The sequence below is a fragment of the Ammospiza caudacuta genome, chromosome 5, assembly GCF_027887145.1.
Source record: "Ammospiza caudacuta isolate bAmmCau1 chromosome 5, bAmmCau1.pri, whole genome shotgun sequence".
Lineage (NCBI taxonomy): Eukaryota > Metazoa > Chordata > Aves > Passeriformes > Passerellidae > Ammospiza > Ammospiza caudacuta.
The window spans coordinates 37,282,017-37,426,195 of record NC_080597.1 but is presented as its reverse complement, the minus strand read 5'-3'; the positions used below and the strand labels follow the sequence as shown (position 1 = coordinate 37,426,195).

The 144,179-nt window shown below is 34.7% G+C and overlaps 2 protein-coding genes across 2 annotated transcripts; one reads left to right on the top strand and one right to left on the bottom strand.

The window, feature by feature from the left end:
- Positions 1 to 24,724: 24,724 nt before the first annotated feature.
- Positions 24,725 to 31,739, bottom strand: TSPAN19 (tetraspanin 19). Its single transcript, XM_058805943.1, is given in 7 exon segments — positions 24,725 to 24,832; positions 26,912 to 27,027; positions 28,790 to 28,859; positions 30,080 to 30,111; positions 30,114 to 30,211; positions 31,507 to 31,568; positions 31,644 to 31,739. Coding segments are annotated over 7 exon segments (582 nt in total).
- A 4,552-nt stretch (positions 31,740 to 36,291) lies between these two features.
- Positions 36,292 to 138,824, top strand: LRRIQ1 (leucine rich repeats and IQ motif containing 1). Its single transcript, XM_058805788.1, has 27 exons — positions 36,292 to 36,325; positions 36,808 to 36,966; positions 38,093 to 38,204; positions 39,133 to 39,203; positions 40,411 to 40,513; positions 41,222 to 41,427; positions 43,307 to 43,381; positions 43,559 to 44,761; positions 45,547 to 45,699; positions 46,889 to 47,039; positions 50,908 to 51,101; positions 52,015 to 52,142; positions 58,239 to 58,312; positions 58,604 to 58,697; positions 61,383 to 61,559; positions 68,409 to 68,885; positions 70,855 to 70,993; positions 73,434 to 73,553; positions 88,799 to 88,888; positions 89,593 to 89,717; positions 90,323 to 90,418; positions 90,752 to 90,837; positions 99,978 to 100,079; positions 120,294 to 120,417; positions 121,957 to 122,017; positions 126,800 to 126,920; positions 138,644 to 138,824. Exons 2-27 carry the CDS (start codon positions 36,832 to 36,834, stop codon positions 138,781 to 138,783), a joined length of 4,557 nt encoding a protein of 1,518 aa, XP_058661771.1. The 5' UTR covers positions 36,292 to 36,325; positions 36,808 to 36,831; the 3' UTR covers positions 138,784 to 138,824.
- Positions 138,825 to 144,179: the final 5,355 nt, after the last annotated feature.

The window sequence follows — 144,179 nt, the reverse complement described above, 5'->3', positions numbered from 1 at the left end:
TGGAGAGTAATTATTTTAATTGGTGATTGAAAATAAGAATTTGTTTGTTTTCCAAATCCAGGCCTATGGCATAATTCAGAGACTCTGCAACTATTTAACAATTTCCCACTTTTGTCTTGAAGTGAAAAAGTCCTTTTTATACATTCTTGCCCCCAGGTAAGTGTACATATCCTGTGTAGTTCAGCTACAGAAAGAATACAGGGGATGTTTTTACACATGAAATGAGATGACTGTAACATTTCAGTGTGACTAGTCCTCTACTCTTCCTGCTGTCACATACCCAATCTTACCTCTAGCCACTGGTCAGAAGTGCAGGCTCAAATCTATACTGACATTTCCATCCAGGCATTTGAAAAGACAGGCTATAAGGAGTTATTTTATGCTGATTATTAGATGTGATTAATTATGGTGAGGTGTTCAGCTCTTTTGATAAGCATTTATTGAAAAACAGTTTCACATTCAGATCATGCTCTCATTACTTGAAATGAGAGCAGAACTCAAAATATACTTAATATTCACTCCCTCTAAAGAAAAAGAATAAATACTTCTCGTTTCTGTATTTTTTACAGGTTTCCAGCATTCTGGAATCTATGTTTAGTCTCCTAATTGAAATTGCATAAACCCAGCTGCCAGCAGCTCCTATCCTAATCTAGGTCAAACCCTTTTGCCCTCCACAAGGAGAACCAGATCTTCTGGGACCCCCATACCAGAAGTCACCTGCTGGGATGTCTTTGAGTGTCACTAGATTTACTAGAAGTTGGTGAACCTGAAGATAGTTTGGATAAAGTGTTTCAAAGGAGCCAGTACTAACAAATGAAATCTGATTTATTTATTTATTTGTTTGTTTGTTTAGAGAAAATCTGTAACCAACTCAAACAGTAAACATAAATATTTACTGATATATCAGATGTTGGATTTTACTTATGCCCTTATGCCTTTTTGTGGAACACAAGAAAGTAAATCTGAAAACCAGATTTTTATCCAAAAATACTCACTGTAATTTTCATGGTGCTGACAGAAGCTCATCTCAAAACTGGGTCTTGTATTTCTGCCAACACACAGCATGCTTGACCTGCAAAGCCCTTGCTATTCCAGAGCTAAGCCTCCGCTGAGAGAACTCTGACAGTCATGCAGACCATGGCAATGTGGATCTGTAACCAGTTAACAGGAAAGTAACATCAACAAATTATTTGTGATTTGTGACATGGAGCAGTTCTCCAGATAAGCTAGCAGAGAGGCACAACTTAGTGTTCCCCAACTTATAACACCAGTGTATAATAACTGGCGTTCAGCTGGCTGCAACTTTGAAGTGAATACTCGAAAAATTTGATTTGATGATGAAACCAAAATGACATACCTTCACAGCATGAATAATACATTTAAAGCAGGACAATAAATTTTGATTAGTTGGTTACCCCTTCCTTTTAGCCGAAAAAGTCAGTTGTATTTGGTGCAGTTCCTAAGCAAGTACATCACGTTAAGGAGGAAAATATTTTACTTTTGACTGGCACCGGTACAGTTCTTGGGAGAGCATGTGCTCATGACATCAGCTGAAGCAATTCAAGGCGAGGCCATGGCAGCCTGTGGTGTGTGGGGCTGGCCAGTGAGAGTGATGGCCCCAGTGTGTGACAGCAGCCAGGGCAGCCAGAGCCGCCTCTGAAAGGCTGCGCTGCACATATCGGTCTGGACAGCTGGAGAGCTTCCCCCGGCCTCGCAGTAGTATTGATTGATAATTCTGGTGGAAAAGAGGACAAGTACAAAATAACCAATCCTACTGGCAGAAGTTCTAATTAATTTTTTCGGTGTCCTTCCAAGAATTATTTATTAAAAAAAAAAAAAATCACCAGGCATACTTATCTAAAATTAGAAACATTAGCTTGGGTTTTGTTTTTTTTTTCTTTTTCTTTTTGACTACTATACGATAATGTAAGAAAAAAGAATGACCAAAACATTTAACAGAGAAATTATAATATATTTATTTTTAATTTTCTTTATCTTATTTATTTAAAGTACATTTACATTTACATTTTTATTTATATTTCTGAATTAAAGAATGAAGTAGAATGTATAAAGATGTAGGATTTATTAGTTTTCCAATGTCCTTTTATCCTCAGGCACTGAAATAATGATTCCGAACAATGCTGAGAAACCGTGCTCATAGGCTGCAAATCAATTATTATTGATATGATATTATTCAGATATAATATAGATATATTATTATTCAGATAATAAATGTGCATTAGCCCACTGTGCATGCCATACATCTGCAGCTTGGCACAATGGCATGCTCCAGTCATATCCCAGAAACTCAAAATGATCAATTCCATTTTCATTCATCTTAAATAGGTAGGTCTCTAGAAGCATTATGTAAGCAGAAAGTTTAAAATCTTGAAGTATAATAATGTTATAGAAGAAAATTCTATGCATTATATTTTTATGAGGCATCATTTGCAATATAAGAAGTCAGGGTGGTCACACAAGCTGGACATTTTTTCCATGTTGCATGTTTCAGTGTTTTGATTTTTTTCCTCTGATAATTGAATTTTTAAATTTGTTTCTAAAAGTTATCAGTCCTTGTTCAAAATATTTTTAGATATTTTAGTAAATTATTTATTATTTATAAATAATTTTAAATTTAATTTCATATCATTTAATTAGTTTTTAAACACAAAAGTAAGATTGCCAAACATCAGCAGAAATTATATTTCTTTTCTGCTCATAACCTTATGCTTGCAGCAAAAATTTACCTGTTAGTTTACAAAACAGAATAATATGTTTTCTTTTTGCTCTATTATTTCTGCCAATGTATATAGTTGACAGATATACTTAACCCTACACCTCTGCAGTTCTTATGACTATATGCCACTAAGTATATATTACAGCAATTAATTATGGACTGTGTTCAAATAGCAAAAGAAGAAAAATCTCTTGGATATCTGATGGATAAAGCACTTAAAGTAAATTTCTCTGAAGCATTTTATTGGAGCAACTTTAGTTTTTGTATTCATCAGAGTCATTTCTAATAGTAACAGCTTCTTTTTTAGACTTATGTATATTTTATTTTAAAATTAGAATATTCCCTGAGGAAATGCATTTTTTGACAGAAATATCTTTTGCAAGAACAGAAATAAATGCAAATCCTAGAAACCTATGGTATCTGACCATTACACTGTACAAGTATTCATCAACTTGACTCAGTCCTCAACAGGATTTTTCCATTAGATGTAGCAGAGGACCTAAGCAGGCAGATCCGAGATGCCTAAGCCAAAAAAATTTCCCTTATACTGCCCACTCAATAGTGTCTAAACCTGAAAGCTGTTAAGATCAGTTGGTTTCTCCCTGGTTGATTTTAGCGTTCTCTAAACTCTTAAAATTTTGTTCCAGTGAATCCCCAGGGCTTCCCCAGCCCCAGGAGATCCTTATCTCACTCCTAAACCTGATGCAGATGTGAAAAAAAGGCATTTGTCTCCCAGGCTTCTGCAGGGTCTGACACAGGCTGACACAGGCTCACAAAAATGTTGTGGCTGCTTTCCTTCCCTTGCAGCTGAGGGGAAGTGCAGTGGCCACAGACATTGCAGCGTTCACCAGGAAAGAGACACTCTGGATCAAGTTCTCTCCTTTGCCTGAGGGATTCAAACTGACAAAACCTACCTCCCAGGAGGGTCATGTAAGAACTAAGCTGTAGGTTGTTTGAGGGAACAGAAGCAAAGCAAGTATGTGAAGATGTGCTCTTGAAATATTCTGGCTGCATTTTACTGCCAAGGGTTAAAAACAGAAGGCAGATGAATTTATGGGTTCTTCATCTGAGCAAAGCAAGTGTGTGTCATGTTTGATTAAGAGTACAGGAAAAAACCTTTGGAGAACAAACCCACAAAATCCTCCAGCACATCAGCTTACAGCACCAAGTCCCTCTTTCGTTTATGAATTTCAGTACTAACACAGGACAGGGACAGTGAAATGGGATCTAACCACGTACATTAATCATTGCTCACTGAATGTATGGCCTTGCTGCCTTATAAGGAAACTTTATGGCTTTAAACCTCTCTTAGTAAGGAGAACTTTGGACCCAAGCAGGCCACATTTTCTAAAAGATATGTAAAATACCACCTCTCCATCTTTCTTCCTTCTCTTTTTTTCCCTACCACTCTCTCCCCTTCTCTTTCTTTTAATGAACAGTAAACCCCACAGCCATATAAAAGACTGAATAGAATTTTCTGCCGCCATTTATATGTACTCACCTGGAACTTCTGAAAACAAATTATTCTTGTGGAGCCACTGTTCTTCAGCAAACCTCTATTTCAAATGTACTGTTCCTCAGTGTGCTGTACAGACTTGTGCTTCACCAGTGTCTTTTCCTTTCTGGATCCTATTCTGAAACAGCTTATTCTCCTCTTCATCTTTATTGGAAGCCTAAGTGTCTCACTCAGAACTTAATTTCCACCAGGATAAAAATGCCTAAAACATAATTAAACATGCATATTTTTAGCTATTAAACACAGTTCTTCATTAAATGCAGAAATTCAAGAAGTGGAAAGAACCTGGCTTAATGCTTCAAAGCATGTAAGTAATTAGAAAAAAAAAAACCCAGAACATTATTTCACATCAAAGCTAAATATTTGTGATATGAAAAGACTTGCATTACTTTATAAATTAGATAGCTTTCTCATGAGGCTCACTTTCTTGGTCCCATCATTACTGGAAATCACCTGTAAGAGAAATTTGGATGCTGCACATCCAGCCAGTTGCACTCAAAAGGATGGTAAGGGTGAAAATGAGATATCAGGTTGAAACTGAATTATTATGGCTTTTCCCCACTCCACACTCACTCACTCAATGCGATCATATTATGCAGTTTAATTCTGTGAATTTTCATATAACTCATCTCAGTGTTCCTCTCTGATTGCTTGCAGAGCAGCAAAGAGGGAACCTATAATGCTTTGGTTTCAATATACCATCACCACTTTCTGGACATTTTCCCTGCTACATGGTATCACATGATTGGGAAATTCATTGAAGGAGGAAAAGAGATTATGGTTATAGTAAGTCCAATAGCTATAAAAGTTCTGCACAGTTTAGCACCAGGAGGCTGCAATAATTTCACTGGTAGAAAATTACAGTGGATAGCAACAGGTGCAGATCTATATATATATATATATATATATATATATATATATATATATATATATATATATATACAGTGATATGAATATATAAGTACCTATTCCATACAAAGAAATGTAACAAAAAGGATTGTGACAAATGTACTTGCTTTACATGACAGATAGTTTCTTCCTGCTTTTCTGTTTCTGTAACTTCATATCCTTACTTCATATCCTTAAATAGTCTCATCACTGAGGTTCATATAGACAAAATTTTGGTCAACACCCAAATTTATAGTTGAATCTTGACTTTTGGCTTGCCTAGTGTAAGTGGCATTGTGTACCTTTGGGTTGTTGTTTCCCTGAAAAATAATGTTCATAATGAATGAACAAAAATAAAAAATATTTGTAGAGTCTACTGCTAGGCAGAATGATGTCATTAAGTCTTTTATCATTTAGCCTAGTTTATTGGAAAGCCTACAGGTAAGGGAATATTATAAAATAATTTACCTGAACATTCTGTGACATGTGTTCTGAAAATATTTCTCATAGCTTAAGAATTTTAAACTGTAGCAGATCTGGTCCAAAGAACCTAACATAACTGTGATTTGTATTTATATAGGCAAAGTACAGGTCAGTAGACTTTGAGAAAATAATCATAATTGTTGATACTTAGGACCAACTTATGCCGATTTTTTGGAGGGGCTTAAGAAGTAGATTTATGGTAAAGTATAAGTTAAAAAAAAAAAAAAACTTAAAAAAAAATTAAAAAATAAAAGGACTTTACACCCAGAGTTCTAATTCCAATTCAGACTTTCTACATCTTCTCTAGATACACAAGATACAGTATCAAAAAAACTTGATTTTGTTCTAAATTCTACAAATTATTCCAAATGTGTGTAATGTAAGAAATTGCCAAAATGGATAAAAACCAATTAATTTCCTTAACCTGTTCTGATAACATTTCCACGTCCTCTAATGCTCTTTAATGCTTTTCAGAGATGCAGCAGAGTTCATAGGCTGAGAAGAGGCAGCCAAAGCAGTTCAAACCCCTGGACTTCAAAAAGGCATTTAATGCTGTTTGCCACAGCCTCCTCCTATACAAGCTGGCAAGATACTGACTGGGCAGGTGGTCAGTGGGATGCACTGCAAGCCGGCTCACAGGCTGGAATCAGAGGGTGCTCATTGATGCTTTTTTTTTGCTCAGCCTGGCTGCCTGTCACACACAGGTCCCACAGGGATCAATACTTGCCCCCACCCCATCCAACATCTCCATAAATTATCTGGACAGTAAGTTTGGAAGCACCCTCACTAAGTTAGCTGATGGCACGTGTAGAGTATTTATTGCTCCAGGAAGTTAAATTTCTTATTGTAAGTGTTCGATAGAGTACTTTTTGTGCTGTTTTTTATGTCCAGCTACTTCTTTAGCTACTTCCATCACTCCCAAGTAGTAAAGTTGCTACCCACATTTAGTCAGCGCTGCTTTTCAGATTTTGATGTTGCATAAAATCTGCTCAGTGGTGGTGGAGAAAGGGAGCAACAAAGAAAGCAGTTGTGTTCTATTTTTTCACCAAAAAACCCGTTTTTGATGGTTTTGTAGTAGCTCTTAATATTTTATCTGAGTCAGAAATTATGGAGCCAATTTTCCTGTGTAATTTTGTATGAGAATCAGATTCTTTGGTGTCTACTTAGGAGTGTATGTAGAGTTTGGAGAAACTTTCCTCTGTGAAAGTTGTGTATTTTCAGAAAAGTTCAATTTCTATGAATATAACTGTTTTGAAGCTTCTGTTTCACTTTCATATTTGGTACTTTCAAATGGCTTCAAAAGAAGGGAACATGCCTCCATAAGAACTCACACATTAGGTATGACTGCCTAGAACTCTTTTTCTTAAGGAAGGGATTTCTGAAATCCCTTTGGAGTAACAGTAGAAGAAACATAGAAATACTTTTTATAAATATTATTTTCATTGTAAAATATATAATCTCTTATGAAGCAGTTACTTTTTTAAAACACAGTTTATCCATAAATGTTGCCAGAAGTCAAACTCAAGTCTTCAGAAAGGTGTTATGTCTGATTAGAAATCAGGACTGCAAAAGATGCTGTTTTATTTATGGATGACCTGAAGAGTTCACCCAGTGAGAATCACTTCTCACCATGCAAGAGCTGCAAATTGTATCTGAAAGTAGTGTTTCTGATTTAAATTGGCACTTCTGAGCCTCCTGTTGACTAACTTCTGTTTTCTTAAGCAGTAGCTTTATTTCAGCTGAAAATATCCTCAGCAGACATGCTTTCAAGTTCTGTACCTCATGGTGCTCTAATATTGCAGGAGGAATCTCAAACACTTATCCCAGACACAGCCACCAAGCTATGGAAGTGCCTTGACTTTTTCCTGCCATTTTTGCAGCTGCTGTGCTGAAAGAGTAGTCAGTGTAGTAACTGAAAATTTCTGCTTTCTTCTCAGTCAGTGTCTCTTGCGATTTTTTGATTACCTGCTCTTTTACTACTGGCTTGTGACCACTGGCCTTTCCAATGCCAGCCCTACTATTTTATCTTATGACACCATTCTGATACATTTCTACAATTTCTGAGAAGTGTTTTAAGATACAGCAGCAACCAAGCTACCATTGAACTATTCATCTTTGGACTAAGGATCATGTCTTCCTGCGGTTTCAAAGCACGAACTCATGAAGTCAAATCAAATATTCTTCTAGGGATGAAAAGGCAATTGATAGTATATGTTGTTGGATATACTCCCACTCCTTGCAGAAAAATATCTACATTCACATATATTTTTTCTGCATTTGTTTATGCAACAAAGTAATATTGTAAATAATTTTTGTATTTTGAGCATAGAGAAATCTCTGCATCTTTCAGAGAGAATAGTTTTATTTAAAATAAGGCATTCTGAAAGTGCTGGTTTAAGAAAGCTTTCATTAGGAAAAGGAAATTTTGCCACTACATTTTTTTTTAGTAATTGATTCAAAATACTTTTGTAATTAGGATAATGAATAATACTTTCTTATGTATTTTTCCTGTAAATATGGGGGGCAATACATAATAAAAAGAATATTCAAATTCTACCACAAGCTGAATTCACTGATTTAAAGTGCAATCTGTTCGGTTGTGCTGCTGGAAGTGATTACTCTGATACATAAGGTAGCAGAGAATAAGGCATACGTCTTCCTCTGCTGTGCTCTGGCTTACAGAAGCAGATGTGTTTGGTGCTCTGCTCCCTGCTGCAGCTGATGGGGACAGTGTAGGGGACAGCCTCAGGAGGGGAGCAGGAAGTGTGCTGGTCCCAGATTCCATGTCCTGTTCTCTGCTGGGTCTGCTCTAAGCACAGGCATGTGCAGCAAACCGCAGCACAGCTGCCAACACCTCAGGAACTCCAGCGTGCAGACAATGATATCTGACCTGTTTCCTGTGCTGCAGCCGTGGGGCAAGAGCTCAGGCTGAGCACAGGGGTGGGCACCAGCGAGCTGGCTTGTAATGAACACAGATAGCTGGTTATGAAAATAGTTTTTTCTTTTGATTTTGCAGAATTTCCTCTAATAGTTACAAGCATATCTTTCCACATCTCCCTTTTTCTGAGACATCAGTGTACATCAATGTGGCAGGGACAAATTGTCCCCTTTTCTAGACATTTTAGTTTGATTGGCACCCTGTTGGTCCATCACCTCCATGTTGGTGGTTCCCATACCTTATTGCAAACTTCATGTATTTTCTACTTTTTAAGTTTTTTTCTCTCCAACACTTTATGATAAGTTGAGAATTTAAACTTTTTTTTTTTTAATCATGTGAGCATCAAGTCAGACAAATGATATTTTCAGGCCTCACTCATGATTTCATATGCTTGGAGACAGCACAATTAACCTCTCTTGCCACCTACCCACTTCCTGATCAGCTGCATCAGCAGAACAAGGGAGACAGAGGTATAATGCTCCTGTTATCTCCCAGACCCAGCGTTATCTGCCTTGCAGGACCAAAGTGAGGTTCAACTTCTTTTCCTGGTGTCAAGTGAGTACAGATTTCCTAAAATGGAGGCTACCTTTAAAATATGAGCAGAGGCAGAGAATACGGTTTAGTCAGAGATTATTCAAATTATTGAGCATTACTGCTTTCTTATTTTTACAGGAATAGCTCCTGCTTCAGAAACTAAACAAGTCTATAACTTTTCCTTAGACTCATTCTACAGATAAAAAACTGCAAAGTTAACATTTGCAACTCCAATTTTGTTACTCAAAACTGTAACCCCTCACAGTAAAATCTTGAAACACTGTGCAGGAAAGTGAAATGGCCAAAGCTGGGAGGCTGAGCGGCTATTTTTTACCTTAATTAACACTATCAGAATGTGCTTTCTTTCTCTTGGGAGACAATGCTTCTGAATCCTTTCCTAAAGGGTGTTACTTCTGTCCTTCTGTCAAAGATGAAACAGAGGTTGTTCCTGCCTTCCAAAATCCTGCTGTAGATGGTGATAATTCAGTGGTTTGAGCATTTAGACTGGCTTGCCTGAGGGCTGTCTTATAGCCTACCAATCTTCCAGCTGCGTCTGGGCCCTGCCCGCCACACATGGAGCTTCCAAGTGTGTGCAAGAGGGCAAACTTCACCTCCACCTTTGGAACAGCAATGCTCTGTAACAAAATGACACAATATTCGGGGCGCACAAGCAGGAGACAAGGGAAGGCTGTTGCACCTACTTATTTGCTTCCACCTACTGCGGTGTTTATTCCAGAAGTATGCACCACGTCTGTGTATTCAAACACATAAAGAACTGCTGCTGCTCTTCTCCTCCTTTCAGTCATAAAGAGAAAATACAAAATTAGCCATTCAAGGTGATCAAACCTCTTCAGCTGAAAATGAAAATGTTTATTCTTTTTATCCTTCTCTTCCCCTATTTGAGTTCTGTTGCACTTGCTTGTATGGCCCTAACTCTTGAGTCTGACATTATTTCTTCCCTTCCTTTTCAGATGCCATTCTGTCATAGTAAGAGGGAAAGCAAAGAAGAGAAAGGAGAAAGTTGCTTCTTTGGTGCAAAAAAACCCCAGAGCCATGACCTCGCTGCTTTTCTCTGTCCCATTTTTGCAGAGCTCCATTTCCTGGTCCTGTCTCCACCACATCCAAATGCAAGGGCCCAAAAGTCCTTTCTGTGCTGGATAACTGTGTAAATGCACCCAAAAATGTCCTTGTATGGTGTCCCACATGATCCATGAGAGTTAACCAATTAACTTCTTAACTGACTGGGTTGAGCCAAGCTAATGTACAAGACGTCCCTGGTGAATTCTGGTCAAGGTTAGAGAAAAGCAACAATCTGAGCTTTGGTCATGGAGATGGATGCACCTTGTAAGTTCTCAGTTCAACAAATGATAGCAAGAAGGATTTTCCAGACCCATGGCTTTGGTTTTCTATACTGCTTATGTTTGCTATTTTTCCTGATATTGACTTTTGCTATAGATTCTATCTGTTTAAAATTTGGATTATCATGTTAACCTGAGGGTACTCAGACACTCCTGTAAGTTTGGTTATTGCTTGATCTATTCAAAAGAACACCACTTTTCCTTTACTTGCAAATATTATCATTGTCAAATATTAAATGATTTCCTGAACCATTGTGTAACAACATCCTATAATGTGTTTGTCAGTGGATATATTTAGCTGGTATGGCCATTGTATTTTAACAAATAAATTACATATCCTATTTCTTTTAAACTGAAAATATTTGAATTTAAATTAAGCCTTATCAAGCTGCTACATGTATAGATATGAAGAGGCTCCTAAAATACCTTTTAAAAACGTGCAGAAACTGCAGTAATAGGAGAATGGCATTCATTCTTTGAAGAATAGGAGTAGCATCAGCTAGTAAAGCTATGAGCCTCCTATTTGACCTTCAAAAATCAATCAAATGTTTGTTTTGGTCTTCTAAATAATTTGGAAATAAATTTGTAGATGTTGATGTAGATGAAAGTTGATGTTAGGTATTTTCATAATTTTGTTTTTAGTTTTACATCTCAGGATTTGTCTCCATGAAATGGCAAAATTTCTGGATTTTTACTTGTTTTGAATCTACTGAAGATATGTAACACTACTGAAATCAAAAGTAGAACTTTTCCCCAACTAAATTAAGTCCGTGATTCCCCACTCAACTATTTATGTCCTTACATTTTATGTTCTTAGTTAAGCATAAATTTTTATCCTCATCTCTTAAACATGAGGAAATTTCTTGTTGACCTCTGATCTGATGGTGAGTAGATTCCAGGACTGTGTGTGTATATTACACACTGTGTGACACAGAGAAAAATGTCCATGCAGACATGATTCAAATGTGTTTTACAAACACATTGGGGGTTTATCAGAACTTCTGGGAGAAATTCAGCTTATTATTCAATATTTAAGAAACTTTGAGGATCTAAACTTTTTCAGTAGATATCCAGAGATAAATGAAACATTCAGTTTTAATGTCTAAGCAGTTTGTTGGAGAAAAATCTTGTTCACTGTTATCAGATTTTTCCATCAGTCATTTATGAATGTCAGAATCCAAAGGCATCACTGCACAAGTAAGTCATCTATTCAGGTTCAACAAAATGTAGCAGACATCAATCTTGTTTTAGTGCATAGGACAGGTATAGTGCAAATACATTGCCAAGTGATATCTAGCAAAGCTTCAATTCTTTAAGGTGCCTTTAATGGCAAAGAATCATCAGCACTGTGGTGAGTCATCCATGTAAATAGAAATCATGCAGGAATCTTAAACCTCTGCATTACAAAGCACAGAAGAAAAATGGTCCTGTTTGGGAAAATTACTTGAAGTTAGAACAAAATCTTATAGATACTTCTCTGTTAAACATGAAGCCTGAGTTGAATGTGGCCTCATTTATTTCAGTGGAGTTGACCTTCTCATCCTGGAGTTTCAATGTGTTTCTTTAGCTGCTGATGCAAGAAAATCATCGGGAGATGCTGTTAGTCAGCTGCCCTTAAGGCTGGTTTATAATTACTGAAGACAATTACAAGATATGTCAAACTATTATACGATGTTATCTGAACAGGTTAAAACTCATTAGAAACCACATAAAATATTTTTTCATTAATGCCATAAAACAGTCCGGTACCTCATTTTTGTGTCATAGGCAAATTTCTCTGCTTTTTGGAACACACCCTCCCCTGTACAGTATTGGCCTGCAATCATGGCCAAGTAGATTAAGTATAAATTCAAAATCATTAGATTTGGGTTATAATTCCTTTCCCTACCATTAAGGTGTAGGTTAAGAAACAAACTTTCATAGGGAAGGTCTGAGTCTTTTGCTTCTTCACTCCGTGTTCAAACCTGCTTGCTCTTGCTGCCTCGTTGCTTGCTGCACTCTGCCAGCTGCAGTTTCTTGCATAATGTACCCATGACCTGGGTCTCTGTGTGTGATCTTACAGACATAATTTACACTCTCAGAAATACAGTTGATAGTCATCAGGGAGTGCAGGGAAATTTATTTTTGTTATGTGTATTTACAATTTGTCTGCAAGTTTGGTCTTAGTGGATGACTATTGAGTGCCTGGCGGGGCTGAACTTCCAGCACAGCTCAATAAACTGTCCTGTTGAGTTAGTTGCTGGCTGATGATTTTTCTCACATTTGGAAACTCTACTTCACACAGATTTCACAGATGTTTTCTTTCATTTTGCACAAAGTAAAAGTTTGTAGGTTAAACACGTTTTTTTATTTTTTCTATGGAACCGCATGCTTAGGTGCATTTAAATTACAAAAGGTAAAATAAAGATTTTAGGTGGAAAAAAATTAAAAATAGGTGTCTCCATTTCCTAAACATAAGAATTTTAAAAATAATTAAAATCCAGTCATGCCATGAATTACAGTAAAGAAGCTGAAGGTACAGAGCTAAGGAATATAATATTAACACAACTTTGATTTGGGAAATATTTGTGCTAACATACCACTTGGCACACTCAAGTAAGCAAGGTAAAAAGTACCTGAGTGAGCTTATAGGACTCCATTAGCTCTACAAGTCTTAGACCTGAGATTGTGGCAATAAGCAGGTTTTAAATAAAAATTTCAATTTTTTTTTCAAATTTTAAGTAAAATTTCATCAGGATTCCAGTTCCTATGTTTCTTAGTTGAGTGCTTGTTTATCTTCACCTTGTATTAGATAAGTAGAAAGCAAAAAAAAAAAAGTGTTTGCAATTTCTTCCTCAAAAATGGCAGAGTTGAGCTGCAGCTTTCTATTTCCTTCATGAAAATGGAGGATAACAAGATAAGGGCAAGAAAGTAATTGTTTGTTTGAGGGACTTTCTGGGGTCATCTCTTTTTCTGGCTGTGGAGAAAAAAAAACCTGATTAAAAATTAAGAAAAAACATCCAGAGAACTTCAAAAATAGTGTCAAAGCTTTTCTGACTTGAACCAAATCTCGCCACTATTTATGGAATAATTTTATGGGATTATGAAAGAACATGATAGAAAGTAGTATATATGAAAGAATTTCCCAGTTTGTCAGTGTTCATACTTCCAGAGGAGTTCTCATGACACAGCTATTGTCTAGAAAATTTCTGTAAACTTAATTAGCTATGAAAATCTTTTAAAATTGCATTTTAGGCAGCTTGCTGACCCAGTTCCCCCATACTTGAGGTGAACTTGTAAAAACATTTAATAATTTCTATGAAACATAAGGTCACAAGTCTGACTTAGATTGTGAAAAGGCAAGAGTTGAGATTTTCAGATCTGTGCCCAGGTTAGTTAAACATCCAGATGATCTCTTTCACCAGAATACTCTCTCAGCAATATCTCAGGGATACTGAAATTAATAATCTCTACTGAAAAAGTTCTTTAAAGGCGCTTTAACAGGACAAAGCAAAAATAAACAGCCAGACTGCTAAAAAACCTAGACCTTCCAAACAGGAACCATAACATTATCTCAGCATTTTCTCCAGTGTACTATATCTGGCAGTAGATATCTCAGAAGAAGTATTTTATTTTCTGAACCTTCATTTAACTACTTGTTTTTCTGTGCCTGATGCTAATGAAAATGTCTACAATAATTTACCCAAATAGAACAGCAGTAAAATACATTTGATAGCAATACCTTGTTAATATAAACAGAAATGCTATTCGAACTTGTGCTTTTTTAGAATTATTATTGATGGTATAAGCTTTGTGCAAATCTGTGGATGAATCTGTCTGGCCTTTGTCTGGATTTAACTGGATTGAAAAAAAGAGCTGAACACCTTTCTCCCTGCAAGAGAGGAGAAGCACTGATTATTGCTGACATTATTATATCTGACAGGAGCAGATACAACTTGCTGGATTTTAGGCAGCTTCATTTCAATTTTATAAATTACTTTATTGTGATCCTTGCATGTGAATTTTGACTTTTACCATTGGATAACCTGACCCAAGTTGCCTTTTGGGCAGCAGTGAAACTTCTATCTATTATAGTAGTGCCCAGTGACTCCCAACAAAGACCACTAAACAAATATACAGAGTTAAAAAGAAAGCCACATATTCAAAAGACATAACATTTCAAGCAAATAAGTCATGTGAAGACAAAGAGGAAGTGTTCTTTTGCCATTTGGTGGCTTTGGAACAAAAAGAGATGAAAAGATTTGCCAACAGTGACCTAGTGTGTCAACGGCAGAAAAAACCTCAAACCTAGAATTTCTGAATTTCTGTCTATTGCCCTAAGTGCAGCACTTCAAAGATGCTTTCAATAGTTTATTTCTGAATCAAGATTCACTGGTGGTCTCAAATAACTTTTTTAGTTTGGTTTAGTTTTTAAAGCTTTTTTGAATGTCTCTTTCAATTTACAATTATCATAATCCTCACAATTGTTCATCCTTTATATACATAACCCATTAAGTATATTACATGACGCATTTTATACGAAACATTATCTCATCTCAATATGAACATGAACAAATAATCATCTCGTGAAGGCAACCAAGGGAATACATATCTTCAGTTTATTAGAGATCTCTTGTCTCTAAAAATAAAAAAGAAAGCTGGAGAAAGAAAGCTTTGTGATTTCAGGTTTGTCCTTGCTCACGCTATTTTCCATCTTGAGGAATGCCACTAAATGTGATGGAGTAAGATGTGTGTGAACTTGGGTGAAGAAGAGAAAAACCTGGCCTTTCTTTCCTGAAAAATTCCTCTTTGTGTATAGGACACAATGAAATGCATGCAATGCAAATGAGCCAAGCATAGCATTATGTGAAAAATATTTTTTTATATATTCGTGACACACTTAATATGTTTTGATGGGAGAGGAAGTTGAAAAGGATGTAAATAAATATGGAGAAATACTCCAGTGTTTATTTTCTTGTTTGCAGAGTCATGCCAACATACTAAATATGTTTGTTCTTAGATTTTTGCATTTGCGATTATTATTTCTGTAAAACATAATAAGTATGTGCAGAAAAAAAATATCACCACTTGGAGGTTTTCAGCTAGTGCACTGAAGAAAGAATCACTGAGAAATCTATGATCTTCAGCAGTGACATGACACAGCACTTTGTAAAGAGAATACCAGTGACTCTGTTACTTGCTTTTAAGTAATTAATTTTAGTTTCTCTAAAATATAATTACTTTCTAATATATTAATGAGACCCTTAGCTATTGTAAACTTCACAGGATATTTAACTTACCAGGGCTATGTTGAGGATTTGAAAATTATTAGTGCACACAGCTATCTTTCAGAAGTAATGAAAAAGAATAGTTTCCTTTCTGGTAAAGGAAAATATCGTGGCTATTTCAGGCTGCTGCCACACAGTCATCGCCAGCGTGATGAGCGTGGGAATCACATCATGCAGAGGTGCAGGGCAGCAGATGGAGGTGTGCTAACAGTGCCATGCCTTAGGAGCAGGAGACCTGCTTACAGAGCCCTGCAGTGATGGCGTGAGGGCGTGTGGGCACAGGTGGGCAGGCAGGGACAGGCAGATACGTCCTTGCCTGAGTGCCCATCTGTCATTCCTTCCCCAGACCTTTAGCATCTGTCACCACTCTCAAACGTACTTACCAGAGGAAGGTCTGAAAGGTTTGACAATCTTAATGCTCTTGCTAGAGTAATGAACATGGATGACTGACTAGCAGTCCCCTCGAGGAAGGGCTGCCATGTAAACACACCCTGCATTAGAAACATAAAGCTTGATCCAGACAAGAAATGGTCACAATGACTAAGCACAAGAAAAGCTACAACTAGGCTTGTTTAGGACTAGCAAAATGCTTTCAAGACTGAGGCTAGGAAAATTTCAACTTCTTGTTGTTTTTACTTCCTGCAGTGAATGTAGGGATATAACCAAATATTTTTATTCCATTCCTCTGAGCTTGTTGATGATTTATAAGTACCTGTGTCTGAACTAGTAAAGGAAGTAAGATGTTGTCACAGAAATATTAAAAGTGTATCTAATCCACCCAAACATATGAACTATCACTCTGCTAGTGACTGATGAATGGAACTATTTATAAATAAGAGCATGATGGACGTGACACGAGAAGAGGTACCAGCCCAGAGATATTGGAGGTGAGGTACTGAAGGTTGTACCAGTCATGCTGATCAAATAATTAAATCTGAAATTTGTCCAGACTCAAGAACCATTAAGAAATTCTTCCTTCACATTCTGCCTTTTTTTTTTTCCCTGAAATTGTAGCTATTAAATGAAGCAATGCAATACTAAGGTGTGCTGGAGACTTTGAAGAACCATAACTAATTTAAGTGTAGCCATTCAAATAGAGGAGTGTTGCCATTGATAGTCAGACTAGAATGATGTTGTCCAGGATCATGCACTCATTCTCAATTCATGGTGTTTACAAATAACATTGTGCCTAAAAATCATGTGTTGTACTAGACTTCAATACTTTATGCCAACATGTGCAATCTCTATTAAAATAGGACAGAGAGCCAGATAGTAAACTTGTGACTTCTGCAATACTGGGAAAGTGTGGAATTACAGGCAGAGATCTATGTGGTACTAGGTAGGCTGTCTAGGGAAGTGGCTGAGTCCCCAACCCTAGAATTATATAAAACACATGTAGATGTTGCACTTGGGAATATGGTTTAGTGGTGGACTTGTCAGTGCTTGGTTAATGATGAGACTCAGTGATCTAAAGGTTTTTTCCAATATAAACAATTCAATTACACTGTGATTCTAAGTCTCAAAAAAGTGTAAACCACTGGCATTTATTTCATAGAGTGAAGAGGTTGGGGGTGCACCTTCCAGACATTTGGCACATCATTATATTCTTTATTCTACACTCAACAAAAAGAGGAGACTTCCCTCACTACACTTGTCTCACTTCCCATGGACATCATAAATGCCTAATATTAGCAACCTGTTCCTCCAAAGCTGTCATGACTTTTACCTGCCCTGGGAAGCCCTTTAAGTTTGCCCTACACTTCATAATCTCTGGTCACACCAGAATGGAATTGCATTTGGGTAAATGTATACTAATTTTGCAGTTACTTCCCAATGATTTAAGATTTTGACTACCAGCGCATAAGAACACTGATTTTTATTCACAAAAATATTTTAGGTGGTCATTTTTGGAGTCACAAATTCCAGTAAGTTTCAGGGGGCAAAAAATCATGTCTTTTCACAATGTTTAAATGCTTTATCTGGTTGATCAGTAAATACTGACATTAAATCTTTAGAAACTCTTTATTTAATTCAACATAAAACAAATTAAATTTTGTTTAAAATATTTCAAGCTGGGAAAAATTGAACTGTAAACATGTACTGTTCCCATCACTACATGACGGGAATCTAGCTGGGGAGATTTTTTTAGAAACATGAAATATACAGATCTGATATTCTAATCACCTTATTGTCATAAGGAATAAATGCCATGAGTTGTGTGATCAAAGAATTATACAAGACTGTCTGCATTTGTATTTAGCATAATTGAGGCTTAAGAATGTTCTTTAAAGAAACAAAGGTCACCTTTTCTTTTGAAACGTCATTAGATCACTGGGATCATATGTCAATGTCGCCACATCTGTTAAAGCAAAAGGGATATTATTTACTGTACTCCTCTTGGAATTCTAGATCTTTTTATAAGAATGGTGAATGGGAGCTTGGCTAGTGATTCTTGAAAGATCTAGCAAGCTTGACTTATTAAAAAAAAGCTGTTCTCATTTTCTCATCTTACTTTTCTCCTTTGTGTTTTGATGCTAAGTATTCCTTTTTTGGGTTGGGGCTTTGTTTTTCTGTTTTTGGTTTTTTTGTTGTTGTTAGTTTTATTTTGGGGGGGGGATTTTTTTGCTTGTTTTGGTTTTGTTTTTTTTCTGTTAGTGCATAATAGTTTTCCTACTATTAGTATTCATATAATAAAAAGTGGTTTCAAATTTTCATTACAAAGAGTCATCCTAGACAAATTATCTCTTTAATCTGTCCTGTTCTTTTGAGTTGGGATGCTCAAATTCTTGGATGTCATACCTGAAATCATCCAACAGGTTCTACACCAAACTAGTATTTGAAATAGGTAAAGCTCTTCACCTCTTCTCCATGACTTTTATGCTGAAGTAGCTCTATCGACAGTGTTTTGGGAGCTTCCCATTCAGAACACACACATGACATTCACAGAACTGACATTGATTACATTAGCTTTGGAAAAGTACCAAACACAAATTACAAATGTCCTGCGGGAACTGCAGATTCTGTTCCCTCAGGAACTGAGCAGTATGAGCAATATAATTGCAAACCAAATAACTACAATTTCTATTTCTTTCAGAATATGAAAACAAAATAACCAGGTGGCAATCACACCAGTGTTTTTCTAGGGCTGCCTAGCCTTGTAGACAGGCATATAGTTAATTTGTGCCTAACTTGTCCAAAAATTTTCTCAGAGCTTCAGTGACCATGCAGTTTTAAAGCGCCTGCTACATTTCTCCATGTCAGCTAGCTTGTACCTGTATCCCTATAAAAATTCAAGTCTTAACAGAGCAGTTTAGGATTTATTCAGAGGCACCTGAACTCTTCTTATGCCCCCAGGAGAATTCTGCAAACATTAGTCACAGTGAACACCACGACTATTTATTTAATGTGATGCTGACACTGATCCCATTACCTTATATTATCTAATGTTATAAAAACTGGAGAACCAATTACAGAGATAGACAACGTGTGAAATTTCAGTCTCATTATCCTCAAAAGGTTTAAATCATTTTAAAATTTCAAGTCATGAGACACTGAGAGTGCACTCAGAGTAAGATTCAGTGCTCTTTTACTGAAGATTAACCATTGTGCACCCAGGCATATAACAAGATGGGGCAGATATTAAGAAAACCAGACTCTAATTTTAGGATAGGATTTAGAGCACACTATGTACAGAGAGGACGAACAAAAATTCGAATCCCTGCAATGTATATATATTTTACACTGAACAAGTATATATAAACTATATATATTTTACATTGACCCAACAAACCAACCAACAAACAAGCAAACAAACTACAGAATCCAAATCCAAAATAGGTAACCAAAACAAACAAAAAATTGAATAAGTGGCTACTTTATTGCAGAATTTTTTTTTTTTTGACCCATCAGAGCCTTGGATCAGTACCTCGCAGAGCTGCATGGATACAAGTGCCAGTGCCCAGCCAGGTCTTGAAGGCAGTGGGACCACCCCGCAGCAGAAGAGTGCTTTTTAGCCAAAGGAAAGTGGCTGTGCAACCACAGTCTCTGTTTTCTCTCTTTACTTTGTATAGAGCATTTATGCAGTTATGATTTCTACCTGCTCACTTGTACTAATAATTCCTTTAAGGACATCTCCTCATTTTAGTGACATAGCTTCTTAATTAGATGAGTTGGATCCACTCATTAGCTTACAGAGCTTTAACACAGCTACTGAGAGTTGTTCGCCATGCCATTCCTTTGAAGCACAGTCTTTCAAAATAATTTTCTCTGTTATACAGTACCATGTGGCCACTAGCTTCAGACTTATTCAATTTGTTTTTAAGTGTGAACTATGTATAAATTGTGTATTTATGGCATCTGCAAATCTTATTTTTGTCTATCTATCACCTGCATTATTCCTAAGCTCCCTGTGTCCTCTAGTGGCTACCTATCACAACTGCATAAATTGGCAAATACTTTTTTCCATTTTCGTATCTCAAAACATTAACAAGAATAATTAGCTTTCCATCCAATAAATTTTATTCCTTTTTTACTAAATTTTACATTAAAAGTGATGTTTTATAGTTATTCCTCATAAGCATCAGCAGTATATGTGGCAGTACTGACAAATTTATATATAATTTTCTTGCACACACACCTTTGTCTATTGTCTAGTTATCTGTGTGCTTGCTGGAGATTTTAGCACCAATTATGAATTTTTAATGGTTATACAGGTCTTATCAGGTATTGTGCAGCATTTATTTACATACAGAATATATGTACACACATACATTCTTCTCTCATTTGGGCATGCCAAGTTTTTCCTTAGGACTCTAGAAGTCACGTCAGTCCATCCTAAGACAATATTTGTGTACAAACCACAGTACTCTTATAAATAATTTGTATTTCAGCCTACTGTGAAAAGCCAATAAGTGAGCACATAATTCACAAACATTCTAGAATAAAGATACTTTAGGGACAAATGCAAATTTCACATGTAACTTTATTTGGGAATTTCTGAATTCTTGACTACATATTATCAAAGTGGAATCCAGTTCATTTACTGTTAACCATTTTAAGTTGTAAAAGCTGTAAGTTAGGGCAAGTAGGCTCCCACTCGAGCCAGCAGAATAATGGTATTTCTAAGAGGATGTCATTCTATAACATTTACCTAGGAAAAAGGATTAATTGCTGCTCTACAGGAGTACCTTGCACTTCCCATGCACTAGAATATTTGTCCAGCTTTACATGGCTGCACTTAGCCAGGTAATCTCATCCTCAATACCCTTTTGAAACGAGGGACATGATTGATTCTTTTAAGTGTAACAAACCAGTGAGACATGAATAGGTATTTATTAGATTTGGATGTAATTTACTGTGCTAGAATAGTGAAGAACCCTCCCATGTGGACTGAATAGAAGTATTTGTACATTTGCAGAAGCTGCTTGACTGAAGTATTGTATACTTCCCAAAATGTAACTCTTGAAGGGAAGGAGGCACTTCTTTGAATTTGATGTTCTCTATGTAGAAAAATCTAGCACTTGAAGTGGAATTATTTTCATTCTAAATAAAAAGAAGATACCAAATTTATAAGGATCAGAAAATTGATTACTGAAAGGGAAGTTTTAGAGAAAAAAAAAATGCTACCACATATGCTTGCAATACTACACCTTCCTCTGTTCCCAAGATGTTTCAGGTCACCTCATTGATCAGAGGATAAAAAATGTTTTATGGTTTCAAGACCACTCCACTCTGAACCACTAAATCCATTTGATTAAATTATTGGTAAGAGACACTGAGTAAAAAAAAAAAGATGTCAGCAACAACACCCCTTAGGAAAGACCTGAGGACTTCAATATTTATAAGACTCAGGGAAATTTTGTGAGATTAAATTACACAACAGATAAGGACAAAACACAGAAAGACTGGAAGGAAAAGCAAAGGCCTAAGGAAGCAACATTTAGTAAATTTTTTTCTTGACCAAATCTGATAAAGGGCTCCTTCTATTTCAAAGTGCAATGTATTACATAGTACTATTTACATCGCTTTGAACAAGTTGATCCAGGCATTCAAGAAACTAATATTGAGCTAATCAGGAAGATTTGTTAACTAGCTAGTGAATAACATAGTACTTCAAACTTTAACACCAAAAAATTGTGTAGCATACTACCATAACCATAGGCATGAGCAAAACTCAAACATATTAAAGTACAAATGTTAGTATGATCACGACTACAACAAGTAAAGACTAATCCCAATTGTAGTGGAACTAATTTCAGAGACTGTCATAAGAATGGATCAGAGAATTATTGCACCACTGCAATGCTCAGGAGAGTTCATGATTCATTTGCCCAAATATTAGTCTTCCTGGCTTTTTTAGATAGCCAGTGAGTGCAATCAAAAAATCTGGGAAAGGAAAAAGGGTGAGATAAAAACAGCAAAGAAAGTGTTCAAACTCACTCATGAGTGAGCCAAACTGACAGCCAACTGGGCTCCTATGAATAACAATGCAGAGGATATAAAGGAGAATTATCACAATGTCTAAAGACACAAGCTGAATTTTCTGCATCAGTACAGACCTCCTATATGATGTCCAGAAAGTGACTTGGGTCCACATTTCCAGAAGTATCTTGAAAGCTATTTCAGGGGACACGTAATTCAGTGTTATTAAAGGTTTAACTACCCCATGAATCCAAATATGGTTGAATTAAATGACCTTAAAGGTCTTTCCCAAACTAAATGATTCTATGATTCTTGGTCTCAGCTCTTGAATGGGGATAATAGATCTTTGCCATCTGACAAGAATGTGTCAGTGATAGTATATTGAGGATCGTGAGACAGTCATGATCTGTGCTAGTGAGGATTAGGTGAGTATGAAAAAGAAATTTTTCATTATTGAACTGCCTCACTTCATAGTCCAAATATTTTTACTACATATATCTATAGGAAGCTAGACATATGGAGGAGGTAAAATAGGCCATGCTTTTAATTGTCTTAGTAAAAATGCACTGATTTCATATTCAACATCACAATTTTGGATATTATTAAAAATCCTTCTTCCTGCCTTCTCCCTACCTTCAGGGTATCTGTAGAGTGAACAATCAATTCTTTTTGCCTTTATTCATGTGATTTTGTTCTGATATTGAAAGCGATGCTTTTTGTCAAAGAAAATTTTCTCATAGATGTGGGAGAGGAGATTTCTTTGTTTTGTCTTGTTTGATTTAGTACACTCATGAGTAGGTTCTGTACAAACAGAGGACAAAAAAGGTCTTGGTGCAGAGATTTGACACACTTCTTTAACCACTTCCTGGCCTTGAAATGCTGTTTGCTTTCAGAAGCCTGGTCATTTGCTTCATTTTACAGGCTTTGGACAACATAATCTCTGATAGTGTTTGAATATATGGCAGATTGTTGGTAAACAGTGCTTTATCTTTCTTCTAATTAAAATTGATGGAAATATTATAAAAATTTGTAGAGCACATCAAAACCAAATGGCACTGGATTGATTTTTAATCCCAGTAAAAATACCAGCATTTTGTGGGTCTTTTTGCTTAGAAGCAGTCTTACCTGTGTGGTTAGGAGGCTGATAGTAATTTTGATTAAGGTAAGAGCATTGTTTCCAAACTATGTGTTTAAACGTTCTTCACATCCCTAGGCAAACACATAAAAAGGATGTAAAGAAAAATCACGTCAGTTTTGGAACTTATATTGCATCTTAATAAGAACATACTTTTAAAATATATGGAATAGTGCCTTTCTGTATGGTATGATGGGTTCTTGTATTTACTTGCCAGAAAGCAAATACATCAGTAATGTTTACTGGGGAATATTAGCTAGAGTATTATTTAAATTATCTGAACTAAGCTGATTGTTCACAGGAAAATTTGACATTTTTGCACAGAAATGTTCCAGAACTGACTTAATCAAAACAGATTCTGCTTTTGTATGTGTTTAACTGAGAGATTAATTTACAAGTAAATGTTGAAAATAATATTTACAAATTTTCATTGATCGTTATGAATTGTGCATCCTGAAATGTATATGAGTATGTTTCAGGTTAAAATGTATATTTATTATATTGTTTTTTAAAACAATTGTCAAATTATAATATAGATTAAAATAGGTACAAATACAATAAAACATATATATAAATGTTTTCTATACTTAGAAGTGATTTTTTAATAATGCCAAGGCTTTGTAGAAACAGGGAGGAATTCAGAACTGCTGATCAAAACTAGACAAGAGCAGATGTCATTGGACAATTTCCCATTATTTTCTGTTTTGCTTCGTCAAGAAACAACAACTGCCCTCTGCATTTTTGTTGTCATTGGCTGGTCCTCATAACCCTGTGTGGTTTTCAGAAGAGGTCACAGAAAATATGTGTCACATTGCTCCAGCCCAGGTGGTGATATCAGGTGGTCCTATGCAAACCGGCCCCTTGATATTAAGATGCATGAATGCTCACATGGGCTGGTCTCACAAAACACATCGTATTTCAGTGTCTTGCTCATTCCACTTATCCTGTAAAGTATTGGAACTACTCTGGAAACAAATAATACAAACCTGTAGAGACATTGCCCACAATTACAAGTGGAAAATGCACTGTATGCTCTTTATGTACTGCACTATGTACTCTTTACATACTGCCACTTTCCATTGTCATCATTGATTTGCACAGCATGGGTTTATGCCAAGATGCTTCATAAACCACTTCTAAATGTCCCTGTGACATTGATCAGGCACAACTCCTGTTCTACTTAGAACATCCTTAATTTAGAACTGCCTACATGACTGACAGCTAACAAGTAAAAACCAGGGCTTCCAAGTGACCAGAGACAAAACAATGAATATTGTTAAAACTTTGGCATTTGTAAGCCACATCTTGAAGGAAAATATGTTTTGTACTTCTTTTTCTAAAATCTATTTAGTAACAAAAGTTACGTTCTTCCAGACATTTTTTTTTATTTCTTACCATTTTTTTATTTCTTATTCACTGTATGTTGAATCCCTTGGGACCTCACAAAATCATTTCTTTAGATTGTAATTTGTGCATGGACATGGGAACTGAGTATTATTTTTCTTTGTTTCGTTCCTTTTCCACTGTGTGGCATTGCATCTTCCACAGCATTTTATCTACAACAGAAATCAAATGAAAACACAGAAACTCGGATCTAGAACCTTCAATATGGACCAAATTCTGAGAATATTTATTTATACCTTTGTTCCTTTTAATTGGCCAAAATTCTCCCCTCTGAGATCTTTAGCAATATCCTTTTTCCAATTCATTTTAGTAGCAATTGATCTGTCTTCAACAGGTAGCTCAAACTTGGAGGACAAAGCAAACACTATGCAGTGCTCAAATAATTATCAGCTAGCTCTTCCCAATAACCTACTTTAATACCAGTAAAACAAAAGCAAACTAAACTATGAAAAAGATGGGAGAATGGAATTCTTTTCATATAGAAAATTCCACGAAATTCTCATTCTGAATCATGATGGATCTTCAGAAACACTTGAATTATTTTATGGGATGAAAATCTTCCATATTTTAGCTTGGAGATGCTAAAAAACAACATGTAATTTTCATGTTTTAAAGGGTCAGTTCAAGATCTATTGCTTTTAAATTTTGAAAATTAGATAACTTGGCAAAAGTTGTCCTTTCTCTGTATAGATATTCCATTTCAACTGCTCATGGTTTTAGTTTAAATAGTCACCATCTTTAAGCAGTTCACTAAATATCACCAAGAATATATAAAATGCTATTAATGGACTTTGTGTTTTTGTCTTTCTCCTGGCAGATGCCAATGATTCCAGTAGCTGGGTAGGTGGTGAGTCTGTGCTCCTACAACACTCCAATAAAGCTGCAGTCAAGAACACCAGCACATAGTCTAGCTGCACCATTGGCATAATGGGGTCACCACTAATCACTTGAGAAATCATGAACGCAATGAATGAATTTTCAAAGAACAGATTTTAAAAATACATTGCAAATGCATTTGTAATCTTAAGACTAGACCTATATGCTTTTTGATTTATCTGGAATCATCTATTATCTTCAGCACTCATTAAAAGTAATGTAACTCTGCCCTGGAAGAAGTCATATTAAGGGACTCACAGTTGATCCACAGAAGCATATTAAAACCATATTAAGCTGCTAAACTGTAGTGTTTGTAATTAAAAGCTCATAATACAGATTAAATTTCAAAGGTGGATAACAGATCATTGGTCAAAAGCATTCCTAACTACTTCCAATATAATTGACAGCATCCAAATGTTTTAAAAGACCTTTCTAAAGAAATAAGCAAATTACCTGCTGCCAGGCCACAGGAAATATTTTGAGTAATACCTGTTACGGGGCTTGCAAGGGTTTCAGGGTGAAGAGAGAGGCGAGAATCTTGACCTCATATTCAGAAGGCTGGATTTATTATTTTATGATATATATTACATTATGACTATGCTAATAGGAATAGAGAAAAAAAGTCTCAGAAGCTTGCTATGCTAAGAATAGGAAAGAAATGAATAAGCAAAGGAGCTCTCTCTGATTTTGTCCCAGAGAGAGCTCAGTCTTTGATTGGCCCTTAATTGTACACATCCAACATGGGCCAATCACAGGTGCACCTGTTGCATTCCACAGCAGCAGCAGATAACCAGTGTTTACATTCTTTTTCTGGGGCCTCAGCTTCCCAGAAGGAAAAATCCTAGAGAAAGGATTTTTCACAAAAGATGTATGTGACAAAGTAAGTATGTCTATTGAAAGTGGTAATTTGCAAGCTCATTTTAGGCCTCAAGCACTGTTTCTGAGAGTCTCAGTGCAAAACCTATTCAAATTTTCTCACAGGAGGAGCTTTATTTTGACCTCATAACATCTCTGCTTGGTTCACGTCAGCCTTGAGACCTAAGCAGATCAAGTGTTTTATGGACTCTAGCACTGTAAAAATACCAGGACTCCCATTAACTTTTTCAGGTGCAGGAATTTTTTCAGCTTTCAGTGACCAGAACCCTCTGTTCCGACATAAAATGAGAAGTTCTTCAAGAGCTTAATGACCCATATAACAGAAAGGAATCTGCCAACCCACATCAGATAATAGCAGCAGATCTTGAAAAATTAATCCTTTACCAAATGAGATTTTTTTAATAAGTTCTGATTGATATACACATTTCTGGTGAATGCAGTATTTTTAGAGGTCATAGTCTGTGGGGGTTTTCCCTCACATCGTGCTGCAAGGCATTCAGAATGTTCCACACAGATTCCTGCTCAGTCAGACTCTTATTCCTGTATTCAGAAATAAAATCATTAATTCTGTTGTTCCATCGATTGTGAACATGTTAATAAATATTTATAGCACTTAGTATATGCATATTGATAAGAGTGTGGTTGGAGAGTACAATCCTTGATCTTTTATTGATATTCAGGCTTCTTCAAAGATTACTTGCAAGCAGCAGACTCTAATCAATTTGCCAAACATGACCCAAGACACCTCATAGCCATTGCACTAATAAGAAAATTGTAATGCCAAAGAGAAGGATAAATTAAGCAACCAAATCACATACACAGCACAGGCAGGCACAAGATGATTTGCCCAGCTGGAGCCAGGAGAGCCAGGAAACACTTTAGTTCCACCTGATCTGTCCTGAAATACTAAATCCTACTTCTCATACTTACTTTTAATAAGCACAGTACAATATTATAATACGAAGAAACCAAAAATTCTGGACCTACTGTGACACAAACTTTTGTGAGTACCACAGAATCTGGCCAGGACATGTTTTGCCATAGGCTGGGGGAATGAACAGCTCATATTTACCCTAGATTATGCATTTTTGCTGAGACTGATAAAATACACCTTCAACAGCAAGCTCATCATAAAGAGTCTGACTAGAGAGACTGTAGCAGGGAATGTATGCAGAGGAGAAATCCTAGGCCACTAAAAGGTTTCATTACAAAGAAATGAAAGAATTAAACTCTCCAACTCATTTTCCTTGCTATAGCCATCCTAAAAAGAAAATTCAAAAGCTTTCACAGTGAATGATGATGTAAACATCACTATACTTCAGCAGCACTTAATGAAGGTTGAGATCAAGTGTAATTACAGTTGATATAAAATAAATTTAACTTCAATTTTTCAATCAATTTTTCTAGCACAAATAGCTGACTCCAGAATGCATTATTCCTGACAGTTTAAATCTTTCAAAATATAAAACCATTATATAAAACAGGTATGATTCGATCATTAGAAATCAACATTTGATAAAGAAATTTGATTATACAGAAGGACTAAAAATAGTTTATTTGTGCTGTACTCTGCCTGAATAGCAGCAGGCTTTGGAGAACCATATGAACCTTTTGCAAACACTGTCACTGGAACCGTAACTTTTGAAATTACGGAATAGAAAAGTGGCCAGGCTGGTGTTGATTCAGTACAGATTACCTTCCACATAACACTGTGAGAACTACTCAAGCTATTGCAGTTGCTATATGTAGAAAAATAAATGACTGGTGGAGTTTCAGAGTGGATAGTTACTAGAGACAACAGCTATGTAGGTATTTATTGTGGTTTGCTGTTGTTCAAATTGAAGAGACATGTTCCTTAGATTAGGTCTCTGCTAAAATACAAGTCCAAACAATAAAGTTAATCATTCATTGGTATATTTTGTCTGCCATGATACCAGTAAGTCCTACTATCAATTGCACAGGGGACAACTGCTGTCACCTTCCAACAGACACAGCGCAGCATCTAACGCTTCCTCCCACGCCTGCAGATACCCAGGACAGAAGGACTTCCTGGGTAATCCCTCAACAAGAAATAAAGCTGTCCCTTCCACTGCTGATGCCACATTCCTGAACTGGAAGGGTGTGGTTTTTTTGGAGGGGAGAAATTGGAAATATATTTTCATGCACTGCCATTTACTATATTGAACCATGCTGAATTCCTCAAACTAGGTCATGTTCTAGTATTCCTGGTGAACATGTAAAATAGTCAGCTTCAATCAAATGGCAATGCAGTTTACAGTGAGAACTATTAGACATGTTTTAATTAATTGCACAATCTTTAAGTTATCATCAGTTCCACATAATTTATTTACATATTTCTTTTTTCATCATTATTAGCACCAATATTGCCATCTGCATTACAAATACCAGAATTTGAAAACTCATATACTGAAAAAATGCACAAATCCGAGCTATGTATAAACATTATTTGGAATGAGTGAGTAATAGAGTAAAAAATTCCAGAACCTCATGTACAGTCCTTCATTACTATTATTTACAGTGATTTCAACAAAAATAAGAATTTATTTTCCTGGAAACCTGTGCAAAGTGACATCATAGTCTAAGAAGCAGATTTCAAGCAGAGGACAACTCACTGTGATGGGCTTAAAGACACAGCCATAACTGTCTTGGAAGTGAAGAACGAAAATTGTTTTTAAGTGGCTGTGCTTCGCTGAAGAAGATTTTTATTTCTTTAGTTCCTGTATAAAAGACAATGGGACCTAAGTCCCATGCCTATTTAAGAACTCCTTTGATCTATAAGATGCAAATTAAAAAGATAGCGGATTTTGCTTATTTCCAGTGAAAACCAATTTTCACCCACAGTATTTAGATGCTGTGATAGTAGATGGCTCCATGGAAGTTGGAAATGGCACACGTATTTTTCTTTCATCACCTAACAAATTGTGAGGCACACACTACATGCCTAGGCAGTAGCAGGGAGAAAGAAGGAAGAAGGGAAGAAGTTTTCTGGTTCACCTGGGCTTCACTCTTTGTTGTGCAAATTCATATTTGTAGTGCTTAACAAATCAATCAGTAGCACAGTTCTCTGCTTCAGCCTTCACACAGTCTAAAACAGATCTCTCAAAAAAGGTGACAATAAACAAAAGATGGAAGAAAAATGGTGTCAAAATGATAAAATGCAATTTTTCAGAAATAAAAGAGTTATACCCTTAAAAAGTAGGAATTTTATATAAACACAGAGTCTTCAGTTTAGTCTTGATAGGTAACAGATTTTTAATTATACTTTGATATTTCAATATTGTAGCCATACTGTACCTACCTTTGCTTTCAAGTTTCAATATTCTGGACCAGGCTTTTCTTTATGTCTTCAACATATACTAAGTATTTAAAAACATCTATGCTAATAAATACAGTGGTTAAAATCTTTTCTGCATAAAACTGCAAGTATTTGGTCATTGAAAACTTTCATGCAGTGATATGGAAAGATCTTCAGAGGTGAGAATTCATTTGAGCCAGGACTTTAGATAAATATGTCTTGCTATCAACAAATTTGTATGTGGAAATCACACCAAGACAGGATCACATTTTTCATGCACACAAAATTCTCTTTCATTTTACAAGAAAGTTGGAGGCTGATTTCCACGTACTGTAACCAGCAGTCATTTGATTTCCACAACACTCCAAGGACTCCCATGGCTGATGTAAATATGAAAATAGATCCAATGCCAAGTTTTATACAAGAAAGATATGTCACTGGCTAGTTCTTGACTGAAGAAACTGCAACACAGTTCATTTGTACTGTTACTTATTTTCCTTTTATTTTTATGAGACTTCCACTTACACAACTTATTCCAGAAAAATATCTTTGCAATGCCATTATGGAAAGGATGAAAATAACAGAATTATAAAAGGGTCTTCTTCTTCTTCTTCTTCTTCTTCTTCTTCTTCTTCTTCTTCTCCTTCTTCCCTTTATTCACAGAAAGAAAAATAAAGATTTTCATACATTTAGGCAACAGTAATTACATATGAGATGTAAACAGAACATTCTCAACTGAACAATCTGAACCACTGACAAGGAAATCAGTGAACAATTACAGTTCAAATTTACAGATTTTTTTGTCTGTTTGCTAAGAATTATGAACACGTGCAGATCCTACAGGGAGACAGAAATATATTTGTCAATAAATTAAAGATTCAGTGCTGTCCTCCCTCTTTGTGAGTGGCCACTTTCTCCTCTGCATTCCAACCATTTGTGCATAGATATGGAAGGTAGCAGTGCTTTCATTACTTCCAGCCCACCTGTTTTCTCCCAGAATTACTGCCTTGGATGGTTCCTATGCCATTAGTTTGGAACTGACACTTAACACAGCCAAGGCACTCTGCTCTTTAAGAGCACATCTATTGTTATGTGACCCAAAATGTACTTTTCTTAGAAAAAAAAAAAAATTATAGATAATATGGGAAAAAGGAAGATCCATATGGAAAGGCCATACTGTTATTCATCCAACATAAATCCTCATGTAAAGGATCTATCATCTCATAAAATGCAGGTCAAATGCAGTCTGGTAAATGATATAAAGAAAATATGAATAGAGCTGATTTATTTCTCAGTGATTCATCTACAAGGTGAATATAAGTACATCAAGAGAATTGATGTACTTAGACAAAGAAGCAAATCAATTGCATAAATTATAACAATATTCAAATTGTAGATATAGTAATATGTTTTCTCCTGTTTTGATAATCACGCCACGTAATGATGGAAAACATACTCCAGAGGGAAAAAAAAAATCCTTACAACCATGCAGCTCAATCCAATACTGCCACCTTGTGAAAAAATATCCATTATGACTTCTGTCGATTACACAGAGCCATACAACCATAAAAGGGTTTGGGTTGGAAGGGACATTAGGGACCCTCTACTTCCAACACCCCTGCCATGGGCAGGATCACCTGCCACTAGACCAGGTTGTTTAAAGCTGCTTCCATCCTGCATTTGAACACTTCCAGGGATGGGGCATTTTCATTCTGCAATAATTTAAAACAAAAGAATAATTCTATTTATACTGAGAAAAAAACACCAAAGAAATTGTTTCTCTCAAATAAAAGCCGCAAGCTAAATGCCAAAAGCAGAGCCTGATGGGAAGGGGGGCAGAGGATGGGAAGGATTGTTTTTTTAATTAAGAACTTCGAAAAAAAATTTAAAGCTACTAAATAAGAGAAAGAAAACAGATTTCTTGCCAAGAAAATTCCACTGAAGATATTTAAATAGCACTTCTGTATTTGGTTTTTATCTCTTATTTTCATTTTTTTGTTTTCAATTTCAAATCACAGCTGAAAGTCTAATAATATATTCAGTTCATTATGAAAAAAATATAAGTACTCTTATAAATCACAATGGAACTTCGTTCCTCCAGATAATATTTTATAAATTTTAAGAGTATTTTCAGATACATTGAACAAAAAATTAACGGCAGCAGTAGGAGCATCAAAATGTTGTGTAGTCTCCTTTGCCTCTGTTACACTGTACACACACATTTTTGTTCTGTTTTTCTTTTTGTTTTGGTCTTTTTTTTTTTAATTGCTAAAGACATTTGGAAGTAGTATGTATTTTGGAAGTTTTATATGGAAGATTTATGTAGCCTGGCATACACTTGTTCTTCTATTCTCAGTGCACTTACTAAATAGTAAGAATACCAGCTGAAACAAAGAGATGACAAATGTGAAGCTTCTGCAGTCAAAATTTGTCTTTCATTAACAACTTATTTTACATAGAAAACACATTACATGTGTATAAAATTTCATTTTTAGAAGAAAATATTCAGCAAACACAAGCTTAGCCTGCCCTGTCAAGATCCTCAATGCCTGGATTATAAAACTTCTTCTGCTGGATTTCAGCACAAAGAGAGCTGCAGTACGTTTCTCAAACAGCTCTGCAGTGGAGAGGAGTCAACAATGGGGTCAACGATGCACCTTGTAAAACAATAGACTAAATGAGGCAACAGGCTTTTCAATTTCCCTGGAGAAGTTTCACTACCTTTAAGAGTCATTGAACTTTTTCTTGGTTTTCAGAAACAGTGGCATGATGCATTTTTTTTTTAGGAGAAAACTCCTGAAGAGTTATATATTCAACATGAAAACTGGAATCTGCAATAGCTCTCTTGTGTTGCCCATGTGGTTTCAAAGATTTATTCTGAGAAATTTTAATAATACTTCAGTTCATCTTAAAACACTTACCTAAAAATTGAAAATATTATCCTTATAAATTAACTTACATTTTATATTGCATTGTTTCTACACAAGAAAATCTTTACCAGGATTGAATATTTCCATCCTACCTTACAGAGAATGGTCAATCAATGATATATTTCTTCCTGGAGTCCAGCATAACCACATCCTTAGAGAAGTTTTCTTATGTTGGTTAGCCCTGACTTTGTGGATACATGTAACAGGTTTTAAAAATTTTCAGCTCATTTTGATGCACTTCCTGTCATTCCATGCCATACAATTGTTTCCCCTTCATTTCCAAATTCATGAAATGAAGAATTTTAGCTACAGCACAGCTCTGTTCACTCTACAGTTTTGGAATCAGTGCCAACACTGGTGATGGGGATCTCAGCAGCCACAAGCAGCTGCACTCAGGGTTGGTGTGAGGGTTCAGAGAGCTGCAGGTTGACCGAACAATCCACACCTTTCAATCTGTGTAACCCACGGCAGTCAGGAGATCTGCACAGCCACAAATGTCACTGGGATCAGGGTTAGGGTTGGTGTTGAGTGAGTCAAAGAGCCTCCAGCTCCAGGAGCACAAGGGCTGGAAATGGCATGCCAAGGCAGCCCCAGCATGGCCCCAACATTGCTGCTCCTGCTTCTCCCTAAAATCAAGCAACCATGGGTGTTGGAATCCACAAAATTAATGAGTTTTGAGAAAGTTGTGAAAAAGGCAGGCCCCAAAAGACAGTAAGGACAGTGAAATGCCAAGGCAGCAGAAAAAGTTTTCTAAGCTGTAGCGCAGATGGGAGAAATAGAACAATAAGCCTCTGTGATTTGCCTTTCTAAGTTGCAAAAAGTATATTTTTAGTATACATTTAGAAAGTTAAATATGAATGGGGGTCTGTGCTTTGTCTTATAAACGAGGCATAGTATTAGAGAAAAAACTGCTATTGTTTTAACCACAGCTACGTGTACTTCAGGTGATTGCATAGAACTACTGTCAATATGCTTTTGCTCTGTGTGGTTGGATGAAACTTGGACCGAGACTGTCTTGTGTTATGCTGTAATATTAAGCTTCCTTAGCATTCTGTTTGATCAGTGAGCTGTTAGCATCTTTCCTCTCCATTGTCATAACAATGTAATGGGACTGATGCCAGAAAAAGAAAAGCTCTAGACGCTGATTTCAGGTGTCCCGTCCTGTTTGTGGCTGTATATAAACTGCCGTCGGAGCAACGGGGACTGGGACTTTGGGGTTAGTCTGAGGGCTAGGGCATGTTCAGGGTGAGGATTAGGGCTGAGTGAGTAAGAGATCCTATGGCTCCAGGAACAATATGGCTGTAACAGGAATGGCAAGGTGGTCCCAGCAGGGCCTCAGTATTGCTGCTCGTGCTTCTTTCCAAGCTTGACCACCCATATGGATGGGGTTTTATTGTTAGGGGTAGTGCTGGGGTTAAGTTTAGGGTTATATTTACGATTAGGGCAAGGGTAAGAGTTAGTGTTACATTTTGCCTTAGGGTTGAGTAAGTAGTGATTTGACAATTCTTCATTTCATTTGATGAAATTAAATCTTTCTATGATTTCTATGAAACGCCTCTTTTATTTGCAAATTTTTTTGCTAAGACAGGATATAGGTTTTATTCAGTATGTGCACAGCATAACTCCACTACAAAAGAAGAATTAAGTGTGCATTCAATCAGTGAATAAAGAGATGATCACGTTGAAAAGTTCACCAGTGATATGATTATATAAAAGGATGGATTTCAAATGGATACATTTCCATTTTTTAATATTTATTATCATGCTTATCCATACCACTGGTGATAAAAAGGTAATCAGTTGCTCTTGAAGCAAATATTTTTGAAGCAAATATTTAACACTCCTAAAATGTTCAGAGAGGTACTCAGCTTATTCTAAGAAAGCAGATGGGAAAACCCCTACCATTTTTGGCAGATCCTTCCCATTGCCCCCAAAATGTACATTTTCTATGTAAAACTTAAATTTATCTTTTAGCTTTTAAGTTTTGTTATACCTGTTTTTGCATCTTGCTATTTCTCATCAGACTCAGGGTTAGATATGCTCCCTATAAACACACAAAAATATTATTATCTGTACCCTGCCTGATCTGTGTAACTTTTCCTATACTGAAATTCTATTTAGTCTCTAATTCTCCAACTGGACATTTTTTCTCCAGCTTTTAATAACCAGCGAGGGACTTTTACACAGGCAGGCAGTGGTAGGACAAAGGGGACAGGTTTTAAGCTAGAAGAGGGCAGATTTAGATTAGATGCTACAAAGAAAATCTTTACACCACAGAGGGTGGTGAGGCTTGAAAAGAGGTTGCCCAGAGAAGCTATGGGTGACCCATCCCTGCCTTCAAGGCCAGGCTGGATGGGGTGTCGCAGACATCTTCTTGTGAAAATCCTTTTCTTGGGATTTTTTTCTTCTTGAGAAGCTGAGAGGCCTCAGGAACAAAATGTAAACAATGGCTATCTGCTGCTGTGGAATGCAACAGGTGCATCTGTGACTGGTATCATGTGCCTGTTTCTAATTAATGGCCAATCACAGTGGAGCTAGCTCGGACAGAGTCTGAGGCAGCTGCCTTTGTTATCACTCTTTTCTATTCTATTCTTAGCTTAGCTACCTTCTGAAATGAAACTTTTCCTTCTATTCTTTTTAGTACAGTTTTAATTAACATATATCATAAAATAATAAATCAAGCCTTCTGAACATGAAGTCAACATTCTCGTCTCTTGCCTCACCTGAAAACCCCTGTGAACACCGTCACAGACGGGGCAATGAGCAACCTGATCTAATGGAAGTTGTCCCTGCCCATGGCAGATCATTTGGAAGAAATGATGTTGAAGCTTCCATCTAACCCAAACCATTCTATGACTATGAATTAGTATTTACGTTGCTCTCACTTTTTTTTTTTTTTTTAACTCCTACTATTTGCTCCCTACCTGTAGCACTGGCAGGGCCATGCTGAGCCACTGATCTCCCTGCACTTGTGAGGACGTGCCAGGCTGGCCATGCCACAGTCCCGTGCCCCATGGTGGCCCTGGTGCCAGCCGGCCCTTCTGAGCCATGCCCCAGCCCCAACATGGGAAGACAGAAGGGATGCCTGGTGTGTTTTTATAAACCACCTTTACTGTGGCTTTAGCATGCTTTTATTTATATTTTTTCCTGCTTAATTGCCTCTTGCAATTTATTGTGAACACTGAATTCCAGTCTATGACTTCAAAAAAAACCCAAACACGAACTGAAAACAAAAGGAATATAAAAATACCATAAAAAAACCAACAACAAAAACAACGAATCTCAAAAACAAACAAACAACCCCCAAAATCCAATATTAAAGAAAAAAACAACCAAAAACCAGAACCACGAACAAGGTGCTGCGGGGTTCTCCGCCCTACGCTGGGGGGCGCTGCCTAACGCCCCCAGAACGCGAAACGGCAGCTCCTGGCGAAGTCTGGCTCCTCTCGCTGCCCGTCCGAGCCGCTGTTTCCCGTTGCCGTGGTGACGCTCCCGCGGTAGCAGCGCGGCGCGGGGCTCTCGTCCTGCCCGTGGAGCTCCTCACCGTCCGCTGCTGGCGGATGCGGAATTTCTCGGCGGAGGGGCGGCCGGTCTCCAGAGGCGGCCAGAAAGGCGGAGGCTCCGTGAGGAGCGTGACCGAACGACAGGTGAGTGGGTACATGAAGTAGACGGGGGGGACCGGAGGACTGCGGGCGCTCTGAGCGCTGAACTACAACTCCCAGCATGCAAAGGGGCGGAGCCGCTGGCCTCTGAGGAAGCGGCTGGGGGCGGTGCTGCCCTCCGGGCGCGGTGCCTTTCGGGAGATGTAGTTTTCTCTCAGCCGCTGTCTGGTGTTCGGTTTCCCGGCAGGAATGCGCTTCGTGTGCCCGGTGTCCCGCTGCAGGAGCCGAGCTCGCTGCCCTTCCCCTCACTGCAGGGGGCAACGAGTTACGAAAGGAGGGAGGAGGGCCGGTTCCCCCTGCTTGCATCCATCCACAAGTTTTTACCTCTATGGGTTACATAATTTCTCACCATTTCTCTCCCATCGTCTCTCATAATTTCTGTGTATCATTAAATCTTAGCCTTATTTTGAGGACTCTGTTTATTTTGGTTCATACTGTATTGAAAGGTATTACTTTTTTTTGTGTAGCTCTCAAAACAGATAAGAAGTAGAATGTGGGAAGATATTGTAGGAATTGAAAGAGAAGTGGAAATTGAATTAGGCAGAATCAGTGTTTCCTCGTTTGGAACAGATGATCCCGAGGCTGACACGGAGGGATCAGAGGAAGCCTCGAGTGACAGTGAGCCAGTAAGTATTCAGCGAGGGTTCAGTGAGCTAAAACTGCTCCCTTGGATGAGGGAGCATCTCCCCAACACACCCAGCCTGAGGCTGCGATCTGAGCAGTAGTCTCGGTAGTATTGCTTCATGAAAAATGTAGCAGGACAATAAGAGAGGTGGATATCAGCATGCTGCTTAAGAAGATCACACCTGGAGATTTTGTTTTCTAATCCTCTGAAGCTGGAAGATTTGATGAGGTAGATTAAATCTGGATGAATAAACCCATGATTCTTCACTGCAATCTGTATTTTAATCTTACAAGAGACTGGTTTAGGAGATTCCTCCTAAGATTTCCAGATACTAATTGCATATAAATAGGTTCTTCAAGTCCGCTTTCTTGGATGACTTCTTTTTCTAAGCAAGTGGCTTTCCTCTGAATTAAAATAAGTTATTTGGGTTCTTTTCTGCCATTTTAATCTTGCAGATTCGTAGCATAGGGATTGGTTTGTAGGATATTAGGGTGATAATATTGATCATAAATCATGTTTCACATGATGTAGACAAAGGCATCAGTGATAAGAGTGTAATCACTCACATACTGAACATCAGCAATGTCTACCACAATTTGCACATCTGAGTGAAGGCAGACCATTTTCCCAAAATATTGACATTAAAGGCAGTCTTTCAAATAGAGTTTCTATGTAATAAAGAATACTGAAGCATTGGTTCTACATGCATACTTTAAACATAAGTAAATTTAAAGTTTATTTATCCTGAAAAGAAAAAGATCCTGTACCTCAGAGGTATTTTCTAATTTTTATCTCATCCTCCTTCTTTAATTTCTTGGTCCAACACAGTTTTAAACACAATAATTTATTGAAATGTGCTTCTGGAGAGAGTGCAAGATACAATACTAAAATTTAATTTAATTAGAATGTAATTAAAATTGGAATTATGAATTGTTCAGTGGGTGGTAAGAAAATGAGAAGAGTATAGGAATTTGGAAACATTTTGGTGGAAATTGCTGCTAAATCTCCATCAATTCTTTATAGGTGAAGCCAAAACAAGTCTTTATTGTCTTATTTCAAGTATTTACCTCTTTTCACGCCTGTGAGACAAAAATGTAGAACACATGTCAAAGGTTGTGTTTTTCTAGGTTTCAGGTGACCTACCAGAATCAGTTCTTGCCTATTTGAACTTTATCAAGAGCAGCAATCAAGATGCTGAGAAGTTTATACTGCAGGACTTAGGGGATGAGCAAAGCAGAAGTAAGCATTAATCACAGTTAAAATGTTTGTACACCTCATATTGCCAGTGGACATTAGACTAACAAGCATCCATAAAATAATGCAAACTTTTAAGTACAACAAGCAGTGAAACCTATTCCATCAGCTTCTGAATGCATGATGAAAATCTCTAGGAATAAAGCCATGCAATGCTATCTTCTTCAATTAACATCTGAGCAGAAATGAAACTTTTTTAAAAACTCATCTAATGTTAAAGAAGGCAAGTTTCAAGGTTAATCTCTGAGACAGAGCCCAGGCCAAACTCTTCATAAAGTCTAAAATGAAGCCAGTAGGAGCTGAAATGCAGGGTTCAGATACAATTGACTCCCACAGGACATGTTTAAAGTCTACCTTGAGATGCCCAAGCTTGCATTGGATGAAATGGCCATTAATTGGCAAAAAATATATTGCTGTCAGCTGTGTGACTGAAATCAAGCTCTTAGTTTATATGTCACTGTCTGTTCCATTAGTGCAATAGGCTTGGTGACCAGAAGTTCAACATTGACTACAAATTTTGAAATCTGAGGAACATCCCTATTTATTCTTTTTTTATAATGCAATCTTACTCTTTTTAATTGTTCTTTGTCAGCTTTTGACCTATCTGATACAAGTGCTGCTGTATTTTTCTGCACAGAAAATGTTCTGCTGTGTTTCATGATGTGGAATTTTCTTTCATATTTGCTATCACTGTATTCTTACAGTATCATTGTGTCTGTTTCTGTTACACACATTTCCTGCTTTTAATGCAGAAAAATGATTCCCATACACATTTAAGTAAAACTGGGGGAGAAGGAAAGGAAAAAAACCCACTTTATTTTAGTTTAAACATATTGAGTACATAAACAGTGTAGTCCAAAACTGAGCATTCATAAGGGATTTTCTCTCTGTGGACTAATTTTTTTTTTTTTAGATTACATTTATGAAGTCGTTTCTTGCCATCCTTCTGAATTGAAAGAAGATACAAAACAATTTAATGAAAAGGTATTTTTAATTTATACGTTACTTACAGGGAATAAAATTCTTTTAAATAATCTAGATAACTTAAACTTGCCTTAGTGGCCTGCTAAGGAGGTCTATAAATGTGTCAGGTTTTTTTTCTGTAAGACTATCCATAAGGTATTAAGATGAGTTTCTATATAAAATTCTTTAGAATTAGGACATCAACTGTAATGCACCATGTCTATAAGTTTTCAAATTTGAAGTAACTTATCTGAGATATTGAGCACAAAAATAAAAAAAATTAAACAAAACTGAATAATCCTTTATTGATAGTTATTTGGAGAATATTATCTTAATATTATGATAGCACTTTTAAGCTTCTCTAATCTTAGTTTTTTATGATGATCAGGAAGATGTACTACTATTAACCCTACTCCTAATATATTCCATTATTTTGTAGAAAATATAAACATAGCAATCTCTGTGCCTTTCAAAGACAATTCAAGAGTTATGAACATGAGTGCTGCTATATTTTCATAGGATTTGACTGAATAACTCGCTGAAGTTTTCTTAGAAAAATATAAAACTGTATTTAATTTATTCACTTTTAATTTGCTGCCTGGCTTTTATTAGTGAGCACTCTTGCAAACATGATTTTTTGTTCTCTGAAGACTATTGTTTAAAACAGCACAATTACTTCATGTGACTTCGGCTGCATTACAAATATTAATATAGGCCCAAAGCATGTGATGAACAGATGATAAATGAGCAGGAATAGATTACTTGCCAGTAAAGAACAATGAAATAAATATAGCAATCCTTCTGCCCATAGTATTATTTTGAAATAGTCTTCTTAAAAATTTGCTCTGTAACTAGTTCTTCCCCAATGTGCATAACAGTATTCATGCATATTTCTTGGTTTCCCAGAAAGTAAAATAAATCTCAAATGCAAGACATTCATTTTTCCAAATCAAAATATTAAATATATTTTAGAGACACATAGAAATAATATGTAATTTGATAAATACTACAATATTTGTTACTCTAGAAAACAATATTTTGACTGATGTGTTAGCATTATTCAATGTGTAAGGATTCCAGTCAGTAGGAAGTTTTACCTTGTTGTACAACAAGGTAAAACTTACTACTGACTGGAATCCTTACACATCCTTGTTCTGGAAGATTTTTATAATGTTCTGCTTTTAAATTTTTTTTCTTGTTTTTTAATAAAAATTTTAAACTACATTAGATACCACTTGAAGTTGAAAATAAAGACTTGCAGCTTGCTACAACACCTGATTATAGTCAGTCCATCAGTGATGAAGCAGTCACTGATGACCACTTACTTACAGGTAAGCAAGCACATTATTAATTTGGTTGGGTTGATCTTTAACATATCACTATTTCCTACTTTTCTGTTGTCATAAGAGTCATAGCATGTTTTAAAAGGCTTTCACATTGCAGTATACAGCAGGGCTTGATACTTGATGGATTTGACATAAACAAACACTTTTGCCTTTATCTCATTTCAAGATCACAAAATCATCATAGAAATTAGTGTCAAAAAATACCACTCAAAAATGAAAGCTGCTCAGAGGCACTAAGCAGGTTCTGCTTTGGCCACAGATTTCTGTTGTTGTTTTGGTTTTTGGATTTTGGTGGGGTCTTTTTGGTTTTTTTTTGTGGTCACATTGGCTGAGAATGTTCCTTTGCCATGGCCTTTGGATGAGTTGTGCTGGAGCATATCAGTGCTAAAGCACTAAAAGCCACAGGAGACATCCTCTGCAATCCTGAACTGTATGTTTTTAGAATAAGCATAGTAGTTGCAGAGTCAGTAAGTGTGGAACTTACTGAATAATAATAAGACATCTCTGATGGAAAGGACTTGTGCTGCAGTTCTGATTTCCTATATATATTATATAATACATATAGGAAATCAGATATATATTGCTGGCTGTACAATCATAGGATCTTTTTCTTGTCAAATACCTTAAGACTGTTTAATGTTCCCCAGTGCGTATTAGGAAATTAAATAAAATGTTTTCTTGGTTGATTAATAGCTGATCTTGAAATGAGAATAAGTCTTGCCCATTGTGAAATAGAAGAACAGTGTAGACGAGCACTTGAGCTTGAAGATGAGAAGATGAAAAAGTGGAAAGCTGAGAGAGAATCACGGGAAAAACAGAATGAAGAGGAACATGCAAGAAGGGTGAAGCATCTGGAGCAATTTGAGGCTGAAAGAATAAAGTTAGATCTTCTTCATAAGGTAATGAATGATATTAAGCCAATCTGTTCCAGTCTAGACTATCTGAATTCTAGCTCTAATGTGAAAAAGGGGCTACTATCTCAAACTGCATCACTGTCCTAAACCATATCTACATGTGCTGCGAGTCATAAAATGCATTTAAGTGCAGTCCATTGGCTTTTATGTGCTTACTGTTTTAATCAATAGTGAATGAATTTACTATGCTACATTTTAAATTATTCCTTAAGCTTTGCCCTTACAAAGTTTTTATATTATGAAATCAGCCAAAGTACTGGAAATGAGAGTTGTGCTGAAATTAATCACAAATGAAAAATGGTCGCTGTGCCCTAATAGAAAATACTTAACTAGTTTGGACCTCCCACCCCAATTTCACATTTCGATGTTAAAGTCTTAATGGAAGTAATCAGAACCAAAATTATTCAGTTCAGCAATGCTGGTGTTGTTCTTCACTAGGTAAAAGTTACAATACTTGCTGTCCCTATCTTTATCTGGGAAACTTACTCAGGCTTCATCTACTGATGAATGCCACACCAAATGATGACTCAGCACGTTGGCTGGTTGCACTCTCAGAATATCTAGTCATGTTTTCCTGTAGTGGGTGGAGCATCATAAAGGATAAAAGAGTGTAAGAACATGAAGAAATTTAACTCTCAGATATTATACTTGTGAGGCCACAGAATTTTATTATTTAGCCTAAATAAGTGTGTTTTGAAAGATGCATTAACACTACATATTCAGTTAACTAATTTGTGGCTTTCTGAAGAGGTGGGTGCCTTGGCAGTAGCAAGGTAATTCAAGTTACCAGTAGTAAGGAAGGGCTTAGTAAATGCAAAGACTTTTGGTCTCTGAAGGCCAGTTCAATGTCTGCTATAGCTCTCTTTTCAAAAGGTCTGTAAAACTGATAGGCCTTCTTGACTCTTTGCTGTCACAAAACATTTTTGGATGTAGGATGGCTTTCTCTAGGGAAAGATGAACACGGCCATGTTTAAGCACTTTGATGCTGCTGTTGCAGGAACACTTCTTTTGGAGGTGAGAAATAGAATCCAACTTTCCTACTGCAGAAGGATCTAGATGCCCGGTCTCTCTTGCTGGTCTGAACAGCAGGCGTCTGAATGCCCATGAAAAACAGTGCTTAGACATGTGGGAGACTTTAGGCTCCAAGTTGAAAGTGGTTGCTGTTACTACTTCCTTCATATCCTCCATATTTGATTTGGTTGAAAAATCTTGGTTCCACCAGGAGTTATGTGGATCTGGATCAGCCTGGTTTTTAGTTATTTCCCTAAGTGACTTTCTGGCTGCTAACTTACAGTCTGATTGAGACTTTTTCCTGATTGAGGTTATGTTGGGCAGGGGGGGAAATGCTATTTACTTGCAAATAGTGAGAAAGAAGGCTTCAACTTTCATTTTCCATTTAGAAGCAATTTCAGTCAGAAAAATTTTTTAGCTTTACTGAACAAAATTCCCATTTGAAGGATTTTAATATTATCAGTACATACCAGTGCAATTAAAGGGAGATTATTTATGCTATTGTTCAGATATGTTTCTGTTTTTTGCCTGTACTTTGAATGATTTGGTAACTAGTATTCATCTTAAATAGTAGTACAGATCTTGGAGAGGAAAGTGGCAGGTGTTTGGGTCAGTACCTAGATGCTGACTTTCTGAAGGTATGCATCTCTCAGTGCTTGACAAAATCTGCATTACTGATGCAAGTGTCCTGTTGTTTCTTTTGATCCACACATGGCTCAGTTTCTCATTTAAATTCAGGCATTCACAAAATTGGATTGTTGGAAAGTCAAGAAGATGGGTGAGATTGGAGAGAGAGTGTTTTGTGTTGTTCTGAGTTTTGTACAGTATTCATTTAAGTTAATTTGTTTTACAGAAACGCCAGGCTGCAATAGAAAATGAGTTACAAAAAGGGGAGGAAGCTTGGAGAGACAAAATGAGGCGACATGAGGTAAGGTTGTACAGTGAGCTTTTGTCAAATGACTGTGAGGTTACTGTTAAATATTTGAGAATAAGTGTTATCATGGAGTGCCTAATATGCTAGATTCTGTTTGTGAATGATAAATACGTGCCAATACCTGTCCCATTTTAAAAGTCGTTGAAATCTATCCTAATTATTTTGGCCTAGGAATTGATCATGAAACTACAGTTGCAAATGGAGGAGGAAAGAAAGGCCTTGGAAGAACAGAAAGCAAAAGAAAGACAACAAGTGGCTGAACAACAGAATATAGCAGCTGTGAAAATCCAAGCTAGATTTAGAGCATTTTTAGTCCGTAAAAAATATGCTCCCATTTTAAAACAATGGAAATATGAAATGAGAAAGAAGCAGAAAATACTAGAGGAAATAGAGCAAGAAATGAAAGAAGGAGAGGAAAAACTGAACAGGGAAATGCAAGAAAACAGGTTAAAGAGAGAAGAGGAAAGAAAGAGGCAAGAAGAACTTGAAAGAAAACAATATTTGAAACAGGTGAGGAGGCGTGAGGAATATGAGAAAAAGAAAGAAAGCCTGAGATTGGAAAGAGAAAAACAAGTGCAAATAAGAAACGAAGAACAAAGAAAATTAGAACAAAAAAGAGCAGAAGTTGTGATGTGTGAAAATGTAGAAAATAACATAGAAGACATAAAAAAGGATAATGTGACAGAAAATATGAAAGTAATTAGAGAAGAGAAGGAGAAACTAAATAAACAAGTAGAGGAACAAAAAGAAAAGCATGCTGAAATGATGGATGAAACAATTAATTGGATGATTCCAGCAGAAAGAAATTTGACACCAAGCGTGCTAGGCTCTGAGAAGGAACACCCTTCTCAAGTGAATAATGAGAACTTATACATTAATTCAGTAACACAAGTAGAAGAAAATTACTCACAAACAAGTTATCTTGATAAAGTTTCAAATGGCCATATTTCAAAGGATGAATCTCTTAACTTTGGTGCTAATGTCATGGCAGAAAGTAAGGCAAACTGCATATGCAGCAGCCCTCCAAATGTCCAGCCAAATGCTAATAACAGAGAAAATACAGATAGATTTTCTCATGAAACTATGAAGAAAACTTTATTTCTGATGGAAAATGCTATTGAAGAAGTCGGAGACACCTGGGACAGTAGTCAAGATGTGGCAGATTCTTCTAATAAAGTAACTTTTCCTGATGATATTGAAAAGAAGAGACTAAACTGGATGAACAGGTGCAAATCTTGGTCTAAAATATATGAAGAAAACCAAAGAAAGCAAGTAACTATAAGAAAACGACTAAGGAAAAGTTCATTCAGCAAGATGCCTCCACTAAGTACAGACAAGATAATTCATAGTGGCCCTTGGAGTACTTTGCAACAGGTAACTGGTAATATGACAGTTTGAGAATGAAATGGAAAACATACTTCCACTTTTTTTCTTATCTTCTCTTTTGATATGTTGGCAGAATGCTTTATTGTTGAGCAGGAAATAGATATTGTGACAGGTCCTTTGCCCAGGTGCAGAATAAGTGCAACGGCAATGACTTTTAAATTCCAGTGAGTGCTCTGGAACAGACTGATGTGGCATTAGTATTCAAGTGATTGATAATATTACCCTTTTAAAAGGCAAGATCTCTTACATTCTGCTAAATTAACAAGGTTTTGCCTTTGTATAAAGGCCCACATTTCAGTTCCTGTTCCCTTCAGAGTTTTAAGAGCAATAGTCTCTTCTAGAAACAAGATATTACTCATCAGCTTATAGATAGTGTTTTGCCATAAAGGACATCTCCTGGTTGCCAGGACTTACTTTTCTTACCACTTATTAACTTATTGTATGCTTGCTCTGTGCTCTCATCTTGATTTCCATTCTGAGATGGCGTTTACACACTTCTAGTCTGAATAATTTTTGTCTGTTCTACACTCATGATTTATGATACTGTGACTATTGTTTTCATGCTTGCCTCTCCCATTGGACAGATCAAACCTATCATTGCTATTCTTTTCTATATGAAAAGATTAACATTAGTTGCTTGCATTTTATAAAGCATTAGTGGTTTGTAGTTTTGTTTTCTTTTTCATCCCAAAGAAAATTACCATAATATGATGTTGTGCAACGAATATTCAATATACAAAACATTATTTTTATTTATCAATAAATGCATGTAGGTCACAACGCTTACACTCGAAGATTTGCCAGCTTGTAGCCTCTCAACCTTATCTGAGTGTTCAAACCTTCAAGTTTTGACTCTGAGGCGCTGTGGACTGGTTGCTCTGGAAGGACTAAGTAGCTGCAAAGACCTGAAGTATATCAATGTGGAGGTACCAAGCATATTTGATTCTTTGTTATAACATGGGGAGAACTGCCAGTTTTGCTCCTTAGTTGATTGTTCAGTAGTCCAACTGAATATGTAGCTTTTAGCCTTAAGAGCATAGGAATAGTAACAAAATACTCCCAAATGTTAACAAAGTTATACAAGCAGATTTACAGTGCAAATAACAACAAAAAACTACATGCTGCAAATGATTCAACCTATACTAAGAAAATAGCAGGCTGTGCTTAGCGTTGGTATAGATCTTTGTTTCCTCAGTCTCTGATTGATGAGTGGGCAGATGCTGCTCACCATAGCAGGTGCTCAGCTGGAGCAAGAATAGGTAGAAGGAAGAGTCCTTTGCAACATGAATACATGTCACATGTATTTTTACATGTAAAAGTACACCTTGAATATTAATTAAAATTAGTAAAGTATATGCTCAAGGAATAATACATATAGTGAGTTATACCAGAGGCCTAATGTAAGGTGTTCAGTACTGTGCTGTGTTTTACATGCCTTGTTTAATGACTAAAGAGAACTTTTTCTCTGTAATGCATCTTTGTTCCAGAACTTGGCAGTTTACATGAAACAGCTTTGTTCATATTTTTAATTTCATGTGTTTTAACAATGCCATTTTCCAGATGAAAAGACCAAGCACAGCAAAAAGTGAAAGAAAAATCTGAGGAAGTCTTATTAAAATGGCCTGGGGAAGGGGATGTTTAAAAAGCAAGATCCCTTGGAGGAATAATATTAGCTTAGAACAGTGTTAATGTTTGTGACCAAAGTACCTCTAAATGCAGACTTTTGCTATTAGTAAATAGGATTCCAGCAAAATTACATTTGTCTTCATTAGCATCTAGTAAATATGATGTTTCTGTGCAGTTTTTAGTTCAGTCTCCGAGGGTTTCGGGAGGTAGGAAATTGTGTATGGAAAAGACTGCTCTGTTCTTAACTTCTTTTTTATGCTCTTTTTGTTTCAACTTTGGGCATTTTCAGAGCCAGAATGAAGTTCAAGATACATTCTTGTTCTGTTTCAGCAGGACTCATCTTTCTTTTTCCCCCAATGGAAAAATAAAGATGCCCTTACTCCTAGCTAAGAGTTTAGGATAAAAATAAGCAATAAAGGCAATATACTATGTTTTACTCAGTTCTCCACTTCAGAGGCTGTTTAATATTCTCATTTTCTTTTATTGCAGGACAACAACATCCAGATAATTGACTGTGCAAATCTGGAAAATCTCTGTATTCTCATTCTGAATAAGAACCGTCTTTCATCAGTTTGTGGCTTAGATGGATGCAAAAATCTCCAAAATCTTGAACTTTCCTACAATAGAATCACTCGAATTGGTAAGAAAATTATTCCAATTTGTATAACAATATTTATGCAGTTTATATTCAGAATTTTACACCCCTTGAATTTAGAGCCAGTCAGCTGCTAAGCCCAAAGAGACAGACTTGGCAAAAAACCTTCATCTTAAAGCATGGCTTAGCTACTGCCCTGTATTCCCTCTATATATATATAGGTCTATATATATATATGACAGTATAACTATTGTCAGCCAAAGAGAATTAAAATCTTTCTGAAAGGGCCACTCACATTGTCTGCACTGAGTCAGCTGGAATATGAGAGTAGGCTGTGTTCAGCTTATCTATAGACATAATGAAAGCAAAGCCTAGCTGTGCAACTGCAGGGAGCTCCAGTGTGTTCCTGACTGACACAGTAAGTAGTTATATAGAAATTGTCTTGCCTGTCTTGAGTCTGCTGGACAATAGAAAAATAATTAAAACAATTGTTAAGCTCATAGACTAAGCAAATTCACATAAGATTTGTAAATAAGTAGTTCCACTGTTAAATAGCACTATGGACATGGATAATACAGTTCCATGATGAACAGCAAGGGTGTAGCAAACAGAAAATGGGAAAGCTTAAAAAAATCTGTAGATGTAGAAACTTTGATGAAGATATAAATATTTTTGTTAATATATGTAAATGTTAGTACTCATGAAGAAAATTTTTAATACCTGAGAATAAAAGTCCTGGGAAATCAATGTTTACTGTAAAAATGTATCAGTAGTCTAATGAAGAAAAATAAAATAAAACGGTTAAAAGTTTCATCTGTATTGTTGTGGCAAATAGTGCTTGATAAGATTCTTATTCAGATTGATCTTATTTGATAAAAATGTCTGCAAAATTACTGTAAGAATGGCATTATTTTAGTGGATGACATTTAAGAATGTGGCATCTGTGTGGAGTGTGGCAACATCATACAGGCCAAGTGGACTAAAATTCTCCAGTACTTTCTCTTTTGGCAGAGTACTGCTACAATTACTGAGTCTCTAATGAATTGAAGTGGGTAAATAAATGTTCACAAAAGTCATCTTCAAATGTGAGTTTTTTTCCTCTCCAGAATTGCTTTGAGGATTTTATGTTAAAACAGATGCATAATACAGGATGTATTTCATATTGAGTAGTTACACAGAAAGCGTAGAAATGGATTTGTGAGTACAGATAGTTAGCATATCACTCCCATCTCTAAATCTTGCAGGATGTCCCTTAGCAATTCTGGAAGCTCCAGTACTGTGTAGTAAAGCTTATTTACGTTCGTAATATTTACGTTTTAATTACTTATTGCAAGAACTTTCTGGCATATTATGATTTCTCTTTTTATTCTTTTCTCCTGTCATTGAAATATAGCATCAATAGGGGAAAAATTAGAGTTGCCAAAAACCCCTTAAAATAGCAGTAAGAGAAATAGTCTCAATTAGGCTTTTTCCCATAGGAATACATGATCACAAATTAAGTAATTGTGACAGTAACACACCAAAGCTGAGTGTGTATGCTTGTATTTTGAGGATGAATGCTTTATTTAAAAATTTTCATGCACAAAAAGTAGCATTCTGACTCCAGATTTCAGATAGGCTTCTGTAGGGTGTCTGTACTGCCATAGAGTGCTGGGTAAAACCCTGGCAGCTCGAGGAATAGCAATGCATAACTATGGATGGTCATAAATGCTGCTTTCAATATACACAGAGAGGAATTTCTTTTTCATCAGACACTTTTTAAATTTATGTTTTATTGTTTGAGGATTTTATTTTTTTTTAATTTTTATGTTCACTCTCAGCTTTCCCTCTGTTGTTAGTTGTCTTTGTCACACATAGAAGTGACTTCAGAACTGCATCAATAGCTGAGTCCCTAGCTAGCAGACTTCAGCTGCACTTTGCAAAATGCTGAGAACTTCCATAAAGGTTCTCCTTGAATCTTGCTGAAACCATGTATTTGTCAACAGAATGCTTTTCCTATGGCTGCTATAACTTTTGTTTGTTGCATTGTATGTAAAACATACAATGTCTTCTGGAAATATGCAGAAGACTTTCATGCTTATATTTAATTTTGCATGTGGTCAGAAGAACCAGTAAAATTCCATTTGTTTGTATTACATTATTCTCTCTTGTGTATTTTCGGTGATAATTCCAGAATATTCTGAATGACATTCAGGTGAGGAAGAGTAAAAAAAGGTGATTTGTGCAGCATGCTGAGAAGGAAACTTCCAGATTCTGTTTTACCTTCTTGCCTTTTCTTATTGTGTGTGCAGTCTCTCTTCTTGGTCCCACTCCAGGCTCATAGAGTGCTTTTAAAGTTTCCAGTGCTGCTAAACTGAATTTAAACGAATTTAAGCTTAAGGTAACTTAAGCTGCTCTTACGAGGAAGTCTTGGGAGCAAACGCACGAAAACGCGAAAGTGTTTCTGAGACCACTAGATGGTGCTGATTCCTTTTTTATTTTCATCCAAGCACGAAAGAAAAACACAGATCAGGATCTTGCAGACCGGGTATTATGTCATGGACATGTTTGAAACTTTTCAGAATAATTAAAGATTTGTATATTTATTTGCTAAAGCACACTTTTGAAGTCATACTAAAGGACATGTGTGTTATATTTAAGATGATACCACTTTAATGTCAGATAATTGCATTCTTTTCACTAAATGTTTTCCATTTTAAAAATAAAATTATTGGAACACCTATATTGGGAATTTTTAAAAATTTACTGGTTTTTTGGTATTTAATGCTTTGCTTCAGTTTTCTCCTTATCATTAGTTTTCATTTTTAATTCCTCTTCTGTAATCTCAATACTCTATGGTGCAAACTGATACCTGGTTTCTAATTTTTTGTGAAATAAAATATATAATCATAGTTTGTTGGTTTTTGTTTTTTTTTTTTTCCCAGAGGACACTCACAAAGAGATTCACTACTGTGAATCCAGCTAATTCAGATTCCTTTGGGGAACTTGTGAAATTTTGGGTGAGATAAAGATGCGACACAGTGTTCCCTCAAATAGTCCTAAATTAACTAAATTATCAAAGAATACATGAAACAGATGTAAAATCAGAAATTCCGTATTTTAGATATGGTTTGTGAAGGGTATCGCTTCAAAGGCATTTTTAATACAGAGATACAGAAAAGCTGCTTGGACCTGCAGCAAGTTAGATGGATCAGTGCCATTGCATGTGTAAGCCTGTGGGAAGACAATGTAATTTTTGCTGTTGTAAGGATAATTTTAGTTACATTCTGTGAGAGAAACAGATGCTCATCAGAATTCCTTTGCATTTCTTTGTGTGTAGAGATAGCATGCTCTTTAATGTAGATGGCAGAAGTAAATTTCTTGAGTGGAATGGCTACAGTAGCATAGCTTTATTCTTAAAGGCACTAAATTTTATTTATAAATTTTGTTGTTAAATTTGATATTGGTCTAGGTCTTAGTACAGTTTTTTCTAACCTTGCTAATAAACTTTAAAAAAACTTTAAAAATGAAATAATAAAAGCTAACTTTTAAACATAGGGTTTTCATTCTAATGGATTATTTTAAGAGGGCTGTTAGCATTTCACAGGGTTCAGAGCAGCTGTGAAGTGGTTAAAGCATAGTAAGTACAGTTTATTACTAAGAGAATAGTCTCTTCCAATGGAAGTACCTAAGAGATTATGAACTGTTATTATTGCTTGATTAAGAGGATCAGAGACTTGTGAACCATATTAAGAGGATCAGAGAACTTGTGCTGTATATGTGATTGGGTCAAAATACAGTAATTCGTTTTAAACCCTATAAAGAAGTAATATTAATTATTATGTCAGAGAATGTACAGAAAATTCACAGTTTTCTTAATACTTGAACGACAAAAGATTTTTATTTCATCATGTCTTAAATCTTGAATTTTCAGGTGGTCTGGAGTCACTGAAAAATCTTCAACAATTAATTGTGGACCATAATCAGTTGATCAGCACAAAAGGTCTTTGTGAGGCACCTACTCTCATTCACTTAGACTGCTCTTACAATTACCTTGCACAAGTTGAAGGCATTGAGAATTGTGGCCTACTTCAAGTTCTGAAGTTGCAAGGCAATAATCTCCAGGAGGTAAAAGCTTTGAATTTAGTGGCTGTTGTGCATATGTCTTTGCTAACAGTCATATTCTTCAGCATTTCTGAGTGGGTGCTCTTTGATTGGTGTGGGATATTTCATGCTCCTAGGTAAGATTTTTTTTCTCCTTATCAGAGGGTGATTTTTCAAAGATACAAATGACTAGCAGTTAATTGTTTTCTTACTCCCAAATCCTTGAAACATTGGACTCTCAGTGATTATGGTTCCTCCATCATTTATAGCATTTGTTTTTTTTCTAGTTATGGTTCTGATTGTGTTTATAATGTAAGAAAATATTATTATTTCTTATAGGTCTTGTTATAATAGGAAGATAATTATATCAGGCCGGTAATAATGATATAATTGTCATTACATATAAGTAATTGCTCCTTACTCTTACTTGTATATAATGATAATATTATTATCACCCTGATGATAATCATACTTATTTAATGTATGTTGATTCTCCAAAACTTGAAATTTGTGCTGCAGTATTTAAAATAGCAAAGTTGTTTGCTAAACATATGCTTCATCATATTTACTCACAGTTATTCTCCTATGAATTCAAGAGATGAAAAGCATTGTCAATAAGCAGCAAATAACTAAATAAATAAATAAAATTAATAAAATAGTAAGGTTGTGACTCTTGGGCTCTTGAATTTCTTTTTCTTCTTTAATTATTTATATTAACTGTTCAGGTGTGATAGAAGACATTAAAAAGTATTTGCCACCTGATATATAGAGATTATGTGTGGCAACTGGTACATACATAATAAGGAAATGACTCATATATCCAAAATGTCAGTTTTTCTTGTATTTAGTAATGATTTATGAAAAGCATCTGGTAAGCATTCCATTGTTGTTTCTCTAATTTATACTAGTCTTAAATAACCATCTCATTTCTATTTAGGTTCCAAGACTGGAAAATCATGTTCTCTTAAGAGAACTATATTTGGATGACAATAGCATTTCTTCTATGAGAATGCTTTCTTTGTATTGGTTGCCTCTATTGCAGATTCTTTTGCTGTCTCAAAATAGGTAGGTGAGAAACATTCTTCCACTTACAGGACTGATCCAGAGGAATTTACTAACATCACACTTGTCTGAAAAGTATAATTCTCAGTATGGGTGAAATTTCACCATCTTTTTGGGATATTCTTTAAAAATAAAAATATGTGGTTGGCATGTAATTACATTGGCTACCTCTATCTAAAAAAATTTGAAACAGCATTAACTATGTAATTTTTTTTCTCTTGGATATTATGTGAAAATAATTCTTGAGCATTGTGGCATTATTAAAACCATGGTGGGTTTCTTTCTTTCTTTAGCAATTGTTGCTAGAGTATGTCTGTCAAACTTCATATTTCACAGCTAGATTATTCAAAACAGACTTTGAAGGCTAAGTTAAGGGCAAGTACTAGAGTTAAAAAGGCCAAATAAAAATGTTTTTTATTTTACATACATATGTTAATACCCTCCAAAACAAGTATATTTGCTTTAATTTTTCACTCTTATGGTTCTGCTTAAAAGGTATAAAATAAAGAAGAATCAAGACAAGCAGCATAAAACTGGTTCATGCCCTCAAGTACTCTGTAATTAGTTTTTGTTTGTTTTCTAAGATAATCTATTCATCTTTAGAAGTTGAATAACCAGATATCCTGGATTTAAAATCTTATTTTCCCCACCCCCACTTTTTCTCTATTTAAATTCTGCTAAAAAAGATACACAAGATTTATTACAGTTTGCAATATGTTAATAGGAAAATTAATTTTTAAATAATATCCATTTTTTTCTATACTGTGATAATTTTGTTCTGGATAAGGCTGATCTCAGCTTAACAAACAGAATGCTACATACCATTTATAGAAATACACTCTCAACTCTTTACTTCACTCTCCTGTTAGTGAATAGATGTTTTTAAAGGGTGATTCATCTGCCATTTTTAGCTGTTTGCTTTGAGACTAATCATAGCCTAAAAGTGCCTGTTCATCTTCATTGACTGTTAAAAAAATCAAAATGACCACTTCATGTGTAGGTGTCTACATCTGAACAGAAATGTTGCATCCTATGTAACATTTAGTTCAGCACAGCCAATTGTGTCTGGGAGCCTGTGGGAAAAAGGATGTATAGGACTGAGTCTTGTTATTATAAGCAATGTCCTTCATGGAAATTGAATATTATTTAAGTATATACAACCTATATTTTTATATAACTTTTCAGATTGTTTTCATAACATCTCTAGTGAAGTACTATTCATTGAGACTCTTGGATGTAAATAAAATATCTACAGAATCTAATCTTCAAGCTCCTTATCAGGCTTCTCGGGTTTGGGACTTTTGTTCCCTTATTAATTCTTCTAGAGTTTGGAGAAAGTGCTTCCTGCCTGTGATTAAGCAAGAGCATTATATGATAAGCATTAGGTTTTGAGTCACGCTGCTTGACTTAATTCTTGTTTTTTGCTATCTTTTTTCCTTGTCCTGTTTAGCTTCTTTGTGGATAATGTGGCTCTATATTGTAGTTTCCTCTTCTTCCTCCAGTGTAGCTATCCTGTGTGTAATAAAGTGTTTGCAAAACTCCTTGAAGTTCTCACGTGCTTGCTAGGGTCTTGCAAGCACAGTTTCAGGGATAGCTCAAATGCAGCCTCTGGCTTTAGGTTGTGCTGGACTGACCATGTAGATTACCTTAAGTCATTTGCCTATCCCATCATCTTAGAGGTTTTTAAATCCATTGTAGTGTGCTTGCTCTGGTTTTCCCGTAGCCAAGCAGAGATGCAGTGTTTGATCTGCTGAGTTCCTTTTGCTCAGCTGTGAGACAGGACATATTTTTGCATCAACAGACTGGATGTGCTGAAAATAAGTATACATCTTGGCCTCAAACAATTCCCCTTCTTTCCCTGATCTATCTATAGCTTATGTAAAATCTTTGTGACAAACAGGACAAGATAGCCTTAAATCCATATTAAAAGCCTCAAAATTCCTGGCATTTCAGTAGCCTGCTCTGTTACACTCACTTTATGTACACTTATAAGCAGCTCCATATGTGTGTGCTATAGCATAAGTAACTTGATGTTCTATAGAAACAGCGAATGTAATGGAGTAAGCTGTTGAAAGAAAAGCTGTTTCTTTACTTTTATCCTACAGCCAGTGCAATTTTGTGAATTTTTTCCAAGTGTGCACTGAGTGCCACTTCCTCTTTACTGATTGCAGGAAGCCAATATAATGATAATGCTATGAATCTGTATTCTTTCTGAAAGTGAAATACTGTGAACAGAAAATTCTTACACTAATTTACAGGACATTTTTATTCCCGAGATGCTTTGTCTGCATCATAAACCAGGAATTGTCAAAGGTAAAACTCCAAAAATTATTTGGTTTAAATTGTTTTAAACTTACAGTCCAACAAGAAACTAAAACAGGTAATGGCTAACTCCGTCAAATAGAAAAAAGACAGCTATTTCACCACTGCTGCTTTTATTGAGTGTTTTATTGTGGCTTTTATATACAAACCATATTCTTGATCAATGCACAATTGACCAAAGACAATGATGAATATCCTCTTGACTTGGTTTCTGCAGAGCTGGGACCATGAAGATCCATGCTCTATTTTATAGCAGCTAAGGACACAACTGTCAATTTAGTTTAAGTTTTCTTCTGTTGTGGATAAAGACTTCGGTACAGGAGAAAACAGCCTTTTCCTTGTGTAAAATTAATAAATTTTTAATATGTGTTCAGAGTGCATGTGGCATTTATATTTACATGGAATCCCATTTAATTATGCAACCCACTAGTTAATGTCTTTTTCATTTAAAAGCTTTACAGTGCGACGCTAAACATGCTGTTCTGGTACCATTTTTGTTCAGCTTATAGACAAAAATAGAAAAAAATCCCTCTTAACATTTCTAGTTTAATGTAGTATTAATAAGACAAAATTCTTTTTTTTTTTTGCTATCACTTGCTTTTCACTAAGATAACCTAAGGGAGATAGATAAAAATTTAATATTTACAAAAATGCAGTCATCTGCAAAAGTTCCTTTTTATTTTGGGAAAATGTTTTGGCCCAAATCAAATTTGTTGTGAGCATGTTGCGCCCATGTTTTTGCAGCTAGATGCATATTATTCCTAAAAAGCTTATATTAGAAATGCTAGAACGTTAGTTCTTTCTTAGGATGCATTGTTCTCTCAATTTTAAATATATATGGTATCTGTGTTTTTAACTGAATTTCTCAGATATAAGTTCTTTGCAAGTTCCTTGTTTTGAAAATTTGTCCACTTTTCCAGAATTATCATAACTAATCTAAATGTCATTGGATGTTGAAATAAGTCATTCATGAAAAAAGCTATACCGGTATATAGTTGTTTTCTCCATCCTATCCTTACCACACTAGATTTTTTAAAATAATTTTCAGTAATTCTTTGCTGGTGAAAAGTTTAAGTATGTGGCATCATGGATAATGTATTGAAGTACTGTCTGCTAGAGTATTCAAGAAGCTAAGTGGCTACCTGACAGATTTCCTATATTCTGTATATTTGCTGCTTATAAATATGGTGATTATTGCAAACTGAACTGCCTTTATTTTAAGGAATGAAAAACCAATCTGGTCTTTACCTAAAGATCTAGATTATGATAAATTTATTTTAGTTATTTTGCCTTGCTTCCTGCTAACCGCTTATTAACATCAATGTTAATTTTTCTGGGGAAAAGCAGTTGCACAGCAGGATTTAGACCATCTTGAGTAGTAACTGCTATTCATGTTCAGAAATACAATCTTTATTTTCTGTGATGCATTCTTGCAACTATTCTTAAACCTTGTTTTCTGATATAGCCACATAAACTACATAAACTCTATCTCTGACTGTTCTGCTAGTGCCTTAAATGGGAACAGAAAAAGGAAGCTATAGCTTGCTTTTTTGTGAATATCTTTTACTTTTGTGTCTTCTTTGTAATTTATATCTCTCTTATGCCCAGGGCTAATGTGACAAGGTCAAGTAGTATTAAGTTTTCAGTAATGTCCTTTGTCTTTCTGGTTTGAATTTTCTTAGGAAAAAAATTAACAAAGAATGTCGGTAAAGGGAAAGCTATAGAATGACGGAGAAATGTTTTAACTCTCATAATGCCAACGGCAGGCAAGGACAGTCCAGTAGACAATTTCTAATTCACCACAGCGTATGCTGAAAAAGATCCAGAGAACTCATTATAAATAAAAACCCTGCATTATCTTTTGTCCCTTATGCGTTTGTTTTCTGAATATATTAATCTATGACTATTCATGAATTTTCGGTTTTTGCAGCCATACTATTAGCCAGTAACATCTATGATTATATTTGCTACGAATATTAAATATACTTAAGTATACTTATACATATATAAATGTACTTATGTAATATGATGAGAAACTAAAGTGCTGAAAATTGTATTACTGTATATACAGATCTACTTATAAGGCTTCATACTTTATAGAGTCAATACTTGTAATTCTTGTTTGATTCCATGGAAAGCTCCCATACCATGAAGGAAATAGACCTAAGTAGGGTTAGAACCAGGACAACTTTACAATGTAGTTTGAGAAATAAATGGAAGTACAGTGAGTTGTCTTTGCATCTGTTGCATCTGTTTCTCTGAATTTACTCTTAAAATGTTATGCTGTCGTATAAAAATACTTCTCAACTGAATGTGGAAACTAGTTTTTTTTTTCCGTTTTAAATTTGGTTGTATTTTCAATGAGATTAAATAATCTATAAACAACATTTAGTTAATAATTAGTGCACTAGAGTAAAATTCAGCTCTGCCTTTCAGTTGTAAAGCCTGTGCTGGAAACACAGTGTAGTTATACCTTTCAGCAACAAAGACACATTTTTGTCCCTCAGTAATTTTGAGTACATTTCATTTTTTGTAGGGTCATATTTTAAAAAAAACATTCTGATTTATACCTTTTAAAGGCACTACACTCTCAGAAAATACTACTTTCAGTTAAAATTGGCAGTCAAAATCTGACCACATACAGTGCCATTTCTGTTACCATTCTCCTGTTATGCTAGGGCCTTGCCACTACAGGGATGAAACATGTCACCTAAACATGTATTTCTTTAAAAAATGTATAGCTGGTGTACCATGTGCTTAAGCATTCTAGTTGTAGTTGATAACTGGTATTCTTTGCATCTTGATTTTTACCTTTTCCTGCCTCTTTCGTATTCAATGTAAACTAAGATAAACTTTTATCTGAAAGTTAATATTTGGCAATAGCCTGGCAGCTGAACAAACCATACAACATTTATTCTTGCATCAGTGGAAGTTTGTAAGCAAAGAAATAGCACTGAGCCTTAATCCTTTAGTGGTAGCTATAGCACACATCTTACAGTCCCAATCCCTTCGTATAGATGAATGTCAGATCAATTTCTTTACTCTTCAATACTGCAAACAAGAATTTTGTCTTGTCTGTAGAACTGCAGTCTGCAACCTGCAGTACTGCTTGGCTGCATTATTGCTCAAGAGAAGCTCTGATAATACAAGAAGAGCAATTCCATAACCAATTCCATAACTGTCTCAGTAATCAGCACCTATTTGACACAATCTGACAAGTAGTAAGACGGAGGAAGCACTAAAAATATATTACAGGATAGTGCAGCCTTGACCTGTTGAAAAAGACATCCATAGCAACAGTTATGCTAGTTTTAGGATCTAAGAAGAAATGTGCTGACTGGAGGAGAGAAACAACCTGATAAGGAGTTTGAGCAATGAGCAATGAGGAAAGAAGCCAAGCTTTTTTTTTTTTTCTCCAGAATCAGGACCTTCTATTAGTACCATTCTAGTTACAGTGCCTAAAGATAAGCCAGCTGACTTGTGTAAATTTTATAAGACTTCAGATATTCAGCACTAAATGCAGGGAACAGAATGAAATATTTATCAGATGAAAAAACCATTTATGAGAAAGTATTAAAAACTGAGGTGCTGAGAAAACTAAGAAATATTTTCGGGTTAAAATTTCAGTAGTTAGTCCCAGCACCCTGGATAGATAAATGGGCATTTTCTTACATAAATAAGTAATTTATCATACCTGCAAAAGATTCTGGTGCCTTTCTGTTTATGAACTGCTGTTTAAATTAAATTTTTAAAATATCTTTTCTGTTTTGTTCTTAGATTAACTGACCTTGTGCCTTTAAATTCATTTGTATTTTTGGAAAAGCTAGATATCAAAAATAACTGCTTGTCGGGTGAGTTGTCTTAAAAAAAAAGAAACCAAATCAAATAAAAACTTAGTTGAATTATAAACTGATTTTAATGTGACTGTCCTATGTATTTATAAGACACATTTATGTGTAAAATATACAAATATTTTCCAAACATGAATGTTATAGATAATAATTAAAACTATACTGTATAGATAGCAGTCTTGCTTTTAGGACTGCATGATGTTGGTACATTTTACATTCATGTAAGAATTTATGGGAAATAAGATGATTCTTCATTCAGACATATTTTGGTTTCTTTCTGCTATACTACAGATCTTAGAGATGTCCATACATGGTTTAGTGGCTGCAATAAACTAAAGGAGTTGTCATTGAGTGGGAATCCTCTTCTCCAAGAAAAGAACTGGAGGTAAGAAAAATACTTTAATTTGCTAAATCAAAAAATCAAAATCAGACAACAGATAGTTGTATGTACCTTAGTTAAATAGTAGAAGCACTCCCACATATTGTGTGAAGAGTCTCAATGCTGTGACAGGTTCACATTGCACATAGCTAGTGAAGGAGTAGTGTCTGTTAGAAGAAAAAGTCAGGATGAGTGTTTGATTTTTCATTAGTAGTTGAAAATTCACCTTTTTTATGCTTCTCCAAATTCCTTATCTCTACATCAAAAAATGTATAGCCCTTATAATTATGAAAGAGATGTAAAAGTAATGCTGTCATTTGCTCTTCAGTATTGCCTGGAATCATGATCCAAAAAGTTAAAGAGCTAGTCCTAGAGACTCTGATATGTCTCTGTATAAAAATGAGTAAGGTGGAAAGGAAACCTGACATACAAAATGATATGCATTTGCCATGATTCCTGAAATGAGTAGTTATGTAGCTTCGTAAGCCATAGGAGTAAAATTGCAAATTAATAGGTTTTTTGTATATTTTTTTTTGCGTATTAGACATAGTACTTGAGGTGTGTCCTCACTAGTGCCAAGTACAGGGGCATGATCACTGCCCTGGTCCTGCTGGCCACACTAAAACCTAAAAAACCAAAACCACCCTTACATTCACATATTCCATTTGAAGATTTTTGTACAAATTTAGGATTACTAATTAAAAGAAAAAACTCAACTATTTCAAACTTTTAGTTAGAAGTGTTTGAGTGCTTTAAAAGATAGCTGTGCAAGTACATCTTGGTTGGTTTGTTTAATTTTTTAATGAACAGACTTATTTGCACCCTATGGTTCCTGCCAGTAATTTCATTCATAAAATTCTGTGACTGTGACAATGTTTTAAATTTCCATTTCTATTGTTTGAATTCCCACTCTTTCAAAACTAAGTGTTATTTCACTTGTAACCTAGAGGGAAAAGCTCTCTGAATTTCAATTTAGCTATGAGAACTGACACTTTTGGTTGCTTAAACCAAAGACCTTTTATGATTAGACAAGAGATTAATTTGTCTAAAGGATTTAAAGTAGGGGATACTATGAAATATGGATTTGCTGAATACAGCATTGACTGTAACTTCAGACAATATGTTCCAGTGAACTTTACATAACCCCTTGATACCAACAAAGGAATTAGTTGTAAAATTTCCCAATCGCTTTCAAACTTTCATGTCCAGCCAGTGATAACACCAACAAAAGTGAAGTAGTAAGAAATCTCTTTCTGAAAATTAAACGCTGAGATCAGTCTGAGCACTCCCAGGGGAATATGTTTCAATGCTGTAATGATTAATAGAGCCTCTTAAGTGACAGAATATTCACCAGGAAGTTTTCACTAAATGAAATATTGACTCAGCCCTTCACCAGGAGAAACCCAGATGGAAAAATGAGTGTTGAGATCCCGCAGCTCTAAGAGACAAAGCTTCCTTCACTGATGAACTTTGATATGTCACTGTTTTGGTGTATTGCTATTCAACATCAGCTTTGGTAATTTCTCTCTATATTCAGCAACTGTTGATCTAATTCCATAATTTTATTTCAGACGTACTTGAGATGGTCTAAGCCTTCATTAATGGGCAGTAGAGAAGGAAAGTTTTCTATTAGCAAAAACTGATATTCTGTTATTTGGAATATTATAACTTTCTCTGTTTTTAAACTTAGATTTTCTGTGATTTTAAACTTAGTGTATGTTGTCTCAGCTCAGTAGTAATCCTTTACCTTCACAGGGAATAGTCAGGGAGTTCCAAAGTTTTGAAAACAATACTATCTTTTTCAGTAATAGGGGGATTTACAGCCTACAATTAGTATTCTTTCAAGAGTTCGTGTTACTTAAAACTGAGTTAAGGAAAATATTGAGTGTTGATATAATTTTACAGTCTTCAAACTTTCAACAGCTTTGGTTTGGTACAAGAAATATGTGGAACAAGATTGCAGTACCAGTTTACATCTCTTGGTAACATAAACAAAACCTCACTGATGATACATTTTTAATATTTAAGTTTCTCATATGTATTTTTTGTTACATCAGTGGCCACAGCTGTCATTTTTATAGCAAGGAAATTTCATCTTTGCTCTCATTCCTTTCCCTGACCCAAATACACTTGTTTTTTTTTCCTGTCAGTACCAAATAGCATGTCAGTATATGTATATGTGAATGATAAAGGGAGTAGAATTAGTAAGGTTTAGTATTTTGTGCAGTTTTAAAATTTAAGCTCTGTGATGTGTCAACAAAATCAGACTCTATCTTTATTCTATGATTTAATTTGCTGTGTTGCCAACCAATCAAATGAATTACAGGTCCCTATACACAAATGTGTCAGATTTTCCCATTAAGGTTTGTGTAGGTAAAATTTTAGCTCTAGTGATTTGAGATTGGTGCCATTGACCTTCTTGGTGTCAGTATTAGTATTTCAGCAGTGTTCATTATACCAATGAAGTATTAAGAAGTCTTACTATATTCTGTGTTTTATTCTTTATATTATTCTTTAATTTAAGTATAAATTCTTAGTTAATATGTTAACATATGAAATAAGGACAAATACATGCAAGCATTTAGAGGACTGTCTTCATGTTCTGTATTTGTTATATGATTTTTATCAACAAAATGGGTGTTTTAGCATAAGGATTTTTTCAAAAATCTAATTAATATTTTTTTTCCTAAGGTCTTCCATGTTGGAGGTCCTTCCTAGTTTACAGTTGCTTGATGGTGAAATCTTAACCCATCATACTTCACCCACAACTGAAAAAGTCAAAGCATCAGAATTGGGAGCTTTTCTGGGACTTTGTCAAGCTCAAATTGAAGAAAATACTCAACTGAAAAAAAAAGCTGCTGTATTGGAGTACGTATTTATGTGAATATAAATTACATTCAGAAACATTTCTTTATGTATTGTTGCTGAAGTTCTTGTTGGTGTATGAATTTTACTTAGGGTTTTTTGCCAGTAAATGTATTGGGATAAGAAAGAGATTAGAATCATTGACTTTAGAGCAAAATTTGTTTTAGACTTTAGAGCAAAATTTGTTTTAGACAGATATTAAATTATGATATATATTGAGTTTTGTTTCTCTAAATTTGAGAAAACAGGTGGATCAAAGCCTGCAGTGAGTAGTAGTTGAATGAATTCATACATGCAACATAGTACAGTGCTATGCAGGAATTGTAGCTTAAATCCTGAAAGCTGAATAATCATATTACATGATTTCCAAATTTAACTTAATCAAGTCTAATTTGGCTGTTGGTACAATATGCTGTATTTTTATTTCTGTATTTTTTTTCCATGTTTATGTTATTCACATTATTTATTTGAAATTATTGAGAAATAATTTTTATTTTAATAATTTTTTATTTAATAAATAATGTTTTAATTTTTTGTAATATCTGAATATCTCAAACTTCTCATTTCTGCACTTGGTAATATTGCATGGTTTGTTTCTTTCATAGTTCCTTTTCATTTGCTAGAAGGTTCACAAAATCCTTATAGTCCTTTGAATATCCAACTTATGTTTTAATTTTTGGAAAAGTAGTTTTCTTGATTCTGCCAGGTACTGAACATTAGCCCAGAGCAGGTGAAGCACATGCTGTTTTACATTGTTTTGTTTTAAACCTTGCCTTGCATACTTTGGTGGCTTAGGAAAAGTATGCACTTTTTTTTCAGAATCTGGCTATTTTGTGTTTGCATGTAAGCCTGTATATTCATGGTATGTTGTTATTAGCTAGCAGTTTATTACATTGTGGTATTAGTGCAGCTTTAACTAAGCTGCAATAAAATCTTCATAGCTCAGAATCAGATTAACTTGAAAAGAGGTTTGTATCAAGAAGTAAATTGAAATTAGTTGGGAGAAATTATATAGTGCATTTTTCTATGACAGATGTAATGTGTAAGTGGTTCCTAAGAATCATATGTTTCTCCATTAAACCATTGAGATATGTCTCCTCCACTTGTGTGATTTTTGGCTTTGGGCTTGTAGGTGGGAAGCTGATATTTCCTAATCTATTTACCATCCTGAAATGGTGTTCTCTCCTTCCTTTTTTATAAAAGAAAATAAAGCTCTCCTTTTCTGAGAGAGACTGAGAAAATTCTTCCATGTCTGATATTTAGACATTTAATCCTTATCCTTTTGCAGAAAAAAAAAGTTTATAATTAGGATATGACTTGTGAGCAAACTGTAGTAAAATCTAAGGACCTAAGTTTCATATACATTTCTGCAGAATGGTACAAAATGAGAGGGAAAAATGATATTCCTAAAATTTAATTTTTTTTATTCTACATGTATGAACATAAGAAAAATAAGAAACATGTTGGGTTGTCAGGCTAAGACCATCCATTAATTATGAATAGTATGTGGCTCACACTCCTTTGTGGAAGCTGACTTGTACTTCTAACATCTTCTGTCAAAGGCTGGGAGCAGGAGATGGAGTGTGCACTTACTGTACTTGCAGACCACAACTCTTCAAAGGCAATTGTTGAGGGCAGGGCTAGCAGTCAGACACAGGCAAGGTGGGAGGACAGGTCACCAGGAACCTTCTAAATTCAACAGGGACAAATGCATAGTGCTTTACCTAGGAAGGAGGCAAAGGAGGGAGGCCTTCTGCCAACTCCCAGGCTGCTTGCTGAGTGGAAGAAAGAAGGCATTGACTCTGTCCAAGCACTGTTCAGCAAAACATCAGTGTTTTATCAATACAGTTTTGGTCACAAATCTAAACAACAGCATTATATGGGCAACTGTAACAGGAATTAATTCATTCCAGCCAGAAACAATACAATTTGGCATAAGGAAAAGCCTTTTCAGGGTGGGATAGTGATGAATTGCAATAGGCTACCCAGAATGGTTGTGCAGTCTTGTTCTTGGAGATTTCCAAGACCTGACTGGATGAAAACCTGAGCAGCCTCGTCTGCTTTGTGAGCTAACTCAGCTTTGAAGTAGAAGACTGAACCAGAGACCTGAACTGGAGGTTCCTTCAATTGAGAATTTTTCTATTATTCTATGTAAATTTTCAAAGAGAAGTGTTTGAAAGAAGCTGCAGATGTTTGAGAAGAACAGTAGTGGAAAGAGGTGATTATGTAAACATCTCTTCTTTCCTGAATGTACGGTTTGGGTGGAGGGAGGGCGGGGAATGCAGAGGAGGCAGGGTTGTGGGTTTTTTAAGCTTTTGAGAATACATTTGTGATTTTGTAAATCCCTAAATGTGACATGATTGAAGCATCTTGCATCAGATTTGGTCTTAAAATTAATTTCTTGTGTGTTAAAGCCATCTATTTTTTATTTTGACTGAAGTAAAATTTATGGATGACTTGAAAACCATTGCAAACTGCAGCTCATAAAAGGAACTCTAAACAACTTGTTTGTATATAAGCCGTAGCAGCATAGCTATTATATGTACATATTGCAATACTTTGACTGAATTAATGTGACATTGCTAAACAGCAGGCCAACAACAGAGCAAACTTCTGTCTGTTTCACATCTTGCTAAGTTATGAGCCTGTGTAGGTGCGACCTCAAGTATGTAAGCTGCCAGAAGTAATCATGGCTTGCTTCCCTAATCTGTTTCATACACCAATGCTGCCCAGTTTAATTCTCTGTGCTGTTTCTTCCCAAAACCTCTCTGTTGCTGCCATGTTTAAGAATAAAACTGACTTTAAAATTTAATTTCTCTATTACACAATATTTTTTCCGTCACATAACCTTTAGACAACTTGTAATAAGTAATCATGTACAAAAATATGATCACTCTGCTGCAGCAATTTGTTTTTGGCCATCAGATGTGCAGTTGTCTGACTAGTGGAACTTGAACTTTAAAAATACTGTATGTATTTTACAGTGAAAATTACAGAAATTGCATAAATGGTGTTGTCAACAGTGACCTGTTTCATGTTCGTAGGGGACTTTGTTAAACTGCAGTTGAAAATCAGTAATGATGCTTGTAGAAGTTTCCCTGAAGACATTAGATTTTACCCCACACTATTGCAAACAAAAGCTCACATAAATTGAGATGTACTATTTGAATATTCCATGTATTATAATTCTGAAAGTCACAGTAGGGGAAAACATGATATTAAGCAAGGTTTTAACTAGCACACACTAGCATAAGAAGGGGTAGAATATTAATTATGAATTAACTACAAGGGCCAGGAGAAAACTGCCATTCCTGCTCAGAACTGGCTTCTTTTTCCCAAGCCCGTCATTTTTGCCTCTGAGAGATTTGTTCTGCTGACTTTTCCAGATTTACTGTCTCACTCTGAGCAATTATACTATTTGAATAAGCAGGCAGACAGTGCAGGTGTGATTGCAGTAGAAAATTCTATACATATGTGTTAGCTCTACAAGCAAGCCTCTGCCACCACTTTAAATTTCATAAATAGCAACGTTTTGGCTGATTTAATCTTCACTGGAAGGCCTTTAGCATAAATAATTTGTCCTTTTCTGTACCTGTTAAGTCAGCCTGTGCATGGATCCTTATGCATCCTAGGGGCAACCAGTGAGGCTTATTCTTTCCCTTCTGTCCTCCTCCATTGCCAAACACAGCCTGGGAATTGAGCAGGTTTTGGTGTAAGTTAGCCAGGATAGTCTTTATGAACTGGTATGAGAATTGAAGTTGTAACAGTCCTTAATAAATGCCTGACTTAAACTTCCAAATAAATTAAAATCTGATTCTAATGCTATTATCTTTCCTCAAAGTCATGCAAAATGCTAGCACAAATAGAGAGGTATCTGGTAAAAAAAATAGCTACAAGTAGTTTTTTGCCCTTCATGGGTTTTTTTTGTGAAAATAATGTCTTGGACTTTAGTATCAGGGCCGCTAGTTTAGCACATTTGTACAGAACTGCAAGATTCAACCCTTGCTCTTCTGGCTTATTGCCCCTTTCTCTCACTGCAATAGCAGTGGTTATGCTTTGTGGTTATGCTAAAAGTTGCATATGGCATAAATCACTTTCACTTGTTATGATCAAAATAAAGCCTGGCAGCAACTGAACATGAAGGAATGTGCTGGTCAAAACTGAAAGCCATAAAAATTTTGCTGTTGCAAGGCTATCATATTTATCTGTATTTCATTGCATACTAAGCAGCCAGACACTATGGATCCTGATGCTTCCATAGGATAATTCCATTTCTTGTTTTATCTGGATGACAAATTATGCTTAAAACCTTGGTCAGATCTTAACCAAGAAGCAATTCCAGGTTAAGTGTGACCAATAGCAGTGAAAAAGGTCTGAAAGGGAAACAATGAACTTACATTAATTGAAAAGGAAATATTGTGGTATCTGAAGTCTTAATGTTGTCATATTTTTTACTTTGTCTTCCTCTCTTTCCTTTTTTTTTCCATTAAGATGTAAACCAGTCCTGCATATTTTCCATTACAGCAGCTTCCTTTCAGTGGTTTGAATAAGCAATCTTCAGGAACACTTCTCTAGTCACAAGAGTGCAGTGCAGTTGAGACACTGAGAGAGTTGCAATGTGTTGATAGGATGTTGATATATCCCTGTTGACTGAGGGAACCACCAAGCTGGCTGCCACCAAGGTGGTGCTCAGGCCCCATCGTGACCTTTGGTGTCTGTGCATTGGAGCTTTATCTTGGCAGGAGAACCTCAAACACACCAAAACACTTCACTGCACATCAGCCTCTGAGACACCACTTCAGCTTCCTTTGTAGTTTCTTCAAACTTGAACCAATATGACTGAAAAAGCTAAACTGAAAAGCTACTGGTACAGAGGGTGGCCTAGAAATCCTGCAAAACCGAAGTATAGTTGTGGATTGCCAGGGAAGGTGTGGGAGAGGGTACATGCCCACAGAGACAAGATGGTATTTTGCACCCACTGCTTGGAAAAAATGCCCAAAAAGCAGCCTCTGTAAAAAAAACCTAACACATGATCCCTGGTGACCACAAAATCATTCCCTGCCTGAATTTTCACTTCCTCCATCCCTCTATTTCTGCTTGACATATTCATAGCCACTGGAAGGATGAAACAGCTGCTTGAGACCCTACCCCTATACTTGTCAAAGGAGAGGATTCACTGTTAGAGTGGTTTGTTTTTCTTTCTTTCTGGTTTTTTTTTTGACAATGAACAAGGATACTCAGGATGCGGTTTTTGGAGGAATTTTTTTTGCTCAATATATAAAACATTCTAGGGTTTCCTGCAATATTTTAATTTTTATAAACAAATAAACCAACAAAATAAAGCCAATGAAAGGAAAAAGAAAAACAGGTGGGAATGGATTTTTCCATTTTTCCTTTTTTTCCTTTTTTTTTCTTTGGTCTTCTCACCATATTAGGTAGAAATTTGGTAATGAACTTATACCAGACTTTTTTTTTTTAAATACTTTAACTACTGTAATATATTTAACTAAAGAATTTAATTAATGCTTTGACTATTTTCTTTTAAAGTAATCTTTATTCTTACTAGGTAGCATGTTAGATCCTTAAACAAATTTATGGATTGGTTTAAATATTTTTAAGACTTGTATGTGTGGAATTAACAGGAGTAGGAATAATATTTTGTAGTGGACAATCAAGTGTACACAGTGAGTTGTGTGCCTAAGCTGTGTGGGTCAATTTACCCTTTCAGATTTTGTCCAATAGCACTGAAGTTGCACTAGCAGTGGAAGAGTTGGAATCCTTTTTACTCTTATAGGGTCTGATTGATTATGTTCTTAAAGACTTCACTTATGTTCTTAGTTGAACTTCACTGAGGATATAATTAGAATAGCAAAAAGTCCCCAGAACTTTATAAAAATTTCACCTTTCCATAATGATGAACAGGAAGGAAATTTCTTTTATTTCAGGGCTTAATTTTTCCAGACTAACAAGAAAATTGATCTTATTTCTATTTTTCTCTTGGATTGCTATCCTAGAATTGACTTTGTACTCTTCTGAAATTAACACCAGATTACAGATCTCTGCATCTATCTACACTATTAAAGAAAAATGTTTTCATGATCCTGAAACTACCTGTTACCTAATAAAATGAACAAACACCATCCAAAGTACAGACAGCCATCTGAATCTGTAACAAGTAGTTCATATTTGCTCTTACTTATCCTCATCATTTAGACAGTGTAGCACAAAGAACTAATGAGAGCCAGACTTCTTAGATTACTGTTGCTTTAGTCTAGCACGTTGCCTTATATTGATAAAAAGATCTGTACTTTAAAGTTTGTCTTCTTGAATTTTCTTTAGACATTGTAGTTTCTTGGTTTGAATCTAAGTTTGGAGTTTGTTTCTTTAGTTCTTATCTAAATTTTAAAATTACTCTTATTTTTGTATGAGTTTTTATAGTTGCCAGATAGGAGTGGATTGTTAAGGCAAAATTGCCTCAAACCTTTCAAAAATTTGGGCTACACGTGCTCAAACAGTACCCCACTAACCACACAGAAAGTTAATAGTGAAATGCATGGTGCAATGGCTATTTTAAAAAGACTGAACACTTTCTCTTTTAGGAAACTCTAAGTAAAATAAGAAATATGTGTGATTATAGTTTAAATATGTCCAAAATAAGATAAAATCTGTTAAGATTTGTAATTACTGGAACTGCATTTCCAAGTGCAGTAATTGCTATTTGCTGTAAGAGTATGGAAACATGTAAGAATACTTGAAAATACAAGCTATTTTAGAAATAGTAGAAGGGGGTTTTTTTAAAGCATTCTAACAGACATGTAAAATTTTTTTTTTTTTTTTTTTTTTTTTTTTCAGAATTACTTCTTCTGTTGATTCTGTGCTGGAACAATGCTGGTATTTCAATCAGTTAATGAAGCTTAGTATTAAACATCGATATGTACATGAGTATGGTGAACTAAACATTAATGACAAAGATAGACCAGAAGCACTTGAAAATCATTTAAAGCAAACATCCACTGGCTGCCTAGAGGAGAACAACCTCTTTATCATGGGTGTGACAGAAAATAAGCAGGTCTTGTTGGATCCTTCCAAAAGATTGAATACTACTGGTGATATTCAGGCCACATTCATTAACTCCTCCATACCTGCGCATCAGAAGGAAAATAGAGGAGATCAGAGAGTGAAGCAGAAGAGCACTGAATCTTGTATTAATTATAGTGGGGAGAGCAAAGGCAACAATAACATGTCAGACCAACTCACATTGCAACAGTCAGTGATAGCAGCAAGTGATATGGGAAGAAATCTCCAGCACTTTGGGAATGGTACAGAGAGGTAAGACAGATGTCAGGTTGCTTTCAAATTGATTATGTAGATAGACAATAGAAGTGAGGATTTTTTGTTTAAAACAGAGACACAGAACTTGTAAGGTAATATTTTTAAGCTTATTAGGCAATAAAGAGTTATAGTCACGTGTTGCACACTAGATTTCCATATTAACAATTAAGAATCCTTTGTGGCGTTCTCCCAGTTGGTATGTTAGGATATAGATATTTATGTACCTTAAATAACGTTAAGAAACCAGTTCAATGACACATACAGAGTTAGGAATGCAAATGACAAATGTTTTGCAGAAACTTTGGAGGAGATTAAGTAGAAACTAGTGTAAGGTTTTTTGCCAAAATTATTCATTAGACATTCCAGATTAATTTGTGTAAACTTTACAGTCAGTACCATTTAGAAGGCAAGAAGAAAAATTGCTTAAATCTACCATCCTAATCCCTTGATTTTGGCCAGTCTTCTGCTGTTGTGATGACTGAAGAGCTAATGGCCTGCCCTGATTTTGGTACTTCTCCAACATGCCTTAACCTGCTTATTAAAAGTAGAGGCAGGGGTGAGAGGCCAGTTGAACTTGTTATGTGTCCCTAGATTTTCTCCTGCATGAAACAGGCTGGTTTTTTACCTCTTTGGAATGTGTTTGCTGCTGATTTGTGTTGTTCTGGATGTACAGACAAGGGAAACAGAAGCTGGTTTTTTGCAAGAAATCTTCAAGAATTGAGTTAAAATTTCATAAGAATTCAGTTTCAAAAGCAGGTATCTTGAGAACAGTATGAAAAGCAAGCGTGGCAGGTGTGCTTCTTTGAGCTGTTTAGGCTTATGGTAAATAGGAAACTGCTTAGTAAGTACTTAAGACACTAATAATTTGTCATAAAATTTATGATTAAGGAAGACTATGCAATTCATTATCACCTCTCAGCAAGCTGAAAGCAAGAATACATTAGTCTATTACATGATATGAATACTTCAAAAATTTTTTTAAATAGTTCATTTAGTTTTTCTGTTAACATTTTGAATAAATTCCATAAGTGGCTTTTGGAGAGTTCTCTTCAAAACAGAATGCAAACCATTTTTTGTATTTGTCTTGACCTCTGAAGCATGATGATTTTTTTTTTCCTAACTAGTAGTCCTCTATTTAAATAGATGCACTACACAGGGAAAGGAATTATGTAAAGATTGGAAATTTAGATGTCTTTTCTTTAATACACTATCCAATTGAAATGCGTATTTTGTGGAGAAAAGAATTCCAAGATAGTAAAGATAGTAAAGTCATAATGCAGAGCTGACATTATACTTTTTCTCCAATGGTATGAATTAGAGGAACATACATTTAGAAATTGGAATCACTGAACAGATCTAAATAGTCTGTACTTAGTTCTTGTTAAAAAATGAGCAAATTAGAAAATTTACACATATAACCAGTGGTCACAAGTCTTAATGGGTAAAAGCAGGCAAAAGATGAAATTGTACTTTCTCTGTTTTTCCTGTCTGCTCCATTGAAAATACCTGCGTCATTCAGTTTTCAGTATTTATTCCTCTTTCATTCTTGGTGTTTGTTTTTTGAGTTTTTTTGCTTGGTTTGGGGTTTTTTTTTTTTGGGATTTTCTTTTTTTTTGGTATGTTCAGTGGAAATAAAGAGACCTCTCCAATATTTTATTCAGTCATTGTCACACCACTTTTGCTCCTAATTCTTCCTTTGACGACTCTTCCTCTATTGTGATTGCTCATGGAATAGAGCCCAGTGGAGATTAGTCCTTAGATAATTGGATTCAGAAGTTATGTGATGTGAATATCCTCCAGCAAGCATATATATCACATCTTGATTGTAATTTCTTGTTTAGTAGCACAACTTTTCATTTGTCTCAAAGCACAATGCTATGTTTTATGGTTGAAGTTTGGCAGATATGATAATCCAGTTGTATTGGTGAGGCTATATGAGTCATAAATGTATTTATTTCTCCATGAGCCTACGTATGGAAGCATCCTCGATCCAGTCCTTTTGGCAGCAATACCATGCTCAGAGGAAAAATGACTGCAATAAAACAGAGAATCATCAGTTTGTAGAAGCTTTGAGACAGAAACATGAAGCTGCCACAGTAATTCAGGTTGGTTTATGGTATTTTCTTATTTTTTAAGTTTAATAATAACAAAAAAAAAATCTTTCTAGTTTTGTGTCATTTTCAGCTTCTGTCTGTTCTTGCTTGTTATCTTATTAAGTTTCATAATTAAATATTTTTGCTTTATTTAAGCAGCATAACCTTGGCGTTTCTAAAACAGATACTTCTTGACAAAAAGCTTTATAGAAACATATTTTCCCTTTATAGAAAAATATTTTCCATTTTTTCACCAAATATTTCCCTGAATTATTTTTACTTGATATAATTCTTAATATTATGCTTAAGAGATACAGTGCCCATGTTCTTACTGGGGCTTGTGTATGCTATGAAACTGATGGATGCTGTGTGACCCGTGTTGTGTCTGTTATCTATGTGACTAAATAATCTTCCTGTCTCTTCTATCCTACCTATCCATTTCTTTCCTTCTCTTCCCAACTCCAAAACCCAGGATTGCTTTATCCATATTGTCCTTGGGAGCAGACCATGGCCTAGGCTGTTCTGTGGTAGATACTGAGCTAATAACAGTTAAACAAAGTGGGTAACTATGGGCAAGGGTTGAAGTCCACACCTTGACTCTGTTTAGTTTGGTAACCAGAATTTGCTTGCCAAGTTGACAAGGTTCATGGGGTTATTTCCTACATTTTGAAACAAGTCAACTCAGTCAATTTCATATTTCAAGTTAACTTGGAAACATTCCATACAGTAGGTCTTATATACAAATTTCAAAAGTGACAAAGGGATTTAGAAGCAAAAATTTGTTATTGGAGTATAATGTGTAGCCAGCATATTAACAATTGATTCCCGAAACTTACTTAATCAATTTTTGAACTTATATTCCAATACTTATGTATTTGACCTCTACTATATTTAAAGTGGTGCATTTAACAAATCTATATAGTGATTAGTATGTGCTTCCTTTCATTTGTTTCAAGCATGGTAATTCCCAAAGAGAGTATGAAAATAAAAGTGATCTGTTATTTATCTTCTGTGCATATTACAGATTCTTAGATCTCTCATACATACATCCTTACATTCACCCTTTGTAAATAAAATTTTCATCTGTTTAGTCTCTTTTCACATTTCTCTGTAGTTCTCTTTATCCTTTTTGTTCCTCTCTGAACCTTTGCCACGATATGTTACAATCTTTTTTAAAGAAGCAACAAGAACTGAATTCCATAGGGAGATATAGAATGAATTTTTACAGTAAGAAATTTTTTATTTTGTTTCTTAAAAACTACTACATGTAATTTTTCTTTGATTATAACTGAACACTGACTTGGTGCTTTCATAGATCTCTGTTAGCAGCTACCTCACAATTTAGCTTTCTGCATATATCATTAGGATTGCTTTTCTCCTTTGAATCTGTGAAAGATAATTGCCTTTGTTGAATTAAATATATTTGTCATTTGATCACTCAGTAATATCAGGAAATTTTATCTAGATGCTTATAAAGGTCTGTAGAAAAGTAACAACAATGAAATGATAAGACAGCAGTCCTAAAACTTTTAATAATTTTATAAATATCAGGAAATATGTGTGTAAAATAGTAAAATTTTCAATAATTTATGGGGTTAGACAGACTTTTTCTAAAAATTAATAATCTAAATTTTAAACCAGATTATGAGATTTACCCTTCCTATTTTAGTGCCTTCGTTGCAGAATCATTGAAAGTGTACAACACCACTTCTTTTATGACAGCGAGAATATTTTGCATGGTGTTTTAAACACTTGGGGCATCTTGAATTCTAATGATGTCAAATACTGATTTCGGGGGAAGTGGCCATCTTGTATGCAGCTTTCTTAATTCCATGTATCTCATTGTGATTTCTGAAGTGTTTTTGCTGGACGTGATGCTATGCTTGTCATGTGTTCCTAATACCCTTCCTAGTTTTCTAGCACTTTATTTCCTAATGTGCTCCTTTTTCTTAGAGATGATTATGCTTAGTGGTAATATTTTTTTTAAGTAAAGATCTTGGACAGTTAAGAGAGAGTAAGTGACCTAGGTCAATTATATGAGATGTCTCCAAGAATTGCTACTTGTAAACCATAGGACATTTAGTACATCTGTATTTTTATTCTCAGTAATTTGATTGTTGGCACTCAGGTTTTTCTTGTGTAGGCTTTCCTTTCAGTTTTTAATAGTCCCTGAAGGAATTGTCATATAATTAATTAGTTGACCCAGGTTTGTAGTTAAGGGATTCCTTTCTGCTTACTTGTGGAGAGCCTCTTGAGTACTCTAAGCTTTAGACATATGCTGGCATTTAATTTGTCTTGTAGTTTTAAATGTCACATAAAGTTCAAAAAACAGATCATTGAGCTATTAAACAAAGGCCCAAGATGTTTTATCTTCCTAATGGGATAGCATAGAGAATCTGGATTTGGGTTTGATCTATGGCTATGTATAACATGCTCTAAATTTTTTGTTTAGGCATTTTGGAAGGGATGTCTTTTGCGAAAGAAACTGGCCAGTGCTCTTGCAGATGTTAAAAGTGATGAATTGGAAGATGAATATGAAGAAATTAATGTGGATGCTTTCACGTTTTCTGAAGTAAGCACAGTAGTTAGCATAAAGTCTTCACTATTCTTCTTAAGTAATCATGTAGGTGTTGGAAATAAAAAATATGGAAAGCACTACCAAGGCTAGAATTAACACATTGCATGTCCAGAAATAAAGAAGCATTTCTTATTTATAGCTGATTTAAATTTATTTGTCTTGGATTAACTGCTTCCTGCTCTTTGAGGTGCTCTGGTACTTTACTATTAATGTCACACCCACTGTAGAATGCCTTATATTTTTACAGCTGAAGGGCAATCAAATGAGAAAAGGAAACAGTTCCTTTTGTTGCAAAATGTTTATCTTTTTAGTATTTCATAACAAATTATAATTTCAGTTATATTTTAATGTGTATTTTGTTCATTTTCATGATAGAATGAGATCAATTTAGAAAATAACTGCAACACTGAATGTCAGCTATAATCCAGTAAAAAGAACAAATCCCCAAGGCAAAAGATGAAGCAGGCTTATTATCTTGTGTGTAGTGTGCTAACAAGATCAGAGGTTTAAATACAGTAATAAATTAATGTATGGTTAAGTCAGAAAAAAAACCCCAAAAAACCAAACCACACATTAGCAGCTCTGTTGTGCCAAATAACCAGAAATTATTACTAGTTATTTTTACAAGTTATGTAGAGCTAGAAATGCACTTTCAGTTTCAGAAGGATTGAAATTGGATGAGAAGCTTCCATTCTAAAAAATAAAAGTGGGCTCCAGAGGAATTTGAGGAATAACATAACATTCAAAACTGAATTTAGCTATACTTAGGTAAAAAGTAAAAAATATCTATGGGATCAATATTGCTGTTCAGTAAACAAGAAAAAGAATCTTTAAAGAAATATTTTCTTTATAGCCTCAAAAGACAATCTATATGGGAAGTTCTAGAGACACAGTATGCAGATTATTTAGTAAGGCAGCTGTTGATGAGTCAACTGTGTACTTGTCTGTAGAGCTGCTTTCTCTAATTGCTCACATTCATTGGCTACCTTTTTTTTTACTGGTTTCAGGTAAAGCAAAGAAAGCTAACAGCAATGTGGCCTTTTGAGACCTAAGAGGATATAACTAAGATTTTTTTCATGAACCCTTGTCTCTGAATGTGCTTATTCAGGTGGTGTGTCTTTGCAAGAGCCATTTATCAATATTCCACTGTAATGTTGCAGAGGAGATTGATGCAATAGCCCTGCTACTGGCAGGACTAGGTCCCATTTATAATTAGATGTTTGTACGGATCATGGAGTCATGAAATCAAGTATGCTGTTGGTTGGTGCAGTGCAGTTTACAGTTGATCAATCTTTGGTCATCTGATACCAGGAGGCTTCTTTTGCCAACTCCTCCCCATAGAAAATAGCTGGGCTTTGTATGAAATCATTGCCAATGAGTTCATGACTTAGGGTAATTTTATTTTTTTCTTCTACTTTTTAGCAACTATTTTAAGGTACGTTTTCAGAATTACTGCTTTATTTAAGAGTATGCAGAAGGTTTGAGGCAGAAGTTCCAAGAATCATTTGGTAGACGGGAAACGTGTGTGTGTAAACATAGAGATCTGGCTTAAATTTTAGGATTTTTTTATTTTAATTTGAAATACATATACAAAACAGTTTCATTAGTTGATGTTCTCTGATCCCTGGCTTCTTTCTAAAATAATAAAAAGCAGAACGTTGAAGGTTTTATTTCTTCACACAGGAAGGAAGTATCTGTTCGTATATTATGGAAGGAAAATATCCTGGTTTGAATTACTCAGCCAGTAGGCCAGAGTTTTACACGCAGTAATTCAGTTGAGCCATTCCTGTTTCTCTCTGTCTGGCCCAAATAACCCTGTCATGTTTGGTTTTGGGTTTTTTTAATTGCTTAACTGAAAACTACACTGACAATTCCATCGTTCTGTCAACAAGACAATTGCATTTGGGCAGGTGTTCCTGAGGCCAGGGAGAAAAGGAGGGGATGGAGAAGGCAGGAGAAAGAAGCCCAGCTGATTTCAGAAAGATTTGTACTGTATCACCCTCTGCTGTTGCCACACTTTTTGTCCCCCCAAATGATTATTGAGTTTATCAGTAATTAAAGAAAACATGGATTTAGGGAAAAATTCTCAGGAAGTGTTTACATTGAGGTGATGACAGGTGAACCGTGAGCTAACATTTGAATTTGCACAGCAGGCTCAAAGGCTGAACTGTGGACTGATGTCAAATAAGTTACTCAAGCCCTTAGCTTCTTGTGATGAAAATGATGACATCTGTTTTCTACAGAGCAGTGTATATGATAAATTTACAGTGTATGTTTATGTGAAGTATATTTTTTTTCAGTGAATGAATATTTCAATGTTCAACATTGATGACTGTAACTAGAATTACACCCTGCAATATTTATCCTATTTTTTCTTTCTCTTTTTTATTTTTTTTCCCAAATGTATATATTGTCTGTGCTGAAAAGTTGATTTTGAGAAATGTGTGGCATAACTATACTAGGCATATAGTATAGGCATCTGCTCTGTCTAGCCTAGACTAGTTACTCAGTACTAGGTTGTCTGTTTCCATGTGTCTGTAGCTGTTTCATTGTCTGCAGTTGGGTAATACCAAATCATGTGGACTTCCTACTTCTGGAGAAACAAGCAGCAGAAACTTGGAACAGTCTATACTTCCTATTCCTTCCTTTCTGGTCTCAATGTTTTGTAGCAAAGTGCTGAAACAGAGCCAAGTAATGACACATGGTATCAGTGGCTATCTGTTGTGTCTCAAACAAGTGTGTGGGGAGGAGTACAGAATGCTGGGCTAAGAGATCCCATATGCTGGGGTTTGAAGGAAGAGAAAAATATTTGGATACCATTTTGTACTGCAGATTTCAGTGTTGTATAGGGTGAGTGAAATGAGAGAGAAGAGCAGAAAAAGCTTTCCTTATTGGAAACTGTTACAAATGTCTTGTATAAAAGCTTTTTGAATAGTTACTATTTTGTGTTGTCGTGGTTTTGCTTTTTCTTATACTGTTATGTAGGTTTCAGTCATTATGATTTTATTCAGTGTTATTTAACATTCTACAAAATCACTACTGTGCAAGCACCTTTCTAAACCATTTGTAAATATCACAGTGTAATAGGTCATTAGGCATCAGTCTTCACAAAAAAATTGTGTAATATCTTCATTATAAGCTCAGTGTACCCAGTGTTCCATGGAAGGTGAGATTGTGAAACAGCATGGGGGAAACCCTAGTCTTTCACAAAGATCTTCTCTTCATTTATGCCCATTGAATAATAGTAGATTTTTACTACAAGTTAAACACCACATCACATGAAAAATGCATTGCATGTGATTGGGCTAGAGGAATGGGCTTTATCTTTCTAACAATATAATACTAGTCATTTCACCTGAACCATTGCTGATACCTTCTTGTATTCACATCAGCTCCCAGCCATTGCCAAAGCCATTCAGAGGCAATTGATGGCAGTAGTGTTTTGTGCCTGTTTGAGTGTGCGATGTCAAACAGGCTGTCCCAGATGACATGAATGATCTGGCCAGCAGATGTTTTACAAAGTATGAGCCTGGTATTTATGATATCTTCACGTCTTTCATGTGGACTTTGGAGAATTCCAGCCTACATGCTCCAGAAGGCTGATCTTAAGGCAACCTTTCATCAGCAGTCCATCCTTGTAGCAAACAATCTACAAGGCAGAGCTCACTTTAGCTCTGGTGGATGAAATCTGACAGCACATTTGCTTGACACAGCTCTTACTTCTGTACTATCTAAATATGGTTGCTTTCTTGATGTAAATATGATATGAGCCAAATGCAAAATGTCTAAACATGCCAAGGTGTCATAAAGCTGAATAAATTAAATATGATGAGTTTTTAGACAATTCTTTACCCTGAGCAGTGACCACTGAATAAATTACCGTTTTCTACACTGAATAAATGTATGGACGTATCTTATTCTCATCAAGAGAAATATCAATATTGATGATTACATGGCACACCAAGTAAGTACTCTATTTTAAAATCTTCATTTTTAATTTAATTTAAATCATTTTAGTAATATTTTGTCAAAAAGAAAGTCACTTTATAAGTTGCAACCAAAAAGAAATCCATTACTGCTTAATAATAACACTCCTGCCCTGAGACAGTGTTATTCTTTTTCTGAGGTTGATTATGTAGATTTTTTTTAAAATCCCAGCCTTTTTGACAGGTTTTGAAATTATTGTTCAGGAGTTTCCTTCTTGGTTTTTTTTTTTTTTTTTTTGCATATCCATCCTCAGGCACATAGCCATTCTTAATTTTTTGCTTACCTTCCACAGCAGGTAGGTAGCAATTTTATTTTTCTTTCTTCTCAATTTTTCCTTTCTGAGGGGTGAGAAGAATAAGAACTAGCTCATGTGTGCTAACTCTTAATAAGTAAACAGTAATTAGAAAAAAAAATTTCCTCATGTCTCCCATCTTTAATTTTCTTATCACATGTCCAAACTAGACCCATATGATGTGTTTTGTTTGCTTTTCTGATAATCCTTCATAATGTGGTTTGTCTCAGCCTGGGAGCTTACGATTGTGAGCTTGTGACAGTGATAGCTGTTTTCTGGCTAGTGCCAGGAAATAAGTGTAGCCCATGGATTAGAAGGTCCCCATAACACTTCTGGTATCTTGACACTCTTATGTATGTCTAGCTCCTGTAATTGCTTATGAATGTCAGATCAGCATCCAGCTTTTCTGTATTGTATGCTGCAAAGAATATGATCTTTTTTTCATCAAATTTCACCTAAATTACAGCTTTACAGGAAAGCAGAAAGGTGTCTGTTGAAAACTTCATTAAATCTATACTCTTCTTTTAAAAAGGAGGAAAAAACTCTCTGCTAAGCAATATATTGGGGGATCAACCTTTTTTCATGAGTGTTTATCAATAATCTCTTGCTATGCCCCTCTTGCCTCGGTGGCTGTGTTAGTGGGTTGCATGCCACTCATAGTCTGTGGCATCTGCAGATGCATACAACTTCCACCTTTTTCAACAGTGCTGCTTATCGCATTTTCTAGTTGCCTCAGACAGTCTGGGAATAGGGGTAGGTTGTTGCAGTCAGTACCTGAAAAAATAAACACAACCCCAGCTACTAAAGGCTGTTGCTAACACTCCCAGCTTCACAGCTCATACAGGATGTGCTCTGGTTGCTTTCTCACCTTCCACCATGAGATCTCAGTTCTTCCTACCACCTGAAATGCTGTTAAGTTTTAAATCTATCTTCATCACTTGTCTCTGTTCATTTCAGTTCTTGGTTAAATAGCCAGATTCAAACAAATACTTCCCAAAAGATAGCCTACTAGTGATGCATGGCACTACAGATTTGGAACCTACAGGTAGCAAATGGTGTTTAGTATTTTTCTAAATCACATTTAGCTTCTCTGACATACTAAAGGATAGCAATATCATTAATTCCTAATCTTATATCTCTAAAGGCAAAGTCAAGCATCAAAGTTGAATAAGCAAGACAAGCAATGGAAAAATGTAAGTGGAAAAAAAAAAGCTTTAGTTCTTTGAAATTTCTATTCACTACTGTAGTCTCAAAGGAAATTTGTTCTAAGCCAAAAGCATCATTATAAGTGGAATCAATAACACAGTCATAAGTTTTTCTCAATGAGTACATCTCCATCTGGAGTCTCTTGAAAGCTGCGCTAAGGATCTCTAATCATTGAATACGTCTTCCCTAAATTCTTTAATTTTTGTGTAGTATTGAAACTGATGTTTTGGTAGCTATAGGTTGTGTTTAAAATATCTAGTTAAATGTCTAATATTTAGCATGTCCACATACATTGATTTCCATTGAAAAAGATTTTTTAGTAGTCCCTATTTACAAATTTCAAGAGCTAACCTATTTGATCTGTCTGTGTTCTGTGAGAGGAAGGTATTGATTCGGTGAATATTGTTATTGAGTAAAATTGCAGCTCTTATATGGGGGACCAAAGAGGAATGTGAGGTGTCAGCCTCTGATCCTCTGCACTTGAATCTCTGCATGTCTCATTGCCTGGAGCTTGAAATCTTTTGGGTTTAGATGAAAACAGATGTTATCTGATTGCAGTACAGCTTAACTCCCCTGAACATATGCAAGTTCAAGGGAACAGATAGGATGCATCCAAGGGGGTTGAACAAACTGCCTGGTATCATTTGGAGGTTACTCTCTATCATCTTTGAAAGGTCACAGCAACTGGGATGGTTACTGGTGACTGGAAAAGGGCAGATGTTGCACCCATCTTCAGAAAATTGAAGAGGAAGATCCAGGGAACTAGAAGCCACCAACATTATCTCACTTTCTGGGAATGCTTGGAGTAAAGAGATTCAGAAGCCATTTCTAAAGCCATGAAAGAAGGTGATTGTGAGAATCTAGCATGGGTTTACCAAGGACTCGTCATCTTCATTGTTTTCTGTCACAAGGTGAATGGGTATTATGAATTATTATGAATAAGAAGTGTGCGGTGCATATTGCACGCCTTTATTTCAGCAAGGCTGTTAACTATCTCCCAGAGTCTTATTCCCCAAATTTATTGAGATATGGGCTGGAAAAGTAGACAGTAAGGTCATTGGCAAATTGACTGGACTACCAGGCTCAAATAGTTGCATTTTGTGGTGCGAAATTACACAGTCATAATTACTGGTGGACAGTAATTAATGGAGCCCATCATGGATGGTAGGGGGACCACCAAAACAGTAAAAAATTGAATCAGCAACCTGTCTGATGGAACAGAATGCAATCTCAGGAGTGCAGATGACACTGCATTGAGGACAGTGGTTGGCATGGTGGAGGATCAGGGTGTTCTTAAGAGCAGCCTGCCCAGGCTAGGTAGACAGGCTGAGCAGAGCCTCATAATGTTCAACAAGAGCAAGTGCAAGGTCCAATATATGGGCAATACTGCTGGCTAGGGTCTGACTTTCTAGGAAGCAGTCTCACAGAAAAGGATGTGTAGTCGTAATAGAGTTTCCATGTAATGCTTTAGTTTCTAACAGTGTGTACAAAGAATGGTAAAAAACCCCAAACACCTCATATGCTATAATACAGTCTTAATTTAACTAAAAGCTATTTAAGTTTATGTCTAGTTTGTCGTGGAATAGTGAGCTAAGGAATTCTAAATGCTAAATACTGTCCTACTACTCGCTGTAGTATTTTTTTGGCATGAAAAAAACTTAAAAACTTTTTTTTAATATAGAAATAGGAGCAGCTTTGATCATTTAATGAACCAGGAAAACATCCCAAAGAATAAGCTTCTTTCCAAAGAGTATCATTACATGTCCCAAAAGATTTAAGGCATTGAGAATACAGGCATGAATGAACAAATTTCAACTTGCAGATTCATTTATGGATAATTTACTTCAAATAGAAGAGACAGTGCTAGAGACATATAAGGAAGACAATGTAAGTGAAGCTAAGAGATGATTTAGATGTACTTCTTGAGAAGTAAGGATTTGGTAGTGTAATTAGAGGTTGGTTAACATAAATTGCAAAAAATCTCTTTTTATAACTCAGCCCTTCTTTCCTCTTTAGTTTCCAAAACCTTTTTTTTTGTTCTTGTTTCTGAAATAGGGACTTTTGAGCAAAAAGGAAAAGTTGTCTTGAAATTGCATCTAATCTTTCATGTGACCTGAACTTTGAAACATGTTAAAGGTTAAATGACTATAAACTTTTGACTAGTCTATTTTTTATTACCCTGTGCTTCTGCATGACTTCCCTTCTTTAGACAAAACTGCAAGCTGAAGCACAGTTTTCTTTTCTATTGTGTTTTAGTATTCATTATCTAAGCTGGATAAAACATTTTGGGTTATGTTCCTTCAAAATTCTTTGAATGCACAGTATTTAAGGGGTAGGGTTGAGGGGTTCCTTGGATGGTATTTTTTTTTTTAAGTCTTTAGCTCATTGCCCCTTGAAAGTTTTGTTTCTTTGTTTTTCATGGAAGTAGAAAAACTTCACAAAGAGTTTATAGAGACATAGCAGCAAAAATATGTGTAATGTGCCAGAGTCAGAGAGGAGAAGTCCATTTTAATGGGATAAACAATGTCTGGGTCTTAGACCCATTTTGGGGAGTGGATTGAAGGTTCCAGGACCTTGATATTTATTGAGATGGGTGGAAGTTTATATCTCAAAAGATTTTTAAAGCATACATTTCTGGTGCTTACTTGAATCATGTCTAACCTCTGAAGCTGAGGTTACCATTTACCCATCTGTATTTTTTATTCCTGTATTCGAAGAAAGGACACAGAGCTTCCTTTGAATGCTGTCAGGAGTAAGATAAAAAATGTATTTTTAGAAAAGTTTAAAGTCACCTAGGTCATGAATGACTGGTGTGAAATACAGTAAGATTCCTGGTTTTTGAAAGTTAATTATGTATGTAGACATTTAGCCTTTTATTTGAATGAAAACTTTCATGGTCCTTGAAATTTTCATTGTTCATTTACTTTTCCACAATAAATTCTTCTCATTTTATTTGTATTTGTGTTAACACATTGGTACATGTATTAAATGTAAGTATATATATTTATATATAAATATATGCATTAGAATTTTAGAGAACAGCTAGTTTTCCAAGCTTATTAAAAAATTACATTTGGGGAAGACATTCTAGGATAAAATTTTCTTTAATGTTTTTGTTAACAGTATGTGATTTTTCCAGTAATTATCAATTTATCCTTAGAAATGGACAACTCCTCATTTTCCTACAAGAATGTACTCTAATAATTAACCAGTTTTTATAAGTCTATAAAATCTCTTGAGGTCAATTAATCGTTGCAATGTTTCTCTGGAATTCATGTGATACTCACTACTTTTTTTGGCTTGAAACTTTGTTTGGTTTTAGCAGTCATAAGAATGCAGCTGTACCCGGATTTCTTTTCTAATGTATATAGATTGTCCAATATAAAAACAGGGTTAAAAAGAACCATTGCCAAAGGTTAAAATAACCTTTATTAGGGCGCTAACCTATTTATCTTCAGCACATAAAATATGTAAAAAATACTGGGAGGCAAACTCAGAGAAAAGGAATGTTTTTCCTACTGTTTGAAGTTCAGATATATATTTACTGTAAAATGTGTATCCTCTAAGCTACCTAATTAAAAAGATTCTATAATTTTTATAATGTTGTTAAGTGCATTTACATGTAGATTTAAAATGGTAGAGTTCAGGCTGAATTTTTGTAGTACTGCAAGTAGAATAATATTGCAGCTAATAGAAGATTCAGTTGAGAAAGTTCATATCTGACATTTTCTTAGCTTTGGAAGTTATTTATAAAGTCTTGATCTGAGCTGATGTTCAACTTCCTAACATTGAGCTTAGCTTTACACATGAACTTGAGTTTCACAGAAAAACTAGTCCATAGAGTAATCTGATTCCTCAAAGGAATGGATGAAAGAAAAGGCTAAATACACAAATGTATTCAGATCTTTAATTTCAAAGGAAGTTTTCAATCACAGTCTATCAACAATATACAAAAGAGCATAGAAAAGTGATCTGGTTCTTCTGTTTCAGCTATAAGAGCTAAAAGTTCATAATTTCTTAAGAAATTTGTTAAAACTTATTTAGGATTTAAGAGAAGAATTTACCAGCAAATACTCTGGCCTTGGCAGAAAAAGGTTTAGTTTAAAAAGAAATGAAATATGTTTTCCTGGACTAGCATGATATTTAAATGAAGTATCCTACAAAGTGAAATATGTTTGCCAGGAACCAAGAGAGAAAGTTACAGCTTTCTACCAGATGAAAGACAGTTCAGTGGCTGGCTGTGAGTATCTAGAGCGTTAACCTTCAGCACAAGATCCCTCGGCCTCACCACTCCCCCTCCCACTCTGAGCAAGTATTTAACCTAGAGGATGTTTAACATCAGGAAAAGTTGTTCTTCATGTGAAATGTATTGCCCCAAAATAATTTTTGTAAGTTTATTTAAAAGAGTCATAGAAGGATGTTGAAAGTTTTGCCTTTCATTTGTCTTTGCTTTTACCTTTTTTATTGTCTTTCAGTGAACCAGACTTTAACTGCACTATTCAAACATACTCACTAAAAACCAGAAGTTAGGGACATCACCAACCTGAAGAACTTTATTCAAGTTTGGATTCTATAGAGAAGACTTAATGGAAAGATTCATGCTGATTCATTTATTGGTTTACTCTAATTACATTGTATTCTTATTGAAAACAAATTTGAATGTGAAGAGGGCAGCTACTTTGTAACATCTGGTTGAAAAAGGGTCATTCCTCCCAAGGATGGTGCTGATGGCCTACCTCACACAGGGGAGCAGAAGTACAGAAAAACATATTGAATAAAACCAGGCAGATGAACTGGAAAGAAGAGGGAATCTTTTCTCAAAGCACAGGATTCTGCACACTATTTCTATGAAATTCTAATGTGGAAATACTGTTTCTGGTAGAGGATTCTTTTTCTTTTTCCCTTGCCATTCTTCCTGTTAGGTTATAATGATCAGGAGCCAGTCATTACTCTTAGTTCATGGGATGTTTTGGATGCTAGCTTGCTTCTGCTTGTCTACATTTTTGTGTAATTTACTTGTTTTTATCTTAAAATACCATATAATTAAATGCACCACATGAATATAATTGTTTTTTTCTGAATAAGCCATCACAGTCCTGAAAACAGTGAATGAGTCAATGAGGAGATAAAAGAAGAAAGGAAAGAGGTATAAAGAGTTAGTTTTCCCTGATTTTCAAAGATAGTTTCACTGTTTTCTTACATGGTGATTCTGAGATCTGCCACGCTTGGAAACCTGGGGTAGCTTCAGCTCCCATGGTGTCCAACATGATGTCCTTTTGAAGTTAATCTACACCACTTCAGCAGTTGCATCCTATGAGTCATATACATGATTGGCATTCTTTCTAGGTTGATATAGAGATGACATGGCAAACATGCTGACCAGATAGTTACATTTGTCATTAGAAAATAGGTAACTGCTTTAGGTGAGGAATATTTGCCTAGATTTTAGCAGAAAGTCCTTAAACCACCAGTTTTCAAGGTCTAAAACAATGTACTAAAGGAAGGATTGTCCTCATCATGTCCAGCTTTTTTCATTCTTTCCTCAAGCAGCTGTTGCTGAACTCTTCTGGAAGCAGAGTAGTGATGTAGGTGAATATTTGCTCTGACTAGAACAGAGTTGTTAGATGTCAGATGCTGGCCTTTCTTTTCAGCCTGTATTGTTAATGCCTTTTTGCATCCTCTGCTTCAAACCATAGTGCAGTTTCAGGAATTGGTTTGGTTTCTATTATGCTCTTGTGATCCTCCTTGATCTCAGAAAGATGAAAGGCAATGTGTGATGGCATTATTCACAGTTTGGACAGTTACTTGTGGAAGTGCTTCAAAGCCTGAGTGTAAGTTTGACGCTGTCCTGAGAACTGTTTTGTGTTCATGGTGTGAATGTGACTCAGAACAGTCCTAATTGCGTGTACAGTCATGATATATTATAAAAGATTACTTAGCTCCAGAATGTAATCCAGAGCATATAAAAAATGCCTTGGATTAGATTTTGTAAATAACGTTTGCACTAAAACTTGACTTTTGGGCAGCTCACTCAGACCCAATTAAAGTTAGCAGAACCATTCTCACTCACTTTGTTCGTTGTAGGATTGAATTCTGTTTCTGAGACTACAGAAGTTCAATGCTTGATTTAAATAGTCATTGCATTTTGCAAAGGAAACAATTGAGTAAATACTGGAAAAATGAAGGAGGAACAAAATTAAGAGGATATATAGAATATGCCATGAAAAAAAATCCCTAAACCTCCAGAGTTTGGTAATAAACTGCACAATCAAAGGAGGAAACCTGTAATATTAGTGTGTCAAAGGATAAAAAATGCATTTTGAATCAGGATAAAAAGTTATTGATCCTGATGGATAAGTGGAAATAGCTAACAATATTAAAGTTTCATTATTAAATTAAAATTCAGAGAGAAAATCCTAATGCCAAATAGATTCACACCTCCTTCCTGAAGAGTAGTATCATGCACAATTGGATTGTGTTAAAAAAGTGCAAAAAATAATAGAAAGCTCTATGTACGTTTTGTGTGTTTATGAAACTTGAAACCTAAAGTAATTAATACAGACCTTTTTGAAACAATTCTGGAAATAAAGTATAGAGGATGCAAAAGCATAAAAGGATATATTCAGATGAACTAATATGTGTTAAATAAACTGTGTATGATTTACACATATGAGTAAAGCCACATTGTATACTGCATATTCAGGAAATGACTTAATTTGGCTTTACAAATAAATACAAGTATAGCACACCTATAGCTGTTTGTATAGGCCATACAGTCAAACCTGACATTTTATTTGCTTTTTAATTCATCTCAGCTTTTTAATTCATCTCAGCTTGTTGTTTTTTAATCTTAGTGAACAATATCTGTACAAACAGATCTAGTTTTAAGCCTTAGGTGTTGGTAAATCTGTCATAAACTTTTCATTAGGACTGTATAGGGAAGGTGTGGGCAACTGTTTCTTGGGCTTGGTGCTGTGAAAATGTCCACACAAAACATAGTGGGAGTGTTTGAAAATCCATTGTGTTTATTTTTGTGGACAGAGCAAACATCAGTGTGGTATATTTTTATGATATGCTGTACATTTATAGGACTAAAAGATGTAAATGGTAAATAAGCTGTCTTTTTTTTTATTGTTGTGCATATTTATACCTTTGATTCATTTTCATTCACTTTTATCTTTTTACTGATATTTCTTTTCAACACTTAGGACACTGAATTACATTTTATAGGCTACAAAAGAAATAAAACCACTAGTAGTACTAAATTAATAAATGGCAAACACTGGGCTAGGAAAATATTAGTGAGACAAGTTTCAATATAAATACTAAGAGTTTAATTGGGTTATGGTACAACTATAAAACAAAATTATTCTATCGATGTACTGTTAAGTGATTCTTGTTCCAAAAAAATTGGCTACATCTTTGGAGTGTTATTTCTCTTTGGGATTTTTTGTTTTGGTTTCGTTGTTTGTTTGTTTGGGGGTTTGTTAGGTTTTGATGGTTTTTTGTTTGTTTTTTGTTTTTGTTTTTTTTTTTATTTTTTCAAAATATTTCATCAGAGAAGTAAAAATTCAGCTAGCCAGCATGGAGGCTTGGCCTGAAATTTAATATTAGAGCTTGCATAATATTCACTGCTACTGGAAGACCTTTAAGTACTCAGGTCAATGGACACATCACTGTGCACACAGATTAGGTTGATGGACATTTAAATTGTGCAAGAAATAGAAATCTACCTCTCTCCAAACTCTATTGATTCTTTTGCAAATGAAGGAGGAAGAAAAATTTCCAAAGTTTGCTATTTTCATATACCTGTATATACCAGCACTGTTGACTGGATTGTAAGCCCAGTCTTAAAAAATAAGTGAAAAATTCTCATCTGAAGAATTAAAAATTTGATTTGCATAGTGCAATTGAGAAGTAAATTTAAAGAGAACTAGGAGCAATAATATCTATTTTCAGTGGAAGTTTTCAATCAGATGTTCTACCTTTTTCATAGCTTTTCTTTTTGACCATTTTGCTGGAATTGTTGTAGCTTTGTCTCTACTGAGATATGAACTTGTCAGTCTTCTATGTTCAAATAGTACCAATGTCACATATTTAATTTATCACCTCTGGGATTTGATTTACTACAGTCTACTTTCTGGTATTTTTATTTTTTTTATGACAATTGTGTGAATCAACCACTCAGTGGTTATCAGCATAAGAGTAATCACATCACTGAGGAGAGATAAATTAGTGGGTTGTAGATAACTGTTAAATTTAAAGAATGTGATAAGTTTTATTTGTTACATGCCTCTGCAGTTTATTTGTATAGAATTCTTAAGATACACAACTTCCCAAGAGAGGAGGTATATTAAAATGGATAATGTTATGTATTTATCATGAATTGAAATGTTAAGGAGTGGAAGAGTGGTTATCTGTTAATAATGAGGGCATAGAATTTTTCCAGATTTATTAAATAAAGGAATGAAACCCAAAACATACTGTAATCAAGTAACAGGGAATTCCAGATGCAGGGAATCAATCAGATGCAGGAATTCATCCCTTTTAACACATGAAAATAAAATCAAACATTATTTTTCAAATCTTGTTCAGTATGGAAGCAAAAAGAGTGGTCTCAGAGCCACTAAATCATCTGACCAGTACCTGAACTAACCCTTCAAAATACCTGGAATATGATTCTTTGGCCTCCCAGAATTTCAAAGGCCTTGGAAGATCTTGTTCACCAATCTAAAGCTGTACAAAGTTTCCACAAACTACACAAAGTAAGGTATCCAAACTTAGGATCATTTCTCAGGGTCAGAAATCAGTAAAATCTGAAATGTTTTATGAATGGGAGAAAGATAGTCCAGTTTTATAAGTAGATATTTCCAAAAGAATGAACCCCAGGTTCTTTGCTGTTGAAGCAAGAAGAACCTGAATGACTGAGTCAAGCCAAATTCTTCAGTGGTATTGGCTTACTGTGTGGGAGTGATGTGATTCTCTTACTTATCAAAATATATTGAAAAGACATCATAAAAAACTTCAAGGACCTATAAGAAAACCAAGTCATATACAGGCTGGGTTTGAAACAAAGTCTAGAGTTTATTTTTATGAAAAAAAAACTGAATTCTACCTTAAAGTGCTAAGAACACCAGTTAGCAACTAATTCTGTCACCCTTCTTTATTCCAGCAATTATTTCAGTTTCCCATTTAATCCATTACATCAGAAATAAAACTACATAATTGAAGCATGTAGCATTATATAGCATTTACTTTTTAACCCCAAATTTCAATGAAAATTACTCACCACTTCAGTTCAACAAAAACAAGTTTGACAGAATCAGGCACCTATATCCAGGACATAAAATAGTCAGCAACAGCACAAAAAGCTCTTCATACTCCTTATGCCTTTAAGAATCTTAGGTCTGTATTTTTTCAAAGTTTGGCAGTCTTTTATAATAACTTGGGTTTACTAAAAAAGTTGGCAAAAAATTACAGTAATTTGAGAAAGAGGGGTTGCATCTTATGCAAAACCAAAACCCAAAAAGGACCTTCACAACCTACAAATATTGTTGATTTGTTTAAAATAAAACAGTACAGCACAGCATCTCTGAAGGTGCTTTTAGTCTCATTGCTCTGCAGGTGGCAGTTCTGATGTACAACTTGAAAAGATGTACAAAGTATGTAAGACAATTTAAAAGAGACTTTGCAAGAGTTATCAAAACTAAACTGATTTTGTCAGTGCACTATTTGACTTTGCTCATTCATGCAGGCTGCATTAGAGAAGGAATGGCTAACTCTAGATTCCACCCGTTTCCCTTCAAAAACACTCCTGCTCTCAAACCAGCTGCACTGGCCAAAGGTAACATGTCACAGAAACAACTTTGTCTTCAGTCTTCATTCATTCTTTAAGGAAATGCTATTCTGAGGTGATTAATATGACAATTTAGTGACTTAAAAACACAATTACTTTTAGAAGTCTCAGACTTCCTCCTCATCTCCAGATGCAATTTTTCCTTTAGGTTTTCTTTCATTTGCTTATTTTTTCTTTATTTTGGATTTATTTCAACATTTTACTTCACAGTAGCACAAAAAAGATGATGTGCTTCATCTGCACATTTGGCAATGGATTAAAAATTGCTAGTTGACAAACTACTTTAAAAATACTAAGATCTGCATTATATGACAACAGCTGAATGCTTTCAGAACAGCTAAAGGTCATCGAACTGTAATGTCTGCTAGATAAACTCTGAAATTTTGGCTTTTTGTTTTTGCAGAGCTTTGTATTCTTATAACAAGCATAGTATTGCTAATGTTTTGTTTCCTACAATTAAGAGAAAAGAGTCTTAAAAATATACAATTTATTCTATTTAGGGATATATGTAACTAAAGTCCCCTTTTTGTCCTATTCAGTTAGTTGAAAGTAACGTCTGTAATGGGCATATCAACATTAAGAATCTTTTTAGTTATAGTGATAAACTCTGCAAGCCCTGGTGCAGGTTTTCCTGCACATTTTAAACTCAAACTTATGGGGACAATCAGCTGCATTCCTTTTCTTTCTCTTAGAAGTTTTCTAGGCCTTCAGATTCCAGTGAACATTCAAATGGTTTGCCATTAGCACCACAAGAAATTTGGCAGTGTGCTAACAGACCACAGTCATACTCAGCAGAAAAATACCATTTTCATAGCAGGTAAGTTAAATTATATTGTTTTAAACTGTATTTAGTTCATTTGGATTTGACAAAAATAAAAAGGAGAATAAGAAGCTATTTTCTGATGCTTTTGCTCCTTTTGGTGAATGTGATATTACTGGAGTTAAAATGTATTTACTTTCTAAAACCAAATGTATTAAATTCGGTTGTTATTTTTCATTGACTACTATAATTAGGAATATAAGAATATATATGTGTAGTTTTATTTATTTAGGTTTGACTATAAATCATAAAACTTCTATTTTTTCATATATGTTATGAAAAAGATGTTGAAATAGAGATCTTTAAGACTAGATAAAGATTAAAAGGGATTTCTTAAACAGCTGCATTCTGTGAAAGGACTGAAATATGCTTCAAGTAATTGAAATGTAAACATTTCAAATTGATGGCAGACTTTTATTACTCTCAAAGATAAAACCTTCATGGAGTATTAAAAAGGAATTTTTGGTATCATTTCCAAGCTTCAAAAGTGCCTTTAAAAGGCACAAACAAGTTGCAGAATAAAAAAGGCTGCAAAATAGTGTAATCCCAGACCCTTTCATATTTACTTACCTTTCAGTACAGCTCTCATACTTTGTTTCCAGGGCAGGGAAGGAAACAATGTCACAGCTTCCTAACTGTAAAGAAAAAAAGGAGTTTTTATTTGTGTCAGAAAAAGAAGAGAAAATATCAGAAGAATGGTATGTTAAGCTCTTTTATTTACACAGTGGCTTCCAAGAATAGGTATTGTATAGTTGGCTGTTGTCGCTTACTTTCTTTAAGTTCCACTTTTGAAGAATCTCCGTTTTCTACCGAAATAAAAATTATTGTAATTATTTTTGTGTCTAGGAACCTATCTTAATAAGTTGCAATAATGTAATGTTAAGATAGGAATTGCAGCTATCTCTGTAAGTCAGTACTGTGGATCAGTACTACACAGCAGTATTCTTTTTGAAAAGTGTATTATACAATAATATGCAGCTGGTGTAACATAATACATGTGAAATATTTAGTAAGCTATTTTCTTCCCTTAGGGGTTTTAAGGATATTTCTACTGCACAGTTAATGCTGAAGAGGGCCCATAAAATGCAACCTAAAAAATACAGTAATAAAAGTTTAGGTAAGTCAACAGTTAAAATAATGGTTATATTGATGTAATTTTTCCATTCTTAAAATAGTATATCTCTTTTAAAAACTTTGCTTGTACAACATTAAACATTAATTTGAATGAAGACGGAGTGTGATTCAGTAAAAACAACTCAGTTCAAATCAGCATATTTAGATTTGAAAAACTATTCTACTGGATTTTGAAGTTGAATATTTGACAGCTATGGTAAGCAGAAGTTTTATTTCTTCCTGTTCATGTATCTCGTCTTCTAGATGTGGAATTTGTATTTCTGCATTTTGTGTTTCGTATATTTTCTTCTTCAGAAAATCTTAGGTTAAAAATTTTGACTTATGCAAGAACTATTTATGGAAATAACAGTTTGATATATTTGAAAGTATATCATTAAATATTTTAAATTATATATTTAGTGTGGAAATAGATAAAGCTTATTCAGCTTCTCATCCAAGTGTGTTCTGGTTCTTGTCAGGTACTTCTAATGTCAATGAACCTTTCTTAGAGGTTGTTACTATGAGATGCTAATAGAAATGTTGCTGGAATATATTAATAAACATATTAGTCAAATATTGGTAGTACATGAAATATTTAAGACCCTAGGTGACAATAGGACCTAACACTAAATGGTCTTTAGAAAATGCACCCTTATTTACTTATATTTTGTATCACAAGCAACACTCTTCTACATAACTTTGCAAAACTCTTCTGTATTAAGTGTTGAAAATATTGAAAGATGTTTTGCTCTTTGAAGGGAAAAAAAAACAGCCTACAGATATATCTAAACAATATTTTTTCTGTAATTTTTTTCTGCTTTAAATCTCATAACTATGACTAAGACTAAATAGGATAAAAATTATCTATAATTTAAAAAAATAATAAAAGGGATAGGTGAAAAAAGACATATAATCTGCAAATCATGCTTTGTGGAAATGAGAGTATATGGATAAGAAGTTAAAGTTAATATTTTGAAATCTTCATAGCTTTCCATGGTGCCCTACCATCTTACCTTATTAAAAAAATGTAATAAGTGTTTGGTGTGCAGCTGAGGTTTTTTATATATATTCCATTTTTGGGCCTCTCTATAATTTTTCAATGAGTAAAACTTATTAGGTTATATCTTCTTTTCTCCATATGCTGTCTGTCTTATGTTAGTAATTAATCCAGTCAGTGATGTTGGATTGAGCATATCAAATTTGCTGTCCTATTTTTGTTGTAGTTCCAATGGATTTCATGGGTATGTTTATGTTCACTTTGTTCAGATTATTCAACATGATGTATGGGTGTTGAGCTTTTTAATGTAGTGCTTGGAATATTCTCAAAGTACATTGCTAGTTTTAAAAAAAAATGAAAAACCTTTTGCCCAATGTTTTTGTAGTTTCAAATTTTCTCCTCTTGACACATAGAATTTTTTTGTCTTGCTGACTGTTACATCAAGCGCAAAAATAACCTGTGTATATAATTTGCCTGTATGATTTTCTCTGTCAGTCATTAAAATCACAGTGTTTTTTTCAGATGAACAGAAAGCATAGTTTCCAGTATCAACAAATGTGGCTGAAAATATTTCACTCCATTCCTTTTCAGTAAAAAGGTTATCAAGCTGACTGTTCTTTCTCATACAGCACACTGACAGTTGACTGGTTCCTTCCTTGGTCTGTAAGGAAATTATTAATGGAAATTGATAATGGAAATTATCAATCAAAACAAGTATTTTAATTTTTAATTGATCTTAAAGCTATGATCTTATACTAAAAAAAAAATTAATTATCCTGATAAAATATTTTCCATGTGAAAAGAATCTCTACATATATAATTATGTTTTCCATCAGGTATATTCTCTGAAAGAGGTGAGAGTAAATCAGGGTCTTTTTGAGGGTCTGGTGGAAGAGAGGGACTTTTCAGCCTTTAAATTAGAGTGGATACACCCTATCCTGAGGCTACCAACTCCAGATCAGGAAACTGTAACCAGACCCATTAGGCTGCCAGTATCTTTCCTAGTTCTCTGTCTGGTACAGCTCATGCTAGGTTACTTTTAGCAATTTCGGTGTAACTGGGGAGAGACAGTTCACACTGGGAAGCAATTGCTTTGAGTTTAGCCCCACTGAAGCAGGAATTACAAAAGATATTTGACTACTTCCAATATTCAAAAGCAGATTGAAATTCATCTGAATAAGTAGATGTCAACATTGTCTTTTAATGTTCCCATAGGAGGTACCATCCTATTGCCTTCATCTCCACTGAAATGAAGTTCATTTATCTTGCACTTAGTGATATGCATATGGAGAGTTGTAGGATTTCATTTTAGCAATACTATTTCTGTTCTTTCTTTTGAATTTCCAGGTCTTCAGTGTTATACTTACAACTGTTTCCTTTTTAGCTTTCTAATTGAAAGTAGCTGAAGTATGCTAACTTCAAGAAAATAATTTTTTTGTGATAAACATTCATACCTACTAGAAAGTAGGCAACCAGCAGCCACTTAGAAATGAGAATTATAAGGTATAAAGAAGCAATTTTTGATGCTATACCTACTTACACATCTGACTTAGAAGTAAAACTTCAAGCTTTGGGAAGATGCAAAGCAACAACAACTCTAAAGATTCTAGATACAAATAAATTAAAAGCTCTTCACATTAAACCTGCAGCTTTTATGTTGAGATTGCACTATAATCCCAAACATCTTTTCTGTGCTATTGATCATTGAGTGTAAAGATCTCATTACTTGCAGTAATGATAAGGTAATGATGCATCCTCTTGGAACAAACTAGCTGTCAGAGTATGTTGTCTGGTTCCATATGCTGTCAAAGTCCTTTGTCTTAGACCTGAGATTCACAAATGCAAAGTGTTAAACCAGCTTCCATTATCAGAGAGTTATACAGTTGCTTTTTAATATTTTCATGACATATGCTGGGTTGGAACTTGGACTGGACAGCCTTGAACATCATTGATCCTTAATCTATTCAGGTGTGGAAATTATTCCTTTTTATTTTCCTTATAAAACAGTTATCTTCTACTAGTGCAACAGTGATGGTATCCATTTGATAATTATAGAAGTCCACATCTGAGTTAGTCATCTGCATTGTTTTATGGAAAGAAATTTCCTCTTAAAATATGATTCAAAAACAGGCTATTTGAGTCTCACTGTAAAAGCACTTATAGTTCTCCACTGCCTAGGCTCAAAGGCTAGACTGAATTGCTGAAGTACAAAGTTAAACTCTAGATATGTAGAAGTAACCAAGGAGTATCTTACCTCGTACGTCTGGCCACATATCTTCTCAGTAAAGAAAAAAGTATGGCAAATAGTAGCAAGTGCACTGAATTTGTATTGTATTGCAAGGGAGAGAGAGCTTAAAGTAGCATAGCCTTATGATAGGGAGTGATTCAGGCAAGGTTTATATTGCAGCAGACCAGTCCCACCAGCTGATGGCCTTAAGGCCTGTATGCCCTAACTCACTGATGTTATGTATTCTAGTTTATGTTGTTGAAGAAAGTTGTAGCCTGCATTTTACTGATATGAAATGTATGCTGTGTCTGCTTCAACTGTTTTTACTATACATTAAGATAATACAAAAAGTGTGGGCAAGAAACCAGAAAATTTGAAGCCAAGTAAAACTGGAATAATGTCAGAAATATTCCTGTTAACCTGGGTGCATAATATTGTATAGAAATTCTAATTCAAAATCTAAATACTGCAGATATTATTGCACCTCACAGTGCTTAAGTGGCTGTGGCTCATAACAATCTTAGCTTCCTAAAGATGCCTTGGCACAATAGTACCACATTTCTTGCTTAACTTGGAATTTCCCTCATTCTGTGGATTTTATATTAGCCTCTCCGTTAACTTCTTTTTCTTCTGAGATGGCTGAAAGCTTGCCTCTCCTGCACTGGTGTATTACTTCTTGCTTAACCTTTTCCTCTCCAGAAAAAGTTCTCTTATCAGTGGCTCAGGCCCAGACAGCATGAATTTAGAAAAAGCAGGTCCTGCTTTGGCCAGCCTAATCTCATTTTATGACCAGGTGACTCACCTGCTGGATGAGGAAAATGTTGTGGATGTTTTTCACCTGGACTTCAGTAAAGCCTTTAAAACTTCCTCCCAGAGCGTTCTCCTGGAGAAGCTGGCTTGGACAGGTGCACTCTTTGCTGGGTTAAAAACTGTCTGGATGGCCAGGCCCACAGAGCAGTAGTGAATGGTGCACCATCCAGTTGGCAGCTGGTCGCTAGTGGGACTCCCCAGAGCTCAGTATTGGGGCTGGACCTCTTCAATCTTAATCAATGATCATGGGTGGGGGTGCAGAATCGAAGATAGCCTCAGTAAATTTGCTTAGATGACACTAAATTTATCTGCTGGGGGGCAGAAAGGCTCTGCAGAGGGATCTGGACATGCTGGATTGATGGTCCAAGGCCAGTTGGATGAGGTTCTACAAGGGTGCTGAAGTGCTGGGTCCTGCACTTGGATCACAACAACTCCAGGCAGCGCTGCAGGTTTAGGAAACAGTGACTGGAGAGAGGCCCAGAGGAAAAGGACCTGGGGATACTCATTGACAGCAGCTGAACGTGAGCCAGCTGTGCCCACATGGCTGAGAATAGTGTGGCCAGCAGGAGCAGGGCAGGGATTGTGTCCCTGTACTTGGCACTGGTGAGGCCACACCTTGAGTCCTGTGTCTGGTTCTGGGCCCTTCACTGCAAGAAGGACGTTGAGGTGCTGGAGAATGCCCAGAGAAGGGCAACAAGGCTGGGGAAGGGTCTGGAGCACAAGTCCTGTGAGGAGTGGCTGAGGGAGCTGGGGTTGTTTAGCCTGGAGAAAAGGAACCTTAGGGGAGGCTTAATTGCTCTGCACAAGGCCTGAAAGGAGGCTGTGGCCAGGTGGGGGATGGACTCTTCTCCCAGGCAGCCAGCATCAGAACAGGAGGAAATGGCCTCAAGCAGTGCTGAGGGAGGTTCAGGCTGGAGATCAGGAAGAATTTTTTTCACTGAAAGTGTAGTTAAGCATTGGAATAGGCTGCCCAGGGAGATGGTAGAGTCACCATCCCTGAAAGTGTTCAGGAAATGACTGGATATGGTGCTTAGTGCTGTGCTTTACTTGGCATGGTGATGTTTGGTCAAATGTACTTATGATCTTGGAGATCTTTTCCAACCTTAATGGTTCTAGGATTCTGTGGTAATACTTGTTGCCACATAGGCAGGAAAAAAAATTTTTACAGGGTAAAAAGCAGCTGAAGTGGACTTTGATCACTAGAACCAGAACACAATGATAAAGATATTTCATAGATGTCAGCATATATTTTTCATTTGAGTTTAGAATTTTAAACAGCAATTCAATACTAGTTAAAAAATGAAATAAAAACCAGTAAAAAAACTCAACCCACTTTCCTCAAATACACAACCCCAAAACAGATAATTCGTCTTAACAGTCAGAATGAAATTTGTGGCATATTATTGTTCCTTATTACACGTTACATGAAAGACTATTGATCTACATTTTCTTAGTAACTGAAAAAAAGCTACTTTTGTTGTGATTGTCAGTTCTGCATAGAAGTATCTTCTGAGAACTCCAGCCATGGATGAGTTTGAGTTCTAATTGCCAGGCCATTATGGAACAAAATCTGGTCTTTCTTCCAAATGAATTTTAAGTATAGATAAGCATCTGTTGCTGTGTAAAACTTTGTCTTATCATCTCTTTAAAGTTGTCACATTATGTTTTCCTAATTGCAGGTATTGCACAACAAAAATTAATGGGAAATATTTTAATTTTTCAGTTTCATGTATTAACAAGAAGCTTAGGAATGTAGTGCCAGATCAGGCAGTAACTACTCCTTCCATATTATCTCCATAACATATCTTGTATTTTTCCAGCTTAACTTTGCTATTTGGAGGCAGCCAAAGAATGTACATTAAATTGTCTCGTTGGTTTCTAGATTGAGAGCACAGATCATCATCTGATAAGCCGCATTTAAATGAGAATGCCTGAATCCAGGAAGATATTTCTATGATTTTGAACTATTGGACTCTTTCACAGCTCTCTGTGTGAAATCTAAAACATTTGATTGCTCATCATCAAAGCATACATGCAGTTCATTTCCCAGTTCACTCAGAGACTGAAAAGCACTAGTATTATGAAGTAATCTATGTAATATTGCTTACATTTGGGACTAGATAAAGAAAAAGACTCATTTTTAATAACAGAAGAGCTGTAGGCAATGGCTGAGGTGATCCAGGTATGTACAAATTCAAGTAGATGGCACTGTGTTAAATCCATATAGATTCTTTAAGTTATTTTGCAAAGATTCAAAGATAAATCTTCTGATGGAAATCTCTTAGAAGAACAATTTCCATTATTTGCCCTTCTTCCCAGTTCACAGAAGACTTTGCTGTTGATATCTTTGTGCACAAATAAAAGTTTGAGAAATTGAACTTGGGAGTAATTGCTCTGAGTGACTTCACCAAAAATCTTTACTATAGTTTAACTTTGGACTTAGTGTTTTCATAGAATTGGGTGGGAGGTTGGTAAGGAAAGATTATATTTTTAAAACATTTTGGAGCAATGTCAATAAGCCCACATAGGAAAAAATATAATATTTCGGGAATTATTTTAAATTAATCAAAATTAGTTTGGAAATTTTCAATTGCATTTTGTCTTAAGTTTTATATGATTTTGTCAATTTTTCTTTGGTCTTTTATTGAAGAAAGACACTGGTTTTTGTAATTAGCATAAAGCTGGAAGAAGTTAGAAATCTTTTTTGTCAACTCTGTAGGCTAGATGTTGGAAAACTTACAATTATGAAAAATTGTATTTGTACATTTTTATCTGTGTGCAGGATGTGGATGGCCATGTATCTTAGAGCTATACATCAGACAATAATAATTCATGCTTAAAATATTTTTTATAACTTCTATTATCTAAAATTTCAAGGAAAAGTTTAGTGTAATACAGTTTCAAGGTATTTTAGTCACAAGTCTTACTGTGATTCACTATCCCAAAAATTTGCTACCCTGATGAACACCAGTCTGATACAAATTTTTTTTAGCTGGAAGGCTACTTTATCCATTTATACAGAGTGAAAGGATCCACAAACCTGGCAATACAGTTTGTAAATGAACTTATCCTATTATCAGAATCATTCTAATAATCACCTTTGAAACTAATGGAACTAATCATTATTTATTTTGCTTCTTGGATAGTTTCATTGAATTTAGCTAGTGAAAATGAGTTAAAATTTCTCTAAATATGATATCCTGTGAGTTAATCTGAAAGCTGTAATCATCCTACAATCATATGACAGAGGCTCTTGGCCAATTTGAGATAACAAATTGTAAGGCAACGCTGATTCTGCTTTGTGAAGAAGGCATGACCTAATTTACTCCCTCCCCACATGCCACCGTGCCTTCATCAGTCAGGTTTGCTGCTTTGTGAGAGGTTAGCACCATTAAGAACATTTTGTCAACCACATGCTGCTGCAGTGTGGGCTGACCAAAACCACTGTAACATCTTGACGTGTTTTGCCAATGCATTATCTCTTAGAGCACCACACCTCATTAGAGATCTTCTCCAGGCTTGTAATTGATCTTCCCATTCTCTGGGAAAAAGCTGGGCTCTTATGATCCCTTTATGTACCATTAGTTTGTAATTGAAGTGTCTGCTACAGCTGTAGATGGCTAGTCAAAACCACATTTACAAATTGTTGTTAAAATTCATAAGAAGTTGCTCACCATCTTAACAGGATATTCTGGTCATTCAGAAATAAGAAAACTGACAAACAAGAAAGATATTTACTTTGCTGCAGTACTGTCATGGTCTTACAAACTCTTTCACTAAACACTAATGAGATAAGTAAGGGACTCAAAATGAAGACCGAGACATAACTAGTAATTTCAATGTATTATGTCTGAATGCTCTTTGAGTCTTTCCATAACCTGTTTTTCTGCTCTGTCTGCTCTGGCAGTGTCTCACATATTCATTTTTGCTACATGCAAATTCTTTGAGAAAATTTACATTGCCATTTCTACTTGCTTGATAAGCTCCATTGCTTTTTTCTCCTCGTTACTACTTTCTAACCTTTTTGAACTGTTTTTAGTCATCTTTGTAGATAAGCTTCTTCTGCCTCATTGTTTCTCATATTCCTGAGAGTGGATCTATCTGTTTGGGCTACTGTGTTGTTTTTAAACATATTTCTTTTATCTTTTCTTTGGCATTCTGTTAATCATATTACCTTGCTCCACGGCATACCTACAGAGCTCTTTATACTTTGCTCATCATTGTGTGTCTGCTTTTGTTTCTACATTCTTTTCAATCCCTATTTTTTTTTTTAGTATTATCACTGGTTTATTCTGCATTGTGCCCACAATTTTCGCATTCCTTCTGATACACTGTTTCCCTTAAACTCTGACTTTCCTCTTGTGCCTAGCAAAAAATTCTTCCTTCACATTGTAAATAACATGTGAAAATTCTTCTCCCAACCTGTGTGGTTTTGCATCAGTGTAGCTTTTGTTAATGAAACTCTATTTTTTTGCCAGTCTAGGAATATGTTTATACAGATTTATATACAATTATCTGCTCATCTTTACCTCTTTGCAAACTTTTAAAAGTAACAGTTAAGAAATGATCAAAATTTCATACTTCAGCATGTAGACTTCTGGGTGTTTTTTAATTTCAATTTTTTAATTTCAATTAGGATGGAAGATGGAGGAAGACTAGGTTGTTATCTAAAAGCCTAGCCTCAAAAAATAAGCTGGCCCCTGTTAACATTTTTTAGGTGTAAATGTCTTAATTTAGATTGCTGAATAATTCTGACCCAAAGCTTTTAGAAATACTGCTTGATATGTACCCTGTTAATATTTCTCCTTTAATTTCAATCTTAAAATCCAGATTTTTAAAAAATACTTTCTGCAAATACATGCTTCAATTTATTTTTAACTTGTAGATGAATGAGCTGAAAGATCAGTGTTAAAATTGCAAAACAATGACTTTGATTCTCAGTTGCATGTGTATTTATATGGCTTTATTTTAGAAAGTGTAATCCTTTGTGAATATAAAACCTACTTTTAAAAGTATTTTCATTTATTAAGTGGCTAAAAGGTGAAAAACTGCTTGAAGGAATGAATGAGCCTGGTCTGACCTTTGATTTTAACTTGTTCTTGTCATCTAGACCCAGCTGTGCGACTGGCGTTGTTCAAAAACAATGAAAATAAACATCTCTCTGTGAAACCACCAGGGAAGACACAGCCTATAAGTGCTGGAGACTTTGAAGGTATGAACAAGTATTTCATTTTATGCATATAAGCATATACGTTTTGCAACGTCTTTTAAACTGGCTTACTCAAAATATAAAACATTATGTGCAAATAGAGAAAGGCAGAAGTTTAAGGAACTTGTCTGTTCCTCAGATCACAGCAGTGAAACATTTCAATTTAAATTCATTGCAGAGAGCAAGAGGTGCTCCTAGAGCTTAATTTATAGGGAGATGGAGCTTAACTTATTTATTTATTGTTTTATTATTAAATCTTCATCATGAAAATGTCAAAGCATGTCAGAGAGATATGAAATACAAAGTACTAGAATAAAACTTCATAAATGAAATATCACTTCAAATTCTTCATTAAATTGCTACATTTTCCGAAGCTAGACATTAAAAAATCCTTAGCATGTTTTTTGGAAAGTACTTTCATAAATATTCCCCAGAAATTCACCATTTGACAGAAGACAAGGAAAGAACATTCATCATGTAAATATTAAATTCTTTTTCATAAATATTTAAATACTGATGTAGCTTTTTTACTGTTGAAATTCATGTTAAAACACTCCTTGGTTTCTGTACAATTAAAGTAAGTCCAAGTCTATTTAAAATGCCCTTGTTGTAAAAAGGCAATCATCTCCAGAGACATTTTTATATTGTTTTTTGCAATAAATGGTGTACTCAGAAAGTTCTCACCTCTATCTTTTTGTCTTTTCCAAAGACATAGCCATATGCTATCTGATCTATTCCTAGTTTCACAAAGTAAAACTACAAATTATACTGTATTAACATTTGCTGTATGAGGATAAAAATTAGAACATGTCTGAGAGAGGTGTGAAATAAATCTGAGTCTACATGAATTGCAATTCGGTCAATTAACTCAGCTGTATGAAAGCCTAGATTTGCCTCATGAGTCCACGCTCAAATTTGTTCAGAAACAATTATTGGTAAATTCTGAAGAGGAAATATTTTCGCACTATTATTTGCCTTGAATCCAAACATGACTCTACCTTGACTATAGAAAGTCTGTGTGTACTGCACCTGACTGAGCATTTCCCAGTATCTCATATATGTTTCTGTGGCATATGCTTGTACACATCAGAATGTGGCGTATGCTGAAGAAACAGGACAGGCAGGCTGCCTGTGAAAAAGTGAATGTCCAATAGAAACAACTGTAGGAATGCTCAAAACCATATCAGAGTTAAGCCTTAATACAAGTTTAGTACCCTAAAGTCAGTGTAGGTTTAGGCTAGCTTTCCTGCCACCAGTTTATTTATTCCTGCCTGAAAACATTTCCCTTTGTTTTGAAAAGCCGATGTACGCATTCTAAATATTACTGAAGTTACTTTTGAATTGATGGAGAGAAGATACCAAGGCAGATTGGATATCAAAAGGCAAGCGTAGTGGTAGTGCTCTTAATTATCTCTAGCAGGCTAATAGACAGAAACTTTTTTCACTACTCATTGCTGCTCACATGTAGTCTGCTGAGCTTTCAAGACAAGGAATACTTTTCTGCTTGACCAGTGTAGAAATTTGTCCTTCTACCAGAGGCATTGCTACTTCAGGCATTATGTCCAGAAAATTCTAGGTTGAAAGAGCATTTATTTATATGTATGTGAGGTATCATCAGACAGAACTAGGAGTTTCTAAATTTAGAATTAGTAGCACTTTGCACCTCCATAGTAACTTCATAGTGTTATCAGACATGTCTTCTCTTGTTTCCCATTTCCCCTCTTACCTTTTAAGTGTTTCTTCCTCTTTTGCCAGCAGTAGATCTCTTTGGGTCTGTTCAGTCATTGGAGTTCTTTCTGTAACAAGAAGGTGGAATGTTTTCACTCTGTATCCATAAATCTTGTGGTCATTGTATTTTAATTCAGTAGAACCCAGACCTGTCCTTTATGTGGTGGAAGTAAACTTCCTCCATTCAAGGCCTTTTACTTTCACAGACTTGTAGTGGGTAGAAAATTTGAACTCCAAACCATCTTCTTTATAAACAATTAAATAAAAAAAGCACATTCTATATATTCCTTCTTTATTTCTTTAAATTGGGAAATAGAAGGGAGAAGTCAACATCAACAGAAAAACAGCAAATACACACGTGTTATCTGTTAAATAACAGAATCACTACTTTTGAAAGGGGATGCCCTAGGAAGTAAAACAATTAGAACAGTTTTAGATTTTAAAACTGGAACACATCATGGTAATGAATATTTAAGAAGAAATCTAGTTAAAATGAATGATGAATGTTTTTTGTCTTCATTGTGGTTTTGTGTGTAAGACTACAAAGAAAACAAAAACTAATAGAAGCATAAGAGATATAAAAATAGTGAAAAGAAATGAGGTTAATATCTGATGATTTTTTTTCCCTGAGATTTTGTTCTGTCATAATTTTCCTTCTTATTTTCCTGCTACAAAAGTTTTGATAAGCTGATATGCACTATGCAGTTAACAAATTTTGAAAACTTGTGCATAACTTTAATCCCGTAGGGTAATGCACACATCTCTAAGTTGACATACATGTTGTTGGAAAACATATTTTCAAAACTGGATTTATTTATTCATAAATATTCAAAATTTATTTATAAATTTTTATTAAATTTTGGATGAGTCATCCTGCTTTTCTCACTTATGTTAGACAAATACCCACCAGGGACCATTATTTCACATCTGAATCACAGCAGCACACAGAATTTAGTCAGAAATAAACCCCTTTGTAATGCAAACACCATGCCAATGGCATGAGGAGATACTATTCTCACAGAGAAGAGCTTGCCATTTAAAAATACAAGCAGTGTGTGAAGGAAGAAACCATGGGAATGCAATTCAGTGCATTACTGTATGTGTCAATAAATCTGTCAATATATCTGTGTCTGTATGTGTCAATGTATTTACATACAGTACATGTGTCTGTACTCACACAAATATATAAGCATATGCCAGGAGTATAAGTAGATAAAATAATTCAATAAATGTAATACTTATAACTTTTTATTTGTATATTTTCAAAGGAAACGAAATTATGAACAATTACTGTCTGGTGTAATTACTAGCATCCACATGCATTTTGTAATCCTTATACTTTCTGTCAGATGCAGTTTCAGTTTCTTTAAAATTAATTTAATGCATGTGGTCATTGTACTGTAGATACATTAAAACTATTAGTTTAATAAAAATATATTTGAATCTTTTCTGTGACATTAACTTGAGTAGGCTGTAAAGTCAACCATAGAATATGCAAGTATAAATATGTATTTACTGTTTCTCATAACAAATTATACCCTGATCAAAAACCTGAAGAAAGATGAAAGCCTGACTTGAAGTACTCCTGATGATTTGCTGGACATTTCCTGGGACTGTGTATATTACCCTGCTCTCTTTGGTGAGATAAGGTTATGCTTCCATCATGGTTGTTGAGTTTCATTTAGTGTCAGGTAGCTGACAAACAAAATATGCCTTCTTTAATGAATATTCTGGTTCAATGAATGTTCTTGAGATATTTTTGTGGTTTGTAGATGGTGACATTTCAAAGGTCTCAAAATTTTGGAAACTTTATAAGGAACATAGATAATTGTCATAATTTCATATTTTGCATCAAAGCATATTTTTTAGAAAGCTTTACGACTACTTGTCCACTTCTTGTCTGGAGGCTATTTCAGTTGTTAATTTAATGTAAAATAGTCTTGACTGTTTTGGGTAAAGTACATCAAGAACTGAAGGAAAAATCTATCCTTGACTCCTCTTGGGAAGTTCCAATTAGTCCTGGCTGACCATGTAACAGAGCATCTCTGCCATCTGTGGGTCTGTAATTACAGGATCTGTAATTTCATTTGCATAGAGGAAGGATATTTTTCTAGCCAACAGTGTGAATACTTAGTCCCAGTACAGCAGCTGAGAACTCAAGAATGAGCCCTAAGGCCAAGCACACGTTTTTGCTACAAGCTTTGCAAACCATGTGTGTCTTTTTGGGTCTTCTTTAATCCAGTTTCCTCAATGGTTTTGGTGGGTTATCCAAATAATTTTTGTTCAGTGGATTGGGAAGCTGAATTTCAATCTGTAAAGCAAGCTGGAAGAATGCAGGAGATCAGATGAAAATCCATTCAAACTATCCAAGTATTATTTGGATATGATTTACTTTATTTCACAGGTTGTGCTCATTTAATTTTAGATTGTGCTGTATTTAATTTTGTAGGTTAGGTGAATTATTGGCATATATACTATATTTATTTTTAGTCATGTCCATATCCATCAGTAACACATCTATACCATACACTTCAAAGTGAAAACAGTGCAATGTGACTTCACCCAAAAACGTGAACAATGATTTATGCCTGGGGGTTTAACTATATAAAAAATGCACTGGGCTGTGTTGACAAGATATGTTTGCTGTAGTTTGGGAACCTGTAGTTCTACTTGGCAGTACTGTATTTCCTGTCATTTTATGCTCATGGTGACCAAGGAAAATGCAGTGGACATAGTGTTAAGACTGATTTCACCAATACAAATTTGATAATGAATAGATTATGCTTCTTGGGTGACTTTTAATTATGCCAATATTTATTTATTTCTGTAGAAATCGTCAGTTGAAATAACATTTATTTTTCAAGAATAAGAAGTAAAGTGAGCTTGTGATTATGTCATAAGATTTGAAGATAAATATCATGGAAACCACATAGTCATCTGTTTTCCAGTTTTATAATAGTTCCTAATTATGAAAGTCCTTATAGTCTCAAGCAGAAATTATTGCAAAATATTCTTATAAATTATTATTACTAGTGATAATTGAAAGTGCAAATGTGAGACTTTGGAAAGTTGGAATTTAAAGTTGGCTAATTGTGAGAGATCATTAAAACATTGTTGCACTTGATCAACATAGTTTCTTAGATTTCCTATATTATAAGATATGAATACATTTTTAAAAAACTATGTATGACATTTAATAGAATTGGTATTTAATCAAATCACTGATGCTTGACAAATCACATCTACATGACAGTTAAGAGAAGATACTGAGTCTGGAATGCTAGTATTCATCTTTATATGGGCTTTAAATGTTCTGGGTTTTGTTATTTAAGAGCATGTAAAAAGACATTGAACTGTAAGTGAAAATTTGTGTTAGCTGTTTTCCTCTTTTAGAAATCAGCTCTTTTTAATTGAGAAATATTAATGGCATCACTTCCCAGGAATCACAGTGTTTGTAAACGTCTGTTTCTAAAGAAAGTTGTCTTTTATTGATCTGTTGTCTCAAAAGGATAAATAACCACATTTGAAATCTGGGCTTGCTGCTATTCTGAGTTGAATTGCCATGTTTACAGTAAACTGTAACTGTTACATATCTCCCAGGCTCTAAATTTGTATGCCACATTAGGGAAGCAGTTTCTAATCCAGACAGCACTGACAAAAATGACAAAATAATGCATTTTCAGAGAATGTAAGATCTGTCCTGAAATGTAATGAAAATGTGTTACAGAAACTTGCAGTGCAGAAGGGATTGTATCTTTTGAATTCATAATTCTATGGCTTTTTTTCCTATTATTTAGTTTGAGCTCACACAACAGAACTCTTGCATTGAAATATTTTCTCATTTTAAGGAATTAATGGCTCTCCACCAGCCCTTCAACATGTAAAATGAGTAGGTTACTTGTGTCCAGTACATCCAAAAAGAGCCAGGATAAAATAAACATAAGGAGTTGGATATCTTGGAAAAAATCTGTCATGGGTTTGGGTTAATCATCTCCAGAAGAAATTCAACTTGATGCCTGAAATGTAAGACTTCTTGGAGAAAGCAGTAAGGCCTGAGGCAGTGTTGATCTGAAGGAGTGCTCTCCATGGGTCAGAGCTGCTCTGCTGGCAGAGTGCAAACCCAGTTCACAACAGCGGTACGCTCAAAACTTGTAAAGGACTGCAGGGGCCTTACAGTGCACGCACTCAAGCTTCAGTTACATACTTCTACTGGTCCAGTTTCTTATTATAAAATAAAACTGAAAAATAAAATCTGTGCCTAATTTTCTAGCCTCCTGTCTGTCAATGATAGTGTAGGATTTTTTCAGTACTCATGGAATGAAGCAATCCTGAAATTATGTTTAAAAATAAATATGTAAAACATAATTTATGTGGGTTTATGCAGTGTACTTCAGTGTCTGAGTATTTATAAATGATCTAGACATATGAAAGTTTTATTAATATTCTTGCTTTTCACTTTCAATTACCAAAAAAAAAAAAAAAACCAACCCAAAAAAAACCCACCAAAACCACTCACACTTTATTTGCCTGAAGTTCCTGGATAGGAGGTACTTGCCATAGATACATACCAGCTAATATTATAAATTCTTATTGTGGTTCTAGTCTTCAGAGTTCCTGTATTCGTATATTCAATGTTTCTGACCACATATTTGACCTGCTTGTGTACTTTCTCTTTGTTCCTGACTCTGCCTTTTTGCAGACTGTTGTAATTTGTGGTAGCATGAGGATTTTGTTAGAGTATCAGATATGGACGTGGTCTCTAACCTAGAGAGCATGTTTGTTTGTTCCAATAAACTTCCAAAACTAGGATTTTGTACAATGTATAGGTGGTTACCTGTGCTTTCATAACATATTGATTTATTAGTTTTAATAAACCTAAAAGAAACTGCACCTAAAATAAAGGAAAAAAGTCTTATTCTTCTTTTGCTAATAGCTACCCAGTGATGACTACAGTAGGAGAGAGATTTCACCTAAAATGTCATCAGAGGTGGAGAACTACTTCTTCTTCTTGAATAAGATTATATAATAGTTCAGATAGTTTTATTTGCATCTCCTTAAATTTTGCCTTTCTTTTTTCTCTTCTTCTTGATATTTTATGTCCAAAATTTTTGTAGTGTGACATCTGCATCTCAGCCAGTGTAAATTTAAACAGGTTGATTCCACACGCAGATCCACAGCTTTTAGTACTGCATAAGGCAATCGTTTTAGATGAATAGATCCCTGAGTACCAAAGCATTTCAAATCCTTTTTCATTTGACCATTCAGTGACCTGATAACTATTTCCTGTCCCTAAGTAAGGTCATGACCCAGGTCTTAGAGTGCAAAAGACAGATAATTTTAGCAACAAGTTAAATCCAAATGGATTTGGTTGGAGGGGGTAAGGGAGAATAGGTTTGGTTAATTTCCTTTAAAATAAAGTGTTACAAAAATTGTATTTAGCATGTCCTGTTAAAAGTAATTATTGAATTTGTTGCTGTCATGTTTGGATGCCTGGGGACTGCAGTCAGTATTGGGGTGGTTTGTTTATTTGCTTTGCTTTCACTGGACAGAACCCAATAAATTTTTTTACACTTCAAAAAACAATTGCTAATTGTTTTTTGAGGTCATTAAAAGTGCATATTCAGATATATTCAAAGAGCTTTCCAAAATGTTTGTTTCAAACACTAAAATCATATTACTATGCAAATGGTTTTCAAACATAGGCCATGGACTCTGTCTGTAAAAGTGTCACGAACGTTACATTGCACAAATGTTCCTCTTGCAAAAGAATTTCCATTTGGTATGATGAGATGAATAAGGAAAATAATGTAGCCTTAGAAATATTTTATAGGTACAAATCTTACTTCAATTGGGATCTATGGCATATTTTAAATCACAGTTAAAAGAATGTTTCCTATAGCTGTAGATTTTAATAATTGCATTATTCTAAGCACTTTCAGAGGTGATATAAAGGAATGCCTTCACACCAGAGCTTTTAATTAATTTGAAAATATAATTTATTAAAATTTTCTTTAAAGAAATTTCTTATTCTGTAATGCGAACTATGGTGTTGTGTAGAATTAGTATTATTAATGATGTCAGAAATCTACAGCATTCCAAAGAGGCCATTTTCACAAGTTTAATATTAAACGCACATTGAATTATCTTTCTGTTTCTATAACTAATAATGTTGTTGCTCAGATACATTTTTCAAGCAAAATATCAAAACAATACTCTAAAATTGAAATAGAGGAATTTAAAATTTTATACTGCTCAATACTAACTCTTAGAGCAAAGTTCTATAGCTTTTATAGATTTCATCTATTACAGAATTGAATGTGCTGTGGACCTACCTAATTTACAAGGAATTCCAAGTAACTCAAGTATTTTAATGAAAATGTACAATCATGCAGTGATAACTATGTAACTTTTATGTTGTGTTATTTCTGTAATGTAAATTTTCCTACTTCATAACTTTGCAGTTCAATTCGTATCAAAATATGTTAGCAATTTCTGGAAATTCATAGGTTTGTGCTAGTTTGATGTATTCACTGCAGATATTTTATCTGGCTTGTGAGTATAAAAAAGGTAGAAGTACTGAATTTTGCAGTTATATTTTTTTTTCATAGTGGTAAGAAAGACTGCATTTCAAGACAGTATTTTTGAATACAATTTTGTTTACATGACATTCTAGAATTTTTCTCTCTTTTCAGGTTTATTGTCAGGTTCCCAATCCAACATGGTTGGATTGTAACTTCATAAATTAGCACATTTATAGAATGTTGTAGATAATGAGTCCAGACAACGAGATAAAGAAATCCAAGTACCCAGACAAAAGAACTTCATTTTCATAGTCATCATTAAACAAGCTCATTATGAATAACTGTATTTTTCAATGGTTTCTAATTGCACATTGAGCATCAAGCTTACTAAGACCCTGACTGTGGAAAGCTATTTCTCTAAAACACATGCATTCTTTTATTTTCTGGTAAGCAGCAAGCTCAGCAGTGTTCGCTTTATGAAGAGACCAGTGATATCTCTTATGAAAGATAGAATGCAACTTTTAAAAAGGAAGAATTTAAACTCTACTGCGTATTTTTAAGTTAAATTTACTGAGTATTTGCTTTAGTACCTGATGTGTATTTTGTAATTGAGAAATTAGCAGTGAATGTAAAAAGAAAGGAAGCTATGTGCCAGTAAGCCAGAAAGTTCTGATTTAACCTACCAATGACCTGGCTTTGTTTGTTCAGATGACAGTTCTAAAAGTGTGCAGAGAATATTCCCTTTTAATACAGTTATTTGCCGCAAGCCGTGACCTCAGTGCCTGTCGGGGAGCAGGTCTGAATTGGCCCTTTCTCTGATATCGTGACATTGCTTCTGTTGCCTCGATTGTGACCTCTGATTGCATGATACCCCTGAGAGTTCAATTTAATAAGCGTGACTCCTGACTCTTAGCCAGGTCTGCCTTCTTAGGTTTTGTCAGACTCTACTTGTAGTCTGGTCTACATATGCTAAAACACTGCATAGGCTGCCATCATACTGTGTGAGTTGTGTGCACTGAATTCAAAATTCTCTTTCAAACGCCTCTCATTTATTGCAAATGCAAATGTTTATAAAATCTTTCTTGGAATAAATTTTAGAGGTTGTTTCTTTCACATGTACGACTGCTTGGGATTTTTGGGTTTTATATCTTTGTACAGATAGTTACTAACTCTTTTACTAAATTACTAAGCATGTGTGTTATCCATGCATCATACTAATTTCTTTCTTCAAAATTTTATTTCCCCTATGAGAGTGTTCTATATTTTTATGACTTCCCATAAAATATGTTTGTTCAATATAGAAATATTAGGGGCAAATCTCTTTTTCTCATTATGTAATTAGTACAGTCTCACAACAAGGCAGTACTAATGAGCGCTCAGAGCACTGTAAGGTGCAGTGACCCAGGACCAGTCAGGTGAAAGCTGAAGAATCTGTTTGGAATCCAGGAGAAGGTGAGTAGAATTAAAACATTTTAAATACCATTGAAAATAAGTTATCTTGGGTTTAGTGACAATTTTGCTATATCATTGCATTCTTTTCTCCTGTTTTCCTCCTATTCTAGCCAGAATGCTGAAGAAGAGTCTGTTCTGAGACCTGGATGCCTTGAGGGTGATGATGCTATTCAGATATTTCTCCAATTTTAGTGCCCCTTGCTGCATTCACTGAACCAGAATATGGAGAAGTTTAAAGATTGAAAGAAAGTTTCAAGAACTGTGGTACAAGTTACAGACAAGTTTCTGTATTTACTTACATGCATTTTCTGTATTCTCATTGCAGATGTGTACCCATTTTCCTAGCCTCTGTATCAGTACCCATAACTTAGGGCTTCTAAAAAAAATATCATTTCAGAAGAGCAGAAAAATCTTGCTGAACAAAATAATGCTTTGAGCTTACTTTTGTAGTTACATTAAAATTTTTCTGTAAATATTACCATTTAATACTTCTTTATTTCTTCAAGTACTTTAAAGAATTTTGTTAACCTTTTCAATGAGATTAATTTTTATTAAAATTGTTTATTTTGTATGAAAACTATATCAGGATCTTTCTTATAAACCAAGTTCTATATAAGGCAGAAAATGGGTATTTTCTTCTTCCACTCAAATTTGACAATGAAATTCTATTCCTTCTTCATGACAGTGACTGTTTACAGTGAAGTAAAATCAAGTAATATCTCGGTTTGGCCAGGTTTTTGGGTTTGTTTTTTTTTGTTGTTGTTGGGGGTTTTTTTTATTTGTACACAAATTCTCATGTAAGATTATGTAATTCCTATAACTCAATTTAGTCTCTAAGGTTTTAAAAGTCATAATATAATCATCTCTTTCCTTCTTCTGGAGTAAATAGTGTAAGATCAGCTACTGAATTTCCTTAATCTTAAGTGAGGGTTTGCCTACCTAATTGAAATTTATGGGATTTCACTCCCTCTCTGGATCAGAGCTTAATGCTCTGTAAATTCCTGTGCTATTGGCAGAGATTAGATCATCAGCTGCAAACAAACAAAGTTACAAGCAAACAACTATTTTAACCTGTTGGTAGACAACCGGTAAAACAAATTACACTTTAAAATTAATTAGTTATGGCTGTCTCAAAAGCTATTGCAAATATAAACAGAATGCAGATGAGGCAACTTCACCTATTTGGAATCATCATCATATTTAGGTTGTTCCCTCCTTTTCAAACAAGTTTTATATATATGTATGTAGATACATATTAGGAGAGTTTAGATAAAAAGTAGCAAGTGGGTAGCAAGTTTAGATGAAACGTTTAGTAAAAAGAAACTAATTTAAACACACCTACAATAAGCATAAACCGTTTAAACTCTAGATTAGGGACAGTTAAATTATGTTCACAAATAGAACTGGGGGGTTTGTGTTCATCTTCCCACTAAAAAGTAATTTGAATAAAGTTCTAAACAACATTCTGTGAAAGAACAGGAGGAGTCAGATCTAATTTATTCCTTTTTCAACTGATTTGCTCGTTCAGTAGGTAAATCATTCAAACCTTCTCTGCATGGATAGAGAAAACCTGTGCCATTGTAACTATAACTGATCCAAAATCAATATAAGTCAGTTCCATACCTGGGGATATGTGTTGATTTCTCTATAATTATACACAGTGTTTCGATTCTTGTTTGTTTTCATGTGTTTTCCAGCTGAAAATTGCAGTTTAACTAATGAAGAAATCTATACAAATATTAAGCTCTATGAGACATATGTATTGACAATTAACCTAGGGCAACTCATAGGCAAACCGTGGTTTTCTTTTGCTTTTTTTTCCTGACCTTCTTTACAAATTGAAGGGTTTTGTTTTTTGGGGTTTTTTTTCATGGATCTACAAGACACTGGAATTTCATATTGTTTATTGTCTTCTGTGAAGTATCAACCAATTAAATATAACTCAATAAGAAGAATTACTTTTATGTTTGTGTTTATTTATAGACACTCATAAGTCTAATGTTTATGGTTGTTTTTAAGCTGGATATAAATATATAAGAATTACACATAATTAGGGATTAACTAATTTTAGATGTAGAGTCTTAAGAAAAAGAAAAGACTCTGAGTCTGAGACTTTTTTCCCACTTAATTCCATGAACATTAAATCAAGTCTTGTTTATACAATGTTTGGCATAATGATAGGTCTGATCTTCAATATTACCTCTTGTTTTTGCTATGAAGTAAACTAAACAGCAGCCTTGCACTCAGTGTAGACTTTGTGTGTGTATTTGACAATGGAGAGTAGTTCTGCTGTTACACATTACTGTGCTGACAGAGCTGTGAATTGTTGTCACAATATGTTCATCAAATACCAATAGGTATTTCAAGTCTGCATCAGAAATTGAGCCAGAAATAGTTCTGCTCAAGCAAAACAAAACTCTTTTAAATAGAAAAATATGTCATATTTTAATCCATCAGATATATATTAAGTATAGGGTATAGATAGAAAGGATAATCAATCCAGAGGCTTTCATAACTAAACAACATATTAACATTAGTACAAAAATTTCATTATTTCACTTTCAGTGTTGCTCTGCAATAAGTACCAATTGTGCATGATCATGCATGGTACTTCAGCACATCATATGTGTTGATGAGCATGAGTTCTTAAAACAAGTTCTTCTATTATTCAGATAACTTTCTAGGGAAAATATGTATTCTCAATAGTTAATATAATAAAGACTTTTTTCAAATGAAAATTCTGAAGCTGTGACATGAAATTACATGTTTTAATTATTCATAGAATGTATGAGACAATTATTAATATCATGTAAGTCAGCTTTACTGACTAAATTCATGCTGTTCCAGAGTAATGACAGTTCTTTTGTTCCTTTTAATACTTAGCATATGTATATTCTTGTTGCATAGTAGCCTCCAGTTTTTATTTTGAACAAAAGTTTTGTTGGATTTGAATTTTTCAATTCCTTTCTTTTACTTTTAATATCTTCACTACAAACAAAACCTACCCTAATGGTTGTCACACTCAATAAAGTTGATTGTATTGTGTAGGTTTTGTCCTCTCTGTAGTGAACAACATAGTAGTTAGACCTCCTGCACTCTTACAAAATGTTCCTTTGTACTTGTTATTTTGAGAATTCCTTTGGAAGATCTTATGTCTTAAATAATTTTACTTGGTTTATTGAATTTAGAGAAAGATAATTCTCTGGTTTGGACTACATACAAAGTGATATCTCTTCTTGCTTGGAAATACGGTTTCATCACTGAGCAACAAAACACTTTTGTTGAAGTTCTTGATTGCTTCTGTCATTTAATTTTAAGAAGTGGGAATGGATAGAAATAGGATCTATCAAAATATTCTGTGAAAAAGGGGATTTTATGTTATGCATCTCTTATTTTTCTCCTCAACAGTAAAAATTCCTCTATTCAGTAGAGAACACCCATCATTCGGGGGTTTATTAGTTCCCAGAGTTTATGAAAAAAAATAGAGATAGGGTGCGTATTAGGCAGATTTGAAACTTCAGACAAGAAACTATGTGAGAGTGTAGGCACCAAGGATAAACAAAATAGGCTCAATCTACCTCCATCTTAGTTATACCTTACATTTACTCGTGGGTAACTAAGCATTGAAATGCTGAACATGCTATTTCAAAATAGTTTTTACTCCTCTTGATTTCTTCACTTCCTCAAGAGCCTTGACTATCCAAAGAACTCTTGGCTGTGCTCCAGACTCACTTCTCAGCAGAGCTGTTGATGAGATTTGCCTGTGCGGAGTGGCTGAAGCGGGGACTGTATAGGCTACACAACGCTGTGCTCATAGAAGACTACACAAAAGAATAATCTGCAAGTGTGGAATAGCACTGCCAAGTCTTTCATGTTCTTTTTGAATTTGGAAATGCCTGAGTGGATCCTGAAGCATGCTGATTGCCGGTAGCAGTTTACATCAGGAACTCTTCTCTTTCTCTGCATGTGGATGGCATATCACCTCTGTAGCTTCTTAATTTTTGGTTTTGGCAGGGATGTTTTTGGGGTTTTTTTAATAACCAGCTTAGATTTTCAAACGTAAAGCAATTCCATATTCAAACAGTCATAAATTAGCAAAAAATTTGAAATGAAGAGTGGCTTGTAAGGCAACTTCCTGTACATACCAGGTGAAATAGTTTTCTAGGTTTATTCCTCGATGCAGAAAAGTGTCATAGGTCTTAGGAAATATCACAATGTGAAATTGCTGTTTGTTACAAAGAAAATTACAAAAGATAATTAAGAAATTGTATTTAATGTAAATAGAGTACAGAAAGTGATAACAACCCATAAAAATTGCAAGAGTTGATCAGATTGGAAGGAACAATGTTTAATGATGTCTTGATGTCAGTGCTAGGAAAATGAGTCTTATGAAGCAATTCAAATGGAAACATGGAATAAAAACCATGTTACATGAATATGTGAGCATTTTAGTATAGAGTGGTTGTTTGAATTGTATTTTTTAAGTAATCAGGAGATCCTGGAAGAAGTTCTTTGATATTACTGGAATATGAATAGAGAGAGAGAAATAACTTCAAAATTATGTGTTTTAAAGATATGCCATTGAGGATGAAATAAGACTTAGATTTGCCTCAATGTGGGAAAAAGAAAATGTTGAGTTTAAACTGTAAGCTAGAGACAGATAAATAGTAGTGGTGTATTCTATAGGGGCAGGAAGATGTAGCAAAACAGAAAATAATGGAAAGGTACAAGTATGAAATCCTGTTTTCCTTGCATTCAGAAGCTGAAATTTGTACTTTTTCAGTGATGTAGGAATCTCAGCTAAAAGATTCTGCTTTTGCCTAATCTAATAATAAGACATCAAAGAGAGAATACAGAAAGCACAGTCTGAAATATGATAACTGCTAAAATAGCATTAACTTGTTGGGGAAGACATTAGAGAAGAAAAGGAGGTTTGTAGATCAAATAGTAACATAGTAAGCCTTACTTTTAGTTTGAAAAAAATGCAAAATACCTGGTAAAAAGGGAAAAAGGGCTTAAGTTTTAGGAAAAAAAATCTCTTTTTAATTTTTTTTCCTGTTGGTAGTTGCTTTTATAATCTTTGAAAGACATTCTCTCGTATATTGATCAGCACTCCCATTTTCAAAACTCTCCTTATTGATTGATAATTGATAAAGTATTTGATAAAGCATTTTTAGGCATTAAAAATTATGTAGGTAATAACCTGAGGTAGTATTCTTGTGATACAGTTCTATTTCATATTTTATTCAGCTATGAACTCACTCAGACACTTCTACAAATATTTTCATTTCATTCATTCTGGTCCTAGAGATGGAAGTTGATATGGTCAGAAGTCACTCAGATGAAAAAATATCTTCTAAAAGTCCCTAGTATATCAAAAGAAAATGTTTTTAAGGTAGAAATGTATATACCCCATTATCTGAAAATTCCAGCCCTGAGCTGTAGATAAACATCTGGGGATGCTATAGGTTTCAGTAAGAACTCTGTACCAATTTCTGCCACACGATGTTGCCGACTGTCTGGGAGTCACATATGTATTTCTACCATAAATGTACTCACAGAATGCCTGTGAGCATGCTACAGACCACTCTAAATACCACTCTTTTTCCAAAGCAATTTGGGGCCTGTTGTGATTGCTGTGTCATGGATGGCAGCATTCAGGGACTCCTGACAAAGTGCACTTCTGAGAAATGTTTCAAGTTCTCTGTGGAAAAAAAAAATTCCAATCATTTCTCATGCATTCTAGTATACGAGTGTTTTGGGGGTGAAGGGCAGTGGGGCTTGTAATTTTTTAATGATTGTTGTTTTCCTGTCTATTTCCAAATACTTCACTTTTTTACCTTAATAGCAGGAACAACTCATGTCATTCTTACTTTCTGTTCTGTGTGTATTATACAGACTGTCTCAGAAATAAGGCTTTTTTTGTTGTTGTAACATGAAAAACTGAGATTAAAAGGTTGGATTTTAGATTTGGGATTTCAAGGTAATTTATAAATGTGTAATACACACATTATATAACTGTATAGAAGACAGTAGAAATTACAAATCCTCAAAGGGTAGATAATTTTAATACTCAATAATTTTATTTTTTTCTAGATTTTGTGCATTCATACACATACTAATAGACATATTCCCTCAAATTATATATTTCTGACCAGTAATTTATGCCACAATACTGACAGAGAAGAAAAATGCAATATATTAATAGCATAGACAATAATTTTATACACAAGTTGAACTACTTAATTCCTTTATTAAGAACACCGATTCCACAATACATATTGAGAAAATTAACTCTGGTCACAGATTTTTTTATGGGAGGAAAACTTAGAATGCTGAAGAATTTCCAAGCCCTTCTTTCACATTGTAGGTCTTAGGTTTCTTAGTCTTTTATTTGTATTGTATTCCCTATAGAGCAAGGTTTGAAGTGATTTAAATCACCTTCTAAACACAAGATTTGAAAGATTCAATGCAATGCAAGCTTCTCCATATATTTATCAAGAAGCATGATGTATTAAAGTTCAACCTTTTATCTTCCCATCATCAACAAATAGATTTGGAAAAAAAAAATCCTGTGTTGAATCAGGTTCTTTAGCATCCCTTTCATTATGAATCGATGAAGAGTGGAATAGCTGTAATTTGTAATTTATAACAACAAGGATTGGTGTTTTCCAGGCACAGAACTTGAGTTCTCCCTGAATGCCGACACTGTGTAACCATCCTCCTTCATTTTGTGTGCTGACTTGTTAACAACACTTGTCCTACCACAGGGGAACTTGGGTCTCAAGTACCCCTTATCCTGATGAGATTTGGATCTCCAGATTCTATATGCCAAGCTGTTTCCTTGGCTGTGTTTCAGTCCTCTTAACAGTGACAGCTACAGCTGAGGACACAAGATCCATATATCTTGGAGGAAAGAAAGAAAACTGACTCCATGTAAAATTTAGGGCACTTCACCTGAAGTAGTTCACAGATTCTTTGCCCTTCTCCTTTAGTTCACTGAATGGATTACCTGGAGATAGTATAATTTAAAGCACATAATAGCATCCATTTTTTAAACTGCATGTGAGTTGTCTTGTCTCACAGCACACCCAGCGAACAGATTTGACTGATGAAGTATTACATTTTTCTTGATATCAAAGTTCAGGTTCTTACAGGTTTGCATGTGGATTTGGTGACCCAGAAAAGGCTTTGTTACTTTCCTGTAATATGCAGTTCCAAAGATATTTCAGATGGCAGGGCTTTTCTAAGTTCTCCCTATTTAGATGCTCAGATTTTGTAGGAAATTGCCAGTAGGTGGCCCTGACTGCTGCATTGTATCTGGCCTAAATGTACAGTATCTGTGTGGATGATTATTTGGCAACACCTAAAAATCATTACTGTATTAATGCCAAGTGTAAGACAATTCCAATCTTAAATTATTAACATGTGTGTCATGTTAAAAAAAAAGGTCAAAAAGATTGAAGTCTTAGAGCGATAATCTAATGAGGGTATGATACTTTAAATACTTCTGAAATTAATTTGGGTTTTGATGCCTTCTTTGATGTATTTCTATTTTCTTTGATAGTCTTAGAGTTGTCTGCATTTAACAATTAAAGATTATGGGTCTGATCCATTTCAAAGATGCAGAAAGCTTACAGCTCTTTGGAACTTTTATGAGTGTTAATACTTCTACAAAATCAGGTCCAGGTTTTTTAAAAAACACATAGTCCTAATTTAAGAAAGCTACCAAGCAAATGCATGTTAATGATACTGGTACACCAGATTCTTGAACACATGATGTTCATAAGTGGAAGAGAAAAGTGATAATGCAGTATTTTAATTCATAACATAGATTTATTTTTGGTTAAGAATTAAAAAGCTAAATACTTTTTAAAAGCAAGGATATGAAAGAAAATAGATTACAGTTTTTGCAACGTTATAAACAAATTATTGAAGATCATCTGCCCTTTTGAGGAAGAAAAGCCACTATTAAGACTAATACAAGAAAGAATTTTCTGTCTAATAACTTATATAATTTTAAGGAAGAAAACTCTTGTTTGTACTTTTACCTTGATGACATTTTTGTTTCGATTATGTTTCAATAATCAGCATGAAAAAATAAAAATATATTAAAATAAAAGTTTATTAAATAAAAACTGTTCTGTTTCAAACATAATTAAATCAAAAAATGAAACTGCAACTAAGGAAAATTATTAAAAATAACTTTGGAAAGTAGATTACCAAGTTGGAAGTATTTATATTTTTGTAAGCTTTATTATAGCTTATTGTATGTTCACCTTCTTTCAACCATTGCTGACACACAGACTCAGACATGAACTTGTAATATGGGTTTATCCCCTACATTGATTTCCCTTTTAATAGGGAAAAAGATAAAAACAATTTAGTGAATGCATAAATAATACAAATCATTTTAATTGCAAGACATATTTATCCTTAGAAAGATAGGAACACTGGGCTAACTTTTCTGTAAATACAGATAAGAAAAAAATTAAATATATTTTCTTCAGATATTATTCCTCATTGGAGAACAAATGTAGAAGGTTTAATCTCCAAATGAAGTGCTCTTAGGAGGTCACTCACAATGTGTCTTGTTTATATAAATCAGCATCTGTCTTCAAATGAAGAGCTATAAGGATACCAGTGGACTTGGAACCTATAAATTTTCAAAATGGAAAGGTTAGATGACTGTACTCCTGAACCAGAAAGGCAGCATCATAAATTTAGAAAATATAAATAGTCCCCACTTTAATAAAGGAAGCTGATGAACAGTGTAATTATCAGTGTTTTAATATTTGGCACTGATTAAGTAATTCATTGCTTGACTTTTTTAGTCAGCCCTCACACGCTCATTTCCATAGATACAGTGACTGTCCATCCAAGATTTTCATTTTCTGTCTGTCTAAGGTGGTAAATGGGAGTTCTTTACATTAACTAAGGATAAATTCTTCTGCCTAAGTTCTAGTCTGTGAGTGACTAGCAAGACATATGTAACTTTATATTCTGGACCAGGACCTTGCCTTGAATACATTCAGCCTAAGGAATGGATTTGGTTTGAATAGAGACTCCCTATACTAAGACAAATAAACAAAAATCATTTGTATTTCAGACTATGAAATAAGCAGTTTTGATACTTTAACTTGAAAGCAATGAGCTGATGGCAAAGCTAGGTAAAATGCCAATGAGGCAAAACCTGCATATTTTGCAGTTTATGCAAAGTAAATGATACACTTTAAATTTTAATTTCAATTTTAAAAATACTACATGTAATGTACCAAATCGCTTGAAAGGTGAATTGTTGAATATCCTAGAACTTCAGTTTATAATGTCAAAACATGAGTGAAAACTTGGCACTTCTGATACCGCCATCCCCACCCCTGCCATCCCTTTGGAGTTACTGGAAGTTAAATCATCCATAGTCAGCAAATGGACCTGATGTTAAGTCATCTTTGCTGGTTCAAGAGTTCCTGCTAAAAACCTTCTAGTAGCTGCCATATTGACCTATCAGTGAGCAAAGAATCTTTGAAAGAAAAAAAAGGAATAATTAGCAAAAGGATGATAACTCAGTGTTATCTGAAATGACATCAAAGAGAAAAAAACTAAATATTTGTACCAACTAGAAAAGGAAAAAGTTTTCAAATGTCTCATAAAAGCCCTGAGTTGAAGGTGCTAAAAAGATTTAACCTAGAAAGTTTATGTATGAGGATAGAAAATTAAAAATTATTCTAATCCATGAATGTTGTCATGCAACAATGATGGCTCCTCTGTGCTCTGTTCTAATTCTGGTAGCCTCTTCCTGATGCTCCTTACCATGTCTGTTATTCAGCAGAATGATCCAAAAACTGAAGGATCTCCAGAACTGGACGTTTTGGGTTTTTTTCCCCATAATGCCACTGTTTTATTCTCTATCTTTAGATGCTATTTGTGATCCAAAGTAGGTAGTAATTTCTGAAAAATGATATCATAGTTGCCATTGCTTTGGAATCCAAATCAGAAATTGCCATTAAAATGTCTTAAACGTTGTAATAGACCACATCAGTAAAAGACAGATAAGAGTAATAAGATTGCCATGTGTCGACTCTTGCATATAATGGTGATTTGTTTTTTTAACCTTACAGATTGCTAAGTAGAATTGTAAGTATAAATTATTGCATATTTTAATTATGGATATACCACAATAAGCAACAATCATGGCAGCTGTGGCAAGCAATATAATATATACTTCTATATTAATTTCATAACAAAGGATAGCTTCATTTCCCAATAAAATAAATTTATTCAGAAGGCTAATATTACATCCCAAAAGAGAAAACAAACCATAAAATTAAAACTAATATAAAAGTATTTCTTAAATATATCTGAAGAGATTTTAAATAGTTGGACTCTGCATGAAAATGAAGTAATTGCCTTTTTTCTTTTCCAAGAAGTCATAGGTTCCAAGTTTATCTAGGAAATCTTAAATAAAATTTATTTTAAAATAATGGTGAAAGACAGGAGTATGTCTCTTCCTCCCCAGGTAAAAAAATTTCTCAGCTGGATGCTACTTTAGATGAGAAATTACAGAGAAAAGACTTCACATACCAATGGCTTCATGAACAGCTTTTGGATTATGAAGCACCCAGTTCCAGAAATACAAAGTGGTGAGGTCATTGCCTTTAAATTAGATTTTTTATTTATTTGAAATTTGTCTTGTAAAGTGAAACCTAAGTAAATGGTTCTAAAGCAAACATGGCTTTGCAGCGAGCAGACAGTACACCATATTTCCGGGTCCCAAATATGGCACCCTTTAGAACTGGCTTAGTAGTCATTGTATAGATACTTCTTCCACATTGAAATTGAAATTATAAAATGTTTAGAATCTTATCATAAGTAACTACTTAGATTTACTTTAGCAATGCAGTGGGTTTTAGAGTGAAAAGAGTGTAGAAAAAAGTGCTTATTCATCATATATTTTATAATGCTATTGACATATATTATGGTTTTATGTAATTAAATCAACTGTAACATTAGCTACATTGTTAGATTTGATTAAGGAAGTAAAAAAATACTTTTTTTTTAGGTAAAGAGTGTGTATTTATATTTTGTCTTCAAAACATAAACCCAGCATTTACGTCTTTATACTACACTGTACTAAAATGTTGTAAACATGTTCCTTCTGTGTTCAGTTTTGGTTATTAAACAGGTAAAATGTCAATACAATTAAGGAAAAGGTTCATATTGCCTAAGCTAACATGAAGACGTAGTAAGTGTATTTTGGTCATTAATTCAATATAAGGCATTAGTTATCTCAGTGAAGTCATTAGTAGACACAATGCCAAGCATCTCTAAGAAAACCAAACAAAGTGTCTGTAGGCAAGCAATGGGTTTAGTATATTAATTTTATCATTATTTTCATTAAAAATATATTTGCAATTAAATGGGCTGCAAATTGTTCTGTCTTGTGCAGAAAAATATGCCACATACCCTGCTTGTATCAGTGATTGTAGAAACTATATGAAAAACATGTTCCTTAGGAAATACTTGCAGAAATATTTCTCTTTTAGTTGTGATCCATAATAGAGAAATACTCAAAGTGTTTGTTTAAGATCATTTCCATGACTTTTAAATTGAATGAAAACACTGGAATACAACAGGTAATAATGTTTGAAAGTAAGACACAGAAATTTATAAAACAATTTTCTTAAATATTATTGTGCTACCTCTGCAGGTGTATGCTATGCTCTAGTATTTGTACTGACTTTTTTAAGGATCATGATATCATCTTTTAATTTGCCAAAAGTCCAACTGATGTCCCTTCAAACTTCATTGGTAGACAATTTAGAACAGCTTATATTCTTTTTCAGCTGAAAACAATTTTATTCCTACAAAAAGGAATATGAAAACTGACTTTTCTGCAATTTATTTCAACACATACAAAAAGTCATGCTGGTTAGAATAGTTTGACTGAATGTTCTATCATTTGAATAAACAATTGTTAATTATTTTTAAATCAAGTACAAAAAATTAATAGTAATTGCTCTGATACTTTATCAGTTAATATTAATTTCCCTGGTATATCTTAATAACGAAATTATTTGAAATATTAAGCAAGATTGTTTCCTGAAAAGGATCTGTGCAGGTATTTTAGTGAGCCCAGTACAGTGGGAGTTACTGAAATTTCTATTCTACATTTTTCCCAGCTGTCGTTTTTTGCCCGAGTTAGATCCTGCGATATGCGACAACAGACAAGTACAACTTGTGGTAAGAATTTGTTTCTTTGTGGGATTTTGCAGAATTCAGGTATTTTCAATCCTTACCTGGTGTAAAAACGGGATACTTTTTTGGTTAATATAATTCAGTAGTGTTATCTCTGTTTGGCAATCGAGTCATCCCCTGATGGAGATCAGAATAAAATATTTTAGCAAAAAACCCCATGTAGGTCCTTTGGGTTCTAGCACCATGATCTGACACTGAGTTTGTTTTTAAAACATCAAATGCTACTGTGTGTTTTTTAAAGCTTCTAAATCTGCATTTTCAAAAAAAGTTGAAAAAAGTTAAATATGGTTCAGTACCAACTACATTATTTACTGAAAATGTGTATGCTTGTAAATTAAACAACTTTAAATATTCTCAAATTCTGTATATAACATACCTAAATCATTCTAATATGCTTTCAATTTCATTTATTGAAATACAGTAAGTTAGAATTGTATATTAATATGTTGACATTATTGAAAACATTCAATGAAGTCAGACTTACTCCTACAATTTCTTTTTTTATATTTCTTTACCTCTTAAAATGCCTCCTTCTCTTTTCATGATTCACTCTTTTTCCAGCATTTAAAAAAAATGGATTTTCTGAAACAGGTAGTCATGTAAGTTGGCAGGAGGGGAAAGATGAGCAATTTAACAATTTGAAGATTTACAAAATTGAAAGACTGTGTTAGAGATACCCAAAAGTTCCTTTAATAGCAAGCAGTTGTGATGCCTCCAGGCCAATGCATACTCACTCTATTTATATATATATAGACTTTACATTTTAATGCCATATTAGCAATATTCTTATTGATAAGATTTTGTACAGTGCAAAAAATGGGGCAACATTTTAGAAGCTAGGTGGAATTAGTATTTCATACTCATATACATGATGTAAAATATTGCATAAAAAGGATTTCACAGTTAGATTATGTCATATGCCTCATTTTGTTCTCTGATCAGTCTTGCCCCTATCTAGCCTCTTCCTTCTTTAGCTTTACAACCTATGCAGTTTGCATGTTTTGGAAATGATTCCATAAACTCCCATAAAATTCACCTTTGAAAAGAATTATTTTAAGCCTTACATGTTACTGTTACTGTTTTCTTTAAGACAGATTTTGTCAAGTATTTTTCTCTGGCAAATGTGTCCAATTCTTCAGTTCTTCTAAAATTTAAAGGGCTGAAATTGTGAACAAACTGACTGTTGTGGGGTTTTATTGGTGGAGTCTAAAGCAGTAATTTGAGCAAATCATAATTTAATAATGTTATCTAAATTACATATGATATAATTATTGGTTGTCATAAGTGCACATAGGTAGATTGTGTGTTATTTACACTAAGCAGTTCTCTCCACAAAACACTGCTGCAATCCCACAGTAGTATTATGTGGTGTGCCCACATAACTGGCAAAGTTATGGAATTGTCACAGCCTGTGCCACATAATAACATAACTGTTCCACATGAATGAAATACAGAGAAAAATGCAATAGAGGGTTCAAGAAACAGAAAATAGAATAAAACATATCTCTAATGCAGAAAGCAGTACTATACAGGCAGTGAAGTAATGGTGTGGTTTGTACACACAGATGGCTGGAGAATTTTGGTTTTAAAATTTATATGAGTTCTCTTAAAGGTTGAAATGTGAACATGCTCCTACTGTTTTGGCACAGTAGCTTACTTTAAAAGTATGAAATCATGATAAAAATCAAGTTAAAAGCTGCAATCATTATTTTAAAAAAAAATTCTTGTAAACTGAAAAAAATTGGAAAATATGTATTAAAAGCAAAGAGAGAGGTAGGAAGCATTAGGAGAGGAAAGCATTCCTGGGCATTTCCAGTAGTTTATTCCTATGCCATATAATTGAAACAATGAAGTTTTCTGATGTGCTAGACAATCCCTGATTGTTATGTGTTCCATAAGCCTGCATTCTGAAAGTTTCATATAGTTTTCTAAATGATATTTGTGGACATTCCAGTAAATTGAGACTTTCTTTTTCATGGATACAAAATTGCATTTCAGTGGTTACATATAAACAATGAAGTCTTCTCACTGGGGATTATTGCTTTGTAGTAACCTGCTGTAAATCTAAGGCCTTATTATGTTAATCTTAGTAATTTTGATGATTTTTCTCATTAGTAATACCATTGAAGTGCTTAGGAAGGCATGTTTACAGTTAAAATTATTTTAAATGAATATGATTTTGTGGAATAGCCTGTAGGATAGACTTCCTGATTCTTCCTGTGTGAAGTTTAAGTTACCTACAGGGTTAACCCCTTCACTATTGATCAGTATCTTCAATCATTTATATGTAACTTGAATTCAAAAGCACCTTTTATCTCTGAAGGTGACAGAACATCTTGATAATTTTACCTAGAAATAGACAAATATACAGATGCAAAGTGTTCAAGGCAAAGATTCCTCCTGATCGATATTAATTTTCAATTAATTAATGAGAAAGGTTTGTGGTAGTAAAAAATGGCAGCAAGTCTGGAAAGTTAACTATGGTGATCACTACAGATGAAAGTCTAATACTACAGTCTGAAAAAAACTGTGCCAGTATCTTAAATTTCTTCCAAAATCTGGTTCTAAATCATAAGCAAAAAAGGGAAGATTTTATTAGCTTCAGAGGACTTTCAATCAGCTTCTTTAAAAGGCCAAATTCAGGTTTCTCCAGTGATTAATACAACCTTAACTATTAGTCTGACTGTAATTGGGTGAAAACACATTTGTTTGAAATAAAATAACAAATACTTTACATCAGAGATAAGATAGACATAGTAAAATCTAGCATAAAATCCTGAATATCATTGTCTACAAGATGATGAAGCCTTAGTATCTGTGATGGTAGGGATTGGAAATAATACAGTGGAAATGTTACGGGTATAAAATTTGTGCCTTCATGGCCACAAATCTTTGGGACTTGGAACATTAAAAAGACTTTTGTAGTGTGTTCAAACAGGTTAGATAGAAATAAGGATGACCATTTCCATTGGTTTGAATCTCTTTGAGCATCACAGTCATTGCATTATTTCTACTAATGAAAGACTAAAAGTTTTCAGTTTAAAGATTTTGAACATAGGAAGCTCTCACAAGCTTAAAGCAACTGCAAATATTAAGGTCAATAAAATAGAAACAATTGGCAGGATAAAACATTTTTTTTCAAAGTTGCTTGTCACTGCTGTGGAAGAGAAAATAAAATATTGATGTTAACAGCAATAATAAAGACTAGCTGTGCAAAGCAAAACTTTAAATTCTTCGTCATTAAACATATAAAAGGTAAGCATCAGAAAGCAAGGGATAAACTTTCTGTGCGGACACAAAGGGAATGCAATCACTAAGGAAGAGTGTAAAATCTCTGTATCTTTAGAGGTTTTGGTTTGAAAGTGCTTGGATTTTTTAATGAATTTTACATTAAACAGTGACTGAGTAAAGACAAGGAAATGAAACAGGTCTCCATTTCATCTGAGTTCTCTAAGTTAGACTCGACTACAAAGCCTGTCTGCATTGGTGCAGTGCTGCTTTTGGTACAGTGAGGTAGTTTGAACAGGAAGTCTGGAAATCGTCTCCTCCAGAATGGCCTGCAACTTCACAGTAACAGCACTTTGCTGAGAAAAGGGGAGCTGAGGGCTTTGTGCCCCTGAGGAAGGAGCTGAGACCCGGTCTCTCGGTACCTGGTTGAGCAGTCTTGCTACTACAATGTTAGGCAAAAGTTTAATGACATTACCACTAGCAGTCTCTTCCTTTCCTGTAGTTTGTTTGGTAGTTTGTTTTTACAAAAGAAATACCCAGTTAGACGCGTAGTTCTGAAAGATATCCAGCTCTACAGCCCAGAGAGAGGAAAGACTCAATCTGCTCTTCTGGACTTCACTTCTGAGCGTCCAAAGTCTAGAGGAGTAAATCCTTATGTTCAGTACTTCCAGCCGGCTGACTCGGGATTTTTGTAGACTGCTCATCAGCAGTGTCTGATCTTTCCCCATCATTGTTACTGGACCTCAGTGTCTTTTTATTTTAGAGGCTGCTTTTGTTGCTGAACAGCTTTTCGTTTCATTCTTCAGTAAACGTGAAGTTGTTTCTGCAAAAATAACAATCTGCAATTTGCAGTGGGAGGTATCTTCCCGGTCGGTTTTTAAACTTTGCCCTACATGTTCCCAAAACAGCAATGCTAAAATGAAACACAATTTTCATTTTTCTTTTGTCATATTTGTGTGCAGGTAACATGCCTCATGTCAAAACATACCACCACTGGATGTCAGAAGTTTATAATTAATATAATTCTCTTGCCTAAAGTATAATTAAAATGCTGTCTGATGGTTATGGTTAATTAGCAAAAACCTTAAAAGATTAAATTACTCACTGGGCCCATGACTGATTGAAGTGATACGTGTCCTGGATAAAGCATAAATATTGCAGGAAATAATCCAATATGACATCTCTGGCATTCAACTATAACTTAAATTATAGACTGGTCAGTAAATGATCTTAAGCTGTTTAAGGTTTCATCAGCCCTCTGCAAGATTGATTTTCTTCAAAATTACTGTACTAAAATGTTTTCTTTTGTTGTTGCATTGACTCAGATCACAAACCACAATTTTAAGATCGGCTCTTATTTACAAAAATGCTTTGACATAGTGCATTTGTTCAGCCTAGGCAACAAAAAAGGATTGTGGTATCATTTTGAAGAAGGTTGTTTGACAGACCCTGTTTGTTTATTTGGAGTAATGTGAGCTACATTCAGAAAATGTTATATTTTGTTTCATGATTGTGTACATTCTCTCCCACTGCTTCCAGGCAAGCTCTGTAAGCAGAGAAGACATGGATTTAGACCTTGTTTCCATGGCCAGTGGAAGTGCTTTGACTGAGAACAGAGAAAAAAATAAGCTGCCACACAGACACTCAGCAAGATCCTCAAGTAAGTTATGGTTCTTTTCAATATCAGTATTAAAGATCACTTTAAAATGCTAAGTAGAACTGAGCATGCTTGGAATCCGTAATAACACATGCTGCTTATCCTTCTGTTTCTTTTTTGTCTAAAGCCTTTTCATACATTTACTGCAGTTCAGTTTAAAAACTGTGTTGTCAATAGACTTTCCTCTTGTGATTTTAATGGGAAGTCCCCTGTGATGTATCGTACGTCTTCTCATGGCTGAGTCTTGAGAAGATATTCTTTTCCCTTAAGTATGAAAACAATTTGTTTTAATCTTCCTCTTATTTTATTTCCAAAAGAGCTTTGAAAAATGCATGTTTTATTACCTGAGCACCAGAACACATATCACAAATCAAGGCAGAGATTTCTGTTATGTTGATTACCAGTCATGCAGTAGTTTATGATCCCACTGAACTCACTACACCTCAGTATTAGAGGAGCCTTTTAAAGCCTTATATTTTTACCATTCTAATACCATAGAAGGTAACAAAAGACTCTATATGTTGAAAAAAAATTCTTGAATGTCATAAAATTATAGAATTTTGTTTCCTGTCTTATTTTGTATAACATAACTGAAGAAATTTCAATATATTTCTGATAATATGACATACTCTATTTTTCTATTTGTGTACAATGTTTTTTTCAAATAAATAAAAACCCAAACCTCCCAAAAGCACATTACGGAAAATTTAAGCTGTATTAAAGAACTTTGGCAAAATTATCAAAATTCCTAAAACTTTTTAAGTAGTGAAGTTTCTTGAAATGTTGTCAAAATAGTAATCAGGTATAATTTATATATATAAATTGCTGGATTTATTTTGTGATTATGTTTTCATATATGCTGAATTTCCACTTTCAATTAAAAAATTAAAATTCAAGAAAAACATGTAAAAATACTTGAAATCTCTATTTTTCTGACATACTTTATAAAGGCTTTAGAATGAAGATTTATTTACATTACTTCACCACAAGCAAAAAATATAGTGACTCAATATGTTTGTTCTTATTGATTTGTTTTACATTCCTAAAATTAGATTACATAAAATTTATCATCATAGTCTAAGTTAATTGTACCAATGGAAAAAAAAAACATAATTCTATCTTTGTGCCTGCCATCTTAGAAAAGAACAAATTGTGTCCTTAGTTTTCTTGTTTCTCTCCAATGGCTAGTGATGAAGCCACACCATTTAAATTAGATGAGATTCCTAACTGCTAAGATCCTGAATTTAGGTGAGATAACTCTAAACTACTGATGTCAATGACAAGGTTATCATTGTATTCATGTATCCAGAATAGAATGTGTCTGTATCTTGAATAATTGAGTCAAATAGTATACACTGCATTCATATTAGTGTATAACTGTTGTTTAGGCTGTAACCTATATTGTAACTCCATCCAAAAGTAAATTAATATGAACTCTTGCCTGTGTGAATCTTGGAGAATGGTTTTTTCTTAGGAAAATAAAAAAGTGCCATTGCATTATACCTTCAAGAAGGAGAGATTAGGAAGGGAGCAGGAAAGAACAACCAACTGGCAGAGTCATAAATGTGAGGGAGCGAGGCTGGAGAGACAGAGAGTTTATAATGTCTGCTAATCTAGGTATGCTCTCAAAAAATACATACTGTGCCCTACCTACGTATGCATTCTTATTTCAATAGTCCAGGAACGAAGGAAAAAAAAAGCCCAGGTGTTATGTCTCTTTAAATATGTTTCTGCATATGTGTCTTTATAAATATTAGCACCACGGACTTAAGAAATTAAACAGTGATGATACATTCAATTGTATCACTTCTGATATATAAAATCACATATTAGTCACCTTTTTACATTTCGTATGCAATATAGAAACATGGTTATTACATTGTTTCTCTTTGCCAGAGTCTGTTGCTTTTCAATTATCAGAATAAATCATTAGCCCCATGATATCTTTAATCTGAAAATGTTATAAATTTGCCTTTGCTAAGAATATATTTGTTATAGAATGATTTCTTATTCTATAATGTCTCTTGGTTTTGCCTTCTGGAATAGTAAATGAAGTTGCCTAGGAACTGTTTCAGTGATGTAGTAGGTGTGTTCCCTTTGAGTTAACCTGAAGTTGTATTAGATTGTTATAAAGATGCAGTGTCCTTAGAGGTCCTGTCATTTCAATAAATTCTTAAATCAAGTTCTTGTACCATTTTTTCAGAAGATCTCAACCTCAATGATTTGACAAGCTTTATTAATAAAACATTATTGAGTTCACTTTCCAACATCCATAGTTGTGGCTGTTCCTCAGAATTCAGTTATTGTTAGGAATCAAGAGCTGTTATTTGGGAGTATCATACACATTCCTTATATATAACTTGTAATTTAGAAATCGTATCAATAAATTGTTGAGATCTTAGAGACTGAAAAGTAAAGTCTAGAAATACAAAATAATGGATTCTTAAATACTAAAAAATCCTGCTCATATTCATGTGATACGGAAATAAAACACCTCTTATATATATATATATATATATATATATATATATATAGGGAAATGTATGAATTTTCATGTCTTTGTTAAGACAAAACATACTACACTTCAAAATTATAATCTTTTAATTTACCGGGATTTTAGAAAGGCTGAGTCAAGATTTTAAGAAATATTTTGTGAACTTCCCAACTTTTATGTTCTTTCTATAGATTTTTTTTTTTTCCAATGGCACATTCTTTGAATTCTGAATTAAATTACTTTAAGTTTTTTAAAAGCCAAATTTCCTATTTTTTCTGAAAAATTTGGATGGGATAGATTAATCCTAAACTAATTTAATTCTGTTCCTTGACAAAGCTAAATTAATTAAGTAATAAAAGGAATGCTTTTAACATAGAATATCTCAGTTTAAGGAAAGCATTTGCTTACTTAAAAGTATTTGATTTGCTTCCCTGTTACATGTTCAAAGGGAAAACTAACTGTTCATTAAATTGACCAAATGTTTAAAAAAAAAGTATAACCTAAAGAAAGAGTAGCCATTGTTCAGCAGGAGTAAATAGTTATCTGTCTAATTTAGGACTTTGCTTCTGTTAATAGCCAATATGTTATGATCTAAGAACATACTTAAATTATGTTCCGGAAGGAATATAATATTCCTTCACAGTTATTGCTTTATGCTCCCTAGTAACTATTTTTTCTTTTCTATTTCTTGAGGTTATTTTTTGGGGTGGGGCTGATTTGGGGGCAGGGGGTCTGAGCATTCTTTGCAATTTTTGTTAACTCCATAAACATTGGTGTGAATTTCTGGTTGTATTTTTTGTCTTAATTCTTTCCTGAACACTAGTACTTTAGTCAGCATGAAGTTGCAAGATAGGCGTAGAAATATTTTGCAAGATTTAGAGGATAAGCATTTTCTGTACCTATCTAGAGAGTATGAGTTTTTTGCATATCCTAATATCTAATTTGTGAGTAGGCTATGACAATCAACTACCTTCTATCATCCTAATCTGTTTATGACCAACCAGTGTTGGACATATAGATGAGCCTTCTACATATTTTACATTGTCTGTCATCATAATTTTGTGGGTTTTTTTCCTCTGCAAATTTAAACTTCATTTGCCTTATATTTGCCTTGGAAACTGCAATCTCCTGACCAAAATTTGAAAGTGAAATGTAATGGGAGCTGTGCCTCTAACTTTTATTTGAAATACTGCCCAGAATTCTTAATTCTTCTCTTCCCTGAATTTGAGCTTTTCAGGAAGCCTCTGATATCAGTAAAACTGCTTTCCAGGAAAACAAATTAAATAAATTAAAACCTGAACCTTGTAATTCCTTTATTACCCTTAATTCAAAAAATGGACCCATGTATATTTCCACTAAAAAACATTTATCAGTTCTAGTTCTCCAGTAAATTCACACTTTATATTCTGCTACTCAGTGAAAATAAATTAATGTCCTTTAATTATACCTTTCTTACAGTGAAGTCTTCCAACTCAGAAAAAAACACAGTAGCTTTTATTACACTTCCTTCTTAAATCTTGCTCAATCCTTTTTGTTCTTGACAGAGCCCACACCTTGATTTTTTTTTGCCTCCCTTTCTTTCATGAGATTGGTAGAAACCCTTAAACTTTGTTATAAGCAGTGTATAATACAGCTTCACGTTAGAAAATTCCTGCTTTCCTGTTCCTTTCTTCCCAGCATCACTATTGTCTATATATTCTAGTTCAAGGACTGCTGTCTTTCATTTAGGATTTGTAAACTCTGTGTAATAAGCATCTCATTTTTAAGCACTCTGTGAATTTGCTCATGTTTTACCAAGGGGTTTCTTGTGCATATTTCTTTCATACATATGTATTTTTCTCTGTATTGGTTGACTATCAAACAACATATACCTAATCTTTTTGAACAGCCTACACAATGACATCTTAAAAGACACTGCTTAATTGACTTTGAGGTTGCATATTAAAAAATTACCTAAATGCAGATTTTAAAGGCATGTAGAACTTGCTTTCATTGAATTTAAGAGGCTAGGGAGAAAAAATAATACAAGAGCTCATGTAATTTCATCATCTGTGCTTCCAATTATGAAAATAATTCAAGAACAGATACACAGAGGCCTATTCTAAATTTTAAGTCCTTAATTTTACCAGCCTCATACTCTTCTACTAGGGTTTGGGGGTCCTTCAGTGTGGATTTTTTTTTAAGAGAAACTAGCTTAAAAAAAAAAATCCTGTTCGAGATATTGGCTTATAGTTCACTTAGATATCCATTTAGAACCATGGAACCATTAGATCAACAATAAGTATTTCTGTCCTATGATTTGAGTAAATAATAACAGTTTTATGTTTCCTTTGCTGTGGGGTGTTTTTAAGTAGATTCAAAAATATTCTCAAGTCAGTTCACTGAAAGGCCCAGTAGTTTATGTTTGGCTACTTCAGAGATTGTTGCACTGGATGGTAAAGATCTATAAGATCTTCTTTTCCAAGGCACTCTTACTTTCCTTGCTTTTTCCTTCTAATTTGTCTCTTTTTCATTGCTGTTTTTTCCACAACTGTGCTCTATAATCCTTTCTTTTACTATGAATGGTTCTTCTTTCTCTCCTCCAATTTATTGCAGCCCAAGCTTTCTCTCCCCTCCACTCTTCTTTCCCACATATGCCATCAAGTCTTCTGTTTGTTTCTACAGATCCCAGTCTGATTACTTTTTTCCCCTCTCACTCTCTGTTTCGTTTTGAATCCAAACTATGCCTGACATTATTCCTCAGATTCATCTTCTTCTAGTTTAGACTTCCTCCAAATATGGTCTGGATTAGTGTACTGTTTAGGCAAATCTTAAATCCAGTCTCTTAATGTAGTTATTCTTTGTGTTCTTCCTCATTATTACCGGTATTTTTACTTCTTTTAATTATGTTAATTATGAGAGTTAGGAACCATCTAACGCCCCATAATCCATCTTCTTTATTCCTACATTTTCCCTTTGCCAATTTACAGTTTTCTTCTTCACCATGTTTTTCTCCCTGCTCTGTGTCAGTCTCTTTGTCAGGTCATTCTAGTCTCTTGTGCCAGCTGTGCCAGGGCATTATTTACCAAGTTAGCTTTAGCTCTCTCACCTTGATTCTGAATCAGTCTCATTTCTCTCTCAGATTTTCTTTGCAGCCCTTTGCCTCTTCCCTCAGTCTTCTTCCTGCAGGAGTTTTGATTCTTACCCTCTCCGTGGTTCCTGTAGCTATTCTCCATCTGCCACAGACAGCATGAAACGAGCAGGCTTTTAAGTTCCCTGACTTAGCACCATTATGTTTAAGAACAGCCTTGCTTAGGTCCATGTAATATCATGGAAAAGCGTGTTTCCATACTGACTGGTATTTTAGTGAAAATAGAACAAAATATCAAGAATTCCTTCTCTGATCATGGAAAAACTTCAATTCATATATACTTGATCCAAATTTGGACATATCCTAAAAGGAAGGCACTGTTATTTGGTAGATTTCAGATGTCTGCAAAGGGCAGCCTTAATATATTATGTATTCTCTTAGAAATGACCAACCTTTTGGAAAATTTTGGGCAGACACTCAGTTTCATCCTAAATGGTCAAAAGTGGGGAAATAGATAAGGAGCTGAAACACAAAATAAATATTGAGCTTTAATAAACAGCGGTGCTGAAAGTCTTTCTTGTAATTAGAGAAGAGTTGTATTTTATGGGAATGTATTTGAAGCACTATGTTTATTATGTTTATTTTATTGTGTGGAGTGGTAATTAATAAATGTTTATTCTTGTGCATTGTTATCTCTTTCAACTCTATGTGACTGAGTCACATTTTGGAGTTCAGATTATTCAAGTATGTAATTGTCAGCATGATCTAGTTAGAAGAGCATCAATCTTTGATAAGCAAAGAAATTTAAGTTCATTGTTTCTATAAAATTTTAGAACCAGTCTCTTGTCCTACCAGCATGAAGTCATGAAGATTTTCAAACAAAATTTACCATTTACTTAAAAAAACAAAATCATGAGTATGGTCTTTTTTAAAATCTCCATACAAAAAGGAGATATATCTTTACATATCATGCGGTATTTCATATAAATGGATCCCCAGATTTTTCAATGCTATTTCAATTTTATCTTAAAATTAGAAAATATAATGTCAAATTGCAGCACAATAACTATGCAAGCAATAAAACTAAAAAAAAAAAATCCAACTTTAAGATAGCCATAAGTAACATTATTATAAAGTTAAACCTTTCTGATATTTTATCATTTACCTTTTTCACAGACCTGCTGAACCTACCTTCTTTCCAGAGCTTAAATTGATGTAAATGCTTTGCTGCTATGGATTCGTTCTGGTCACTTTCATTAAAATGTTGAGGTTTTTTTCCTCCATGCTTTCTTATGCTGTATTTGCTTTTAAGTAATACAATATGGTAAGGACTTTGGAATAAATTATATCTCCAGACATACAATGTTAGGCGGATCGATAAATGTCCTATGACGTTTACTATGCATCATAAAATTTCTATCATAACCCTTTTAACAAAGCTTTTCTTCTTGGACACCAAGAATTTCATTCAAAGCATTTTACATATTGCATTACTTATCAAAACAGTGGATATGTAAACCTTGACATTTGTTAAAAGACCCAGGCTTTAACAAAAAAAAGACCAGAACAAATTGATAGCAGAAAACAGATTAAACAACCAAAAAGTTACTGCCTGGAAATAGAAGCATGTGACATTATCCCAAGACAAGCTTTCAGCACATACTCAGAGTAGGTTTTTGCTATATGCAGGCATCTAAATGTCTCTCAGACTTTACTGGAGCTTCATATATTAAGTTGTTACAAGTAAATGAATGTACAGTAAATAAGTGTTATAGCCTGTCTTCCAAAGCCTGCTTTAGTGTAGCAGAAATTAAATTGTTTTTCTTGGCTAAGATTTGTTCCCGCATCAGTTGGTATTAGAATAACCATTATACTTATACAAATTATACTTAATATACTTGTCAAGTTCTATTTAATTCTAGTACAAGTAGTAGTAATAATAATAATAATAATAATAATAATAATAATAATAGTACTGTGTATAGTAAACCAAATGTAATTGTTCTAATTTACATGTAGTAAACATGTTAGTTTATATTTAATATATACACCTAATTCTATTTAGTAAAGATACTAAATATAGTATCTTGAGATGCTGTGAATCTTTCTGTTGTTGCCTTTGGGCAAGGCCCACTACAAATACACTTAAAGAACATAACATGAACTAAAAGTATTGTGATTATGCTTACAGTTATTAATAAATCATAAATACACAAATCAATGTGTGTATTTATGCATATTAATGAAATATATACCTTTTTATAGCAAAATATGACTATGTAAATATGTCACCTTTATTTTACCAATTAGGAAATTATGATAGCAGTAATGTGATACATTCACATGCTAGAGTTCTCTTAATTAACTCACAAGCACAACCATTCATTTGCAAGATACATTGCAGTTTGGGGGAAAATGGAGACATTGCAAATCCAAGCATGCTGTAAAGCTGTTCACATTATTAGTAATGCTGTAAGAGAAATATATAAGGTCCTTCAATAAAACTCCCAATCAATAAATACAAGAGAAAAAATATAATAAGGATTCATTTTGAAATGTTTTTGAGGGTTTTCAGAAAGTTAGGTTTGTTTTCTGGTTTGTGACTTTTTTTTAACAAGACTGTTTTTGAGGACTATTTCTAGATTCAGTCTGTCAATTCAAAGTGCCACTGTCATCCCTTACCAGACTTTTTTGTCTTCTCTCAGTCTCTTGATCTTGACAAAATTCTAACCATTTCCTAATGGAGGTGTCTTTATTGAATATTTCTGAAGAAAAAAAAATTGCCTGTTTGTAAATCAGAATCAGAAAATCTTTTGTAAACACAGGTATTGACAACAAAGTTACTGAGGTATTTTTTAGTTTATATGCAATTTTTTTTTTTTTACTTCTTGCGAAATTCCATCTAGATGCACATTTTACACTTAAGTGCAAAGCTACTCTTACTTGAGCACCTGTGAAATACTCCTACCTAGATTTTCACTGGAATAGCAAAAGCCATGAAGTAAGTGTAGTAATTTGTGGGCATATGTATGATCAATCAGGTAAATCCCATATTTGCAACATATTCTATTCATTATTGGATTATCATTATTGGATTAGATATTAGGAAAAATGTTTTCACCAAAGAGGTGGTCAAGCATTAGAACAGGCTTACCAGAGAAGTGGTGGATTCACCATCCCTGAAAATGTTCAAAAAACATGTGGATGTGATGCTTAGAGACATGGTTTAGTGGTGGACTTGGCAGTGCTGGGTTAATGGTTGGGCTCCATGATCATAGAGGTCCTTTCCAGCCTTCATGAATCTATGATTCTATTCTTATTTTTCATTAATGTTTCTGTTTGGTCTTGCATTAAACTCTAGGAGAAAGAACTGCAGCAAAACCCTTTCTCATATTTGACTAAAGCCTTTATTATACTTTTGCTTTAGGACACAATTTTTCAATCATAAATAATATTTAACCACTAGCAGTTACAATAACCACGAGTGTAACATCTGAGAAATAGCTGTGCTCTGAATAGGAGTAAGCAAACTGCGTTATGCTGGTGTGATCTATCTGTCCTTGAGAGCTCTTCTTCAGGGAATGGTCTTTTGGTACTGCACTCCATACCAGCTCTGTCTTTCATCACTCCACCACTGATAACTGGAACAGCAGCATTGATAATATTACTCATCTCGTAGTAGATATTTAGTAGATATTAAAAGTGATTTATCAGAAGTGCAAACATGATTATGATCATTTCAAAGATGGGACAGACAAAGGGAATGATTTACAGTGATTTACATTACAGTGATATTTCATTCCAACTTAGTTGATCTTTCTCTACAATGGCTTTATTTTCTTTGGATGAATAGTGCTGAGAACTGTGTAAAGGGAGGAAAGAAAGAATACAGTGTTAGTCTGTGCTTCAACAGGTCACAACTGTATAATAAAGTTTAAAGCAGATGCTAGGAAGTCTAACAAGAGCAGATTTAAAAAAAAAGAGACCCATGACTATCAGACTTTGAGACAGCCTCTGATGTATTAAACCTGCATATAGCAGGACTTTGGGATTTTTTAATGGAGCAATAATAAATATTTCATACTCATGTAAGGATGATATATTCCTTCAAAGCATTGTATATAATTACAAGTGGAGAGGCAAAAACCTTACATGTACAGATTACTGAAATCCATCATGAAAATACGATTTAGCAGTGCCCATATGTTCATAAACAAGTGAGGTTGTTGGTCCAGAAATAATCCAGATCAGGCAATTGGGATTAGGTTGACTCTCTTCCTATATTGACTCTATCACTACTAGACTCGTTTTCAAATTCATTTTTGATAGGCTCTCTCCAGCATCTGTTTTTATTCTCTTTTAAAAAGAATGTAATAAAATGTATTTTTTGTCAAAATATACCAAAAAAATTGTATGTCCTCTCTACCTATATTGTGGATACCATGTTGAAGATGAGTGCACAGACAAAGCATAAGTTAGCCCCAGTTTTGTTTTCCACTTTAAATGTGCAATAGCAATTTCCTTTTCAGTTTTATTTTAACAAAAACTTCCAGTCTTAATTATTTTTGTTGTTTAACAATGTTTTCAATTTCATAAAATATTTCTTGAAATTAAAGACATGAATTTAAAAAATATTATTACCATGTTAGATTTATTTTGAAGTTTCATTAATTAACCGCTTCATTTACTAATTTGAGGGTTTCAGTCTTCAGTGAATATGCTATGGTTCCCAGGCAAAACAATTAATGGAAGGGTTACTGTTTGATTAAATATTTTCTTTGCTCTTTAACAAAAGCCTTTCTGTACTAGCCCTTCTGCTACTATTTGAGATGTTAAATAAAATAAACCAAAGGGAAGGAAACTGGGAATGTTGTAAAGGCAAAATATCAGAATTTTAAATCTTTAGGAGATACATCTAGAGTAAATTATATATTTTAAGAAAAAAAATAATTGGCTACATCTGCAGAGCCATAAGAAGATGAATGGAGATAATGTTAAAAATACTTGAAAGCTCTTGGTTGCCAAAAGAGAGAACTGTTTATTAAGATACATTTACAATAATTTAAGAATTCATAAGAACGGGAACTGTAGGCTGGGAAAACCTTCTGACATTTAGATCTAGAAGCCAACAGGAAATCATCTATGAGAAAACAAAGGAACTTTTACTCTTTGAAATTTATAGCTATGTTTTATAGATTGGTACATAAAATGATGTTCTACTTTTTTGTCCTTATGTATTGTGAGAAATTTAATTTTTCTATTGAGCAGTCCTAAAATTTAAAATATCAAAAATACTGAAACTATGTAGGTAATAATATTTTCCTTTGGTAAGTCGCAAAAGTTGTTCATAAAATATGCATTTGATAAGCTAGCATGTTATATATATGTATATATATATATATATATATATATATACACACTCACAGGCATGAACTGCTGTATTTTGAACATTATATCATTCTCTTGTGAAGTTTGGGTTGTCTTCCACAGACGTTTTCCTTCTTACACATGCCAAAGAAAGATATTATCAGGTGTAAAATGTTCAATTATTTTAAATAAATATTATACCTTTCATCATGCCTACTGATTATTTTATTTAAATAATTGTCTGAAGAGTTTTTTAGAAACTATTGTCTAAATTACTCAAGCATCTGTATGAATGACAATGAAAGTGATTGTTTCACATATTCCTATGTGTTCCTAAATTTTTCTGTGGCATCATCCAGCATTTAAGTATTCCTGAGCTTTGAACAAAAGAAAACTTTTTTTTTTATTTGATCTAACATAACCACAAAAACTTGTTAATTAGATATATCTTCTGAACTAGTTCTTCATACACTTGAAGGGTGAGTTTCTATGTCAAAAGCATTGAGTATCTCTGTAAGTGTTTAAGTTCAAAATGGACAGATAATGACACTTCTAAAAATATTATCATTTTGATTAGTAATTTTACTGTCTTTTTGGATCAGTTAATTTTTTTAAAGTACTGGCTTATTAAACTACTTGTGTTACTTTTAAATGGTGAGTGATACATAACTATAAAAATTGTGTGCTTTTCAATTAGACCTAGAAATATTATTGTCTTGAAAAGAACGTGGTACAGTGAAATCTAGGGCGTTTTGGTTGGTTGTTTTTTAATTTCATGTCTGTTTTGTTGTTTAGAAAAGAATATTTCTACTCCAGAAAAATCATGTTTGGGTCCATCTCATGCAGAACGGATATCATTTCGAGACCATCCAGTGCAGCTAAGTGGAGGATGGGGAGCAGGCAAAAAAAGGCAAAAGCTTAAAAATATTAGCTGAATATTGGTAATAACTAGTTGATTTAATCAAACACAGTCAGCATATGGAGATCTGTTTCTTTTTAAGCCTTTGAATATCAGTTGTTGGATTTTCATTTATTACCAATAAACCAGTTTCAATTAACTACTTTTGACTTATTTTATTATACATGGTTACGGTGTTTGGGGGTTTGTGGGATTGTCAAAATATTTTATACCTGTCAGTAAATTATCATAGTTTGTGTTTTCAATTGCTTATATGTTCATGTGGTATAGAATGCAGAACTGATGAACTCTACAAGGTTTGTTGTACAGTGACTAAGTTTAGGCTTGCTTATAAGAACTGAATGAGAAGTCCAAGTGTAATAAAGGTTCATGTTCATGTGATATATGTCACATATTGAAACACTGGATTATCATTTTCTCACAAAATAAAATGCATGCTTGCAAAATGTGAGGTATAACAGGTGGCAATGCCATTCTTAGAGAAGCCTGTTCATAAAATTTTACTGAACCAGTATACAAATGATGAGCATGCACTTTCCTTTTATTGGGAAGATGAGTAGTCCTTCATCTAGATCTTTCATCATAAGTTATTGTTATAATATGTTAAAGCAACCTGTTGTGGTTTTATACTTTCAAATACTTCTGTTTCCTAGAGGACTGATTAAAAATAAATGGTTCTCGTTTTATACTTGGATAATGTAAATTCAGATCTATATGTTACTGTTAACCCAACTTAATTTTTTCACATAGACAGGCTCCTTCAGACCCATGTGTAAATGTTTTGTGGTGCAAGGAAATCTAGAGAAAAAGAAATACTGTTTCTACTGTTCATGGGTATCTAACTCATTACTTCTAGTCAATGTTTTGTCCATCAGCATACAGGACAGAAAATGTTCCTTGATTTCAAAGCCTAACATTATTTTCATATTTTCCACTCTGAGGGTATAAGTTGTTAATTGGATCTTTTAAAAGGCTGACTTTGGTATTTCCTTTTCTGATTTTGTAAGCCACAACCCCCTGTAGATGGGGAAAGAGGTAGAGAGAGTAATGGGGCTTGAAACTTCAGTCAGTAAAGAACATAAATTCTTACATTGTGGCTGGTTTTAAAATGTGCTTAAATTAACATGGGATGTTATTTTGTAAAGTGTTTTCTATGCTAACATACTTTTCTAACTATGGATTAAAGGCATTTCTCTTCATTTTTGTGAATACTTGCCTTCATTTTCAGATAAAAAGATGGCTGATCTCATGGAAAACCTCCAGCAAATAATTTTGCTTGTTTGAACCACTGTCCTGATTTTATTATCACTTTGCTTTTGAAAAGTCAGTGCACCCTATTTCAGAAAAGATTCCTTTGCCTTTCTGGGGAATTATGGTCAGGTTGCTTAACCTGACTATAGAAATCCTATGGTTGTCAACAGGGTATAAAATGTCAGTAGATGTTTATCTCACCTGTTTAATTTTCCAAATGTATGTAGTGTTCAGCTTGATTTTAGGATCTGCAATATAATGACTTTTAAATGTCACCAACAAATACTGGAGCTTTTGCGATTTTGCTTTTAACATCAAGGTTATAATTTTTTTAGGAAAAACTTTGTCATTTCAAAATGTCCGCCCCTACATCTGGCAGACTATGTAGCCACCATTACAGGTATTAACTGGAAATCAAAATACAAAATCAAGAGCTTCATAGCTTAACACTTCTAACAGATTGTCCCCTCTATTTGTCTAGAGTATCCATAATATATGCACATCACCAAAGCTGTAAATAAGGGATATTTCATATTTTATGCTTCTTTCTATATCTCTGTCATCTATATCTGTATCTACATCTATATCCAAAAAAGTGTCTGCTGTATAAAAATCATCATACCAAATCTTTTTGTTTTCATGGTGTTTCTGAATGAGAAATACCTCCCAGCCTAAATAAAATGTTTTGGCAACATTTTTTAAGGCCTTTTATTTTGCAAAGATAAATGGTAGCTTTTTAATATACAGTTTACTAAATTATAAATTGGAGTGACGATATTCACTGACAAGCCTTTTCATGACCTTACAATGTGTAATAAGGTGAGGTCTTACTGTATCCAATACATTTTTCTCAGGATTGAGGTGTTCAAAGTACAGTATGTTTGACCAAATACAGAAAAACGTGCAAGGTACAACTTCTGTTCAAGCTAGCAGAAAGACCTTTATTGCATTCAGGGATAAGGTGAAGCAACCAACACCACCATGCCTTGGTGTTCACCATCACATCTTGGAGTGTGTAAGGTCAGAGGTAGCAGAGATTATACACGTGGTGGATATTTATGATGCGAATTTTTCAAACCCTGCTCTGCAAGCAGTTTTATGGGGGGTTTTGTGTCTTTGGGGGATTTTCTTTTAGTCCTTTCTTTTTCATTTCGGAGTTTTTTTCCTTTCTTTCCCCACTTTTCTTCATGTCCCCCATACCTACCCCCTGATGCAGTAATTCCCATTTAGGACAAGAACAAATTCTTAAAAGTGTCTCTGTCAGTCTGTTCTGATGTTGAAGTGACAGTGAGTCAGTGACAGTCCAGCAAAATTTACGTTACAGAATCCTGAAACTGCATCCCTGGATGCGCTGCTGCCTTTGCAGTGCTGCAGGCTTCTTCCAAGCTCGCTAGCCTCATCTCCGCGACCCTTTTTTTCTGCTCCCTGAAGATCCCTTAAGATCCTTGAAGATCCTAAAGATTCTCCTTTAAGGAGGAGGGACTTCGTATGAATGAGCTCGTTTAAAAGATCTCCCTTGTATGTACGAAGCTTGAGACTCGGGAATGCAGGAAAGCATTCATTTGAAAGAGAGAAGAAACGACAAGGTGCATTTTTGTGTTGAACCCTTGATGGGCGTTACTCGCCAAAGCAAAGTGAAGAGCTTTCTGCGAGCTCTCCTGAGCAGATCCCTGAACTGTCTTTTCCTGTGCAAATTCCCTGAAGATGTGCTCAGGAGTTCTTTAAACCCTCTTGTTTCAACCGGGGCATCAAGAAAAACACCTGCAGCAACAGGGGGAAAAAAAAAAAATAAAAGAAAGGAAAAAAAGCTCCCCAAAAAGCATAGCCTGCGTCTTAACGAGGTGCTAATGTCAGATCACCACACCTGAATGACAATAGTCTGTGAGGAAATGTTTCTCGCTGAATAAAGGGCAGATTTATCTACTTCAAACACAGTACCCGTGCTGACCCAAAAGATAATTGCTCAAAGGCAATTAAGGCATTTCGTGTTTTAACAGATGTACAAATAGCCAACGTATAGCACTGACATGGTTTTGGTGCAGGGTGAGTTAGTGTTACATTTTGACTAAGTAAATCGTTATCTTTAATTATTAATAATACTATTATTCGCGCACATGCATTCATCAAAGGTGTGTCCACTGTACACAGTGTTTACGTTTTTAAAAACCTTGCCACAGGTGGCATCCAAATGTGGCCTCGGACACATGGCTTCAAAACTGTGTCTTGCTCTTCCATTACAATCGTTAAAAGCACTATGAGGAATATACTGGATTAATATTTCTTTGATTTTCATTTCGGATTCTCATGATAACAGCAATATATGTTTATGAAGGGACAGTCTTTCCTTGATACAGACTGAAATTCCTTCTATTAGCGTTCATGGAAGCCAGACTAATATCGTGGGTTACTGTGCAATCTTAATGTGCTTTTCTTTTGTCAGAAAAACACATGTGAAAAGTAGCTATTACCACATGGCCCCAAAAAAGCAGGAATAGAACTCTTGATTGTATTATAAAATATTGAGTTGCCTGATGTTACATCTGAGTTCCAAGCAGTTTGTACTTAGCTGTATTAGCTGGAGAAAAAAAACAAAACAGCCAAACAAACCAATTCCCAGCAGCTGGGGGTTTTAATGTTCTGTTTATTTTTTCTACCGTCATAAGTGAAAAATTAACTAATTTTTATAGCAGTTGTGAAATAGTTGTGTTTGAATATTAATCTGTGTCAGTCGCTGCAGGTTTTAGAGCCTGTGTGAGAAATATATATCTATAGGTTCATATACACTTTCATACCTACTTTTGCATATACTTTCATATATCTATATCTTTATAGATATGAGATTGGGATGTCAGCTGGTCACGGATGCAGGTGTGGTTAAATAGGAACGGGACACCTCTCTTCTCACACAAAGTCAGAAAAATATGCCAAGTGTAGGGGAGGAGGCAGGTGTGGCCTGCAAGTAAAGCAGGATTGGGTCTTGCGGGCATGTGGACAACTGCTCTCCTGGTTTTCGAGGCAGATGCTGGACAAGAGAATGCTGACCACATGTCCTTGGCTACATCCTGAAGGCACTTTCTGGTGCCAAGTTGTGCTGAAGGTTTGTTTGCAATAAAATACCCTTTGGAGAGATGTTCATGAGGTTCCATGACGTCAAATGAACAGAGACTGGATTTCTGAAGAGATTTTTACTGGAAATATTGACTAACTTCGCCAGGCTGACCAGCCTTACAAGGACTGGAGGCTGAAATTAATGACACTATGAGCTACACTGTTATTTACGGGTCATTTAGACAAGTGAATTGTCCTTTATGGTCACTTTCTCCTTTATTTTGGTGACAGATGCAGACATAACAGCTTAGTACCTAACTAGCTGCCAAAGACTAGCATTTGTTCCTCCCCTGGTCTTCATTCCAATGTTAAATACATTTGTTTAGAGTTAGTAACCTTTTCTTCATTTCATAGTTTATTGATTGCTACTTATATAGCACTTTTTTTTTCGTTAAATAAGCCAAATACCTAGGAAGATATAAAATTACTTCTGGCTGAGATGCAATTGATAGCTCTTTAGCAATAAAGCTGGTAAGAGCATTTTATGTGGGTAACAACAAATGCCGATTCACAAAGATAAGTGATAAAAACCATGTTTGTAAGAACATAGCTAACAGTCGGGTTCTCTTTATTCCTAACTTACTCATTTGTTAAATTACACTTATACAAAGAAACCGGAGATTAACAATTTATTTTTTTTTACGAGGCACTACTTCAATCCTGAATGCAAATAAGCACCACCAAATAGTTGTGCCACAGCCAAAGAGTTCCATATATATCCTGAGATGGAAGACAGCTTTTTTAGGAGAGAGTGCTATAACTAGTTGAATTCTAACACAGGATAAATGCCTCTGCTTCAAATCGGCACCATTTTCTAGGCTTGTGAGCCATGATCTGAAAAAAAAAAAAATGGAAAGTACACAAATAAAATGGGCTTTATATTCCTTCTACATTCCGATCAGGAGATGAGAGCTGTCCCGTCCAAATAGTGTGGGTTTTGTCACCATTTCCGGGTGGGGAAGGTTCGAGAGGTTGTTCATGGCAAGAACACAGGTCAGCCGTAGGCTTGGCTCATTTGTTTAATACCTTGCTGTTCGTGCGACCGAATACACT

What these genes read in the sequence shown, in the direction of transcription:
- LRRIQ1 (XM_058805788.1), top strand. Translation starts at nt 36,832, where the DNA reads ATGTGGGAAGATATTGTAGGAATTGAAAGAGAAGTGGAAATTGAATTA. An exon ending in ATGCTTTCACGTTTTCTGAA is followed by an intron (nt 73,554 to 88,798) that starts GTAAGCACAGTA and finishes TCATTCATGCAG; the next exon opens with GCTGCATTAGAGAAGGAATG. An exon ending in ACAGACAAGTACAACTTGTG is followed by an intron (nt 122,018 to 126,799) that starts GTAAGAATTTGT and finishes CACTGCTTCCAG; the next exon opens with GCAAGCTCTGTAAGCAGAGA.